The sequence below is a fragment of the Anoplopoma fimbria genome, chromosome 18 (genome assembly GCF_027596085.1).
Source record: "Anoplopoma fimbria isolate UVic2021 breed Golden Eagle Sablefish chromosome 18, Afim_UVic_2022, whole genome shotgun sequence".
Taxonomy (NCBI): Eukaryota; Metazoa; Chordata; class Actinopteri; order Perciformes; family Anoplopomatidae; genus Anoplopoma; species Anoplopoma fimbria.
In genome coordinates, this window is record NC_072466.1 from 6,503,967 (window position 1) to 6,605,653 (window position 101,687).

The 101,687-nt window shown below is 38.8% G+C and overlaps 3 protein-coding genes across 6 annotated transcripts; all 3 read right to left on the reverse strand.

Moving 5' to 3' along the window:
- Window positions 1–8,009: 8,009 nt before the first annotated feature.
- LOC129107014 (A-kinase anchor protein 7-like) lies at window positions 8,010–51,917 on the reverse strand. The gene is given in 11 exon segments (XM_054618343.1): window positions 8,010–11,100; window positions 16,234–16,263; window positions 40,566–40,666; window positions 41,031–41,077; window positions 42,099–42,211; window positions 44,690–44,850; window positions 46,825–46,961; window positions 47,840–47,994; window positions 48,085–48,150; window positions 48,153–48,236; window positions 51,359–51,917. Coding segments are annotated over 11 exon segments (1,320 nt in total). The 5' UTR covers window positions 51,564–51,917; the 3' UTR covers window positions 8,010–10,879.
- Window positions 51,918–53,676: 1,759 nt separating this feature from the next.
- Window positions 53,677–59,271, reverse strand: LOC129107312 (uncharacterized). Of its 3 annotated transcripts, XM_054618769.1 has the most exons (11): window positions 59,059–59,271; window positions 58,877–58,945; window positions 58,356–58,477; window positions 57,871–57,931; window positions 56,630–56,821; window positions 56,378–56,482; window positions 55,906–56,004; window positions 55,652–55,705; window positions 55,487–55,558; window positions 54,680–54,877; window positions 53,677–54,494 (listed from the first exon to the last, which is right to left on the reverse strand). In XM_054618769.1, the coding sequence occupies exons 2-11, from the start codon at window positions 58,935–58,937 to the stop codon at window positions 54,133–54,135; spliced, it is 1,326 nt and encodes a 441-aa protein (XP_054474744.1). In that variant the 5' UTR covers window positions 58,938–58,945; window positions 59,059–59,271; the 3' UTR covers window positions 53,677–54,132. The 3 variants fall into 3 exon arrangements, with proteins under 3 accessions (XP_054474744.1, XP_054474743.1, XP_054474745.1); XM_054618768.1 differs by lacking the exon at window positions 59,059–59,271 and having other exon boundaries at window positions 58,877–59,031; XM_054618770.1 differs by lacking the exons at window positions 55,906–56,004; window positions 59,059–59,271 and having other exon boundaries at window positions 58,877–59,031.
- A 12,552-nt stretch (window positions 59,272–71,823) lies between these two features.
- On the reverse strand, window positions 71,824–87,040 carry trdn (triadin). 2 transcript variants are annotated; one of them, XM_054618986.1, is made up of 5 exons: window positions 86,697–87,040; window positions 80,981–81,179; window positions 74,190–74,237; window positions 73,682–73,813; window positions 71,824–72,116 (listed from the first exon to the last, which is right to left on the reverse strand). In XM_054618986.1, exons 2-5 carry the CDS (start codon window positions 81,165–81,167, stop codon window positions 72,094–72,096), a joined length of 390 nt encoding a protein of 129 aa, XP_054474961.1. In that variant the 5' UTR covers window positions 81,168–81,179; window positions 86,697–87,040; the 3' UTR covers window positions 71,824–72,093. The 2 variants fall into 2 exon arrangements, with proteins under 2 accessions (XP_054474961.1, XP_054474960.1); XM_054618985.1 differs by having other exon boundaries at window positions 73,652–73,813.
- Window positions 87,041–101,687: the final 14,647 nt, after the last annotated feature.

A 101,687-nucleotide genomic window follows, 5' to 3' on the forward strand; every position in this document is an offset into this window, starting at 1 on the left:
CTTCAGCTGATTAGAACGGCTGTTTTCCACAAACTGTTAAACCCATTACACACATAATAACTTTGTGGTAGCTGCTAAAGATGAGGAACATGAAAGGTGGAGAATAGAGATCCGAGAACACAAGGAAAGCTTTTGTTTTTGTGCTGGGCTGACACAATAACTAGGGCGTTAATCATCTTGCTACATATTTCTTATTTCTGTCTCGTTACACACACACACACACACACACACACACACACACACACACACACACACACACACACACACACACACACACACACACACACACACACACACACACACACACACACACACACACACACACACACACACACACACTGTGTTCAGTGCTTAGTCAGGGCTTACTTGAGTCAGTGCTGGTGACTAAATTATGTGACTGTAAACCATTTTCAATTCACTTTGAAATAGTCCTACCTGCTTAGCAATGTATATGTGTGTGGCTTAGGCTTGTTTAACCGTCTTGTGGGGACATACATACGAGTGCACAGTCACATTGTGGGGACTCGCCTTTCTTTTGGGGACAAACTGCAAGTCTACCCATAATGTCACTCATTACATGTTAGGGGGTAGACTTGGTTTAAGGTTAGGGTGTAGTTATGTTTAAATTAAGATTAGGGTAAGGATTAGGATGATAGCGGTGATGGATAGGTTTAAGGTAAGTCTCCAGGAAATGAATGTCCACAACAGTCATGAAAACACAACCCTCTCTCTGTGTGTGTGTTTGTGTGTGTCCAAATGGTAACGGGACAATGAAGGGAGAGGAAAACAACATTTTCCTCCTCAATCATCTTCTGTTGCTAGGGGTAATTTTCAGGTTGAAAGCTGCCCAAGGACAAATTGAAAATTGTACCAAGGGAAATCAGCAATATTGCACAAGAAATTATGATTGTGTGATTATGAGACAGAATGTACAGTGTGAAATGACAAAGACAGACATGCAGATAAAAAAAAAAAACACCACCATGTGACATCTACTCTGTCCTGAGGGTCTTAAGTTCTATTCTTCTGAGAAGAGGTTTAAGTGTGTTGGAGCCTCGGTCTGTGTGTGATGAAGCAGCCTGGACTCGGATAAACACTTCTTTGTTGGTTCACTCTGCCCATTTGTGGCTTTGGAAGTTTCTTCAACAGTGTCAACAGCCAGACAGCAGCTGATATTTGCTGATACTTAATGTGCGTGCTCTGCGTGGGTGGGAATGTTTTGGTACATTTGCAAGTGTGTGTCTCGCTAATAGGGATTAAATCTTTGAGCAGCTTTTCATGAATCTGACTTTTATCCTGATTGAGTGAAAGCAGAACTCAAGAGGATAATTACCTTTGATGCAATCTTTAATGCCGGCATCATAAAGCAAAAAGGAAGTGTTGCGGCCTCAACTGCTTTAAAGGATTAATTTACACAAAAAACAGAAACATAAGATTTTGAGCTCTTAACAGGATCAAAAAAGTGATTTTCTTGCTTTCAATGCTAGTTTCTGCTGCTTACTAACACTCATTGAATCCAAAAGACATGCCTCGTCAGTAACCAGCAGACACATACATACAGGATATTCAGAGAGCAATTTGTCTGTGACATTTCCCTGCAGTTTAAATTGCAGCGGTTATTAACACAGAGTCAACATAAATCACAATTTGAAGCCGTCAGATAGAAATATTAAACCTACGAAAACGATCTATCAATAAATCCACAGCTTCCTTTTTTCTTCACCATCTTCCCGTTTCTAATCATTGTGCACACCACAGAAAAGCCACAATGACTACACACAAAGTGCAACATTCATGGCTTATATCCGGCTCAGAACATTCAAGCAGCTCTTGGATGATTTATTCTAAATTACAACCAACCATTACCGCAAAGCATAGTGCAGGATTCTGAATGGATTATACCTTCCAGGCAGCGCAATGAAAATTACCCTGCAAAGTTTTTCAAACTTTCTTCATTAAGCAATCAATCTCAGTGAACATGAATACTTTTAAATGTTTTTTCAGTGTTACATTATCATGATTTATTGCTGTGGCTGCAGGGATAATTTCTAAACAAAAAAATTGCTTCCCATAACTACCTGGACACGCCTACAAAAGGAGTGTTTTCTTAACAGTTTTCGGTGTTAATTAGTTGCCTTAATATTAAAAAAAGGCATCCATATGTTCACTTTAGCAAGTTGATCCATATGCTGTACTGATTTGAACTGAAACCAAGTCTACACTGAAGGTAGAAAATCAATAGAGTGATGTTAAAGGTATAATCCCTTTGTAGTTAATGGGCTTAAACAAAGTCTTCATTATGGTCCTTTAATCTGTTCATGTGGCTCAATAAGAAACCTGAATGGAATACTTTTTTTCGTCGCTGTGCTCACATGCACACTAGTTATCGAATCTACACTTAAATGAGTAAAGAAATAATCAGAAAAAGGCCATTTATTCTGTGATCCAACCAACAACAGCCACATAAGGAGCCTGAGTTACCTTCCAAATTTGACCACTGAGGGAAGTAAAGACTCCTTGAGCTACAGAACCCAGACACAAAAAAAAAAATCCATGGTTATTAATCCGGAAGAAAACAAAGAACCCTCACATATTTCTTGGCACCAACAAAAACTGCACAAATAAACTGCTAAAATGCACCACATGTTAGAAAAAGCCTCAAAAACACTCTCCAAAAGCATTACGAGTTACGCCATGTCCTCATTTTCAAACTGCTCAGACAAAAAAACAAAAAAAACACCTGACCCCAATAACCCTGCACTGTCATTTACTCACACAACCTGCTTCATAAACAGCGGTTTCAAACTGACGGATGGAAATTAAACTCATTAAAAACGAGCGCTGCCTTTCAAAATCTACATTTATGCACTTTGACCCACTGATGTGCTTTTCATGCTTAATTTACTGTGTGTGTATAATGGACTGCTGATGTGTATAATGTGTTTGTGTTGGTCTACTGAAAATGAGCTGATTATAAAAAAGGCATACTGACAAAAAGCTGTGTCTGTCATCACTAAATCCTGAAGTTAAAATGATGATGTTGATTGGAACCCGAATCGCCTTTCATTTTTCCTGGGTTTTTAAACAACATATACACTGCAAAGTCTGAGGGTCAACCCAACCTCTGCTGTGATAAGAAAACCAGAAAAGAGTCAATCAAGCAGCGTCAGGGAACAGATGGTCACTGCAGCTCTACACATGCTAACTGCCCAGATACATTATTCAAACCATGAATCAGTGCTTGTGTTTCATACAGAGCTGACAGCAGGTGTTTATCACAGTCAATTTGCAGAAAATGGCAACTTGAGGTAATTTAGAAAGTGTTATTACAGTTTGTGAGGTGAGTGGTGTGTCACATCTGCAGACTCTGAAGCTAATTGTTCCAACAAATTATCTTTTGTTAGCTGAAATGTAAAACATATCCATTACAAGTGAATGTCCTGAATTTAAGATGTGAAACATAAAAGTACAGATGCATTATGGTGTCAGCAAAATGTAGCCTCCTTAAAGCTAGAGCCAGCAGCTGGTTAGCATGAGCATGAAGACTTGAACTAGAGGGAAACAGCTTGGCTCCATCAAGGTTACAAAATCCGCATAGCAGCACCAGTGACATTGTTGTAATTTACATTTCTGTGTGTGTACGGATTGTATAACAAGCTAATGTGTAAAAATGAGGGGTGTTGGAAGGCGGATTTAAGATAAGGTGTAAACTATTTAAACCAAACTACTAAATAAAGATGTAGCTATAAATAAATGTTATTATAGTGTTGTAAAAAGTACAATATTTGTCTCTGAAATGTAGTGAAGTTGAAGTACAAAGTAGCATAAAATAGAAAAAAAAAAATTGTACAGTAACACATGCAACTGTTGGTGTAGACCAATACGGTTATGTAGTGGTAGATGTGCATCTAAGGGTATTGGACAGGGAAAACAAAAATTGTAGACAGTGGAAAAATATGACTCATTTTTAACCCTTATTCCAGTGTTAAAATAAACATTCCTCAAGAGAGACCCAAACGGCCGATTAGTCAGATTGCAACCAACAGAATACCCTGTTGCTCAGCAGTTACTTCCCAAGAGTGTCAGAAAGCTACGATGGCATTTAGGCAACATATTTAAAGGTCAATTCTCTCGCTAAAACCGGAGTTTGGTTTGTCCGTTCTGGGCTTTTGTAGAATAGCTAAGATCCGATCTCAATGCGAGCCAGTCCACCTCGGCATGTGGTCTGGCTGATTGGATCCCAATGACAGAAAGATCCAATCTTGGGGTGTAGAGACTTGACAGATGAAAACATATAGTTATGCATTTGTTTTGAATAGATCCCCTTCAGTTTTCTAATTATTGTATCATATCAGCTGAAGAGAGAAACACACATTTCTTCAGTTGAAAAATAATGTGAGTTCCTGCTGGTGTTGAAAGAGACAGCCGTAATTTGTACTTTCCTCTGTGAATGACGGAGAATGAACATCATTCTTCCTAATAGAGTCTGTGTATCTGTATGTGGGTGACTGGAGGGAGCTTGTTCATATTCCAGTCATGTTTGAGTCACCTTGCAGCCGAGGCTCTTCAACACAATGAGTGGCTCTCCCCTCCCCCTCCCTCTGCCTGCCCTCCAATTTCTTAAAATTATAATTGTGATAATTGCCAGCTTCGAGCCCACAGTCTCAGTGAGATGATTTTTCAATTTTTTTTTTTATATAACACACACACTAACAAAAGGCAAATGGTGCCAGATGGAACTGAGACTAAAATAGAAAAAGAAAAGAGGACAATATTTCAGAGCAAAAGCAGAGAACAACCCTATGGGCTTCAGAGAGCGCACACACAAACACACACCAACACACACACACTGCACAACACATATCAGAGGCACGCGGTTGTATCTGGACGCGGAACAGGTTTTGTTATTGTGTTGTATTTTCTTTTTCTGGCTTTATTCTAAAAATGTCACACACAAAAAAGTTAAAAATAGTCCCATTAGTTGGTCTGGTTCTTGTCAGCTAGCCACGATGTGATTAGCTTGTCCGCTTCTGTGTGGTGGTGATTTTTTATTTTGAGCGGGGCTCTCGGCAGTGTCAGAAAAATAAATACTAAATATAAATAACATGATAAGTAACATGATAAAAGTAAGCTTTAAAATATAAATAAGTTCCTCCTAGTTTGGCTCAAACCACCAAAAGCCTTAATCCTACACTTCCCACAATGCAACTCAAGAGTGTCTTCCTGCTTAGTTAATTGAGATAACCCTGATGGCATTAGGAAGGTTATTTTCTCAGGTTTTTTTTGTATATCCGAAACAATAGTATTACACCAATAGTACTTGAATTGCATACCATTTCCGTTGAAATATTACAGTATGCAAACACAATACTATAAACGGCAGACATATCCCACAATGCAATGCAGCAGTGAAAACAATGTTCAACAGACAATTGTGGACAGCTCTGTTACGTCAATAACACTTCAATGTAAGTGTTAGATTCCACTTAGTCAGGCGTAATATTTTTTTAATTAGTTCAGCTCACAAATCATTTTTAGAGGTTGCAGGGGTTACCGTGGTTACATGTCTTAAACTGGCAGCCAGGCTCTCAGGAAGTGACGAAGCAATTACAGTTCAGTGTGTCCGGAAAAAAACCAAAAGTATGTTGAATGATAGTATAGTAAATATATTGGATCATCCTACAGCTGTTTTCCCAGGCTGAATAGTAACAATCTGACCTTCATGTATAAAATGTGTGGAGCGCCCCTTAATTTCCCCAAATTTTGAAACAAGAATTACTGATGTTTTGAAGTTACATAGCCTTCATACTGTCCAGTAAACCAGAGGATGCTCTTATGATTAAACATTAATGATGAATTGGACAGTAAGCACATGAAATACATTTAAACTCAGTTTAAACTCAGAAGAAGAAACACATGTAGTCCTAACATGGGCTTCATGAATAGTCAGCACGAGTCACTTTAATGATTTCCATTCATGATGAGACAGCAAGTATGAAGGGCTAACAGCAGTGTCAACCATTAAACTGACAACACAGATGGTAATTGCCAAAGAATGCGTCATGTGATGAAATTGTGACACACAAATGGGTCCATCTATCTTTAAAAAGATACTTCAAGAGATGTGTTAATGTCTCCTATCTCCATTTGCAGAGATGAAATAAACGTACAGCTGAAAATTCAAACTCTAAATTTCACGACAGTTATTTTTAAAGGATATGTTGCTTGAAAGACAAACTGATGAAACCAAACCTCCTTAGAAAAAGAGATATATTTACATTCTATGCTCAAATGCAGAAAATCCTACTACAGTAGTTGATGCCAGAATGTGTGAGATGGAGAAAGCCTGGATTCCCAAGAGGGGTGCGGTCTACTATATAAATCTGACGTTATCTTTATGGTTCGTATGACAAGAATACAGCAGAACAAAAGTCCGCATTTCCCGACAGATGTGACTCAGAGAACAAATTCCAAGAGGACAAGCATCAAGTCGACGTCATCTATCCTCACATCATTTCAGTTATGTTGGACAGCTGATAACAAATGTTGTCCTCTGTCCACTCTCAGCCCAGTCCGTGGTTACATCACGTTACTCCCACAGTTGGCAGGCTGTGAATTCTCATCCAGCTCTACGTGACTCACTCACCCATCACGGCACTATATCACATACAGATCAGCTGATGACTAACTTTAACGGCATCGGCCATGCAGCATTGCTCCGTGTGATTCAACGGATTCTCACATTGTGAAGGAAGCTGTGAAATATAAGCGCTGGTGGGGGTTTCACGTTAGTAACACCCCGATGACCCCGTTTCACACAGTTCACACTGACTTTTTCCGCGTTTTTTTTAAAAGGTGATCTTGATATGGAGAAGAAAGCTCGAAGAGATGCAGTAACGGCAACATTGTAGTCTTCACTTCAACGTATGTTTACCCACCTTAGGTGTCAGCGTTATAGGTGGAACAGGTATGAGGCTGGCTTCATCACTTCTGCTTTAGACCTCCTGAATGTCAGCAGGGGGAAGAGAACGGTCATTTGGTTTGTCAAATGTTTTATTATGCTTTCATTTCTGTCAACTCCTTTTGTTTTAATTTTAAGATGTAAAACAGCTGCATGCATAAAAAACAAACAAAACAAAACCCACTCACCCAACAGCCTCCCGTTGGCCACGAGGAGTCATGACATTCTGCATCTTGGCTCATTAAGTCACCTCTCACCTACGTGTGACAATGTCCTTGTTTTTAGAATTCCTGTGAAACCAATTACCCGCAGAGAAAAATACAGTTGACAAATCACCTTGGAGGAGGTGGAATGAACCTCACACAGTCAGCGAAAGGAAATACGGTATTTCCACACATAATTCATGTCAAACTCAACTTCTCTTCACCAATTTATTCCTCTCATTCCACGGCATTGTTTTCAAAGCTAATGTCAGTTAAAACAATTAACTTCCTGTAGATATTTCACAATAAGAGGGAAAATATGGAGGAAGTGTTGAGTTTGCATAAGAAATAAAAGACAAATATAATAAGACTGTTCCAAGTAAATAGTGGGCCCTCTCTTCCATTGGGGTAATAATATTTGAGAATGTATAGCAATAGGAGTGGCGGTCTAAGGGATGAAGAACCTTTACGTCTGTATATTCAGGTCTAAACAGGTATGTATGTGCACTCTTTGGCATTAATGACATTAAACTACTGTACACTGTGTTAAAGTTAGGATCCACCTTTATACATCTGCTCATAAAACAGCTAATTTATTAGGGTAATTATTTGTTTTTGAAATTCTGCATGGTAAATTGACCGCCTGCTATTTGACCCGTAAAAGGACATGACATTCAGGAAACAAATGTTTGCACAAAAATCTTCGATAACCCTTCTTATAGCGTTAGAAGACTTATGAGGCCCAATTGTCTCTACACACAATCAGTGAACACCTTGGACCCACATGTAGACCCAGATTGAAATCAGGAGACGGAGAGAGGGATATTGGTTTTGAATCTCATTTCCTGTTTTATTGTTCAAATATGGCAGACCAAGATATACAACACGGTACAATAACACACCCACGTTGTCAGACGTACGCATGGACAAATGGAAACACAAACAGACGTAAACAGACACACACACACACACACACACACACACACACACACACACACACACACACACACACACACACACACACACACACACACACACACACACACACACACACACACACACACACACACACACACACACACACACACACTCGGAGGCATAAAACAGACTAACCATACAGGCCAACAGGACAATTTGTGTATTAAAGGGGATTTTAAGGAGATTAAGGATCTGGTGACAATAAAAGATCAAAACAGAAACGATCAAAGTCCACCGTGAGACAGAATTCACCTGTTATTGACGTTTCAATGAGCCCACAGCGACAGGACTTAAGTGGATTTCACAGGGATGAGGGCACATTTTACCAGCTCACACCCGTTCGCACTAGAAAGAAATAAACCTCACATGTCTGGAAATCTGAGCTGGTGGACTGACTTTATATTTAATAACATAACTTAAATGAATTGTGTTTCACGGTGGACGATTTTTTGACATTTAACTCAAGAAACTCAACTCTTCAGCCACAGGTTTACATTTAAAAGACTTTTTGGCAAATCTCACAGCAAAACGAGCCATCATCACCCAATTACCCCACATTGGCTTGAAAAACAGCTATGCTATGCTAGTTATTATGCATTGTCACCTTAAGCACTTACAGAAAGAAATCTAATTGTTTTTCGTGACTTAAGGCCACCTTGAACAGAGGTGATTTGATTTACCTGCTCTTTAAAAAGTGAAACCAAAGACAATTAAAAAAAGCTAATTCTTCATTGTGCTTTTACCACCTTTGAATGCAAACAAAACTCCCTCCCTCAATTCAAAATCAAACATCTTTTCACATGAAACTTCATTTCTTTAGGAGGGACATCAACACATTATAAATAATAGTTAGAAAGGATAAAATAACATAATTAATTTAAGAGAGTAAACAAATCGCAATCATCATCTTGCTGTCAGTCAAAAACTTCAAATAAATTCACACAATCCCCCTTAATTTCACACTATACGCCGTTGTGTTTCTGAATGAATTTAAAGAGCTGTCAGATCAAATGCAGAGCACGCAATGCCAATTTAATTTTCAAGTTTAACAAAAATAAATGGATGAGAGACACTGAAATCAAGAGCCGGAAGGGTTTTCAGCTGACGGCAGCAATTTTCTGAGTGAACTATCCCCGACATCAGCATCACCATCTGAAGAACTTGCTCGGCTGTGAATGCTCTCACATGTACAGCACTACAGAATAAAAGCTCCTCTGATCAGCGTGAGTACTCCCAATAAACACCAAGCCTCAAACAGCAAGGCTTCAGTCTGTTGTAGACTTCAACACCAAACAATTTATGAGAGAATGTATCTCAAACTAGGTCGTCTGTGCGTGTTGCTTCTGCTTCAAATTCATTACCACGGAGCAAAACATGAAAATATAGTGTGTAAACAATAAACAATTTAATTTATAAATGATCAGGCAGGAAGCAGGAGTTAATGAAATGAACGTCTGTGTGTAATAGTAGTAATAATAGTCACATAGTTTTCATTGAGACAAGCACTCAGCTCATTAATGGAGGTTTTGGCATTAATGAAGTGAAAATGCTTCTTGTAGTGTATTGTTGGAGTGTTATTTCATCGTTACGCATCAGCAATTAAGTATCTCCAATTCCTTCTTCGTAAAGTTAGTGCTATTAGTTGAGATAAGTTAAAGTGACAGAGGAGCCCATATTGGGTTTTCAAAAAAGCTTAGTTTCTTTTTAGAAAATGGGAATTTCCACAGAATTCATAACGGATCTTAAGTTGAGGATTGTCTCAGTGTTGCATCGGCAGGAAACACGTGGTTAATTAAACAATAATATATATTATATTTAAAGCACAGCTGAGGCCAGATCACCTTCAATAAACAACTGAGAATAAAAGAAAAAGATGCAGACACATCATGTAGAAAGTGAAAGTAAACAGTGGAAGATTAACGTTTCCTGAAACTTGAAAGGGCTTTAAACCCAGACTCGCTGCAAAATACAACAAAACTGTCACAGACCAAGTCCAACATCTCATACTGAAGATTTGAAGAATCCAGTCACAACACAGTCATGCCAGCTCTTTTCAAAAATCCCCTTCAACCACAAAGATGAGCAGATGTGTAATAAGTTGTTAATGAAGACAGCACTGATCTTTCAAGAGAAAACCAATGCTAAAGGAAAATTTAATTATATTCTTCACCTGAAATAATGAAGTTAATGAAAAGGAAGTATTTATTATTAAGGTTATCGAGTCCCAATATAAGTGCAGGTGATTATAAAACCCAACTTTTTACAGAGGAGGATTCATCTTCTTTTAAAAAGGGCAGTATGTGAGTGGCAGGTCAAAGTTAACCCTACATGTGTGACTCTAGAGGAGTGCTTCACATATGTTTTCTGGGTCTGATGTGCAAACGCAGAACGACAGCTGAGTGACGATCGAGAGGACGACGTCCTTGCTGTTAGATGTAGTGAGTCAACTAACAGTCTTAGCTAGCTGGCCTGTCGGGATGTTCACCTGAACTCAAGCTACATTGTATATTTTAAATAGCATTGTGTCAAGCTAGATCAGTTGGGCAGGTAGCTAGCATGACTGGCTAGCCGTTGTAGTTGGCTAGCTGGTTTAGCTAGTCAGCAAACTGGGCTGACTGGTTGGCTGGTTCAGGCTTTGTGCCCAGGGCTCACTGACCCTTCTCCCCTTTAGCCAGGTCTGGCTGATGTTTTCCTGGGCGGCTGGTTTTGTCAGTCTCTGTACCTCAGTCCGATGATGTCACTTCCTGTTGCCTGCGGTGGAGTTAGAGGTAGTGTCCGTCTTTGTTGCGGTCTCCTCTGTTTTTCCAGGGGGCTGCGGAGCCGTGGCGTTAGGCCCACCCCCATTTTGAAGTGTTTCTTGTTTGTACTGTTGCAAGGCGCGATTGACAGCATCCTCGACCAATCGCCTGCTGACCCTCAGCAGCTCCGCCTCTTCGGGCTCAGACCGACGACGCCCGCCTGGGTTGAACAAGCACAACAGAACGATATTATCATAATCATTCACAGAACACATTATCATTAATTTGGACACCTGACGAATGTAAGTCCATCTTACACCATCTTTTAGCTCTGTTTTTGGTCACCACCAACATCTTGGGGATTTATCCAGCTATTTAGCTGCTAAATGTTCCACTATATTCACAAGCTAGTGGCTAACTTTGTCTGGCTGCTGTTTGGTGCTGGACAGGTAGCGTACAGTTGGTTTATCTGAACCTTTCTCCTCAAAACACTGCTGATGAGATCAGTGAGAACAAAAACAGTAAAAGGTGAAGGCCACAAAACCAAAACAATGAGCTGAAAGAAACTAAAACGTTCAGTAAAGCTGAGGGATATGGAAGAGTAAAGTTCTTTGTAGATTTATCACTACAAGCAACATCTTTCATACTACACATTTTTTCCAGTCTTAATATAAAAATTGATTAGTGCAGCTTTAGAAATTAAGTAATATGCCCTTTGAAAACAACTTTCATAAATGAATATGTAACATTCTACCTAAATACAGAATTAAGTATTTGAGTAACTTATTTTATTTGGTATAAGTCTGATATGGTTTTAAGCATTTTGAACTCAAAATCTAAGTTGGAACTTTGCGGTTATACAGTGTTCTCAGAAAAGGCTGATAATAAAACGACAATATATTTGAGTGTGCATCTCAACGGAGCAGTAATCTAATATCCAATAATATAAATAATAATGTGAATTTGAGAAACAGATCAAATTTCGATGGATTTCCAGCCATGTTTATGCCACTAACTGACTGTCTACTCCACTATGTGTCATATATAAATTACATTTTATACAGAAGCTTATCTAAAGTGCCATTTAAAGCCATAAACTCCCAAATGAATACGATGGTTTGGGTGTCTTTTCATTTGTTACCAGAGCAGACTTCATTCTTATTCCAGTATGTTCAAAATGAAAATATCTATTAATCTGACAATGATAAATGAGTCCACACTCTCTCATCATAGACTGAATCCAGCAACAACAGATTGATGTGACACAAGATGTGACAAGTAGAATTAATTATAACATCTCTCAGCTCTTCTATACATGCAGTTTGGATATAATCAACCTCCTGGAGTGAAACTCTTTAACACAGAAGAAATTAACACAGTGAGAAAGAAGAGGAGTCAGACAAACATAAAGCCTCTTGGGGTAAAAAAAGTCAGACAGGCAGAAAGTCAATAATTCATGTAGAAAGACAGTTAAGGCAGGCAGGCTATAAGATTGACAGACTGCACCAAGCAGTCATTTAGAAAGAAAGTAATAGAGAATCAGTCAACCATCCAGTCTGCCTGACACACACACACACACACACACACACACACACACACACACACACACACACACACACACACACACACACACACACACACACACACAGACACATCACTGCAGTGGTTTTAAAAACACACTATAACCTCTTCATTTGATTACCAAGGCCAAGCGCTAAATCCCCAAGACTATGTCCTATAGCACAACATCCCACTGAGCCCACAGGCTTGTTTACATTTGAAAGCAGTTTGTTGCTCCATTATTTATTAGAGAAGGAGACGGTTCATATATTTGGAGTCAGACAGGAGTCACAGAGCGAGGAGGTCAGAATTATATCCATTAAGTGTAACGCATATTTTTCTACATTGCGTAGTAGTTTTCGTACCAATCTAGTGTTTCTGTTAATCATGGCCTTTGTTTATCAGTTTATTTTTATTATTTGCATATTATCCTCCATCCTTAAAAGGTGCCCTGGGGAGTTTTTAAACCATAACATTTCGGCCTTGTTTGACGTGTGTGAATTGATTCTCCTATGACTCACTTGCAGGCTTCAGATTTGAAATGCCAACGTCACAGAACCAGCAGGATTTTAGGAAAAGGTCACTAATTAGGCAACATTTCTGTATTTTATAGATAACCCTTAACACCTTATCTTTAAATTATTGATATTATATGAATGAAATTTAACTAGAAAATGTAAAATTCGCGTCACAAGATCTGCTAGATGGAGGATGTATACCTCTGTTGGAGTTCTTGGGACTACAATAACTCTCAGTCCACTGAATGTACAACAATGCTGTTACAGAGTGAAGCTTCTCTAACCTCATAAACCATCTTTGGCTGAGTAAAGACGCCGTACTGCAGAGAGCACGCAAATCAGCCATCAAGTTACGAATGGAAATTTCGTTGATTAGTGACAGTTGATGCAACCTACCGCAGAGAAACAACAGTCGTATTATCATTATTAATTCAGGATGTATTTTTTTAATCAAATATCGTCATCTGGGGAACAACACTTAGCTTTTTTAATTTCTTTAGCTTAACACGCCAAAAAAACAGCTTACATTGAAAGGTCAACTTGATGCGCGCTTGGCCATTTACGACAACAGATGCTTTCAGTGCATTTACGCCAAACATTTTGGCGAATCGACTCATAAACCAGCGTACCCATTGTTATTAAATATGACAAGGTTCAGCTGAGATTTGGTGTATTCTCTGTTTGTGGATTAGTATTCGTAAAATGCACGTGCCAGCTACTACACATGACACATCTAACCAGTGCAGGTATACTACTGCTAGGTATTAACTTTATAAGATGTGCAGATGTTCTGCAGGGATCTCCGTCCATTGTTGGCACATCCATGCTCTGGATATTATTTTTATGACCCCTTTTATCCTCCAGATATTCTGCCCCGTTGAGATCTACTTTACAGGCCGCAATACATTCCAGTTACTGTTACCGCAGGATTTCACCATCACTACCAGCTTGTACTATTGACACAAGCATCATGCATCCATGGATTTGTGTTATTAAGGCTAAAATATTCAGCCTGCGTACAGCTTGCCAAACAGAAAGCAGGATTTGTCACACTCCTCACTCATCCAATTATGGTCACCAAGTGCTTCCATCAGCTTCACTTTCTTATATTTCCTGCTGAATTGATTTGAACCTAACGCTGTGTTCTGTTGTCGCAAAGTGCATCTAACTCATGGTTTATTGAGTTGTGCTTTTCTGAGAAGCCCCGCTGCTGTGGCACTGAGATGCTGTGAGATTGCCTGCAGACTGCCCGTCAGTTTGAGTGACTCACACCTCTGACCGCTGTTTGATGATTTGTTTGCCCTCAGGGCTGCAGCAGGCTGACTTTATTCTAAATCCGTCTTTCATATCAAACTGCACACAACAGTATGTGTATTTCCAATTACGCTGAGGCAACTGAAAGTGGTGCTTCTGGCACTATAAGGCCATTTTAGAGACATTTAAGTTATATACACCTGGGTCTTGTGGATTTTTTATATAATTATGCGGTGTTCCAAGGAAGCAATAAAATGCATTACTTTTTGCAACGGAACGCTTGCTATCTACGGCTACGACTTGAAGCTTCTGCCGACACCTTAATCAAGCAGGAAGAGGCGGAGTGAGGTGACCTTTTAAAAGGCTGGATTTTTTTCTTAAGATTGTTTTTAAGCTGCATAGATTGTATCTACACCTGTCTGAGATCCAATCACAATGCAACCTGACCACCTCCAGATGTGGTCCGGCCAATCTGATTTGTTCTGCATATACACGTGCATTAACATGTGTTTCTCCATATCTAGATTGGACATCTAGATACAGATTGAATGTCAATGCCAGGCGTAAATTGAATCTATGTGACCTTTACATATTTATGGCCCTGTAAGGTTTTTGGAACCGGTCTTCCTGGTGTTTCACGCACAGCCACAAACCTCTGCAATTCAATAATTGCATTTTGGGGGTGTAGATCCGGCACGCTCCTCTCAGTATTACATTTTTTTCCGGTTAGACTACTTGCAACCATCCGTTATGATTGGCTCCTCATCTGTGTAACCAACAGTTACAAACAAGCCAATTTTCTTTCATCTAGAGAACCTGATTTTGATGTTGGCAATTTCAATGTCCACTAAAGGTTATATTAAAAAAATACATCAAGATGTTTGCTGGTTAAACTGTGGAGTCGAGTCTCCTTATTCCATCTCTGTGAATGCTGTTGAGACACTGTATGCGTAGCCTTCATTTCCAAATAAAATCACAATACTGAACCCAGGGTTTATTATCTAAACAGAAACAAAGAACCATCTGTGGCTTGTATATGGTTTCATACTGCCATATATTACGAAGACTTTCTTATGAGGGAGTTGTAGATTGGTTCCCACCACAAACTAAAGAGCCTTGGTGCAATGGGAACTCTCATAAAGATGAGACCAGAGCAGTGTTTGCACAAACTGAGGTCCAGTGATTGGTAAAGGGCTCAACCCTGTTTGCATGATTTATACTTTATGTACACAGGAAAGTTATTACAGCAGAAGAGGTGGTATTTTCTTTGTATGCAAATACTCAAACATGTGAAAGGCAAATATCGGCAAGCAACGCTGTTACATTTGAAATGTTTAGGGCTGTAGACACAAGCTTACGGATACAATTTCTTATTGACGTAGGAATAACGTGATACTGTATTGATCGCTGTAAGAAAATCCTTTTGCTTGTCCCCTTAGAGCCTTCCTTGTTGAAGGATGCTGCAGCGGTGGGGTGGGGGTGGGGGGGACGCTTGCTAACACAAGGCCATACGCTCTGGCAGCAAAGTTAATGGACTTCTCAATCACTTCCTGTCCTGCTTCCTTAAACCGGATAATTCCACTTTTGCTTGGATCATTAAGGGTTAACTGAATTTAAACTGATGTAATATAATACCAGCTGATAGCGACTGCTGGCAGATACAGTTTTATTGATCAGAAATGTGATTGTTTATGTGATTATGTTTTGAACAGTGTACTTAATAAAATACTGTGGAGCAACACACCAGATGTGATTTCATTTCCCCAATACGAGTAGAAAACTGATTATGATTCATGATAATTTGCAGGGAAATAGTCCTGTGATTACAAATGCTTCCCGTGATCATTTGGATTATCTCTTGTAATCAATACAATCATGGTAATCCACATCATTAATCATCCGGAATTTTCATTCTTTGATGATCTGAGCGATTTCTTGACATTATGCAATTTTAGTCTGTAATCAGATTTAGATCAGGTTTTAATTGGACACGGCGAAATGATACGAGGAAGGACACATACTTAGCCGTTTGGCATGGAGAGGGTTCAAATCTGCAACACAAACATCAAATATTAGACAAATACACATAAAGAAAAATGAAATATTTCAGAGACCGCCTTCAATGTAAAGCATACTGATAAAGAAAGGAATGCATATTATAGTTCTTTTTAAATCTCTTTTTGACATTTATTGAAATCTTAAATTTAGGGATTGGCAATATATCGATAATATATAGATATTGTTACATGAGACTAGATATCGTCATACATGTTGAATATCAAAATATGGCATAAGTGTTGTCTTTTCCTTGTTTTTAAGGCTTCTGATGTTGTATTATTTGCCTTTAATCAGTTATTATAAACATATTACTGATGATTATGTATCAAAAATCCTATTGTGAAAATATTTTCTAAAAGCACCAATGGTCCATTGAGGTATTTGGTAAAAAATGCTGTAATATTTGATTTTTTTTCAATATTGCCCAGCCCTAGTCCAAAAGCTTATAAACATGCATGCTTAAGGTTTTCAGCTTGCACACATTTGTTCCGTTGTTTTTTTGCTCTTTCTTTTATTATGCCAAATACACAGCTATAGCTCCCAGAGGGGGAAATATTTCAGCCCAAAGAGAGAAATCAAAAGAGATATTTGAAAACAAGTCTTGAGACACACCAGTAAATACATATGGTGACGTGGAGCCTGAAAGAGAGCGGCAGCAAGAAAAAAGAACTAAGAAAGTCTAACAGATGTGAGAGAAGAGCAAACACAAACACAAGAGTCAGTACAACCTCCTGTGTTGTTAAAAGTTGAGGTGGTAATTCATACATAGCCCATATGGTGCAAACCAAGCCAATTAGTAGATTCTGGTTAAACCTATATTGGTAATGAGATTATTCTAGGAGATGCCGTCTTCTGTCCAACAGCACTAACATGCCAGATTGTGTTTTCATTGCTGTCTTAGCTTTAAAAGCCATGCTAACGACACGGCTTTAAGTCTGTCCATTGACTACAATGTCTCAGCTAGGGCTGCAACTTACGATCATTTTCGTTATTGTGTAACCTTCCGATTATTGTCTTGAATTATAAATTTGCTGTTTGGTCTATTAAACGTCACAAAATATGGGAAAAAAAAAAGTCCATCACTATTTTTGAAGAAGCCGCGGTGTCTTCAATTGTCTTGTTTTGTCCCAATAAGACCGTATGAACCAAAGACATTCAAGTTACTATTGTAGTAAACGGAGAAAAGCAGCAAGAACCTGATTGTTGAGAATTAAGTTAATGATTAATCAGAATTAAAAACGAACTATTTACGACTCAATGCTGTAAACTTAATAACGTTCCCATTAGCCTTAGCTCTACTTGCTTAGTGCCAATTAATAAACGTTAGCATGCTAAACTGAGATTGTAAACATGGTGAATGTTATACCTGCTATATGGCACCATGTTAGCATGCTAACGTAAGCAGTTCATAATTCTATATCATTGGAATTTCTCAAATGAAAAAAACCCTTTAACCATAGGTCCAAGAACTTATTAGCATTTAGCTCATCCACCAGAGCTATTCCTTATTCACACCCTTACTTCCTCTGTCTTTGTCTCTGAGTTTGTGGTCACTCAGACGGCCAAAAAAGGGTTGTAGAGGTTGTCGCTGTACAGATGCGGTATTTGGGAACATGATTGTTCTGTCAGCGAGCAGCGAGACTGTACAACGTTAAGTGACAACTACTAAGTGTCTGCTTTGCTGTATTTCAGCGCTCTGCTGGGCTCTGCTTTGATTTACTCGTCTCTGCTCTCTTCTCCTGAGCTCTGCTCTGCTGTGATTTACGTCGTGCTTTGGAAGAACCTTTTAACATCATTTGATTCAAACTCCCTTTCACTCACTTATTTATCGTTCACTCTCCAGATAACTAATAGAGTCTACTTCCTGGTTGATGCAGAGCTGACATTCTGCTGAAGTCTGCCAAAAAATTGAAGCCAGCCACTTTCAATACTTTGTACTTTCCGTGATGGAGGGAGCACTTCATAATGTTCGGCTCCAGCTGAGGTAGCTCCCCTGTTGAAGCTACGCAGGCATTTCACTTCTACATGCAGTATTAAAAGAACCCATAATAATCCCATTAAAGAGTTGAATCAAATTCCCTGGGTACACTAGCCTAACTGATTATGTTTACATTCAGCCTATTAATCTGCCACGATGGTTCATTTCCTGGTACTCTAAAACCAACCGATTTCCTGAGAACTCTAGCAGCGGTTTAGGCGGTTACTGAATGCAGCGTATCTGGTAAGGGGGACGAGGATAGAGCATGAGAGAGGAAAATGGGCAGATGAAGAGGGGGAGAAGAATCTGGAGAAAAAGGGGTGGGCAAAGAGGAGGAGATGGACTACACCACAGAATGTGATGTGAGGAAGAGGAAGAGGCGTATGTGCACAACATGGAAATCTCCTTAATGGAGCAATGGAAGAAGAAAACTGAGATGTTACAGGAAAAAATAAGGGTGCCTTTGAGGACAGAGAGGGAGGGCTGAATAGGAAGAGAAATGGGGAAGAACAGGCCTTGGAAAGTCAGTAAAAGAAAAGGACACGGGGGGAAGAGTACTGATGGTGAAGTGGTTTCCTGAGGAAATACCAGAGACTCTCTCAGTCAAAGAAACAGAAATCGTTCCGCTCAACCCCTTTTATATTCACAGTGTATATATGTAGATAGCTCATATTCAGGTTACAGGGTTGCTAAGGAGGAGCTCTTTATGAATTATTACCAAAGAAACCAACCTCATGGAGATCAGGAAAACAGATGTGCACATCGCTGCATGACAGGGAGACTACTTTGGGTTTATCAGAGAAATATGTGCTGCCTAAATGCAAACACAAATTGACCTAAATGCCTAAACAACATCCGTATATTGTTGCAACAAGAAGTTACCTTAATGGAGATTAATTGGGTTAATTAAGCATTTGGCTAGAGGAGGGACATCAGATCAATAAACCTGAGCTGAATCATTCAGTCGGAGAGTGGCTGATTTTGCAGCTCGGTAATGGACTCATTTCTCTACAACGTTCCCAAAAATTTGGCCTAATGGTTCTGCATTCCTTTTTATTACAATAGTCTAAAATAATTACATTTCTGACAATCTCTTCTTTGTGCCTGAACAACAGCATTCTGGGTGTCGGTGGCCAGAAGCATGAAAGACTGTTCCTCTTTACCAGCACACGGATCGACAATTTCACGGCCAATATATTCCTCAATCTAGACGAACACCATCAGTTCTCTATTTTCTCTCTCATGATATTTCATATAAAGCCTTAGTCCCTCCTCACATCTTTATCATCACCATCAAATTACTTTTAAGGCACAAGAGGCTGATGAGCTACCTAAAAGTGCACCTTCATATCACACTGACACAGAACAGAGTAGATGGATTTGGAAATAATGGAAACTTCTGGTTGAATCAGTCTTTCTGACCTGAATATGATGACAGACGAATGAAAACTTAATCATTTGAGGCAAAAAGACACAGCCACATACCAGATGTGAAGAATAACACAGCAAAACTGGAAAACGTTATATCAGGCCTAACGAAAATATCATAAATGCTATTATTTCTTGATGGGTGGAAAAGCACTACTTAGTGGCCTCCATATTAAAACCATTAGACAACTCATTCAAAATGCCGCCGCTGATACTGACAAACACCAAGAGAGAACCAAATTCTCCAATTCTTGATATCTCTGCACTGGCTTCCAGTTAAATATAGAATTGGTTTTCAGACCCTACTTATCATCTTTAAGTCACTCAATGGTCTGGACCGTTGCCGATACGTTTGCTGAGTACAAGCAGGGTCGGTCTCTCAGATATGCAGGAACAGGTCACTTAGTGGTGCCCAGAGTTTAATCAAAATGTGGTGAAATAGCTTTCAGATAGGAATAAGATGTGCCCCAATGTAGCAATTTTCAAATAAAATGTATATTTAGTTAATCAGTTTTTGGGAATTTCTATATTATTTTATTCATTTGGTTTAAAACTTTTCTGAACTTTTCTGAACTTGATGATTATACTCATCATACTATCTTTATTTTTTTCTTTGCCTGTAAAGCACTTTGGATGACCTCGGTGTATGATAAGGTGCTATAAACTTGACTTATTACTGTCAGCATGCTAACATTCTCACAATGATATCATTCTCATGTTTAGCAGGTATAATGTCAGAATATTTTCCATATTCGTCATCTTTGTTTAGCGTGTTAGAATGCTAACATTTGCTAATTAGTACAATAAAAAAAGTACAGCTGAGGCTGATGGGAATGTCACTAGTTGTCACTACCAAGAATTTGGTCGTAAAGAGTTTCGAACTGATGGTGGCGTTATTGAACTGATTCATCCTCTGGAGACCATGAATGTGTGTACAAAACTTCCAAGGCTACACATCTAATAGATGAGATATTATATGAGATATTGTAAATTTCCCCGCTGTGGGACTAATAAAGGATTATCTTATCTTATTACTGGAATTCTGGACCAAAGTGGTGGACGGATCAAACCAACATTGCCCTTTAGCCATGCAGCTAAAACGGCTATAAACAATAGTTTCAGCATTGCTTCTTCTAATTTAATAAAACAAACTAAATGTGGCACTGGCTCTCTTAAAGTCAGAGGTGTGAACGTGGATGCAGACATTGAAGCTGTGCAGCTGGACATGTGTGTAGCCTGTGAACGCTGCCTGACCCCGTAGATCGAACCAACAGCTCGACCTTCCTGCTGTGAATTGACAGCAGGCTAAAAACATGCTATGCTTTGATTCGACATCTTTCCCTCCTCTAGCCTGGTGTCACAGCGCAAAGTGTCACAACCTGGTCTGTAAGCTAACACACAGGAGCATGACAAGGCATGACTGGGCTCCATCAGCTCTGCACATCCACACTGTGACTCAATGTGTTAGTGGGGTTCCTGTACGGGAGCTCACTGGGTTTTAATCTCTTAAATCGTTTCAGAAAATAAAGCAACACATGGAATCACATGCCTCTCCCCTTCAGCATCGCCCCTGTGTCCATGCCTTGTGTCAGGCACCAAACTGGGTTATTTGTATTAATTTAAAAAAACGGAAACGCTACATACTGCAGCTTTATCACGTGCTGGGTATCTAAATAAACAGGGCTGGCTGTGTCTGGTCTCATTCTTTAACAGTGACCGGTCAAATAGAGACACTAGCTGTGATCCAGTCAGACCTTGACACAAACAGTAGGCTGACGAAGCACTGAAGAAGCTTTATACAAGCAGACACAGAGCTGTTTCTATTTGTCTTAGCCCAACAAATCCTCAATCCCTTATTCACTCTGGACAAGCTTCCAGGCATGGCTGCCGTCATTTATAACCAGCTGTGGCTCCCCTCCTCTGTGTGAGGATCTGACAGTCAGTCAGCAGTAACGTCTGGCCATTTTCTGCTCAGTGACCCGGCTCACAGATGTGAATATTTCAGTGACTTTTTTTTTCTTCTTTTTTTTCTACATTTCTAAGAAAATAAGACAGCATGGTAGAGGAAGGAGGAATAATCAACACAGTGAGGCAGAGGAATTAAAGAAGAAAAACATAAAGGACTGTATGGGAGAGAAAAAAGGATGGATTATGAAGCTCTCTTCCTCCTCCTCCTCCTCCTCCTTGTTCTGTTCTCATCTTCCCCTCTTCCTCACATGTGGCCTCTGCTGTCTTCACCAGCGCTCTTTATTTGTGCATCGCTTTCTCTCTCTCTGAATCAAGCTGAATGTTTAACATTTTCTATTTTTTTTTGCAAATCTCAACAAGCTAAAAAGGAGAAAAAAGAGAAAAGATTCCTGTCTAGTCAAGGTCATTTCTGCACTGTTGCTACATACTGTTAATGAAGGTGAGCAGCTCATGTCCTGACCAACCAGAAGCTGAGCCGCCCTTCCTTCATTGGCTTATTGCAAGCTGTGTCACTCTGTGAGGGGTAAATCTGCCTTTATCTTGACTTGTTATGGAAGGGCAAAATACACGATGATAAGAGTGCGAATAAAGGTTACATACCAAAGCAACACTATGAAAGGAGTGGTGTACATTGGGTTAAAAAGATCACAAAGAACAAGAGCAAACTATGCGCATTAGCACAAAGTAATAAGAATACTACTTCAAGGCAAAATGTTGATCAGCTAACTGTGAACACACGGACTGAGGGAAGATAAGGAGTGCTTCACAGAGCGTGAAAATACATCAGTTACTGGATTGTTAATGCAGCTTTATGATGGCACAGGATAATCATAATGTATTTAATCCTATTTGCAACTTTATTCCTCTGAGTCTAGGCTGAAAATATCTTAAAAAAGGGCTCAATATACGTCGTTTAAATGAAGTGCAGTTGATAAGAATAGGATGCAGATCTAACTCCCATGTGGTCATTTAAGAAGCGCTGTATGTTTTTACTGAACATCTACTCAACTGTCAAGAGAAAAGAGCTAAATTATTCTCTTAATTAGTCAGCAGCTATTTGCATTTAAACAGATGAATCATTAAAACTGTATAAACAAGCAAAAATGGCAAAATATTCTCTGGTTTCAGCTCCTACAATGTGAAGATATGTTGCTTTTATGTGTTTTATGTCATTTTGAATTGAATTATCTTTGGATTCCTGGCCTTGGGATTTCAGAGTTTGTGTTGAGATGTTTCCCTTTTTTCTGGGACATTTTATAGACTTAACAATAAATCTAAACATAATCAACATTATAGATAATAAAAGTCATTGCTAGCTGCAGCCCTACATTAGAAGCATTCTTTTGTCATAACTCTGTGGTCATGGGTTGTATATACTTCAAAATTTGCACAATACATCTTTGCATACGATACTTCCTTTTCATATTCATATACATATTCTCTTCAATTCTTTTGACTTTTACAGTAAAAGTTTTGCAGTTTATGCAGAGACTGCGGCGATAACACTAACAAAGGCAGAGAATAAAAAAAAAATAACATAATATTTTTCCACTGCCATAAAGAACGACTTACACACTGCTTTTCTTTAGCCAGGACATAAATGATGTGATTGCCTGCATTTCTTGTAATGTAAGTTAAATGTGTTTCATACTAAGAAATTCATTCAGAGGGTATTTATGTGTGTGTCCAGGCATATCGATTACTTGGCTGTGACAGGTAGTGTGTGTGAGTGTGTTTCTCTGCAGTGACTGTTAACACCACTGTGTGACACCTTGTCATAGCGGTCATGGTTGAATTCACACACCCACATGCTGGGCACACACACACACACACACACCACACACCACACACACCTTGCTGTGCTCACGAGGGAGATACTGCCACCACATCAAGGGGTAGCAGCTGACCTACACACACACACACACACACACACACACACACACACACACACACACACACACACACACACACACACACACACACACACACACACACACACACACACACACACACACACACACACAACAAACACAAACTCCCCGTCTTTGTCCACCTTCCTCTCCTGTCTTTTCTCAATATCAACATTCCTCTTAAAGCTCATTCCCCTTCTTTTCCCCCTCATCGGTCTTCATACCCTGCATTACTCTTTCCCCCCCCTCTCCTTCCATCTTTCTCCGCTCAGAAGTAGGGCACAGTGGCTTGACTGTTTAGAGCAATGCAGCTGCAAGCAGCAAGAGAGAGAGAGAAAGGGGGAGAGAGAAAGAGAGGGAATAACACATGGGGGTAAAACACAGGAGGGAGGAAGAGAAGCAGGAAGAGAGTGAACACAGCAGTGTGTAACCCAGTTTAATATTTCTGCATTTATCAGTACAGTGCTAGAGAAGAGCACGCACACGCACACACACACACACACACACACACACACACACACACACACACACACACACACACACACACGCCACTGATTCTCAGAATCACCATCACAGTCAGTGTCAAAGTCTGCGTTTATGACAGGATGATTAGCACGAACAAGATCTTTTTACAGCACGTAAACACACACTGTACAGGTCACAAACCGTTGGATCGATTTCTTACTTTGTCTCTCTTGTTTAATCATTAATCCAACCAACAGCTGATAATATGAAGAAACTGTTCTTTTCCACCTTTAATTAACAGGTAAAATGACGAGACAACGAAACAAGTCTATGGAGTTTGTCCTGGCATTTGCATGGAGAGCATATTTCTTTTTTTTTATTGGTTTAAATATCTTAATAAGATACATTTCTTGCACTAGAATGAAAACTAGGGCACACAACTAATCCAATTAATGCCCCGAGACGTAACAATGGAGACGGAATTGTAGCCCAATCATCCGAAGCCTTCCCCTTTCACCAAAGATAAACTTCCGCATTCTTGAAAAAAGCTGCAGTAAGCGTCAACGTGTCAGCCTGATACTGTAATAACGGGATTCATTGCTAGTAATGATCATTATTAAAATGTTATGGCTGCAAAGAAAGAGTCTACATCTGTAAAGAGATATGTGTATCTTTTTTTTTATATATTCTTTACGATAATATCAAGGTAGTAAGTAAGACTAGTTAAGCTCTTACAACATTGTACAATCCTCCAAAATACAAAATTGATCCAGACTTCAGCTGCTACAGAACAAGGACAAAGCACGATCAAACCACGAGCTGCGTCGTTAATGGTCCTCCAGAGCTCGTTTCATCTCCTCTGAGCCGAAGCAGAGCGGCGAGTTATTGCTCTCGCTGTCACCTTGCGGGAGATTTACTTCGACCTTACTTTGCTCTTTTATTTATCCGTTTTAATTTCCCTTCCACTGACCACTGCTATTGTGTAACAAGTGTTAGATAACATCAGTGCTCAAACAACAGCCACCCAGAGAAATGGAGCGGTTGCAGCGATGTGGTGATATCTGGCTAATCTGTTTCACATGGTTATGTACCAAAGCAGAGCGGTGAGACAACCAGTTAGGAGCCGTTTAGGAATCACTTTACAGTCCCCCTCCACTCAAACAGGTGATCTGCTTTGAGCTTCATTTTGTTTGACACTAGAAGGCTGTTTTCACACTCATCTGTTGAAGGAGGAACGTTTCTTGGGGCTCACTTTAAATCTGAGTTTAAGATGTGTTCTTATGAGAAAGAGTCAGTGACACTGTGAGTTTGGAAGTTAATCATGGTCCAATAAAGAAATACAAACAGTGATAATGGCCTTTTTGGTAAAGAAGGTGATATCTTGTGTTTAGTCATTTGCTAATTCAGATATTTTAGATTTCAGATGTAACTTCTTAACATTTGTTACCAAAGCAATTGACCAAACCATGACACAAAGCTGTTTATTTGACCAAAAAAAACGTCTGGAGCGGATCTTATAGCTTTCAGGACATTTAGTGTAAATGCTGAGGCAATAAAGCAAGACCTAACGAAGAAAGTAGTTCTCCAAACAATAAAAATGAAGAAATGACTTCTTTATCGTGCTGTTTATCTGGCTAAGGATACCAACAATGTATCAACAACCACAGAACTTAAACCAGAAAGTTGCTTTCGACTTTGCAAGCTCCCCAATTTAACCCCAAGCGACTGTCAGCTAGCAGATAATAAAGTTGCTTCCCCTTTGTGTGTTGTAATCCTGGCTCCTCCTTGCTTTGTTTTTCACGAAAAAACTCCAAAGAGCACCTTTAAGTGCGTGTTGCCTGGAGGCTAATTCATTTACAGTTTAAAAGCATATTTTAAGTGAAGCACTGACAGCTGAATATTAAGAAGGCAACTAATTCATCTTGTTGCAGAAGCTCATGATTGATAAGCCAGACGGAGCAACTCAGAAATGAGAGGTGAATTAAACAGCTGGAAAATGAGCATCGATTTACAATACCACACATATACAACACCAGAGTGCACACAAAGGGAATAGCATGGTCACCCTCTCTTACAACACTCCTCGTCCGTCTGTAGGTCACAGACGATCATGGATGCCCACACACACACACACACACACACACACACACACACACACACACAGCTAGGTGACACAAAGCGATACACACACACACAGTATACGGTATATTCCCACGCTACATGCATGCAGTCCCTCTCCACAGACAGCACCCCTGAGTACATCAATCCAATTGGTTCCTCCAACAATGCACACCCACGTATGTGGACAGGGAGAAGGACACACTTACTGATTTTCTCCTCCGCTTGGGAGAACGGGAAGCAGCACAGTTGACCCATGGCGCCTCCTTCCCTCACCTCCTTGTTCCCTCTCCCCTCTGCTTCCCCTCTTTTTCCTCTTCCCCCTTGTTTCTAAGAGAGATTGATGGAGCGATGGTCCTGCTTCCTCCCTCTGTCTCTCATAGAGACTTCGTTCTGTGTCACTCTTTCCCTCCCCCCTCGAAGGACAAGCGGACCCGGCGAGGGTGGAGGCAACAAAAAAAAACAAAAAAACCCTCCCCTTTCCCTCCCTGCAGCCCGAAGAAGACCGAGCAAGTCAGCAGACGAGGAAAAAATGAAACGAGTGGCTCCTTGCTCTCGCTCTACTTTGCACCGGCACAGGGAGGAGGGGTGAGTGTGTGTGTGTGTGTGTGTGTCAGAGGGAGAGAGAATAGGAGAGAGAGATAATGGAAGAGAGAGAGAGAGAGAGAGAGAGAGAGAGAGAGAGAGAGATGGGAGAGCTTATGTGTGCAGAAGACAAAAAGAGTGAAATTTGTTCGCGTGTGTGTGAAGTGGGGAAATCGGAGGAGGGGGATGTATAAAATACAAAATGTGTGTGTGCATTCTGTGTGTGTGTGTGTGTGTGTGTGTGTGTGTGTGTGTGTGTGTGTGTGTGTGTGCGTGCGTGCATGGCTTAAAGGGGACAGAGTAGGAGGGGCGTGTGAGCGAGCTTCAGTAACTGTATATTTAAGCCAGAGACAGATTGAGCACGTGTGTGGAAGAGGAAAAGGGAGCAGTATATATATGAAGAGACAGCAGACACTACTGTGTGTGTGAGCGTGAGTGTGTGTGTGTGTGTGTGTGTGTGTGTGTGTGTGTGTGTGTGTGTGTGTGTGTGTGTGTGTGTGTGTGTGTGTGTGTGTGTGTGTGTGTGTGGAGGGGGAGGGGGGCTCCAGGCTGCACCTTCCCCTCGTTATCGTAGCTTGAATAATGGTTGTAAAATACAGCGGGCAGCTGCTGCTGCTGCATGCGTCTTCGTTATTTATAAGACCTGTAATGTTCTTTTGCGGCGGCCAAATATTCCCCAAAAGAAGAGACAAAAAAAATATCAAATTCCATTATCAAAAATAGGTAAATTTTAAGGTTAAGTAAGGATTACGGTTAAGATGATAAATGGTCAGGGGTGAAGATTGATCTCCCAAAGTGAGGGTCAAGGGAATATGGAGACACATTTAGATTCAGTATATTTCATATTATCTTGTGTGGTGCAATCATAAAAAAAAAATGAAAAATGGTGCAAATGTTATGAATAATAGATACTCCAGGGGGGCATCCACATCCTGAACCTCACTGAGCCTGACCCGATGGTGTTGGGCCGGGCTTCTTAGTTTAACGTCAAAGCCTGAATATAAACACAATTGTGCTGAAAAATTCTATTTTGATATATTTGTTGAAGTTATTCTTAATGCTGGTTGACAGAAAAATATTCAGCAACACTAATTGAGCAATCATTGAACATCTTTTTTAAAACCAAAATGCCAAAATGTTTGCTTGTTCTTTGCTTTTTAATAAAGTGAGACTAAGACTACATTATCCATCTTTGGGATTTTAACTTTTGTACGGACAAAGCCTTGACTATTCTAAGTGCATTCATTAGAACATTAATTTGGCAGTTTTGTCTATTATCTGTTCATAGCCCATCTAGTTAGCTAGTTAGCTAAATCTAGTCTTGAGTTTGACGCCCCCAAAAAAGGATCACAGTAAAGGATGATACCTTTCATTCATAAATCCTTGTGTGGTCTAATTCAGAAATTCCTCATCCCACTTTGCAGTAGAGTGTTATGAGTAATCCAAAAATTAAAAACCGCAAAATTCAGTGTTTTGGTGCAGTCATACGCTCCAAAAACTAACCATCACTAGTCTGCAGCCGTTTCTTCCCCTCATTCTCATCCCCATACCTCAAACGTTCCTTTATCCCGCTGCGAAACGTTAACAGTATCGCCTGGGTTTTTGCATAATGAAAGTAGCTGAGCAATTCTGATGTAATATATGTTGTGGTGCCGTCAAAAGACTGACTTTCCCTGCTCTCTCTCTCTCTCTCTCTCTCAGCGTCAGCACTGCTCTCTGATGTAATGGCCTCAAACGAGCGCTCATAGTCGGAGCTCGGTTTAATCTGGCAGCACGAGCTGATAGCGCTGATTGAAAGTTTCATTGAGGAGAGGAAAAGCAAATTATGCTGAGCTCCATCCATGTTCCCGTTATTGCTGAAATGGAGTTATGATGGTGTCAAAAGAGACCTGTGAGTTTGCATCGATTTACAAAAAAGGTAGCAAGGAGTATAAATGTTTGTTTTCACTTCGGATTGTCAGTGAAAAGTATGATGCATTAAAATACTTCATATATAAGTATAATGAATACAGCTATGTCAAATGTACAAGAGCCTTTTGTATAAGAAGGAATTTGTGGTCTTATTCAGAGTATGCTTTTTTTGCTGATTATTACATTTATGAAAGAATGATGCATTGAGCTATTAGCTCATATACTTATACTTATTCTTACATCGGTATCAGCTGACACATTTAGTACAGAAATGCCCCAGAGATATGTTCTCAAACAACCATTCACTATTCTTTTTCATCTATAAAATGCCCTGAACTGTTTATTACTGTTTATCACAAACATGGAACCGTTTAAAGAATGTTGACTCATGTTGTGGGTTGATTAAAGAAAATTGCACAATCCATAACACCAAAATATATTATTATCAGATTTCTTTAAACTCTCAAATCAATCAATGAAGATCAATATTGGCCTCAAACACCCTTTATTTATATGGAAATAATCCCAATACGAGTAAATGTTGGAGCAACTGAAATCAATACGAAGAAAAAAAAAATATATATATATATAGATTTTTTGTTTTGTTTCAAAGTGTAGTAATATATGCAACGACGAGGATGCAGGTAGAATAAGTGAGACTCATTTTCATCCAGAGGGGCCTCGGTTCACGCCCTCTCGACATCGACCTTCAACGGCCTTGAAGTCCTTGAATAAAACAATGAATCTCGAACCAAAAATCTCAGGGATGCTTCTTTGTTTGCCTGCATGTGCACAACCCTCAAGAAGAGGCCTAATTTATAAAAAAAAAAAAAAATTTAAAATTAAAAAAAAAAAACAACACACACCTCTCCACTCTCCAGAGTTGATGAGGGGAGACAAACGGAGGATAAGGAGATGCGAGTGTGAAGAGTGAGGTAGATGTTAAAGCAAAAAACAAACAGACTAACACACCATACAATGTGGAGCATTATGCACCGAGCTCAGCTGTGACGGAGGACGGCGGAGGCTCGTCTCCGACGGCAGCATTCAGCTCACAGCTGCCACTTCTCGCACGCAGCTGCAACGGCCGCTGTTTGAGGGGCTAAAGCGTCGTCATCGACGAGGCCGAATTGCCATCGAGCGTCGATTATGCCGTACCCAAACGTGTACATGAACACATCACCCCTGTATACACGCGGAAACACAAGCTAATTGATTTGTGCTTTTTAAAAAAGGTAGGTAAAAAAACTGGTTATTTTCACTATTCAAACCCATTAATCAGAACCAGACAGCGCTTTCATAAACAATATGCAATTTGTGGATAATTTTACTCTTGTGCACATTTTTCTTTCCTGCTCGTTCCAACAATAAAACACTTATCAAGTAGAATAGACCAATGAGCACATGTTTAAGAGCCACATTCAGCACCCTTTCATAAAAAGGCCTTACAATGCAGGGAGAGAGAGGGAGAGAGGGAGAGAGAGAGAGAGAGAGAGAGAGAGAGAGAGAGAGAGAGAGAGAGAGAGAGAGACGGCTGAAGAAAAAAACACAGTGTTGACTTTGTTTACTGAAGGTCAGCCCATAATGCCTCAGTACTTGGTCACAAGACAGGTTATGCACACAAAGAGAACAGGACATCTAACTGCATGTTGCAGATAACAGGGACTTCAGTCTGCTCTGCTGATATGGCTCACTGTTTACTGTAACGCTCGTATGCACACAGAGGGATGCAGACGCCATGATGGGCGAGCACAAAAACGAGCACCTGTGTGTAGGTGTTAGGAATAATTTTAAGAATTTGTGAAGCATTTCTGCAAGACTTTTCTTTTACCACTTAAACAGGAGTAGCCACACAACACTGCATTCCAAACAGTCACTGCCTACTTAGCAGACTACATTAGATATTTATTTAGTGCCGGTATCAATACCTGGTCACGTATTCATGTATTCCAAATGTACATGTCTATATCGATCTGACAACGTAATTACAACTGCTTTACTTTACTTTTTTGTCCATCTTTGATAAAAAAAGGTTAAACTGCTCTTCTCTGGACAAGAGTAGGAGGCCCATTTTATATCGTACAAATAAAAAGAAGATGATTATTTATACGCATCACACGTTTCACCCCGGATTAATACAAAAAACAACAACAAATGGGCTTGGTACAAAAATATTGTACGACACAATGTTGTGGTTCCATTATGGATGTTTTAAGGAGCTCAGCAACAGCTAGCTTTAGGTGGGAAATTATCATTTAAAAGCCTGTTTGCTTACATCAACACATCTCTCACACACACTCACACTCACACACTCACACACTATGGTTTGCCGTTCGCTGGTTTCTTGCGTTGAATCGATTTGGTGAAGATGCATTCATGCTCCGCCAGCGTTCTCTCACACTCCAGCGAACAAACTATCCATTTAGTCTGCTGCTGTGAACGCGACTGCTCCTTGGTTTTTATTTAATCCATTTGTTCATCCCGGCTGTTCAGGTCGTTAAAGCTTCTCTGAATCAATCGGGCAGTTTTACGTCTGTGGGATTTGCTGTGGTTTTTTCGATTTCTACACACATCTCGAGATTGTTTGCATTATTTACACAGCCTCCAGTGACAGATTTAGGATTAGTTTTTTTGTTTTCAAATCTTTACATAAAAACATACAGATCTGGAAAAAAACAAATAATACAGCTGGTTGTTTTTTTTTTTAAAGTTAAAGTTTTCATGTCCTCCAGCAAAAAAGAGGCTAGCGTCTCATTTAATTAGTCCCTATCAAAATGTTTGACAGAACTCTTCTTAATTAATCTTCAAAATGATCACACACTGGAATAAAATCTTTAGCCAGACAGAGAAACAGATGGAGGAAAATATTGTAGTGGGTTTATTTTCATCACACCTGAGGGAGGAGAAACCTGTGGGGCCAATTCTCTCTTTCTAAACCTTTTATCCAACCTCATCTTCTTCATCCGTCTGCCGTGACCCACGTCTGCCTCCTCGGCTCTCCCTTTAATACCAGACCTCAATTCTCTCGTCTGTTTAATGTCACCTTCACTCAGACTCTCAATGTTCTCTCGCCGTCCTATCTGCTCGTCTCATCTACTCGATCTGTTTAATTCGACTGCTCCTGCTAGCCGATTCCCTTTTCTCTCTCTCCGTACTCATTCATTTGTGTTTAATCTCACTTATTCAACGCTTTATCCTCTTCGATCCCTCTCACTTGTCCTTGCAACCTCCTATGTGCTAAGTCACCGTTGCTTTGTTTTCTCCTTCTTCTCTGGCCTTTTCCCTTTTGATCCTTTCCTCTCTTACTTACTCATCACGCGGGTGCTTATTGTTTGCTGCACTGAGAGCAGATTTAGATACCGCAGCATGACATAAGACCCTAGCCTACTATACACAGGCTTTGATCTTATTGCTTTACCAATATAAAAAAAATCAAGACGTTTTTATGGTCATACAGATTCTGATGGCAGCTGCCTTCTCGAAAATTCTCTTTTGCAATGTGCATTGACGAAATTATACTACATAATATTTTTGCCTTTGCGTCCACAATGTTGTGCCGGTTGTCTTCCACTATGACACAAGACGAAACAAGCAAATGTCACACCTGTTGGGCTGATGTTGGGAGCTCTGACTGCAGTGACACAGCTGGCGGAATCAAGTTAAAGTCTGAGAAGTTTAAATTGAATGCGACATTCACTCAACGTCGTCAGAATGAGAAGGACAGGAAAAGGTTTTTCTGACTTGGGATTGTTGTGTGAATACCCCCATGGCACGCCTTGTAAACACATAATTAAAGAAATAAAAATAAATAGTAGCTTCCACGAAAACCAAACTTGCTGTGTATGGTGGTTTAATTCCACTCCAGATGAGGACCCAATCTGTTTTCTGTGTGAGCTCAAGGTAATTGAGAAGGAGGTGCACTTGTTGTTTTACTGTCCTATAGTGTACTGTTCAGTAAAATGACTTCCATTTACCGTATTTTCCGCACTATAAGGCGCACTTAAAAGCCTTTAATTTTCTCAAAAAACGACAGTGCGCCTTATAATCCGGAGCGCCTTATATATGGATTAATTCTGGTTGTGCTTACTGACCTCGAAGCGGTTTTGTGTGGTACACGGCGCTCTGTCAACATGTTTTAGTACGACTTAGTAAACTACAAAGCCGCACCGCAGCAGCATCACGGCCACCGTAGTCAGGAGCGTCGCGGAGTAATACATACTGTGCTTCACCATCATATTACAGTGTGTGTGTATAAGGACCCAACATGGCTCCGGTCAAGAGACACGCTTACGACGCGGACTTCAAACTCAAGGCTATCAGTCACGCAGGAGAACATGGGAATAGAGCAGCTGCGAGAGAATTCAACGTTAATGAATCAATGGTACGGAAGTGGAGGAAGTTTGACTGACTGACTGTTTTGTTTCGCTTAATGCGCCTTATAGTCCGGTGCGCCTTATATATGAAAAAAGATCGAAAATAGACCATTCATTGACAGTGCGCCTTATAATCCAGTGCGCCCTATAGTGCGGAAAATACGGTATGTTGATTTCTTTTGGCTGGATGATTATGAAAAACTTGAGTTGTGCTTCAGGAAAGAAACCTTTTTTGTAGCAGATTTTCTTTGCCAGGCCTGAGAGAGAAGGCAGAATGTTTTGTTGAAGATCGAGCGGAGCAGTAACCTGTAATTTTGTAATTGAATGAAACTTAATAAAATTTGTGGCCGCTGCAGCTGTATTTTTGTTGTCTTATAAACCCATGAGGGTTGGACACGTTGCCATGAAAATAAAGATATCCATTTATCTATCCATAGTTTTCTTTTAAATTAGCTGAATCGATAGTAGAGCAGCAGATGTAAATGCCAGTGGTGGAGGTTTTGCAGGCTGTTGCCAACTGTTTGTTGACATTAAGGTTCTTTCCACTCAGTGGGAAATATCTCTGACTGTGAATCTGCTCATAATCACATTCTCAACAATAAGACGTGACACGTGTCACTTCTTATTGTTGCAATGAACATTTATTAAAGCCTATTTAAAGAATAGCTCTACGCCGGTTAAATTACCGTTAATATTTCTTCCCTTCGAGAACATTGATCACTTCTATTAATTGTAAAAGAGGTCCTAATATATCAATGACACGCTGTTAATGCAAAGTGAAGAGAAAAAGCTGGAGAAAAATAATCTGCAGAGTCCCAGTAAATATGTAACAGTTAAACGTCGATGTTTGCACTAGAGATCGGATTTTAAAATCCATTTTTCACGCGGAATTTAATTAAACAAATTAATTTCTTCAATTTAATCCGATTCCCCCAGCCATGTTTCTTTCAATATTGAAAGCAAAGCAATTATTATTATTATTATTATTAAAATAAAAATAGGGTAAATCTTTATTTAGTTGTGTTCTCTGTACTACAGTAGGTGTTCAAAAAATAAATTAAAAAAGATCCCTACAAAACCATCCATGCAGTTTTATAATCCAGGGTCATAGATCAAATCAGGAGACAAGATGCTTCAATTTAACAGTAATTTAATAAACATTACCGTTTATACTTTAAGCATATTTACAGTGCTCCATATGTATGTTAACGCTGATTGAATCCAATCATCTCAAACAAGACTTGACAGTGCCAAAGCGTTTTGGCATCTAAGGCCTCAATAATCCCCAAATACTGTTCTACAACCATGAACTCCATTTACTATTTCTCCAGAAATAAATTAGCCCACTTACATGCAAATAAGGAAATTGCGTCACTCGGCACTCGTCCCTGGCTACTGAAAAACCCCAAAAACAAGCACTGCCAAAGACTTGTTATACAGGAAGCACAGAAGTGAGCGACCTTATCTCAATCAAATACCAAAAGGTCACGTGGCAACCAACCCCCTTCGTCTGTCCATGATGCTGTTTGAGTGCTCGAGCTGTTTGTGTTGGTGTGCGTCTGTGTGCACGTCTTCATGCATGTATTAATGTTGTACTGTAAATACCAAAAGGCCATGACAGGAGCTACACCTACAGATCCACGGAAAAATAATTATCTCCACCTAACAGATAAGATGGGAAATGTCACACTGATCATTTGTGTGTGTGTGTGTGTGTGTGTGTGTGTGTGTGTGTGTGTGTGTGTGTGTGTGTGTGTGTGTGTGTGTGTGTGTGTGTACGAACACAAACAAGTAAGGATGAGTTACTAATGCCACGTCATTTTCAAAAACATTTTCCTGCTAACTGAACGGAGTTTAAACATTTCCCAGAAGTCCTTTGGAGGTGACATGCCAAGTGAGCAGACTTGTGATCACAGCACGGATCTATTAGCTATCTCATAAACACGCGCTGTTTTAATTACCTCCATTCTTTTGCTTACAGCGTGTGGGATCAGAATGCGGCGAGTGTGTTTTTGTTCTGAGGTATAAACTTTCATCCATCTGTCTAAACAGAAGTAGAAACACGATATTTCATGCTTTTTCTTTCCTAAGTGCTGAGAGCGAAGGAGACATGAAAGCACGAAAGGATGAGGCAACGTTGTTATCTTAATTCACAAACACAGTCTGGCTTTTAAAGCTCAGTTTCATCTTATTGTTGAGCTTTCTGGCCGACGACGTAATGAGTTTTGGTTCACTGTCATCACAACTCGGATGCAGCTTTTTCAGACGCAGCAGGATTCTGTTTTCAGCGTGCTCATTTTAGATTTCCATGAAATCACACTGATCCAATTCATGTTGTGCATTTTTTCTGTAATTTTTTTTACATTCTGTAATTACCTCCCTACTAGCTGTCATGTTAGTTGCAGAGTCTGGCATTTCAGCTTTGGATTGTAATGACTTTGCAAAAGACGGATGCAGCATGAAAATGATGAAGCATGAAAATGATGAAGCATGAAAATGATGAAGCATGTGACGCAGGCTGACTGTTTGTAAATCTGTTTTACTGATTTACTACCAACTACTTTGCTGTGCATGTTTAAACAACATGAGTTTATGTTTGGCTGAGCTGTAAGCAGATACATCAGTTGCTCTTCTCTTGTATTTTGCTGTAGTTTGCTGTCCACAGAGCTCTCGGACCTTTAGTTTTTTTTGCAGCACTTGCTGTTACCACGGTAGCCACAGGTGTCGCCAAATCCACTAGAATCAACATTTTAAGGATTAGAACTTTGATTAGAACTAAAAACTCCAGACTTTTTTCCTCTTACTATCCATATATTGTGGCCCCTCCCCCCAATCCCCCCCACACACAATGATACCCTATGAGGTTGTGTATCACAGGCTCTGTTGTGGATTATGTTGTACAGTGGATTATAGGATTAACCAGTACACACATAATCAGACACTGACCAGTTGGCACCACCAGAAAAAGCTCACTGAACCTCAGTGTGAGGAACAAGGACGAAGAGGAGGATAAACCCGGGAATAACTAACCAACAGATATGACTTTCTCTGGTAGAATACACACAGTTTTGATAAATATTTATCATCCACTGCATCAATGTCTACATTTAACAATAAATCTATTGGTACTGAAGCTAAAGTACTGCTCATCACGGCCATATTTTACATAAATTACAACTCTATCATTGTTAAAACATAGATTTTGTGAATGATTGTGTTTTCCTACCTTCCATGCAGCCGCTGTTCTCCATTCATGAAAAAATGTCTTCCTCAATCTAAAAGCTCCTGTGTGCTTTGGAAGTTGTCTGTGCTAGTTTGAGGACATATTTAGAAAACATCTACGGAAGGTGGCCTAACTTGTGCTGTACATCTGGCTTAACCTGTAATGTCAGTCAGTGTTGTAAGTCTAAGGTAGGTTAATTGATGTAAAAATACATCCAGGTCTATGAGATTGGGATCTGAAAGTTTATCTTGCTGGTGTGTGTTTTTTTTTTTTTTTTTCATGTAAGTAAAGTCGTGCTCCGACATAGTGGCCACTGCATTTGTGTGTGTGTGTGTGTGTGTGTCTGCGTATCCCATGTACCACCTCTATGAGTCTACTCATCTTGCATTGCTTTGGTAACATGCTGTGCGTTCATGCCATTGCTTCGGAGGAGCTCATTTTCTTATTTCACATCAGCTACGAGCTAATGATAGAAATGTACTAGTTCAGCAACCACCGTGTGCCTTGAGCTGCAGTTCCTTTGATGGTCACTAAATGCAGAAAAATCTTATTGAAGAACTCCATTCAAAATACATGCTCCATTGCAAAAAGTTACTTTTGAATTTAGAAAGTTTCATTTTGTATTGATTTTGGCGGCCCCTGTAGTGTTTCGTGTCCTTAAGATCTGCAGCTGCCAGACTCCCTTTAGAAAACCTCTTATTTTAATGATGCATGGTCTATAAAGTTAACAAAACAATATGTATCTAACATTAACAATCATCAGCTACTAGTTATACCAGAAAAAAAATGGTTCTTCTTAGAGGACAATTGTGTTATTTCTTCTTCTAAAATCTACACAGTCTTTGTATACAAAGTTACTGAACTAGCCAAAACCCCAGACTCCATTCTCAGACGTAACACTTTGAAGCTTGTCCAACGTGTCTTTAATTATTCATCAGTTACGTCTTGTCCAAATATTTACTTTTCCAAAACGCCATGAACCACTATTTCACATCAGCATAACACCTCTCAGCACTTAATCAAACAAACTATGTCCGTTTTAGAGCTGGTTCGCCGCTCGGTTCACGGCGGTGAAGAACACCAGGAGCAAATATTTGATATTTCATTAAAACAAAATCATCATGACTGGTGTGCTGACTGCATGCCAAATTAATCAGAGCACACAAGGCCAAATTGTCTCCTAGGTTACCATATGACCGGCTACAGACAAACAACGAAACAGCTAAAAAGGATATCTTTTATACTGTCTGGCACAGTGTTCGCTCCATATAAAAACCCACCGGGGCTATATTACATAAATTCCAGCAAAATGTATGGAGAACAGTAAAAACAAACATCAATTATCTGTTTAAACCAAATATTCTCTAGTCTAGCGCTGCAAATAAAACACAGAAACCCTCCACACTGCGACACCATGCTGTGGACAGATCATTTGTATATCAGAGTACTGGATGCAGTGCTCAGTTTTTCCCTTTCATGCATTTAAACATATTTATATAATGTTGTGAAAAATCCACTTGACAAAAACACAAGCTGAAAAGGAGTGTGAGGTAAACATCCCCCTGCTCTGTCGCTCACTCCCACACACATACTGTCGCTCTTTGTCTCTCACAGATTGCTCAGTGATCCACAAAACATTGTGACAGCCTAGTTCCACCCATGCTGACAGCCTCTGTCACTCACACACACACACACACACACACCCACACACACACACGCCCACACGCCCACACACACGGCAATCACTGTGGCTTCTTCCCAGTGGGATTTAAGGAGTCCCTGTCAAGAAGCTTATGTGTGTCACAGTGTGATAATGTATTCATGGGTTTGTGTGGATATTGGTGGTGATCCTGAGGGACACGAATGCAGCTAAACACGTTTTAGCTTTATTAGATTTAAAAATGGCACATTCAGCATGATTTTTTTTTTTATGTTTTTGTTTCATTTGACACTGCTGCTTTTAAAAAGTGCAATATGTGTAAGAATTGGCCACATGCTCAAAACAAACAGGCGTCAGAATTTCACCTCTATAATGGCAAAATATAAAAAACGACAGTCACCAGTTATAAAAACAAAGGTAAAGCTAACTATTTACTAACAGCAGGGAAAGAATACGGAAAATTAAACCAAATTGCTGAAACTTTGAGCGCATGTCAAAGAAAAACTGCTATTGAGCTAGCAGTTAGCTGTAGCCACTAGCATTCAGCCAACGCAATACATATACGTCCATAACGCGTCAACACTGTAACATCCTCAAGTTCTGTTGAAAATGTTAATTTTTTTTAATGTTTCAAATAGAAATTCTGGCTCGATCTCCCACATGTTACCTTTTACAACTAAGATAATGAAGGTACACTAATTTGAGGTCATAATAATCACAAAATCAAAGTTTCTATTGGCTAAAGGTAGCATAAAAGTATTTTTTTTTGTTTGTTTGGTTTGTGTGTTAGTATGTAGGGTTTTGATTATCAGAAGACTGGTTTTGAATTTGAGATAAAATAAGATAAACCTTTATTAGTCCCACAGCGGGGTAATTTGCAGGATTACAGCAGCAGAGTGGATAGTGCAAATGAACAAACAAGAGACATAAGTAGAAAAATAGGACACAAAACAGGTATAATAAATAAGTAAAAAACTTGCTGTAACAGGCTGCCATTTAACCCATAGACTGACCACAGACCAGCTAGCTAGTTGTTCAAAGCATCTTCTAACATTTTTACAAAAAGGCCGTCCCTAACAGACCCAGACAAAGCCCCAACTATTGCCCCCAATCTAAGGGCGCTATGTTACACTACTGGTCAGCTATTTCTGCAGTAATATGCTATTTAACTGGGAGCAGAGAGACTTTAGGCTTTAATATATTCAGTACCTAAATGGTAAATGGTAAATGGACTGTACTTGTATAGCACTTTTCTAGTCTTCCGACCACTCAAAGCGCCTTTGCATTACTAATCATTCACCCATTCACACCCATTCATACACTGATGACACCGTGCAAGGTGCCACCTGGCCATCAGGATCTATCTAATCATTCACACCCATTCATACACCGATGGCACAGCCTTCGGGAGCAACTCGGGGTTAAGTGTCTTGCCCATGGACTGCCAGAGCCAGGGATCGAACAGCCGATCCTCTAATTGGAGGACGACCCTGCTCTCCACTGAGACACAGTCGCCCCCAGGCTACCTGTGCAGCCTCAGAAAAGGTAAAATGCATCCTTCATATTTTCAAAATTCTACTTCCACATGCCTATTTGAATCATAACAAAGCAGTTTAATGATTAAATTGTTATTACAAACGGTGATTTTTGCATCTCTTCCAGACACTTCTCATTAGAAACAGTAGACATTGCTTTTGCCGTTATCACCGTCAATTGATCTTTGCTTACAACAGTCACGAATCAAAAAACAGCACTTGTTGCATCTCACATCCCTGTGAGGTCCATTGATTTCGCTGTGGCCAAACTACAAGCGATGCTGATTCTGACTGATACATTCATTTTATCAATCATCTTTCCTGAAGAGACAAAATGCTAAAGAGATAAAATGAAAAAAGAGCACTTTGATATTGCCTGTCTGGCTTTAACACAACTCAGACAGTGGTCAACAGTGCCACCTGGAGTTCATGTGGGGCTACACAGTAATAACATCTACTGGGTCAACATCAAGCTGTGTCAAAAAGGGAACAATTATCTCCACGCTTCACTACTAGACCTCATGAAATGCACATTACAACATATACCCGTTCCACTCACATTCAACTGAACAAATTACGGAAACACCTTCTGGCCCATTAGCATCACATTCATTCAGCAGCCATTATAGAGCTGCTTATTCAACAACGCTGGCAACTGTTGAAAGAACTGGCAGGGTGGTGACGTCTAAACTGGGCGGCCATGATTGAATGGAAATGAGCTCTTGAGGGTCCTCATGGTGTTTGATTAGGCCAGTCTCGTTTAGCTTCTGATAAGCACATTAACGTTGTATTGTTATTTAACATAATTATTTAAAAACTGACCTCCCAGTCACACCACAATCACTCCCGACTTTGTTGACTGGTAGGCAAACAGTGACCGACATATCCTAAGTTATTTGCAAATGTACACAACTTTTAGGTATCTTATCTATCATCATTGGCAGAAAAAACGCACAACAACTACCCCAAAAATATGCTAATTTTACCCCACTGCAACAGCTATGGAAACCAGCTAACAAGAGAAAGCCATTGTTCTGTATGTGAGCAGATAGCGCCCCCTGGTGGCTTAATTGTGTATCTGACGGCGTAACCACAGACACAGCAAGGCCCTGTTTGTGTGCGTTTGTGTGTGCGTGCTTACCAAGTTGTCGTGACGTCTCAGTGTGGTAATATCCGTCTTGTTGCTTCTTCTTCAACATGGAACAAAGATCCACCCGCTCAACCGTCTGGTCTCCAAAGAACCTGAGTGTTAAAGTGAGACGGACGGAGAGTGGCAGAGATTAAGTTTAAGACAGAGAGGAGAGTGCTGACGCCTCCAGCCGATGGTGAAGACTGATGGCAGTCAGCGCAGCCACTTGACAGCAACCATCACTCAAACTAAAAGTGACAACAACATTAAGCTCCATGGCTCAATACACTTCTCCAATGTGTCAATTTGCATCATAAAACATGACAAAACATTATGCATCACAGTGTTATGCAAATATAAAGTGAAGTACTATTAAAGTGCAAAGAAAATATAGGGTCTTGGACATTTTTTTAACACCAGTGATTCACAAAATGTATTCAAATAGTTGCAGAAGTTCGAGAAAGAACAAGCACCTACTTGTTTGTATAGTTGGAGTAGAGGGCTGGGTCCACACGCTTTATACCCTGATGGACACAAAGGGGGAAATACTGCTTATGTCATGTTTATCACACTTTGTAGGGCATGTGCATTCATCCTTGACACACACACACACACACACACACTCACACTCACACTCACACTCACACTCACACTCACACTCACACTCACACTCAAGACTCACACTCACACTCACAGACGCCAGTCAGGATATTTATGTCATCTTGTGTCAAAGGAGAGAAGGAAAAAAAAGATGGATGCTCTCTTTCCTCTCTCTCCCTCTCTCCCCTCTTGACCACTGCTCATCTGTGCTTATCTTTCTGTCCTCCCCACCTCATCCTCTAATTTATATCTTTATCCATTCACTCAATCACGCCACCATTTTCTGTTTCCCTTCTTCATATACCTTTTTCCTCTTAGTCCTGTGTAACTTCTCACCCTAATCCATTCTAATATAACGTATCAGAAACTAGTTTATTTTAAAATACCGGAGCAGGCATGTTATTCCCAGTAGTAGTTTTTGATGGGACTATAATTTGCCAATGTAACTGCGTATGAAGGCTTAATCGGACTGATGAATACAACGCAGATCTATGTTTATGGTATCCATAAACAAAAAAAAAACATGCTGTGACCGAGCAACTTTATCCTTTTTTTTTTACTACAGAAATGTTTAAACTTACTCAACACTCGGTCTTATAGTTCAAGTAGTTTACAGTTTAATCAATTAACTGTTTTCACCTCTGCACAATGCAAGAACTTAAGTTAGTTGATGGTTTTGATATCCTAGTGGGGAGCGTCACACTGTACATCTCTTACACTAGAAAAAAAAAAGTAAAAATTGCTTGATAAATTAATTAAGCTGCCACTTTGGATAAAAATTGTAGAAGATACACCATTACAATCAGTCAAATATTAGCAGTAAAATGTATGTTGGACTGATTGTCATGTTGATGTTGGCTAACAAATATAATATATGATAATAATAATAATATACTGAGCATCTCTATCACTATATAAATCTAGAATGCACATGTGTGTATATACCTGGGATCGTAGTTTTGACGCTCTGGACAGCTTCATAATGGTGAGGTGGGGTTCAAACCCACGATTGCCTTCTTGCAGAAGACCCTGCTTCTCAAAATGGCTCCGCATCAACTCTGCAAAACACAAACACAAAACCAAAAGGTTGAACATGATGCAAAAAAAGTGACCATATACAAAACAGGAGACACGTGACAAAGGTCATGAGATGGACTGAAGCCCACGACATCATGAGTATTCTGTACATCCAGCTCCACTTTCTCCAAATGAACCTTTTCAGAACTCTATTATTGACTTTTGTAAAAGCGATGAAGGAGGACACATAAACAGCACAGACATAGATGGTGGAAAATGTTGGTAAGAAGATGAAAAAAATAAGCTTCTTACTCACGTTTGAACATATCACATGAACAAGGGCATGAACACATACGCTACACATCCTGCAAGGACAAACGCACACAAACAAAGACGCACAACACCAACTGATGAGGTTTGGAGGGAAACCATAGAGGTATTTTTAGAAGAGGAGCTCTACAGAGAGAGAAAGGTTAGATTATAATCAATAAGAGTGGTGGAGGGAGCAGACGACAGGACGGGAGAGTCTGATTTCATGCCTTATATAGCTTTTCCAAGGGTAACAGTATGGATGGACCTTTGTTATCGTGTGGACTGGATGTTGCATGAATGTTAGTTAGAGTCTGATGGTGGCACCTTGCGTAATATTCTGTTGTTGCTGTTTCATTTTTCCAAGTCATTATTATTAATAAAAACTTGGACTCTGCGAAAGGCTGGAACTATTTGGTAAAACTCTTTATGAAAGCTCTTTTGTCGGACAAGCGTTTTGAAAGTGTCGACATGCTGCCTCTGTTCATACTGGTGTTCAGAATGAGACTTTACAGACGTGTTTCTGTGGATTTGGGAACATTTTAAATGGCAGTAAAGGCTAAATGTCATCGCCCCGAACGTCAAGATGAAATCAGCAATTTAGCAAAACTGCTCCTATTAATACTTTTTCCAACACTTGACATTTGCTGCCACTCGCACTCAATCATTCAATCAACGGTTGATTGTGTTTTGTTGGGTCAATCATGGAGAGTCTGCCTGTATTTATGTCAGCTAAGAGGAACAGGATGATGGGATATATTCAGATTTTAACACTTTACATGCTGCATGTTGTATGTCCAAGCAAGAAGAAACACCCTCCATCACCCTACCACACCCTTCTCTGGTCATTTGGTATAAAACGAATACATCATTACTGCCTCTTTAATGACTGACAAAAAATAAAGTTTCAACAGCCCCTGATAGCCGTGGTAATTATGCACAACCTCGGCCCTTGTAGCTCTCTGTCTTTAGAAGATTAATTCATATCAAGCCCCGGGATGAAAAAGCCTTCTGGGATTTGTCTCGGCTCGGCCATCACTAATATGCCAAATGTAGTATTTGCTCTGCCCTGAGCAGTTAATACACTGGAAGAGTGGATGGGACATTTTCTGTTGAGCGAGTACACAGAAATGCATTTGTCTACTTTTACAAATCCCTGCCTGTGTATTTCTTATTAAGCAATTATGAGCTTTTGTGTGTGTGTGTTGGTGTTGCAAAAGCAGAGAATCCTCTTAGAAACGTTAGATTAGTGTTTTTGCCGAAGGGAAAACACAAAAAACACACGCGCATGCTTCTGCATAGTACACCCCCGCACTTGTACAGATGCAGGAGGACAGATGGAAGAAGATGAATGAAGCCATGTCACATGCACAACCCCTGATGTGTGTGTGAATAGAGTATGGAGGCACACACACACACACACACACACACAGAGACACAGACACACACAGAGAGAGAGAGAGAGAGAGAGAGAGAGAGAGAGAGAGAGAGAGAGAGAGAGAGAGAGAGAGAGAGAGAGAGAATCAAGCAACTACCATATCATTTGACCAAATCCACTTACAACATTGAAAGAAAGAGGATGTCATTACAATGAATATCAAATGAGTTTAAGTGGTTGACTATTCAAGAACTTAAGCTTACATCCGTCGTCATCCATTATGTTCTTATTGTGTATTTTATATATATATATATATATATATATATATATATATATATATATATATATATTAAAGTGCAGGACACAACTAAACTACCTGCTCCCCAGGCACCTCAACAAGAAAAATCAGGCTTGGACCACTTAAGAACTTTGAATGTGAGTCAGCCCACTCATTTAACAACTAACAACATCCAGAATATATCCTAAAATCTCTTAAAGCTGTAATAATCTGTGACCTCCCAAAACAAATTCCCCCATCACAGCATTAAAGTGTCCGTTACAAAGACTACAAATCCCTCCAACCAGCTGCAGCGCTCCTCAGCTGACCCCAAGTCCCTCCACAAGGACACAAAAGAGAAAGTACTTTATCACATTTAAATCCTCTAACAAAATGTTTCCCCTAGAAATACAGCACGAGAAGCACTTAGAAAACTACATGATGAAGGAAAATGGAATTCAGTTTATATAGTGACAGACATACAGAAGTGTTTAAGGAGCGCAGAAGAAGAAAGAAGAACAATATGACAAATAGAGTGATAAGTGAGTCACCGACCTGCCACACTGTCCAGTGTGTGTCTGTGCTGTCCGGGGGCCAGCCCAACAAACACCACCTCCTTTCTGAAATGACCGATCCCTGAGAAGGGCAGCACCAGGTCCCGCCCACCCAGCAGCTCAGCCAATGACGGCTCGAACTGAGCCAGCACGGCTGACGCCCTGTAAGGAAATATACACATGAATATACACACACAACATCTTCCACACACAGAAACACACACACACAAACACCAATTCACAACTTAATCCTCTTTCTCCCTCCCTCTTATATTACATAACGAGTGAATCTAGTGATTACTAATGACACAATCTTCCTCATGATGCAGATTAAGCATCCATATCACCACATAACATGGCTGACACGTTCCAGAGCTGCATCGAATTGTGTCATTAAACCCTGCTGATGAAATGTTAGGATGAGAAATTCAGAGTATGAAATGTACTTTTTTTTTAAACCACATATTCAACGTGGGAATTCATTTTTCACAGTTCTTTTAGTTTACCTAAAATACACAGATTTGGGAGCATTTTTCCTCATTGGTGGTTTGGTTAGCAATGTCTGTCTTTATATTGGAGATTATACCATTACAAATTAAAACAATACGATGATACATTATGACCATTCACATCACAATTTCCTTTTTGATATTGCAATGGAAAGAGATGAAATTTAGATCAAAATGAGAGAGTCTAAAAGGACACATTTTATTCTGATTTACGTCTTATTCTGATTAAAGCCTCGGACTACTTTCCATCCTCATTTTCTGTCCTCCCTCAGCCGTGTTTCATTATAGGAAACATAAAGCTAAAAACTTCTACAGGCCAATCAACCAGTTTTCCAGGAAGTACTGAGAGGAAGAGATAAGACAGAAGCAGATCCTAACGTGACATGTTGGTAATTAGTCACCTCAGAACCCTTCATCCCCGTCTTCAAGCACAAAAAAAAAAACCTACCAGCAAGACCTCGTTTGGCTTTCTGGTGCTGTGATAATAAACATGGTCACAGAGACTGAATGGGATATCTGACTGTGGCAGTAAACTAATTAGCGAGGTACTCTGTCTGATTGAAGCTCAGTATTTTAGCTGTAGTGTGTTATATTCTGGGGGAGCAATAAGGGAAATGGAGGGACCAGGAAAAAAGGAGAATTTATTCCATTCTTACGTAAATCACAGATTAGATTTATCGATTAGGCACGAAAGGAATTGAATGTGCAGCACAGAAAAAAAAAAAAAACTTAAACTGCTTGTCTTATCTTACATAAGTTTCGAAAGGTAGAGACAAAAAAATATTTCTATCAATCGGCACTGTCCCGTCATGCCTGTATCTTATTCAAATGTACCGGGAGGCCATAAAAATGAACGGCTCTCACTTGTCACTGTGAGGAGTCGGAGGCACTTATCATATCGATAGAGAGGAAATCTTATTAATTTAATATATACATAATATATATAACAATTTAAAGCATTTTTAAATTTGTTTGCGTAGCCTTTCAATCATTATGTGTGATCGTGTTGTTCCCTATCTTCATTGTCATTGCCACACGGACTTAACGACAGTGCTGCTTTGAATTTAGGACAGGGTCTATGTCGTCCTAATTTGCAGTTTCCTAATTTGGGATTCCCCAAATGAATATTGATTTCTAGTTGCAATTACAAAAATGTGTTTCTGTAATACTGAAAATCCTGAATGTCATCCTAAACTGGGATAAGACAAGATTTCAGACTAAGTGATTTTCTGTAATGAGGTCTGCGTGTATCAGTGATCATATGTGATGTGTGTGTGCATTAACAGGGGGAAATGCAGTATATATGCTGGTCTGCATTCACAGTTATTGATGCACTAGCACCAGTTTTGGAATAGATTTTGTTTGAATATTGGAACTTAATGTACTGTTTGGCATTACATTTATGACACATGTTCATGTCGTTGTATTTGTGTATGTATGGATCTAATTATAAGCAATTTAGGGTGCACTGTTTCAAAAATCGGTCAAACTGAAAATTCTTCATAATGCAGGATTTATGCAAATTACAGGAAACATTTTCCCCTTCAGTTAGACGGTTCAATATACTGTTTGTATGCTTTGCTTTGCTTCTATGTTTGTGTTCATGTGTGCATGTGCATCCACTCACAGGTCTACTTGCTCCTGACTGGCGAGATGAGTGACTAGTAGCGTGATGTGGAGAGTTGGGACAGGGATCATGGCTTTGGCCAGTCGGGGCTCCTGCTGAAGCACCGCCTCCTGGAGCTCGAGCACAGCTGAACTGATCTGTCATTGGATAAATTTAAATCAGCAGCAGCAGCAGCAGAGACGCTGTCAAACACATGAACTGGCTGAGAAACTGGGGCGACTTCTGCAGTTCAACATCACAGACGAGGCGCCAATGGATGACGACCATCGGGTAAATCAATGCTCATCCAGAGGAGCTTTTGAGTCATTAAGCATTCAATATTTCAGTGTCGTCATCTGTCAAGTTACTGACTCTTGAACGTTTTTTTCTTTCAGAGATTTTTTTCCCCATTATAGATTAAGCTACACTGACCATGACTCAGTGTCAAACAATGAATTCATCAAAAGTCTGGAGACAACAGATCAAAGTCTTCTCTCCGAGCAGATAATTCAAAGGGTTTCTGGAACAGGTTCTCGTATCTCCTCTTGTTTAGTCAACCAACCCACGAGGATTTTTTGCATGAAGGATCACACCAGTGGCTCTGTATGTGTTTTAGCCAATTTACTACAAATCTTTAGAATTTACTGCCTTCTGTCCGAAGCATATCATAGCTTAAACTTTTGAATGTTGCAGCCACACATTCCTATTTATTTTAGTACTTGATACCGATGATCCATTTACAATGATGATAGCTTGATTTTTTTTTTTTCTTTTGTAAAAATGATTCAAATGCAAATTACAAATACGGAAGCAGGTGGTTGAGTTGCAAACATGAATATTATTGTGAATTACGTAGCTTCTTATTAGAGTTCAAACAATTCTGTGATTCATTGATAAGTTGATCAATTGAAAATTAGCCAGCAAACCTTTGATGTAGAGAAGTATCTGCTATTTTGTAATAAATGGGACACAATGTGCACAAACTTCAGCATGCTCCTTCAAGTACAGAAAAGTGAACATTCCCGCATTTCATCACCTGTTTGTTAGTGATGGGGATGGAGACAAAGTAGTTGGGTCGTTGGATCTCTTTCTTCTTTTTCTTCTTCTCTGCATCCTCTTCACTGTCCACTCGCCCTCCGATGTCTCCTCTCTTCCTCTTTCTCTCCTTCTGGGATGAATTGGAGCTGGAGACTAGAGAAAAAGAGCACGCAAACTTTACATTTGAAACAAAAAAGGTGAATTTTAAAGTTCATTAAAACACAATATTAAGAATATGCTTACATCCAAGCTCTTTCCATGTAGTGGGGCTGGTCAGAGAAAACGGAAGCTGCGACATTAAAGTATCCGAGTATCGGGCGACTTCAGCTGTTTCTTCATCAATTTTTGCTTCGCCCTCCTCATCTTCCTCTTCATCTTCCTATCGCTTGATCCTGCTTGAGAGATAAATAACAATACAACAAACACACTTATTGTTTATGTATGAACATGAACATGGGCACGGTTCAGTAACACAGTAGACCTTACTTGTTGCATGTGGCTATTTCCTTAAAATATTGACTAGGCTCACCAAAAAGACAACTATACAGTCAGTGTGCTTCACTAAAGCTTTTGGAAATGGTTGTCAAAATATAAGTCATATAATATAGATTTTAAGTGATTTAATTGGCTAAAAAAAAAAGGACAGAAAATGTCATGTTGTGACTGCTGGAGGTATCATTTCTCTTTTGATTCGAGAACAAGTAAGAAAAATTGTTGAGAACTTGGTAGCTACATATTAGGATATTTTATAGGAGACCTTTAACAGTTGAGGTAAGCGTTAAGTCCATGCTACTGACTGCTTTTCAATTGATCAGGCAGGTTTGTTAAATGTTGTTTAGAAACAAGGTGGAAAAAGACACTTAAAAAGGGAAGAAGAATGCATCTATGACGTTGATTCTCAAACAAAGGGAGTTACACTTGAAACAGGAAATATTGGATGGAGCAACATAGTAAACTTGTTAAACTGAAGCTACATGCAAACACTATTTAAGTAAATGTTTTTATCTTTGGTGAACTCTCAAGTGCTTGAAAAGATAATGCAAGCGTATAACGCCCAAAGCTGCAAACGTCACTGGAGCTGCAGAAGGCGTCTTATTGGCTTATTGAGTTATGAAAGTTTTGCAGATAAACAATGCGACAGGCTAATTAGTGGGGATAAAAAGAGAGGATAATAAATGATTAATATATTTGCAAGTATGGGAACATTTCCACATGATGCCAGGTAATAAAAATAACTTATTAAATGTATATGATTCTCCATCACATTGCTACTCATATGAAATGTCAACTGAAGAAACTGGGCTTAAACTACACAAATAATAATAATAATAATAATAATAATAATAATAATAATAAATAATAATAATAATAATAACATATTTTATATGTAGACTTTTCTTGGGAAAATGCATTTATTTATTTATTATTTTTCTTTAACATATCACACAATAGCATCTACATCTAATGTAGCACTTCTGAAGATGAGTATTAAAGATTTATTAATTATACACAGGCCAATAATCATAATCAGCATTGGTTGTAGAGCTCCTGCCTCATTCTTAACACGCTTCTTTACGTTTTATAATTTTGAAATAAAAAAAGCTCCAAAGCTTCATAAGGCTCCATCGCTAGTGTAACCTCCATTAATCTGGAACAAGGTGGCACTGTGTAAATTATGATTATAATTATACTATAATAATTGCTGCTGTTATTATAAGTAGTCTTAATTTTTTTTCCTTTGTTACTCTGCTTACTACTCTTATTATATGAATCATTTATGTCATATACATTGAATGTGTTGTATCTCTGTTATGCTGTTCATTCTGTACACATGACATCTATTGCATTCTGTCCATCCTGGGAGAAGGATCCCTCCTCTGTCGCTCTCCCAGAGGTTTCTTCCTTTTTTCTCCCTGTTAAAGGGGTTTTTTAGGGGAGTTTTTCCTGTGCCGATGTGAGGGAAGGACAGAGGATGTGAGGATCTAAGGACAGAGGATGTGAGGATCTAAGGACAGAGGATGTGAGGGTCTAAGGACAGAGGATGTGAGGGTCTAAGGACAGAGGATGTGAGGATTTGAGGGTCTAAGGACAGAGGATGTGAGGATGTAAGGACAGAGGATGTGAGGATCTAAGGACAGAGGATGTGAGGATCTAAGGACAGAGGATGTGAGGATCTAAGGACAGAGGATGTGAGGATCTAAGGACAGAGGATGTGAGGGTCTAAGGACAGAGGATGTGAGGATCTAAGGACAGAGGATGTGAGGATGTGAGGGTCTAAGGACAGAGGATGTGAGGATCTAAGGACAGAGGATGTGAGGGTCTAAGGACAGAGGATGTGAGGATCTAAGGACAAGGACAGAGGGTGTGAGGGTCTAAGGACAGAGGATGTGAGGGTCTAAGGACAGAGGATGTGAGGGTCTAAGGACAGAGGATGTGAGGATCTAAGGACAGAGGATGTGAGGGTCTAAGGACAGAGGATGTGAGGGTCTAAGGACAGAGGATGTGAGGATCTAAGGACAGAGGATGAGGATCTAAGGACAGAGGATGTGAGGGACAGAGGATGTGAGGATGTGAGGGTCTAAGGACAGAGGATGTGAGGATGTGAGGATCTAAGGACAGAGGATGTGAGGATCCAAGGACAGAGGATGTGAGGATCTAAGGACAGAGGATGTGAGGATCTAAGGACAGAGGATGTGAGGATCTAAGGACAGAGGATGTGAGGGTCTAAGGACAGAGGATGTGAGGATGTAAGGGTCTAAGGACAGAGGATGTGAGGATCTAAGGACAGAGGATGTGAGGATCTAAGGACAGAGGATGCGAGGATCTAAGGACAGAGGATGTGAGGGTCTAAGGACAGAGGATGTGAGGATCTAAGGACAGAGGATGTAAGGGTCTAAGGACAGAGGATGCGAGGATCTAAGGACAGAGGATGTGAGGATCTAAGGACAGAGGATGTGAGGATGTGAGGGTCTAAGGACAGAGGATGTGAGGATGTAAGGACAGAGGATGTGAGGATCTAAGGACAGAGGATGTGAGGATCTAAGGACAGAGGATGTGAGGGTCTAAGGACAGAGGATGTGAGGATGTAAGGGTCTAAGGACAGAGGATGTGAGGGTCTAAGGACAGAGGATGTGAGGATCTAAGGACAGAGGATGTGAGGATCTAAGGACAGAGGATGTGAGGATGTGAGGATCTAAGGACAGAGGATGTGAGGATCTAAGGACAGAGGATGTGAGGGTCTAAGGACAGAGGATGTGAGGATCTAAGGACAGAGGATGTGAGGATCTAAGGACAGAGGATGTGAGGATCTAAGGACAGAGGATGTGAGGATCTAAGGACAGAGGATGTCGCATGTGTACAGATTGTAAAGCCCTCTGAGGCAAATGTATAATTTGTGATTCTGGGCGATACAAAATAAACTGAATTGAATTGCGTTGTTGTTGTTTTTCAGCGTGCCCAGTCAAATAGTTCAACAGGTGCTGAACACAATTCCAAGCAAACCCAGTCAGCGTCTCACCCGGCACCGTGGAGGCTCCTGCGTCTCGTTGGACCTCCATGGTGACAGCATCCACCAGACCTGGATTCATCTTCTTCATCTCCTTATCTTCTGCCCCACCTTCCTGTCTAATCACACCACCACCTCCACCTTCCTCCTCCTCCTCATCATCATCACCTGAGGCCAGTGTTGTCTCTTTGCCATAGGAGATGCTGGCTGGCTGCATGTCAACACTCTGAAATCAGGTGTGCTGATGACGTCACAACGTCGACCGGAAGTGATGGGAGGCAGCCTCAGAGTTTGTAGTTCACTGATGGTCAAAGCAGCTCTGTGGACACAAAACTGTTTTTTAGTGCACGTGGGTAGAATCGGTTCTCACAACAACAGTGTGACGTACAACCCACGTGGTTGAGCTAACAGGCTAACAGGTAGCTGAATGCTGTGCAGCCAATCAGCGACAAGAACCAGAAGTCTTTTTTTTGAGGAACTTGTGGTCGCTTTGTTGGTGCAGAAAGCTCGAATAAACAAAGAAATAACGCAGATTAATTAACTCCACAGCATGCACCAACTTGTAATGCCGACTGGAAGCACAGTTTGTAAACAATGTCCAACTTCCGGCCTGGTTTTTCAGAGCAAAATAGATTTTCTCTTTCCAAAATAAAAGCATAGGGCTCTTTTACATAGTGAGCATAATAATAATAATAATAATAATAATAATAATAATAATAATAATAATAATAATAATAATAATAATAACTTTATTTATATAGCAACCTTTTAAAAACAAGATTTATGAAGTGCTTCGACAGACAAACCAACAAGGCATTAAAACAGTGCAATAGAAGAAACATTAAGAACAATTGTTAGGATAAAACTAAACTAAGAAACAAAATGAAATAATACTACTACTACTACTACTACTATACTAATAATAATAATAATAATAACTTTATTTATATAGCAACCTTTTAAAAACAAGATTTATGAAGTGCTTGAAGACAAGGCAGCAAAACAGTGCAATAGAAGAAACATTAAGAACAATCGTTAGGATAAAACTAAGGGGGTATGATTTAAATTTTGTTTCATATTTATTCTCATTGTTATCAACCCAAGATCTTCCTTGTTGCCAGTGTTTTGGTACTTTTTGTAAAAAGAAAAAAAAACAAGTTTAATGAAATCTTAAGTAAAGAGGTAAAAAATGAAACACCAAAGTATGGTTTACATTTTGTACTACCTTGTCATTTGCAAGTGCCTTCATTATTTCAAGTGTTGATTGTAGAAAGAAATGTTATGTGATTTTTTAACTTGAAGAATTCAATTAAGTTGTGGCGTCTAAAAATGTAACCCATTTGGTTGGACTCAAATATTGTAACACAAAACATTCAGCTGTAATTAGATTAGATTAAGATATTCCTTTATTGGTCCCCATGTGACCCTCAAGTACAGAGAAACAAATTAAGATCATAAATGAAAGATATTATACAATAAAATGAAATAAAAATAAAATAGAACTATAAGACAGCAAATTAGCACTGCATATAAAATATTCAGTACCAGTCAAAAGTTTGGGCACACCTTCTCATTCAATGTTTTTTCTTTGTGTCCAAACTTTTGACTGGTACTGTATATGACAGCAATAAAAATAAAATAGAACTATAAGACAGCAAATTAGCACTGCATATAAAATATAGTCCGTTAAAACATTATCTGTATTTTAGACGTTTTGGAGCTGAGTAAGAGATACCAATGTGCACAGGCATACAGAACAACACTGTCATTTTGTCATTTGAAATTGATTGGTCTGCATGCCACTGTGTGAGTTGAAACGTGCAGTTTTAAGTAATTTATTATAAAATCATACATCCAGACTATTGTTACACGTTGTACGTCGAAAAGATCAGAGGGCTCATGCTATTTATTCATAACTACAATGCTATCAAAAAAAAGACAGATGACTATATCATTACACACATAATTGCATTGTATTGATAATATAAGGTATATCCATCATTATACACTTTCAACAACTAGATTTTGTTATAAGTGAGCACAATTGCACATTCATGCTTTGAGGCAAACATTACATTACATTACATTTAGCAGACGCTTTTATCCAAAGTGACTTACAAGCAGTAGTATATTACATATCATTACATATCATTCACCCATTCACACACTGATGACAGGCTACCATTGCCACCATCAGACTCTAACTAACATTCATACATGTCCACACCGGCTACCATGCAACTTGGTTAAGTGTCTTGCAAGGACACATCAGAAAGCCAGGTATTGAACCCCCGACCCTCTGATTGGAGAACTATTCATAATAGAAACATTATGTTTACATTTATTCTTCATTTTTGCATTACTTGTTAAGTATCAAATCGAGAACTGATTAGTGGACATTTCATAATAGGAAATTATAAGATAAGATTATAAGATAAGTCCAATGATCAGCAGCAGCTCAAATACCCAATAAAACATTTTGTTCTTAAATCTAATAAATCTGACTGATAATTTAGCGTTTATTAATTGGCAAAACACAAGTTACCTGATGAAGCTTCAGAAATTCAACAGCAGAAAATTTGCAGGGAACTCTTTGTTTAGCAATAGATACCTGCGATTACCAAGAAGACGATTATCATTAGACTACAATCAGTAGCTGAGCTGATTTTACCAAGGAGGAAAGAATAATGTTTTCAGCAATACTTAAATGGTCTAAATGAATCAATTTTGTCAGTTTTATTTTTGCTTTTGATGCAAACCATTACAAACCAACACTGCTAACACTGCTACTTATTATTCCCCCCAAACATATTTGAAAAATATCTATTTCCCACTTTAGAACCCCTGTGGTTACCGTCACCTCTAGAAGAACTACGACCAGTCACACCCGTTGCGGCACCCACACCCTGGGCATTTCCACTAGTATCTTTACTCCTCGGGAAGAAGCTCTCCTGTAATTTGTTTGCTATCTCAGTGACAGCAGCATTATTTTCTTCACACTTCAGTAATCCCGTCGTCTCATGGTAGAAAACGTTGACGTGCAACACAACTTTAGCATCATCATGCCATGTTCTAAAAGATGGTGTGCACTTGACCCCATGTGCGTGGTGCATCAACACCAGAATGATAGGTTTATCACCTGAGGACACTGAAAGAAAGAGAAGGGAGAATGAGAGTTAGCAAGATATTCTCTTTTACCAACACATCAATATGTTGAAGACAAAACTTTGATTATTTAAGTCAGGATTCAATTAAAGAAAAAAGCCAAATTGTGAACAAATTATAAGCAATTTCCATTTCAATATTAAAATACTAAAGAAATCCTTCCCTTACCTTTAAAATCTGTCAGGGCTGCCTCAACATCTGACGCGATGCGTGAACTGATCGGACAGAAGACAAAAGTGATCTTGTTATCCCAATTATCTTCACAAAGCCGGAACTGATTCGCAACTTGTTTCTTCACTTTATCCATCAGCACCAGGTGTTGTTCAAAGGTTTTTCCACTGACAACCATCTTGTACGTCAGTGTGGCTATAGAAAGAAAAAAAGAGTTCTGCATGTGACACAGATTTATACATTTACAAGAACAGTAGAATAGAATTATTCTTAAAAAAACATTTTGACGGGTAGTTCAGAAAAACCTGAAAAAAAAACGATAAAGCTTTAAAACGATCGATTTATGTTAATTGTGTCAGTTCGGATACATTCTGTTTCAAAGAAACAGTGTTAATGTCTCATAAGAACACTTATCATGCCCTTGAAATAGACTGAGAACAGTCTTTCTGCTTTTCAGTACTGTAGAACAAATAAAAAATCAAAGGGTAATTTGGGGGAAAACATGGTTCCGATAGTATTTTCCCCTTTTTTTCTATGTTGAAATAGAAGAAAAACATTGTTTAAGGAAAGAAGAAAAACGTAAGTATAAAAGGTAATTTACCAACCTCTGACATTGCAAAGGTCAGAAGTCAGATATTACACCCAAACAAAAACCCCACTGTGGGCTTTGTGTATCATTCAATCCCTGGATTAAATTATTCATTATTTTAGTATCATAAGGCTAATAATGAATTTAAAATCAGTTGTAGACATGAACTAACATGAGATTCATGAGAAAATCTGTGAAGAGGAAGAAATATTTACATTTTGTTCCTTGTGAATGGCCTTCAGTGGGGCCAGTAGAGAGCACCATTTGACCATTGGCCTCTGAGGTACCTGAACATAGCAAAGAGTCAGTAACACAAAATACAAAAATGTACTTACTGGCTCCAAAATATATGTGAGAGTGTGGAAAAGAGGGAGATTCACCTTGTGCTCCACTGTGGAGCTTCACTGGAGAACTGCTGGCTGAAGGACTTGGACCTGGATAAACATCAAAAAAAAAAAAAAAAAAAAAAAAAAAGCTTTAAAATGATCGATTTATGTTAATTGTGTCAGTTCGGATACATTCTGTTTAAAAAAACAGTGTTAATGTCTCATAAGAACACTTATCATGCCCTTGAAATAGACTGAGAACAGTCTTTCTGCTTTTCAGTACTGTAGAACAAGGAAGAAATATTTACATTTTGTTCCTTGTGAATGGCCTTCAGTGGGGCCAGGAGAGAGCACCATTTGACCACCGGCCTCTGAAGTATCTGAAGAGCTCAAACTTGGTAAATACGCTGTTAGGAAATCATCATAATGCAATTACTGACTGCAAAAATAAAAATGAACCATACTAACTTAACACCTATATGTAGTAGGACGGACAGATGTTTACCCTGCAACCAGAAGGCCACAATCTGTGATGAGATATATTAAACTCAAGGTTCACTGACTAATCAACTGTGCAATATTAACAACCATCCAGTCCAATTATATCATATTTAGTTTTTGTTGTTTTTCTACTCTGGTGTTTGGGAACACGACAACTTTTGTCCAAAGGGACCGTCAAAAAACAAAGGTAATGAAATTTCCTTGTCAGAACTATATGATAAAAGCATATGTGGGATATGTTTGAAAGCAGCCGGGGAAAAAAACAAGAGAAAATCTTACACCATAAAGTTTGAAGGGTTGATTGACTTTCTTGTTCTTGTGGATGGCCACCAGTTGGGCCGATTTGAGGCAATTTTGGTCCGAAAGCATCTGAGGTACATGAACCTAGCAAAAAGTGAGTAACATAAAATGGCATTATTACTTACTGACTCCAAATCCTTAAGTATATATTTCAAAAATCAACGTCACATTTGAATCTCAAACATTACTCATTAAAAATTAGAGTGTGAAGTGGAAAAGCGGGAGATCCACCTTGTGCTTCTTTTTGTAAGCCATAAGGTTGCCCCTCCATGTTGGCTGATTCCTGGTCTGGCGGATTTTTGCTGAATTCTTCCAGAAAGCCGACGTGAGTGTCAATGAATTTCTGGACATTTTTCACTTCGGCCTGTATGTCCTTCAGGATACGGAGGTAATCAACCAAGACCCCATTGTTGGTGAGAGCAGCTGGAGAGAGAGAATCAAGTTGTGTGTGTTAGAACCTGGAAAACAACCTGGAAGCTTCTTCTTCTGCCAAGGATTTGCGTCTGTTTTTTAATACGCAGTATTTTAAAAATAGCAGGTAGTCACAGTGAGAAGAATGTTGATGCATGAAGATGAATCGATAATCGCTTTATAATCGCATCGTAACCCTCTGAAACCGAATCGAACCGTGAGGTGCCTAGAGATTCCCACCCCTAGTGACCATTTAGCCAAACCAGTCAGCAACCTCCAGTTCTGTCGAGTGAAGCCGATGTGGAAGTGTCTTAAAATGTGCATTATCTCTACTGACTAGCAGGGGGCGGCTCCTCCTGGTGCAAAACGAAGTCCGATTGGAAGTCTATGAGAAAATGACCCGACTTCTCACTTGATTTATCACCTCAGTAAACATTGTGAACACGAGTTTATGGTCTCAATCGCTATTTTAAAGGCTTCTTCAATACGGCATGGTGTTCATTTAGTAAATTACGCTGCCTTTAAGAGTAAAATAGACAATAAAGCAAAGTCTGCTTTAAGAAGGTCTTACTGTCATTGACAGGTCGCTGCCCCTAACAGAGCCGTATCCGGCGTCACAACGTACCTCCTCCGCATTCTAAAAATGGTAACTTCCGTTCATCGGATGCAAAAAAGCCAACATGGCGACAGTCGAAATCGCTGAACTCTATTTCAAGCCAACAACACACAGATAATCTACGAAGGAAGGAGTAAGCATCTTTAGAAAACACTGACTTTCTCTTCGGCATGACAGCTAACTGAAGGCCTATCGAGAGATTCTGTCAAAAAGAGCTGCAATGCTCCCTAGCAACAGCCTTGAAAACACCACATTGATTGATTGGCGCACATGCAGACAAATCAGGGTTGAAAAATGGCCCAATTTGGTCGAACTATCCAGGAATAATTGGGACATTTGGTCCCTGTACAATATTAACAAGGTTACATATATTGCCTCCACTATCATGGTCCAAACAAACAAAATAGCTGTTAAATGTGAAAGTGAAAGAACTGCTAGTACATACCCCTGAAAGATTCATGTGGGATGAAATCCTTTAGGTTTTTTAGGAGCACTTCAACCGGTTTCTGAAACAAAAATATTATATTACACTCGACTTGTATAAATTACATTACATTACAGTCATTTAGCAGACGCTTTTATCCAAAGCGACTTACAATCAGTAGTATATTACATATCATTACACATCATTCACCCATTCACACACTGATGACAGGCTACCATGCAAGGTGCCACCATCAGACTCTAACTAACATTCATGCAACATCCAGTCCACACCGATGGCAAGCCTTCAGGAGCAACTTGGGGTTAAGTGTCTTGCCCAAGGACACATCGACTGCCGAAGCCGGGTATCGAACCACCGACCCTCTGATTGGAGAACTACCTTGCTCTCCACTACACCACAGCCGCCCCATAAATCCTAGTGACTAGTTTCTATTTGTGTTATTCATCTTTATCTAACTCCTTCTCCAATCACACTTGTCAGCTCACCTGTTTGTGGATTATGTCGAAAATGGTCCTTCTTCGTTTGAAGTTCTTCGATTCGGGAAACAGCTCATGCAGATCTTCTCGAGTCAGCGTCTGGATCTCTGCGTCGGTTTTCAAGTCCTCACCTGCGACAACAGGTGAGGATTTGGTTAAGTGTTGGGAACATTTGGTGGGTTCCCACTCTTTTCTAGATACCACTTTACAGGACACTGAACTGGGAACCCTGGTTTTGGTTTAGAATCAGTTAACATCATTTTAGATAGTAGTTATTTATGTTTACAGCACCAGTAGGCCCTTTTTTCCCCACAGCATCCATTTTGTCATGTCATTGCAGGATAAGTGCATTCATAACATTTTATTATGGCCCTGTTCCATTTAGGTGGGCCAGGGCCCTGATATTGTACATGCTGGCTCACTGATACGACTTTGACATACTAAATAGAATGGGACCATTATTATTATTATTATTATTATTATTATTATTATTATTATTATTATATTATCTAAAAAAAATGTTCACTTACCTTTCAACACATCAGCTGCTTGTTTGTCGATGCGCGTTATTTCCTTCAGTAAAAGTGACATGACCTCACCTGTAGGAAAAGCAGGAAAAAGGCACATTCATCACATGGATTCCACTTTCTATTCTGCAGATGTCTTTTCTGTTGTTGGTCTGAAAAGCTTTGTGGAAGATTGTGATACGAACCTGCTGTGGTGACGAATTAAAGCGAAAGTAAAGAGAATAGAAGAGCTGCGAGGAAAGAGAGAGAGAGAGAGAGAGAGAGAGAGACCTCTAAACTGGTCGGATCACACCAAAGAGTATTGACTCAGATAATGTGGTCAATTTGAGTTAGTTGTCAATCATTTAACAAATAATAAAGAGAAGTCTATCTAGTAGTTCGTCGACATGCCGGTCATCGTTGGCAGCGAAGAGAAAGTGAAACTTTAAGAGAGGAAATTCTTCTTCTTTGATTTTAAAGTGGGGGATTGAAAATGTTACATTACCGCCACTTACTGGATTTAAACTGAAATGTCCACTCACTGGATACAGAATAATTCCACAGCATGTTCATGTTAATAGAAGAGCCAGCAGGGAGCAGCACTGCACTGCTGAATAACCAGCCTGCAAAACCCCAACCTGCTCAGATAATTCATTTTTTCATTCATTTGAGCTTCAGCTACATTTACTTTCATTTTTACATCTATCTATCTATCTATCTATCTATCTATCTATCTATCTATCTATCTATCTATCTATCTATCTATCTATCTATCTATCTATCTATCTATACATATATCTATCTATCTATCTATCTATCTATCTATCTATCTATCTATCTATCTATCTATCTATCTATCTATCTATACATACATATATCTATCTATCTATCTATCTATCTATACATACATATATCTATCTATCTATCTATCTATCAACTATCAGACAATAAATACTATCTATCTATCTATCTATCTATTACACATTATTATACCTTTATTATACCTACATGGGGACAATAAATGTTGCAAGCTCAACTACACAGACACAGACAATAAATACACATACTATACAACTACACAGACAATAAATACACATACTATACAACTACACAGACAATAAATACACATACTATACAACTACACAGACAGACAATAAATACACATACTATACAACAAAATAAAGATAGAAAGATAGAACAGGAATAAAAATGTACAGTATATCCACAGGGGCGCCTGGTCAGCATGATGACAGACTGTGGTCTCCTATCTATCTATCTATCTATCTATCTATCTATCTATCTATCTATCTATCTATCTATCTATCTATCTATCTATCTATCTGTTTGCAGGTTTGGAGAGCTACGTTCTCACCAGAAGCCTTGGGCCCCTCAGAGGGAGTGACACTAACAACACGGTAGTTCAGTTTGGCCTCAGACATTTTTTGTATTGTCACCCATAGTGTGGAGAGCTGAATAAATAACAAAAAGCAAAGACGCAAAGGCCGCTGTGTGTGTTTGTCCGTTGCGTCCAATGTCACTCTCCAGTTTGTCTGCAGGTGTTGGAAGCCGAGTCTCGTCTCGGAGCAGACACTGCTGGCAGACACTGACAGGAGGTGAAGGGTTTTTCTCTGCCGGCTCCTGGTGGCTCTGCTTAGTCTCCTTCATGTATGACATGTGGAATAAAAGACAGTTTTGTGCAAATCTGACTGTGTAACATAGCTCTCTGCGTGTAATGACATGCAAGTTAGTTGGAGGCAGTGAAAAGGTGCGACTGCTACAGACGGTTTTGATATGAGGTTCAGGGGCATCTTTAAACAGAACACACACATTAGTCTCGTCTGCAATGTGTGCGGATGAAGGATTGTGACATTTTCACTCTTTTCGGCTTTAATAAATGAATAAATAAAAAGTTACATCACCAACTGTTTGTTCAGTGGCATTCGTGTTACAAACAGTGGCCAGAAGATGGTAATCAGATATCAGAAGTCCATCTGTGTGTGATTCAGAAAGTGAAGGAATCTTAATAGAGAAGTTTCAGAGCATGATTTGGCCTCCAGCCGGATTTTCTAGATGGAGCCAGCTCTGCAGTGCATCAGCAGATCTGAGGACGGAGCCAACAGTTAACACAAACAGATGTCTCGGTCATACTTTCTGATCTCATTTATGACTATCAAGATTATATCAAACATGTTTCATTCTGAGTAAGAGGCTAAGGATTTATTTATGGTACATTTTTCAAAACAAAATGTCCTTCACAATAAAAGCATCCAGAACAAATTATCAGGATAGTTCATGCAAGTTACAAGATTTAACATAACAAAGATGACTTCAAACAAAAAGAGAACAGACTGAATTTTGACAGATTTTTTTTTTTTATAAATGCATTTGAATAAGATGATCTAACAGTGAGAGGAAAACATTTATGATAATATTGTGCTTTTCCAAACCCAAGTTACAAATTGCTTCACACAAGGTAACAAATTACAATCAACAAATGATAAAATCATGAGTCAAAACAGACAAAACCAAATCCAGTAATGAAAAATAAACACAATTGGGGCAAATAAAAACAAAAACTCAAATACAATAAGGATAAGCTCCCTGATGAAAATCTGTTTTAAGTGGAGTGGAGAAAATAGTTAAGCCTGGCTTCTACAAATAAAGATGTCTGCCTGAGAACCTCAGACCTCTTACAGAACAGACGTGAATGGTTTTCTAACAGGTCAGAAATAAGAGTGAGGCCTTGAGGAGTTTTCAAAAGTGTTGATTACTGTTTTCCAATGAGAGCAGCTAGCAGCACTAGTACCAAAAGTTGCTAAATCTTGTAAGAAATTACAAGATTTTATTAATCTTGTAAGAAATTCACCAAATTATTATTATGAATGTACACAATGAGCAGGCAGGCAGGTAGGACTCATTACAGTCCTGCCACAGCCACAGATACCGGATTTTTCTTCATTCATTGTTCGCTGTCAGGATGTTTTGACAATTTCAACAAAAATATCATCAACATTTTTGGAGATTATTACCCATCCTGACTTTAAAGCCAATTCTAAATCATACTGGAGGCTTAAACTGGAGTGATGTGGTCACAGGTTAAGAATAGATTTTTGAGTTAAAAGGTGGGTCCAATATTCAAAGTATGAGGAGATACAACCTTGTCAAATGGTCTCCGTGTCTTTAAAACTTCAGCTTGAGCAGATTAAAAAAAAAAAATTCTAAGATGATAAAAACACTATTGAACAAGCATGGGTACGCTGTTCAAAACAATCAGACAAAACAACAAGTTGTGATGCAAAGACAGCAATTTTACAATTAAGGCACAACAATTAGTAAATGTACTCATGGGCTTCACCGTTTAGTGCCTGATTAACATAATCAAGACTCCTATTGGGTCAAATCCTCCATGACTCCTGTGAGGTGACACAAACTGGAATATCCGTCTTCTTCTTGGATCACTCTTTGTTTGTTCAGTTAATATCATATCCTCCGCCTGCTCCATCTTCTATTCTACTGCGCAGAGTTGATTGTGAATGCTGCCACACAAAAAGTAAATACAAAGCAAATAGACACCGGCAGAAGTGTTTGTGCATGAGCTTAGAATCAGACTGTTGTTTAGTTTGGATTGAGTCATGATAGCAAGATTATGTTATACATTGTGAAGTCCTTTGTGTGCACTTCAGTTACTTTACACAACAGCAGGGAAGTGAAAACAGCAGCGTGGAGGCAAATAATGTAACAGGTGTGGGCGGTTTTCTGTGGCAGTCGCAGATAAAGCCATTTGGCAACGCCACCTGAGACGACAAAGTGGAGGAGACAAATGTTTATCTAATAATATTCCTTCATGGAGATGGAATCGAGTTGCAAGACAGCAGAACAACAGGAACTGAAGGGATAGAAGATAAAATGCAATATTGAGCCCAGGAATTCTGTTTAATTGTTATTTACTGAAAAAAAATCCATATAATTTGGTAAATAAAACTCCAGCAGCCAAAGAAATACAAAACAAAATCTGTGTTTTATGAATAACTTTTCCATTCTCTAAAGTTATGCAATTAAGGGATTACCTTGCAATTTCACCACACAGCATGCCACAAAAGACAAATCTATCCAGCAACAATGACAGAAAACAGAAGAGGTAGAAGAAGAAGAAGAAGAAGAAGAAGAAGAAGAAGAAGAAGAAGAAGAAAAAGAAGAAGAAGAAGAAGAAGAAGAAAAGAAGAAGAAGAAGAAGAAGAAGAAAAAGAGGAAGAAGAAGAAGTATAAGAAGAAGCAGCAGAAGAAGAAGCAGAAGAAGTAGTAGAAGAAGAAGAAGAAGAAGATGAAGAAGAAGAAGCAGTAGAAGAAGAAGAAGAAGTAGAAGAAGAAGAAGAAGAAGAAGATGAAGAAGAAGAAGCAGTAGAAGAAGAAGAAGAAGAAGAAGAAGAAGAAGAAGAAGAAGAAGAAGAAGAAGAAGAAGAAGAAGAAGAAGAAGAAGAAGAAGAAGAAGAAGAAGAAGAAGAAGAAGACACACTCATGCATTTGGATCCTTTGATATGAACTGCAGTGAGATAAGGAGAGATGAGACGCAGCTGTAAAAACAGGGAAGCAATGATGCAACTTCACGCTCCTTCACACCGAGTCTCATCTTTCCCTCTTAACACGCTCAATTATCGCAAAATGTGATTTTCTCTCGCCGAGGCACAGGCAACATGTTAGATTAAAAGTCAGGGCTTTGTCGACTCAAATTCCTGCACACACACACACACACACACACACACACACACACACACACACACACACACACACACACACACACACACACACACACACACACACACACACACACACACACTCTCTTGCTCACAGTCACAGACATTGCCCCTCAGTTATTATGCATTCATAAATCTAAAGATTGTGACAGGAATTAATCTAAAACGATGGTGAGTGTAAGTCACCGGATGCAAATATGACAGCTTTATTAGAAAACTAGATTGCTTGAATTTGTCTGAATTAATGTGACACTTTTTTTGATTAAATAGCAACTGCCTCCCGTCACTTACTGAGTCGAGGCTGAACGGGGAGGTGGATTAGGCAACAGCAGAGCAACACTGGTGGCTCATTGTCACTCTGTTCACACGGCGAAACACAATACAGTAATACCTTTTAATTATGTTCAATTATTCATTCGGTCTCTTATTCAAATAATTAAATATATCTGTGGAGAGTGCTTTGAGCTACATGCTAACACCACTGATCAGAGGATCGCTAAAGGATTCCTTACATGAGTTATCATAAGATAAAAGATTTGCAACATAAATCACTTCAATTTTGAATAATTCATGGAGTTGAAATTTCACAATAAAAGCCTGCTGACAGTTTACGGATGCTTTGTGATGTTTTTAAATACAATTCTTCTACATGAAATACGTCAAACTTTAGCTGTGCCTGCGGTATTTATCATACTTTTTCTCTCATCTGGCTCTTTCTCATGCTTTTCCATCGTTCCCTCTGATGCTCGCTCATCTTGCAGCATCCGCTCACCTTCTCTCATGAGGAAAGCCTCTTTTTTCTCTCTTGATTGAAGTCACCAAAGGAGTAAGGACAGGACAGAGAGTTAAAAAGCCTTCAGTCTTATACCTGTCAGGGCCATTTTCTCTCTTTTACAAGTAAACCACCCTGAACACAATCCCCTTATCCAAATATCTCTCTCTCTCTCTCTCTCTCTCTCTCTCTCTCTCTCTCTCTCTCTCTCTCTCTCTCTCTCTCTCAATCCAGAAGAGAATCAAAAATGCCCCAATTGTAAATATATAAATATATACAAATAAATCAAATGTAGGTCAGAGGTCATGTGATATTTGTATCAACGAGAAAGGCTTTGAGGTTATGATGGAAAGAGAGTGACTCTGCTCATCTGACTGTAGTGAAGTTATTCCACCTTTAAGGGGAGGAGGAGGAAGAGGAAGAGGAGGAGGAGGAGGAGGAGGGGAGCAGTGGAGGGTGAGCGATAACCAGCCTGCCGCAGGGAGAGTGAAGCTAAGTGGCAGCTAACGACAGAATGCAGATCACAGGCCGACGTGTGCGACTAGACTGCGACCCGGAGGGTTTGAGCAGAAGAGTTTTGTATTCGATGCAAACAGCCCAGTGCAGGCAGGGACTGTGGGACCTGTGTTTGTGTGTTTGTGTGTGTGTGTTTGTGTGTGTTTATGTGTGTGTGTCGGGATGCGGGAGAATTCTGGACGTAAGGGCTAAAGAGTGCTTTGGGAGCGGAGCCAGAAGGGATGTTGCAGCAGCCTAGGCGGGATGACTAAAGCATGAAAGGAGGGTTGGGTAGAGTCCCTTGCGAGGGAAGGAGGGAGAGGGGGGGTACATTGGATGGTGTCGACTGCAAACCTGCAGCAGCACATCTATGATTAACTGGTACATCTTTAGGACCAAAAATCGGCCTCTTTGCCGGTAGAAAACATCCATGAAACAACCCGCTTACAAACAATCACATTCTGTATCCGTCTCATATTTTCTGCCAACTTCAGATTGTAGAAATGCCTCTCTGGTGAATAAAGTCCTCCTGCCTTCAAAACAAACCCTGCATTTGTGAAAATACTGAACATGTCAGCTCTGCACATTTTTGAAAACATATTGGAGTCACGTCTTCATTCATTTCAAGTAAAAGGAAAAATTAAAAGCAGCATCAGAGTTACAAGTCTTCATGTGGCTGCCACCACATGTCTCATCTGTACTGTATCAGACGTGGGATGGTTTTCAAAAACATGTTGGAAAATGAAACATCTTCTCTCTCCGTCCCAAATGCCGTGGGAGCTTCGACTGATCATTCACTCTCTTGTTGGATTCTGCTGTGCTGCTGCTTTGAGTATTGGTGCGTGAGAGTGTGCTCAAATGTGTCTGATTTACTGCTGTATGTGTGTGCCATTTTCACAGCATGAGCCAAGCTTCTTAAAGAAAACACACAACATCAAGCGGTAGTGAGATTTGCTTTGTGTGTGTGAATGTAAGTCGTTGTGTTTCTGTTGAAAGTCAACGTGTGTTTGGGATGTGTACGCCTCTAGGAGTGCATGTCGGTGTGTGTGTGTGTGTGTGTGTGTGTGCGTGTGTGTGTGTGTGTGTGTGTGTGTGTGTGTGTGTGTGTGTGTGTGTGTGTGTGTGTGCACATACGAGTCAGGTGCATGTGTCTTAGTGGGTTGTGGCGTGTGATAGTCATGGGAGTGTGATCCCTTTGATCACGACAGCAGCATGGAGAAACAGATTACCTTTTCGCGGGCACGGTGACAGGGAAAGCGCTCTCAAGTTGACAAACCTCACGAGGAAATTTAATATCCTTCTCATTTCACAGACAAACACTCGGTTACGCGGAGTTGTATGGGGAGCCGAATTGAATTTGTTTGTGTGTGTAATGCTAAATAGTTTGACAATATCTGTCTTATTATTCCATTTCTGGGAAGCTAGAGAATAACATGCATGTTGCGCTTTTAATAAGATTGAACCATGACATTAAATTCAGCTGAGAAGATTAAAATGGATCCCGATACTATGGATATAGCACGAGGATTGTTGGCAGGAAAATTACAATGAAATACAAGGAGTAATATTCAGTTTAGCTCATTTAATTAAGTTATCCAGAGTTATATTCACTGCTTTCCTATGCTGTGCTGATTGCAGATATATTGCAATTTGAGCTATGAAGGTGCGTATTTGACAAGTTACACCTTAATTCGCCTTATATTGCATTAAAAAAATCAGAGGTCTTTGTAAGTGCACAAAGGACTATTGGTGCATTCACTTTAATGTCAATATTAAAATAGAAATCTGGATTTCATGAATAATATTTAAGGGCTTAACATTTGCAATAACCTGTTTAAGGCCATATCCAGTTTTTAAATGCTCCCAAAATCCTACTGGGACAATAATAACAGTAGCAGCAGTGTGATATAAGGCTCAAACTCATTATCCAACCAAATGTTGGCTTTTGTGCTTAGTGTTTTATTTATATTATGGTTTCAATAATTGTTAATGTTGTGGATCTGATGAAGCATGTACAGTAAACAGCTTACTGTGATTATGATCATTGCTCAGCTGGATCATAGGCAACATGAGAGAGTGCTGTAAACACACTCTGGACTTTTGGCAACATGAAACTCACCATGGGATGAATGTAATCAAAGATTTGGTGGCACGGCTGAAACTGTAATCTGTTTTGAGATTTCAGGACGGAAGATATTAAGGCTGCTGTCTGAAATCAAAACATAACTAGAACCATGTGGGGTTTCATGATATCTGTCCTGGATGTAAAATAGTTATTTTCTGCACATGCAAGGATGAAGAATCAAGAATAACACGTCATAGAGCGATAGTTTAGTTCTTGGGTGTCTATTAGAGAGTTCACAGAGATCAGACATGACTCTGCCACGCACACACACACACACACACACACATACACACACACTTTTTGTGATACATTAAACTGAAATTGAACATATGTTAGCCTGCTGTAGCGACAGTTTGGAACCGCCATCCGAACCAACCCTCCACAGCTGCTGCTGTCTAATCTTGTCAGCATGGGCGACGGGTTAAGAACTAAATCTGGCAACCCAGAAGAAGAAGAAGAAGAGGAGGAGGAGGAAGTGTGCTGGATCATTAGTTCAGCTTGCTTCCGAGTTGTGTAACTTGTTCTTTGCTCTTCACATGTCAAGTATAATCCTGTCATACATACTTTTCCCCGACGGCATTTTATAGCAGGTATTAACAAATGTCATCCATTTTTGTACAGTTAATATAAAACACTTTTTTAGATATTTGGCAAACTGCATGTAATCAAAACTGACACTTGCCGAGAAAGAGCATCTGCCATTCCGGATAAAATCTTTCTCTTACTGACAAATACTGACATTTTTTTGTGGCAGCTTGCATGCTACAGGGTATATGCTACGTACATAGCTCAAATGGCTTTTAGTGGCAGTCTCATTAACTTGTCTGATCTTGTTATCAGAATTGTGCTTGTTTTACATCTCAGATATTGTGGATCAACTCATGTTGATGTGTACTTGAGCATTCAGGGTTGAAATATTGTCATTCTGCACAGGGTTGCACAACCAAAGCAAGAACCTTTATGCTACACAAGAAAAAGCAAAGCCATCTTTTTTATGGTGGAGTACGGAAGATGAGTTGAGCAGTAATAAAGCTTGAGGAAAGAAGCTGCTCTGTATTCTGATAGTATGACAACGGATACTTCTGTCAGACAGCAGCAGGTTGAACAGGCTGTTGTTGGGGTGGCTGTTGTCTTTTATTATCCTTTGGGCTCTGCGCAGGCACCTCACCTCACTGATTTCACTAATACTCAGTAGATGGATACCAGTGATGTTCTGCTGTGGAGCATTCCTGTCCTGGGCCATTCACAAACCATCCCAACTTGTAATGTTTCAAGGATGCTTTAAACTATTTTACGTCTATACATTTAAATTAATTTATTTAATTATTGTTGAATTTTTTAGTTTTTAGTTTTAAAATGTGAGTTGTCTGTTTTCATTTATTTTATTTTTTAATCTATTTTTCTTTTTTTTTCTTATGTGCAGCACTTTGAGCTACATAGTCTGTATGAAATGTGCGATATAAATAAAGATTATCATTATTATTCTAGTGTTCATCTGTAAAAGTGTGTGAATGTATATATCACTGATGTTGAGCAACATGTAACTACTTCACTTGATTTGAAAAGGAACGACTCAATACTCCACTACCTGTTGAATAGATATTGGGAAAAGTTGGGATATTAAAATTAAGTTTTGAAATACATACTTTTTTGAGATAAATGGTCTCAATGGGAAGCTATATGATCTGTAATCTCTGCACCGTCATTACCTGTTTAGCACTAACATGTTTCTTTGTGAATGTGTGAAAGATGGATTTTCCATAAAAGACAAACAAGATTATGTGTCATACCTGGTGAAGATGTGTGTGTGTCATATGTACTTTTGTGTTTGTGTGAGAACACACAAGTTGTGAGAACATGTGTGTCATACCCCTCCCTGGGTCCCTCAGTGCTGTGTAGTGCACCTACTGTAGCCTGAGGGCCAGGGTTGCCAGGTTGTGTAAATAAATTAAAGCAACAAATTATGTTTAAAAGCTTCTCCCTCAGGCCAGGGAAAACTAAGATCCATTATTCATGTCTTTTACTGCCGGGAATCTAAAGGCAGGTGTGTGTATGTGTGTTTGTGTGTGTGTGCGTTTGTGTGTGAGAGTGTCAGTATTTTTTTGTCAATTATTCAAAGATTAGCCCTTATCCCATTACATTATCTTGTTGATGAAATTGAATACCATTTACATTTTGATTCCAGTAATGAATTCTCAACAATGGATGCCGAACCTCGTTTCTCTGTAAACAGAAAGAGAGAGATATTGGTGGGAGAAACATTTGAAAGCTTTGTTTGCTGTTCAGTAAACAAAGGAAGACACAATGGTTAAAAAGTAATGCTAGCTTTTTACCACTGTAACTAGTCTTTATGCTAAGCTAAGCTAACAACTTCTGGCAGTGGCTTCGTTGGCATATAAACATGGGAGTGGTATCAGGTATTATCGTTCTTGTCATCAAACAAATATTTTTGGTATTTGCCAAAATGTCAAACTATTCTGAGTAATACAATAGTGAGAATTACAGTATAAAAATGCAAATTAGCTTCCCATGCTACATCCCTTTGTTTCATTTTGTTTGTACAATCAAACCAAACAGCTCAATTATAAAAGTAATTATTTACTATAATTCTGTGCTAAATCATTTTCTGGATGCTGCTCAGTCTTCAAACAAACCATTACCCGGATGAAACCGGCGCTCATTTGCCGTTCATTTAAGTATTGGAAAGGATTCTGTGTTTGCTCTGGCAAATCAAAAGACCATTTTCATTAACATTTCCACTGAGAATGATAAGCTTATGTAAAGTGATTTCCTCTTCAGATCTGAGCTGTATGTTCTTGAAGAGGCTTTCACTCTTGTTATCAGGCTCTATCAGGGAATACAAAGAAATGGCCTTGTTCTAAGGATGATGTTTTTCATTCATTTCTATTAAAATATCTTTCTGAGTAGGGTCAGAGCAGATGATGATGTATAGTGTCATGGAATTTACAGAATCAACTCCCTGAAAAGTATTTTTCAGATAGCTTGTTATGTTCTTTAAAATCCATTTGAGGATTAGTCAATTTATGATTTAATTATAATAATGTAAAGGAGAGGTACCGCAGGTCCTTCCTTCCAGCTGCTGTCAGGTTGCACAACCAGCTCTGCTCCCAGCAGACCACATGACACATGACACGTGCAATACAATATACAATACACTGTGCAATTATAGCTATAATAGTTTTTGTCTGTACATATAATATTTCAGTTATTGTGGATTTTTTTTACAGTTTTTTATTGCTTATTTATAATACTTGTTTTTATTTCATTTTATTTTTTATCTTGTCTTCTTCTACTATGTCTCTTGTGTGCACTTTACTCTATGCTGCTGTAATCCTGCAAATTTCCCCGCTGCGGGACTAATAAAGGATTATCTTATCTTATCTTATCTTATCTTATCTTATCTTATCTTATCTTATCTTATCTTATCTTATCTTAATATTAGTTATAACTTTATTTACAAAGTGCTTTGACAGTCAAAGCAGCAAAAGCAAGACAACAAAACAACAGAAAGCTCAACATTATGATTTAATTTCATTATATTTTAATTGAACATGAATGTATTCATATTTAGATTGTGTTAATTCTAACATATGAACATATAAAAGATGACACATTGCTAAAGAACAAACCACCCAACGTAATAAATAGAACAGTGCTGCTTTCATGTTTATGCATCAATATCAATGATCAAATTATATATATTACATTGAACGGGGAATATTGTTACTTTTGCTACGTAAGGCAGATTATTATGATACTACTGCACAATTGTACCCTTACCAAGACGTTTTCTTGTAATGCAGTACTTCCCCACTCTCATTATTTTATTTTCTAATGGGTGTTTTTTTTTCTCTGAGATTATATGAGGTAACAGCTTACAAAGTATTCATATATCTTGGTGATCTCATGCTCAGACTTACGGCCCATTTTTCTTATGTTCTCACCTCCTTTATTCGGTCCTGTTTTCTTTTAACTGCGGGTCACGCTGCCCTCTTTATCTCAAGAAGAATTATGAATTTGCCGCTGTGTGTTTTCTCTTCTTCGCCCACTATCATCTGCTTCTAAATGTTCAAGATCGGTGTTGAGTCATCGGTCTGATGCCACAGCAGGCGAGTTGATCTTTATCTATTTAACGTCGGCTTCCTCCTGGCACAACCGTTCGTCTCGCTGTTACTGTACTTCAATGGGAGTTAATGGTCATCCCCAATACAGACCACCTCCTATGCAGACTGATATAAAGACTATAAGGTCCTCATGGAAAGGCCTAATTGATATTTTAGGGTTAAATTTCTGATTAGAGTTGGGGTTTGTAGAGTTTAGTCTCCAGGGGATGAATGTAAGTCAAAACAGAGATCTTCTAAAAGTGTGTATTTGTGATTTTTTGTTTTTGTTTTGGTGGTTAACAGTTAATGGAAATGTTTTCTGTATTTGAATAACAAAAAAAAACCATTGTTAATAAATATTTATTCAAAATATCACTGTTCATTTTAAAGTTGAACATGTAAAAAGGAGCGTTGGAAGAATAGAAAATAGAATAACATGTGTGAGGAAAAGAAAGGATTGTAAAAAAAATAAAGAAAACTGAAATAAATGAAGCTTTCTTTTTTTTTATCAACTGATAGGTGGTAAAAAAAGATACATATAAAGAATTTGATTTGTTTCATTATCATGATTGTCTTTACTTATGTGTTTAATTATTAATTATTATTTTTCATCTGGTGATCAACAACCCGAAAAAGTTATGAAGAACTTTGTAATGTGTGTATTATCGCTGTTTTAAAAGACGACTACTTTTAAAAAGAGCAAATCCAGAAAAACAATGTGCAGCATACAGATATGGTTTAGACCATAATTGCGTTTTTTATTACATTATTTCATGGTTTCATAATTTTCAGCTTTTATTCATCATATTCCAGTTAACAGACAGACAGAGAGAAACATAACGGTGATAAACTGTACATCCTCCTCCTCCCTCTGTTCCTTTACATCCTCTCCTCTTCTTCAGTGCGACCCCCCTCTTCCTCTCTCCGGCTCTTCATCCTTGTCCATTCGTGTCCTCTCTCCACGCTCCTCCTCTTCAGAGCTCCTCAGAGTGGAAAGCTGAAGGCCAGAGGAGAAAATTAGATGTTCATCGGCCCCAGTTATTGCAGGAATAAATATAAACCCCCAAAGTGCAGTTTCTTGGCTGGTATTACCATACAAATGAATATTAAGCTACCTGCATAACATTATTATTTTTTCATCTGTCTCCCTGCTGTTGTTTGGCCTTGAACATCTTCCTTTGAAAATGAACTGCTTCTTGTATTTACGATACAATAACTCTGACTGAGAGCATCCGGAAGTTTTCCCACTGTCTCTCCTCTCAAGACACATTTCTAATTCAGACCATTGTCATTTTTCATTCGTCCATCAGATATCCCTGGACTATGCCTCATTTCCCCATCACCTGGCTGCCACACCCATCAACACACCTGTTTATAAAGCGTATGAGCATCAAAACAACATGGCGGATAGTTAGGTAGGGCAGAGCGGATCAATACAAAGATATCGATATTAAAGTACGTCTTGTTTAAAGATCGATTCTAGCATCAAGGAGATCGATACACAAAAGGGATCACGTTCTCTCTTCTACAACCATTTGTATTTTTTTTGGTACTCGTTGCTTCTCACTGCTGTTGTCCTGTTGTGTGCATTCAAACCATTTCAAAGCTGTGAATGTTAGTTGACGGTTGACTGCTTTTATTTGGCACAACAATCTTTTTTTTTTAGTTAAATCAAAAGAATAATAATTTTCATCTTAATGAAATAAAAAAAAGTGTTCTTTCTTTTTAAATTTCATGCGATTAAGTATTTATCAGTGGGAAGCAATATGAAAGTACATATAAGCCCCTTGTAATTATAAACAGTATTTGTATTGATATTGGCGATTCTGGCTCTCTATATCTTGGTATCAAATGGAAACCAAATTTTGCGGTATCAACCACCCGTACTAGATGGCAAAACACACTAAGCAGTCTCCGGATTCGTCAACACTTCCACTTCCTTTGTTCTGTTGTCACATCATCATAATTTCAAGGCTGTGTTCTGCTTGCCTGTAACCTGTTTACCACTTGGACTCAGTGCCTGTCAGCTATTTACAATAAATCACTGGATTGATGAACTGTCTGCATTATGGCACCAGTCCCACTTCTGACTGTGACAGAAGTATTGGTAAATAAAAAGCACTTCAGATTAAGTTTTCACTACAGTTAATTAGCAGTATTATAAACGGGCTATTGGTTCTAATAATTTAATTAAAAAAAGACGATGGGAAGTTTATTTTATGCCTGATTTATTTCCACAATTTAGCGGGTTAAAAGGGCGTCACATTCATTATAACTCTGTTAGTCAGTGAGTGATTACGTTCTGACAGCTCCACCATTGCTATTATGTGCACAGCGGGGATTATCACACTGAGCATATAGTTTGCTTTTCATTATATTTCCATGCTGATTAACAGTCTATATCCAGAATATTAAAAATGTTTCATTCACGATTCAGTGCAGGTAAATTCCAGGTCGTGAATATGATGTTGAATATGATATTAGTTAGTAGGTGTCTTTGTGGTTAATTTTCATGAGGTGATGTTTTCTTACATGTGAGGGGTTCAGTTAGCTGGTGAATACCTTCCTCCTCCCCATCTGGAGCTACCAAATTGGCTGCAAAACTCCATATCATCTCCAACCAATCAGTGTTCTCCTCAGCTGTGACATCAACAGGGACACTGGCGGGGCTTGATTTTACTGAACGAAAACCACCTAAATAGAATAAAGAGAACAGAATATAAAAAATGTAAACTAGAGTCAAGCAGGATATTGAGAAATATTATAGATATTTTAACAAGTTAAATTAAACTTGAGCAAAATACCAGCGATGCTTACCTACAAACTATAGTCGCAAAAACTACCATATTGAATAAATTCACATAAAACACAATATAACAGAAAAATTGGCATTATTACAAAGATACTATATATAATTCCTGTGTAGGTGTTCATACACTTTGTTAAGGTTCACAATATAGAAACTGAAAGTCACAGCAGGTCGCCATAGATAGAAATATTGATTGATGTTACATATTTAACTTTAGTACTAAGGAGTGAATGTGAAAATGTATGACGGCTCTCTTCTTGCCTCTTGCCTTCAAACCTCTCTTAGCGATGGCAGAGGGAGGAGGGAGACCTGAGGGGGAGAGACACAGCGTTAACAGAGACGGCGTGATGGGAAGTAAAGAGTAGAGGTTGAAGACAGAACAATGGCTCTTCTCATGTTCTCAGTTTCTGCATCCTCGATTCCTCGCCTCACCTCCTGTCCTTGCGTCGTAGACCCTCCCTCCTGAGATGCGAGCGGAGGAGTTAAAGGAAGAGACACAGAAGAAGAGAGGATTCGAGGCATTAAAAAAATGAGACGTCTGCGCTTTTTTAAAGCAATGTCAATTATGACGTTTCTTCTGTTCATTGTGTTGTTATAGTCTAGTATTTCATTATATCTGTATATCAGATGAGAATAACAGTGTCCATGACAACTTATATATTTACTTTTAATTGAATTAAAAGATTTTGTATGTTCCATATGTTTGCCACGCCTCTTTTAGACTTCACAAGTGCTGAAAAGACTTCGGCAGAGATACACCTCTCTCTTCTTTTAGTAACTTAGACAGCCTTCAAGAGATCTATTTCCGGGTCAGTGGTTGAAGGACGGAGGAAACGAGGAGGCACAGAATGAGAAGAGAGGAAAGAAAAAGAAGCAGAGAGCGGAAAGACACAAAACAACCTTCATCTAACCGCATATTTTCAATCATTCCCAGCCACATAAAGCTTTAGACATAGTATCTATGGCATATACTGTTTTTGTTGCTTTATTGGCAAACATGATAAAATAAATTAATTAATTAATTAAAAACAGCACACACACAACACACTTTTCAACTTCCATAACATGTTAGGACTTACTGTTTCTCTCCGATTACGTGGAAGAGAACACAGCAAGAAACGGCAAAAACTCAACCAAGTTTTAAGCAGCATTTCAAGATTCCCAACACACTTTTATCAGTATTTCCACTGCTGAATCTGTCCGTCCCAATAGAGTATATAGTATACTACCATATAAAGTAGAAGTGTCCCTTGTTAACTTTTGGTTTCCACTCCAGTATTCAGAAATTGCAGCAAAACAAATTTCTTATAAGGCACATTAGTAAAAGATTGTAACGAATGCCTTATTTATGGTTATATCATTTTGATTTTTAGATCAGTTATGATGCTGAGTTTGTGTTTATCCTCCTCCAGCAGCTGTCTGTTTAGCTATTTAATTAATCAGATAGACAAAACAGTTTGACCTCAGATCTTCGTGGAAACAACTGCAGAAAATCTGAAGCCAAATCCATTTATTAACAAATTATAATTAAAAAGTGCAGACTTAATGCATCATCGTAAAAATATTAAGGTCTTAATATCACTAATGACTTATTGTTGTTGGCTTATTAGACTGTGAGAAGCCTGTGATGCTTATTGACGACTTATTTACATCATTAACATCTGCAGGGTTGATGGCCTCCAAGAAAGACACGCTCAACACCATGATTAATGCTTTTATTAATAACTTGACAATCAATGTCTCACCAGGTGTGGAGAGATTTTAACAAACCAGAAAGTTCATCCTATTTATAGCTAATGTCGCAAAGAAGTGTGAATAAGGCGCATTTCCATCAACTGGCTTTGACACTTTATTCTGGTCCTTAAATTCCCATGCAACTCAACTGCACTGTTAATTACTTTCTGCAGGAAACTTATATTGTCGTCGATTACGTTTGCTCTTGCTATATCACAAATAAGTTTCATATAGAGAAGAAATCAGGGTTGGTGGAAAAGGTTAAAACACAGGACTCTCACCCAGGAGAACGCTGTTCCTGTCTCATGTGAACCAGAACTTTTGTTGCCTAAACAAAAGTAAGTAGTACATTTGTTGCAGTTTTGTTTCAGTTTCGTATTCATTTTAAGCCAAAACATGATTTATTTCTTAAACCTAACCAAATAGTTTTGTGTTTTTGTTATGATTTGTTCAAATTTACAACGTTTAAAACTGATTAAAACGGTGACGGGTTATCTGTGAGAAAATACATTTCCCTGGAAACGTCGTTGAGGGTGCGTTTTAAGTTGTATGGGAACATAATTCTGTAGGAGACAGAGTTGCTTTCTTCACCACTGCTTTGTCCCAGCAGCTGCTCTCATTAATTGATCTTTTTTTAATATTCCCTCTCTCCTAGGTGGAAGAAGCTCTGTGTCTGTTTGTTGCCAAGTGTGGAGGAGTCGTATAATGGATCCTCATAAACAGCTGATTAATGCACTGACATTTCTTTGATTGGCACTCTAGACAGAGACACCAGGAATAGAAGGCTAGCATTCCCCCGCTGGCTCTCTGCCGTCCTTTTATTGCCGTTACTTATTCATTCGGTCTCTCCTCAGTGCACCCTTCTACCCTCTCGCTCTCTTTGTTTCTCTCCCTAAATCACTCCATGTCTCTGTTCTTCTGTTCTTTCTATAAAATCTATTTTCTGTCTTGAGTATTACTTTCATGTTCTCATCCTGTGGCTCTTTTCTTCTGCCTACTTCTCTCTACATTTAATTTAGTGTAGTTTAGCCACCACATCACAATGATAAAGCACAAAGAAAAGAGATTAGTAATAGAAATTGTGCCGCAAAGATTTTAAAAAAAAAAGAAACCCAGGGGACTCTAAAAAAAACTCTCAGAAGAAAAGAGGATAAAGTAGCTGGAAGAGATGCATCTGAGCTGGAAAGGATTCAGAGCTTTGTTTGTTTGTTTTCATTTATGTACTTCCCTCTTTCCTTTATTTCATGCTCCTTTCTTCCTTTTTTTGTTTCTGTCTTTCTTTCTTTCCCTCCCGACCGGTGTTACACTGAAACAGGAGAGAAGTGTTTTGTGGATACAATTAAGTTTTGCACCCTCATCAGTAATGTCTGATATGAACTAATAAACATCTGGATGGTTGTTATATTTACATCTGTCTCAAATTAAGTAAGTTACCTTATCAAGAATAGTCACATACATTAAGAAGTTGCCTCTCTGTCAGATAAAGAAATAACAGAGGTTTGATTAAACTGTGCTGCAGCGTTTTCTCTCTCTCTGTGCTGTACCGTATTTTTCTGTATAGTATTTCCAAATGTGTGCTCTTCTCTTCCCATTTCTATATCTGTATAATTTTTGGGTGGTACTTTGTCTATTCTTTCCCTCTCTATACACACACACACACACACACACACACACACACACACACACACACACACACACACACACACACACACACACACACACACACACACACACACACACACACATCCACGACTCTATCTCTGCTCTTTCACGACAGGCAGAATTGCATTTCTTCTTTATTGTCCGAGAACGTCTCCTAGCTGTTTCATTTACACATGCTGGCCTTTATTGAAATGTCATGATGGGAGAGAAGCTTTGTGATTAAAAATGCAGCCCAGCATTTTGTCATTGTCAACTTGCTAATATTTGCCTCAGAAAATGGAAGTGGATTTTGACACACAGGGCACGATTTGCTTTTCAGGCGTATTTTCTCACTAACTTGGGAGAAACGTTTCCTTGATTTAGAGAAAAGATCTGTAATTTTTATTGATATCTCTGAATGAAATCTCATTCAGGACTTATTCTATTACTCGGTTTAAGTTTTCTTAGATTTTGCTGTTAACCACATGAAGTTGAACAGATTTTACAGTGTCAGCTGTCGCAAGAAAATAAATCTTGAAAATTGCACTAATGATTCAATTCAAATCCCAACAGGCCCACAGATTTACTGTTAACATAAGACACAATAAATGTAACCCAACACCTATGTGTCTATTCTAAGCCTGTGTATCATAAGGCTTATTAGTCATTAAGGACTGTTGGCAGGTCCAGAGGAAACACAGATATAGGCAACATGCAGTTCCACACAAGTCACACAGGCACACAATCTGGATTGTCATGCACCTAAAGACACGGACTGAGAATACCAACCATCTCACAGCGGATTGTAAAATAATAAGGTAATTACATCTTTTCTTTTCTTGGTGGACACACAAATTAAACGCATCCATGTGACTATGCAACGGCTACAGCTAGTGACGAAGTATTGAATAGTGAGAAAGACCACCTAGATGGGTTTAAACAGACACAGGACAAACCAAAGTGTTGCTGTGGAGTGAAGCGTTTGTGAGCGTTTTGTTGCCTTAACCTAAGTTGACGTAGTTATTTTAAGCCTTCCAATTATTTCTTCCCTTAAACCTAAATAAGTAGTTTTATTGGGTAATGTTGTCTTAACTAACTGGGAAATAAATGTGGTGCAGGAACGATAGATTCTTCCAACTGAAATATATTAGTTTGAAAGTAGTGCTGAGCGACATTAAAAAAGAAAAGAAAGTTTGTGTCCATGTACACGAAACAATAGATTAAAATGTTGTGGCTATTTAACAAACTGCCGTGAGACTGTGTTGAGAATACAAAGACTGGTGACAGATTTATGAAACCTAAAATAGATGCAAAGTAACAAATGCAGATGCTTCCACACAGATGTCAATTTACCCAGAATGCATTTGCATTTGATAACAGACCAGAACAAGATTACTTTCTAGTTAGCAACTTTGCTAACAAGCTTGCTAATTAGCATTAAGACATTTAAAAGTATTTTCCTATTAGCAACTGAGCTAATAAGCTTGCTATAAAGCATTCAAATATTTAGACTTTTAAAATGTCTCGTTTGCGACTGAGCTAACAATCTTGTGAACTTTAATTTATGATTAAAGGGACAATAAGTCAGCAAGTTGACAGCTGGTGGAAAACACATTCCGTTCTCCGTTCTTTGGCAGGCAACACTCTTGTACAAACAAGCAGCGCGGTCAAACTGTGAGTGGTTTTGCTGTTGTTGTTGTTGTTGTTGTTGTCTTTACCAGAAGATAAACACACGGGGTCGTCACAGTATGATGTGTAGTCTTTGGATGGGATGGCAGGTGATTGACAGCATGAGGATGGAGAGAAGAGGTGAAGAGGTGGGTGTCGGGGGGGGGAGTGAGGAGAGGAGTTAAAGATGAGTGTGTTGGATGTGTGAGGCAGGACTATCCTTAAACGCTGGATAGTCCAAAAACATGGTGATGTGTGGTGGTGGTGGTGGGAGTGATAAGGAGCACATATGAGTAGAATTGATAGAAAGGTCCTTACCACAGTAAAGTCACACTGGAGTTTTCCGGTGTTTGACCAAAAAAATCAAAGGGATTGATTTCCTATTGTGTGTTTGGAGGATCGCTGGAAATTTGACCTTTGTGGATCAGATCTATTTATATATATAACTGCCATGCATGCTAATGCTTTATTACTATTCCTATGTGAATAAGGTAATCCTTTACTTTACAAGTTCTGAATAATTTAATTCAATTTAATTTAATTAATTAATCTCTAAAAGTCTTCTGAGAAAAGCAATGTAATTAATCGTTAAATATAGTTCAACTAGGGATGTGAAAAAGAGCTACATTTAAACCAAAATGTTAATTTATTATTGAAGATCTACATCTCCATATTATGGCCATGTAGACCAAGTTAACGTTTTTATACTTAGTTTTTTGTACAAATTTATCAATGACAAATAACATGTATAACACGTTATTAAACCTTCATACAAAGCCTAGTTTAGGTCTCTGTTTCCAGTCTTCATGCTAAGCTAAGCAAACCGACTGTTGGTCTACTGTACATTCATGTTTAGCAGACAGATATGAGAATTAATTAAGTGTTCAGTATTACCAAAAACATAGTAACAAGAGTATAATCCCTTCAACATGACATTTTTTGTTCAGTGTTTTGATTTCTGGGGTAGTTAACAACCCAGATTCTGTTTTTACCAAAGGAAAACAACGTGCTGAAGAGTGCGTCGCAGTTGTTCCCTGTTGATTTCTCCTGTTATGCTACAATCAGACATTTCTCATTATCTCAAGATGTAAATGAACCGGTGTGCGGATCCATGAAAGCCTGATCACGGTGCCAGTGAATAAGCGGTCTTAGGCAGAACTGAAAATGTTTGAAGGAGATCTTGAATGCTGCACCAGTGCTTTCTAAAAGGGAAATTAATTTTCTCTCATGACAATAAAGTAATTAAGGTGTGATCACAGAAAAGGAAATTGGATCACTCAAGCTATCAAGTTCTGAGCTGGAGATAATAGGATTAAAAATATATGAGGAGAAAAAGCTACTCTCCGTTTAGTGCAGCAGGAAATGTATGGAATTTGAAAAAAATACGTTAGCCAGGAAGATTATAACTTTAAATGAGATAAAAACGATCTTATTCAATACAACTCCCTGTGACTGTGCTATTATTGCTCATGTTAACAACAGGAAGTTCCATTCCCTTTCAATCCATTCTACCAGTGTATGACATTTAAAGTGAAAATGAAAAGGAGAGGATGGACCTCATTATGTACACAGCTGTATTACTACACTGGTACATAAACTGTGAACTGGTGGGATAATTGATGTTAGAGTCTAATGTGAGTGTGAAAAGACGAAACACATTTTCAATACATCTGTCAAGTGAAGGGAAACACTCGACACCTTGTGTTACTTTAAACACAAACAGCGTTAAAGCAGCACAGGAGTGCGAGGCCCACTAACTTAACACATGGTTGTTGAAAAATGATGACCTTCTTGAGAGCATGTCCACTTTTGAAGTCTGCTTCAAAAATGAAATATGGATGTTTAAATTATACGTGAAAAATGGGGATAAATGAGTTGAGGGAAAGTGTCATTACACGTACATTATAATCACATTACGATGGAATTATAATCATTGGTGAATAGTAAAACTGATGGTTTTTACTTAAAATGCAAACAATCTATTTAAAAGATTAAGATATAAGTGTTACCTTTCAGAGTTGTATAGTCGAGTAGATCAAAGAGAACGATGGCGACTCCCAACCATGTGATGACCAGAGCCACAACCAGCAGCCAGGCCATCGGCGAACTAAAGGTCAAGATGACATCATCCAAAAAGGTCTTCTTATTGGTCCGAGCTGGAGGGTCCGCTCCCTTGCCGTTGTTTTGACTGCTCATTGGTGAAGAGAGCTGAGGACAGAAAGATGGGTTTGAAACAGTAGGACGTTATCACAAAAGAGGAAAGGAACAACAGGAAGAGAGCAAGGAAGGGAGGAGTAATTATGAATGACGATTGATTGATTAGGTACGGACCTCGAGACGTAAACAAAAGTGAGGAAAATAAAAGACTAGGTGGCTCAGTTTTTGAACGAATGAAAAAAAAAGTGTATACTTTTAAACAACAATTAAAAATGCCTGGAAACAAAATGAAAAAAATGACCAAAAGAAAAAGTGTCTGGTCTGCTAATGAAGTGGGATAACATCAAAAAAAAAAATTGGCTAATTAGCTAACATTGCTTAAAGCTAATTCAAGCCAATTAGAGTAATGACAATAGAATTATTTTTGTAAACTGACCATTATAAACATGTTTAAATTTGCAATTTAGTATTACACTTCCTTAGCATGTGAGAATTCAGAGAATGGACACTACGCTTCCACAATGACGCCTTTAATCTCCATATGAGAGCAGTGTAGTGTAGCGGCCGTGATCACATGCACTGAAAGGCATCATGTCCGGCCTTAATATACTTGTTTTAATGTGCTCTTATTTGTTTGTTTGTTTAACATATTTAATTGTAAATTTTCATATTTTATATTCTTTAATTATGTCTTATATTATTGCACTGTGTCTACTGTTACGCACCTACCACCTAGCCAAATTCCTTGTATGTGTAACATACTTGGCAATAAACAGTTTCTGATTCTGATCTGGCTATGTTGACAAAGCTCTGATTACAACACACACAGAGAGAACATATATATTTACATTGAGAATAGTTGTTTGCTGCTATAATACTCTAATAATTTATACGTTTGGGGAGTGTGTGTGAGAGTCTAAACACTTAAAATCAACTTTTCACAATATGCCCTTTGAACTTTGATGATCATCTTGTCCCTGTTGTCCCATATATATCCCACTGTGTAACCTTTTTTTTTGCTGACAGTAGCTTTTGATGTTCTCTTGCTGATCTCACCATTAAACTGTTTTGTATAAACATCGATAGTAATTAGAGGGCAATTCAATTAGCATCTGATTTAGAAGATTAGGATTAATCTAATTTTGCAGCAGCAAACAATCGGCTTCGGTGGTAGATTTATATTTTTTATTCAATGAGGACATATTGAAAGCCAGTTAGCATTAAAACAAACCTGTAGCAAAATGATTCAAAAATCTACAGAAACCTTGTGAGTAATGTGGGGGTGAAAGGTCAACTTTGGCTGGAGGCCTTCGGTATCAAATCACAGGATTGTAGCCCATGATGGTGTTGATACCATACGCATATGTCCTGATATTGATACCTTCCCACCACAAATTGACCAATAAACCATTTTTATGTAACAATTAATCCATGCTTGATATGAGTAATGGCTTCAGTTTGTACAATAGGCAAGTCTGCTACATTCACGTTACCATTTATTTTGATTAATGCTCACAGCAGCAGTTTATTCATACGGATGTATTTCTTTGTGTGAGGATGAGAGTTATGCGGAGGAGAGAGAAAGAATGATACTACCGGAGGTGTGGAGGAGATTAAATTCCATCACACTTTGAAAAAAATCTGATCTACCAGACAAATTACTTCTCTAAAGAAAGTTTTCATCATTGTATGGCAGCGGGGCCGCGCGCCTTCACATGATTATGTGCCAGCGTTTCGTTGTTTGTGTTCATTATGCGGCGTGATGCGATGAACGCCTGAGATGATTTATTTTTCCTTCTGTTTCGCTGCCCGGCTCTCACACACAGCTTATCTGCAAATATAAAGTGATAGCTACTCTGTTGTGGAGATTTGAATTAAAATAGGGGTAAGAAATATGCCCCCTTCTCGAGGTTATTAATGAGGCCCTGAAGGATTCAGATCCACGTGAGTCCTGCATGCCACGCTGGTCCAGCTGAGGCATTTAACGCCGTTCATTATGACAATCTCGTTGACAGAATTAGGTGGCGGTTTTGGCGGTCTGGACTCTAATGGTTCTCATCTTCACTGTTAGTGAACAGAAGCTGAGTGTAGAGTGGTGACAGTGTCCCCCCTCGCACCTCATTATATAATATATGTACCTCAAGGCACAATTCAGTCTTGTTCTCAATATGTAGCTTTCCACTTGAGTAAATTGCCCATATCATAGCCTGAAATGTAGCCTCTGCACTCAAACCAAGACTGTGTGCCCGACTGCACAAGACTATTAGACAGTGAATTAGGCAACAAACACAACTCTATTCAGGAATACAGAGCCATAAATCAGTATCATAAAACAAGGATTTTTACAAAGGGGCCCCTCAGCCAGAGCAGGTGATAAATGGAGATTATCAGATTGGGTTTATAGCGGATATTGATCATTTTGCTAACGATGTTCGATGATTTACAGTAGCTGATGCTTAGGAATGGATTCCTCTGTACGAGACTTCACTGCTACATTAGTCCTGACTCCATACAGCATCAGTGCAATATCAGTAAAAACTTTATTATTTATCAGGTTACAATAATGCTGAATTCGAAAGGGTTATTCCATCAATTTAGTATTGTTCTTTCTGAAACTTGGAAACTTGTGAGAGAAGGAGCAAGAATGATCAAAAATAAATAAATTCAACAAGGTTGTAGATATCTAAACATTTATTCCCACACAGCAATGCAATTCTCTTTATTTTCATTCCCTGAATGCCATAACTGTATTCCAAGCATACCCGTAACCAAAGCAGGTAGTGTATTCAATTTGGAAAAAAGAATTTGAATAATGTTTGATTTTTGATTGCGTTCGTTGCAACACTATTGTCCCACAATGCAATGTGCAAGGAAACTCAAAGATATATCTATCTATCTATCTATCTATCTATCTATCTATCTATCTATCTATCTATCTATCTATCTATCTATCTATCTATCTATCTATCTATCTATCTATCTATCTATCTATCTATCTATCTATCTATCTATCTATCTATCTATCTATCTATCTATCTTTATATCTTCTGTACAATGTGAGCCATGTGATGGTTGAATGATGTGTGAAGTCTTTTGATTCGGTAGCTGGTCTCTGCTCTGCTGACCTTTCTGTTGCTGCATTCAGATAACAAACTACAAAATCAATCAAACATAATTCTGCCCACGCACACTCAAATGTGCAATTGCGAGTGTGTGATTCAAGAAAGCTAGACATTGATCTGGTGTACAACAGCCGGCGTGTGCGTCATTTCAGAAGTAGAGCTAAAGTGCCGGGTCCGTGAGTGATATAAAATCTGACCATTGATCTTGCGAGGCCTCGGCGATGTGGGGTCAGACCAACACATTGATCCATTGAGAAGAAAAAAAAACCTGCACTGTGCAATCATCCACTTCACCACTTATTCTTCAAAGCACTAATTACAGAACAGTTCCCTCTTACAGCCCAATGTTTCATAGCTTCTGTCAAAGTGTGAGTCACAGTCAAGCAAACATTTCTCCTTGCAGTACGTGTGTGTGTGTGTGTGTGTGTGTGTGTGTGTGTGTGTGTGTGTGTGTGTGTGTGTGTGTGTGTGTGTGTGTGTGTGTGTGTGTGTGTGTGTGTGTGTGTGTCCCGATGACCTGGCCCACCTGTTGTCACCACACAGTGCTGAGCTGATCTTCACACACACACAAGGACTGCTGCTGCTGGTGCTGCCTCCTCCACACCAGAGGAATGAACAGAATTAGAACGATGTGGGTGGAGGCGACTCACCGGTTTTTGAGGGCAAATGAAAGGCGACAAAAGGCGCCGTGGAGAGTGTGAGTCAGTGAATGCATCGCCTTGATATAGGTAACTTAATGATAAATAGGCATGGTGCTGTGTTTAAAGTAATAATGTTTGGTAGCAGTGGTAAAAAAGTACATTTCAGTTCTGTACTTACAGTAAGTATTTTGAGTTAATTCTTCTTTTTACTTCTACTGCATTACATTTTAATGCTATATATTGCACTTTTTTACTCATCTACATCCATCACACTGTGGTTACTTGTCAGTTTGATATGTCACATCAAAAACATATGATATGCTTATAGAATACAACACATTGTCATGGTTCAGATGTCTTTAAGTTGTAAAGCTTCCCCCAAAAGATTATCTTATATTTCAAAAAATTCAAAGATTAGAGAAAGCTCTAAAAAGTAAATATAAATTTGTGTAGCAGAAGTTTGCTTTTACCTTTTTCCTTTCCAGTTAATCATGTCATGACCCTTTAGATTTATCTTTCGACCCTGTTGAGGGGCCCAACCCCTAGTTTGGGAACCACTGGACTAAACTACAAACTGTATTTAAAGGAGTTTGAACAGTCACAGCTGAATGAATGATTTTACTTTTGATACTTTAAGTATATTTAAGTAATGCAGTATTTTGCAGTGTTAAATTGGTACTTTTAAGGATTAAAGTAATTTTTTTCTTGAGAGTCCAGTTTTAGCCTACGTCAACTAGAAGCATTGTACGTTACTGAATAATAATAAGAATACCATGAAAAGATTACTCATTTGTTAAAAAAAGACGTCTCCATGTTATTGTTCTTAATGCAGCTTACATGCACAAATAATGAAAGCAGTGATTTACATTCCTTTGGGCTCTATTTGTGCAATTACGTTATGGCAGAAGAGAGTAAAGAGAGAAAGAAGAGGTAAATTGATCATTAAAAGATCACATCAAAGAGAATATTTTCAAAAGCAGTTGTTACCAACCTAGAGCTCGGGACCCACAAGGGACCCAAGACAGATCTGAGGGATCCCAAGAGGACTTTAGGGAATAAAGACATCTTTTTTCACATTAGATATAAATTTAACTCCAAGCTTTAAAATTTCCCCAAACAATTAGTTTGTAATTGAACGGCTCAAAATTGACATCCACACTGAGCCCGTAATCTGTGCTACAATTTAAGGGATCAGGTTGGAAACCTCTGGTTTGACAGGTGTGAGGAGAATGCAGATTGAATTGTGAGTTTCAGTCAAAGGTCTATGAGCAAAATGTTGCTTTTTTAATACATTTTTTACTGACAGTGTGCAGGAGTTTACAACTTTTTAACTGGCCATTAAACGTGTTTTGTTCCTCTCTTGTGTACATTTTTGAGATGTTAGTATTTAATGCAACAAATGTACTATTATATCTGCAAGTGGCAATATTGAAACAGGCTGCAGTGAGGCTTTAATTCCTCAAGGAAAAAATGGGAATTTTGAGTTTATTTCTCTTTACAAAGTTATAAAAAAACACAATATTAAGCAAATAGCTCACATTGTAGCTCACAGATTATAACACCAATGGTCATTAGTTTTGGTTTATTTGACCATAACATTAAAATTCCTTAAACACCATTAACGTTGCAGTTCTCCACCTTATAAAGTTTGGGAGTATGCCCTTAAAAGCAGCTTACTTTTAGTAGATATTTTAAATGGCAATAAGAAAGAATAATTGTGCACAGACCTCCAGCATTCAGTACCGTGACTATCGGATCATTATTATAAAGTTCAGCCAGAGCGACATGGATGTTTTTTACAGTACCTGGGCTTTTGAGTTTGCCGGATGTTCAGTGATAACCTTCAGTCCTTCAAAGGCTCTGGGAAATGCACCGTCACCATGGAAACACGCATGTAACTCCTTCGTTAAATCCTCTTTGGCCCCAGCTGATTGTGAGAAAAAAGGGACGATGGAGGCGACGTACAAAGCACACACAGCGAAATGTGGTTAAGCTGGATCACAGCAGGTTCTAAAAATACACTAAAACCTTCCCCACAGGAGAAAATGGAAGGAAATCCAGTAAACAGCTCTTTGGATTTTTCTTTTAAAGTTCTTGTTAATATCAAAGTTCTTCTTCAGGAAACTCTTGAGTGAATGTTTCAGGTGTCTAGCTGGTTAAATGCTGGAGAGAGTGAGACAGAAAGAGAGAGACAGCGACAGACACGGGTTGGGAGAAGAGGGTTGACCTACTGGGAGTCACCCTGCCCTCTCTGAGAGTCCAAAATAGAGAGATCGGGAGGGAGGAAGAGAGGGCAGAGACAGTGAAGCAGGAGAAAAACGGGGTGGAGCAAAAGATCAAGGGATGGAGAGGAGAAAAAATAAAGAAGTAAAGAGATAGAGGTCTAAAAGTCTCCTGTGCTACGTGTCTTAGAAACACAGAGCTTATTAATCATGTTATAATGATGTAGGCAGCTAACAGCTGATCTTACATCAGTTTTCCTCCTCTGAGAGGCCCATTACTCCATCCCTGACCTCACATACTGACCTGCCATCTGTAAGAAAATATCAGTGTCAATCCTCTTACACCTGTACAGAAGTGCTAGCATTGATTTTGTTTCATTTATTTATGATTTGACAATATTAATCAGTTGGTTTGTCCTAAAATAAAAACAGCAGCAGTAGTTTAAACACGACAGGAAACCAAATGTATTCACTTTCCTCGACAACTACTTCTTCTTCTATCTTTCACTTCATCCAGTGGACACATATTTCCTCTTAAGTACCCTGCATTGTCAAACAGAGGTCAGAACGAATAGTAAATAAAAAAAATGTATAACTAGTTGAGCCCCAATGCGAGTTCTTAAGTCCTGTCAGAGCCTATTTTTCTGAGGCCCAGTTTAAACGATGATGTGTGTGTGTGCAGTGGGAAGAAGTAACCTGACCCCCAGAGCCAGCCCTGCAGAGGCTATAATTAGAGATACAGACAGCAGCTGGTGGACTGGACTGATTTATATTTAGGAGCAGAGAAGGGGGCCGAGGGTTGGAGGACACAACACACACACACACACACACACACACACACACACACACACACACACACACACACACACACACACACACACACACACACACACACAAAAAAACACGTGGAAAAACAAGGCCCTAGCGTTATTGATATTTTCTTTCGACCGTCCAATTGACAAAAACAGCTCATTATCTGTAAATTATATGATACTCTTATTAGATGTTTATAATAAAACATATTTGGAATAACTCGTTTCCCCAACAACAACTCAAACAGGCAAAATATGAAGAAGGTAAAATTGTGTACCTTAATTTAGATTTTAATAAAGTGCAGCAGGAAGGAGACTGAAAACCTGGAAATTGGTGTTTTTGCACTTCTGGTTCCCTCGTCTCAGAGTCAGGGAGTTTTTTGGATGGGTTTTTTGGTCAGATGCCTGATATAGGGGCTGTGCTTAACACAAGCTTTAAAGATTTAAAAGTTTTGTTCTACGATGTAAAAATACGTCAATAAATACTGTACCCCTCTCGAGAATTTTGAACCTTTTACGTGTCTCAAAAAAGGCGGCTGCTAACAGGTGGCTTAGTGAGAACGTTATCACGCCGACTAGTCTGAATTTAAGGCCTTGTTTTTTAATGGAGCTCAAGTGAATGCTGCTTATGTTCATTTGTCAAGATTATCTTGCTGAATAAAGCTTGCAAGCATCATAAACTTGAGTTTGCCACAGAGATTATTTTCTCCAATAATCCAAAATATAATGAAAAAATTCCATTGGCTTTTTGTCGAGTGGAACCATTGCGATGCTAACTTCCGGGTTGGCCCTACACAAAAATACGTCATCCCTGCAACACTAAAATGTTAATAAAATAAGATACGTTGGTAATGTGTGATGCTCTACAGCAACGCTTTGCTGCCATCGGGAGGAAAAAAACCACTGCTCAGTTTCATGTTGTAGTCTAGACTGTTTATTTCAGTCTTTCGTGTCATGACATAGTTTCCCATTGTTTAAATGATATAAATAAACACATAATCAATTATTCCACTGTGGCAATAACAGTATGTATGATGACCTATACAATAAACTTAGGACAAAACATTATGTCTTCTTTATTGGGCCTACCATTTGTTGCCTTATGTTTAATTTAATTAAGTGATTAGATAAGCTCCATGAAGATATTATACGATTCAAGCGGCAAAACTGAAAGCTCCACATAATAATCCACTTGATACGCCATAAAAAAATATTGTGACAACAAAACAATATTTGGTCTTTCACTGGAAATAAAAAATGCACAGCTTTGATGGTGAGCACGGCTTCTGTTCCCAATGTTAATGCTTACCTGTTGCTTGGGAGAACGGCATTTAGCTTAAAAATAAGGCTACCATGAGTTCACAACGTGTCAGTTAATGTGTGAAGGAAGAAAGCATTTGAAGACAGTGGAAAGTTGAATTTTATCTAAGGTGTAAATTAATGAGACAGTTGGATCTTCCATGCTGAGTGTGTTATGTCTCCCACTCCGGGTCTGAACATTTCCGGCAATACAAAACCGTGTTAAATCTGAGAAGACGTGAAAGCTATAAGAGATAACACGCGGTAACAAACGATTTCGTTGTAGCTGTGAGGGTGGGAGATGTTACACCTATGTTGTTGTTATTGGCCTCATGAAGTTCGTTAACGCAAAGCCTTCCATCCAACTTCACAGAGGAGCAATTAAACAAAGGTGTGAGCATCTAGTCTTTTTCACAGAAACACGAAAAGGAAATAAATATGACAAATCTCTAATTATGTGGTGAGAATGTTTGACAAAATGTGATAGTGTACACAGTGAAATCTCACTTGCAGTAATTGTCATATTAAGTTATACATCATAAATGGTGGTGGAATGCAACTAAGGACATTTTCTTTAAGTATTAAGGGGAGACAGTGGAATAGGGTAAAAGTTGATTATGTATATTAGGGGAATTTTTTTTTAAACAAACGTTCTCTGAAAATGTATGTTTAAATATGAAAATAATGCATTATCTTATTAAATTTGTGCTAATATGTATACATTTCCAGAACTGAAATCTAAACATTAGAAAAAAGCCAGGTTTAAAATTCAGTAGTCAATCATCTCGTTTGCTTATGTCGGTCAATAGAGACAGTTTTATTAAATTGAGGGTGTTTCAGAAGAAGTAAAAAGTTCCTTGCAGTAACTTCAAAAAAATACTTCACCCACAAAATGACCATTTATATATACATTTTTCATCCTGTGTGTGAATAGCTCCACATTGAACACAGAATCAATGAATGTAAAAAAGTCTTGATGAATTGTAAATTATGAATGAAAGTAAATGGGGGACTCATTTAAAACCCTGTCACGTAAATAGTGTCACACTTTTGGAGTTTGAACTGTTTTGAATAGTAACGCTTTAGCGAGGATGCAGGTGTGAATAAATTAGACTTTACTTAAACATTATCTAAAGTTTTTTTAGTTTTTGTTTACCGAGAAGGCAAGAAAAACTTATTTTCAAGAATTCAAGGTAAACACAGGGTGAATAATTCATATACAAAAGGTAATTTTGTTGGTTAAGTATTCCTTTAAGCAAGGACCTGAATACTTCTTCCGACAGAGGATGCAAATTAATAAAAAAAATATGATAAAAAATTCTGCTTGGCTTTCAACCAGACATGTATTTCGGGTCCAGGATGATGCTCTGTGTTCGTGATGCTGCCACAGGGCTTCAGCTTCCAGAGGACGAGGAGGTGATTCACCGAGTCTGTGATTAAAACAGAAGTGAAGAACATCTCCGTCTCTCCCGTAAGACTCTCTGCCTCTTCATCATTTACTCCTTCACCTGCCCTTGTGTTTCATCTAACTTCATGTCCTCCTTCCACTCTCACCTCTTGGTCTTCTCTATCTCCCTCTTTCTTTTCCCTTAACCTCCTGCTCTACTTTCATTTCCTCCCTCCTCTCTCTCTCTCTCTCCTGCTCCTGAAATCCCTTTCTTCCAATCTCTCTCTTCCTTGTCACCTCCTGCTCTGCTCCATCTCCATCTCTCTCTACCTCACGCTGTCCTGCGCCATCTTTGTTTCTATCCCTCCCCAAACACACACACACACACACACACACACGCACACACACGCACACACACACACACACACACACACACACACACACACACACACACACACACACACACACACACACACACACACACACACGCACACACTCAATTCTTCTTATTAAATTAGTAATAATGTCACCATTCTCCCTCCCAGGAGGCCAGTGTTATTGACTTCATTATGCAAATGTAAACCAGCCCACAGCTATACTACTGATGGGATAAGACATACGCACACACACACACACACACACACACACACACACACACACACACACACACACACACACACACACACACACACACACACACACACACACACACACACACACATGCTGTTTGTAGTCTGCGTGTGCTGGCCAGGAAAAAATTCTTGCTGTTTCAGATAATTATGTCAACCGATGGAGTTGATGTGTGTATTAGCATGAAATTTGCTAAATCCAGCCAGCCTGGAGGCTTTTTTTATATCTGCGTCGGAGTGACAATGTGTTAGCATAGAATAAATACAATACAATACAATAGAAAACGACTGCCCTCAATGGAACATTTGCATCTAAATTTGTCACATTTTTACCACTTCAGGCATTAAAACGAAAATGTAAAATTATAGTTGATTTTGGAAGACGCTCTCCGAGGGAATAATGTTTGTCTCTGTGTGTCCACATGTCTTAGTGTCCTTGGGCAAGACACTGCAGTTGCTTTGAGCAAAAATATCTGCCATTTGAAACAAACAAATGTATTTCTATTACTCAAGACTGAACAAAGATTTAATTCACACTTTGACATTTCTGGCCAACCAAATCTAAAAAAGCCAAATTGACCATTGTGTTGGCCCTTAATTTTGTTTTCAAAGCCAGCTTTAAGAAACACACTTGTCTGTGAACAACTCTTCACAGGAAACAGACTGATGGGAATGCGGGCCAGGTGGATGTATCCAACACGTACCTGAGTGGCCCGTGTGACCTCTGCAGTCATTTTTGGCTTTGTGGCTTCGGCCAGGAAGTGATATTCCTCCCAACCTTGACTCTGATCTGCCGGTCGTGAGGTTCTTGCCGTCACACTGGCACTCGCAGGTCTCCGGTCGTTGGTCGCCAAACCACGTTGTCTTGATTCAAGTTCACAGACCTGGAAACTAACTGGAGAGTATACAGTAAACACACATGCAAACGCTGGCACACACACACACACACACACACACTCTTGCAAACACAGTTTTTGGCAGAGGCAGGCCAGACAGATGGAAAGACAGCAGAGAGCAGGGAGGAAGTGGTAATTAAAGTCACAGTGTCAGGAAGAACAATTAGTGCTCAGGGATTAATATTACATGTAAACCGACCGACTGACTGTTATCCAGAGGAAATAACTATCAGGTCGGTTATCATTTTAACATTATTATGTCATTTTTGCTATTTTTAAAATGTTAGACTTCAGCAATAAAAAAAAACACTTTAAATCACAGTTACATTATAAAACAGTTACATTAACCGGGCGTGGTTTCAAAAAATACACTAACAGCAACCAAAAAAATGCAATAATTGATTGATAACAAATAATCATTATTCCGCCAATTTATGTCAGCGTTAGAAGAATGGTTGCCAAACAACACACAGACACAGTGGAAAGAAAGCTCAAATATTGGGGTGATTATTAACGTCTGGATTTCACCGTTAATTGTTCAATTGTTGAAGTGTTGTTCAATCATGTTTGCCGTCTTCTCTGCTGGTAAGGGGCTGTTGTCTCTGGACAGGTGTGTTTTAGTCCCAGATGCCAGATGCAAGGACACATTGCTCCCGTGTCTCCTCTCTCAGTTGTTCGGGCGCCAGTAAGATTGAAGGGACAATTCACATTTATGTCCCCTCACTGACATGATTTCTCGTCCCTCTAGACCAGCATCAAAAAGTTTTTGCACAGTGGTGCTTTGCATGCAAAGACGGTATTTAAAGATGTACGGCATGTCCCAATTTCTCCCCAGTGTAAAAGTGAGGGTAAAATATCCCAGATATGGGAGCTGCCATCTTGAGATTTTGACATAATTTGCAGCCAGAGTCAAAGGAGAAGAAGACTCAATAACTAACCATAATATCTTTATTATCTAACAGAGATGGAGAGAGGTCTTTAAGAATTTGTTTCAAATGGGCAATTTTTCTTTTGTGTCAGCTACTATTGGCCATATTTTAATGTTGTCCATAGACAAAGACACGCATTCGAAAGTTATGAAAATATCCGAGAAGGTTTGGATAACAGAAAGAGCTGATCAGTCATGATAATGAGTTACATGTTCGCTACATCAGAACTTATTGGGCAAAGGTGTTTCCATAAAACATTTATTGCATAAACTCTTTTTCGCCCCAAGGCAAAAATCCCCTCAAGTGTAAAACTTTTTTTAGCAACTAAGAACATTTTATTTATTTTGCCATTTTCATTCAGCTATTCTAATGCGATACTTCAAAAATGTGCATTTAAATATGTGAATGGAAACCCAGCTATTGTCACCGTTGAATTGTGTTAGTTATGTCGTTTAATAGCACTGAGAATGGTTACAGCATTTTTTTTTTATTGAACGGAACAGGGTGAAACAAAATCATACGAATATTTGAAGCCTCGCCATGTCATTTGGTCAAATCATAGAGCAGCTAGCATCGCTGTAGACTCTAAGTCTTGTTTAAACTATGTGGTAAAAGGCTCGACAGGAAAGTAAAAGTTATAGCCTTAAAGTCAAAGGTAAAGAGAGAGAGACAGTTTGACAAAAACTAATACAACTGGACATAAAACTGTGACATAAATAACAAAGCTGAGAGCAAACAAATAAGGCCGTGCTGCCTTTAAAACAACTGGAAAAAATACAGAGTGTTGGTTTCAATTGATGATTTACATTTCAGATTAAAGATAATATTGTGTGACTAATTTATCTACTGACTAACTAACATCTTTCCTCACTGTGTTTCCAACTGCCTGACTGACTCACCGACTGTATAAAAAGCATGTACAGTTATTCAAGGAGATGATGCTTCTTATATTCAGCCTCAGACTGTCTGGTCACAGGGCATTAGCGATGGAGCGCTGCGTACCAGACACCTCATGCATTTTTAACCAATCAATATCATCGTCTCTACATCTCTTTCACCTTATCTGTCCTTCTCTCCATCTTCCTCTGCCTCTCTCTCTGTTATTCTGCTTCTTCTTCTCACTCGCTTTCTCTCTTTGCTGTAAAGTATTTGTAATTGTTTTCTCTCTTCTCTCTCTCTGTTGCCTTTTATCCTTTAACTGCTGCTGAGTTTATTCATTTGTCTGGTCTGCCTCGTCTCACTCTGTCTGTACTCTCGGTCTGTCTCCAGCCACGATATCTCTCTCATCTGTTGTCCGTCCTCTGCTCTTTTCTTTCTTTCTTTTTTTTTTTGCTCCAATCACTGCGCTCTCTCTGTCTTCATACATCCTGTCTCGTCTCCTTTTTTTTTAAAACATGAAAGACTAGGGTCGTAAACGGCCTGCCCTACTTGACTAACTTTGGAAATGTCCCGGTTTACTTTGTCTTAATTAGAAAAGGATTAACATAGACTGTCTGAGCGTCACGGCTCGGACTCCAGAGCGAGACGTGTAGACATTCAGAGACTCATACAGCTATGATTTCAAACAAAGGCATTAATACAATAATATTAAAAGGTTGGTTCACCAAATTACAAAAAAAAGGAAAGCATTTATCTCATTGTATCTATTCCAAGCTCATAGTTTGGGCTTCATTTGTCCAAAATTTGTGATATTGTTCAATTTCTACTGCAACTCTCACCGTTGAAAAACTGAAAGACACCACCACTTCATCTCGAGAAATAGTCCCATCTTATCTTAAATGTGACTTTTAAATGTTGCAGGCAGTAAGGATTTATTACATTTTGGGGGGTCTCAGTCTAAAATATTGACCATATACCATGCATTTCTGTTTTTCTGTATCTTCATGGTTGACTGTAACCGTTGTTGATAAGGTCTCCATTCCTTGGTGGCACACTGGTGGCCACTTCAAATTCAATTCTATCCACCTCAATAATTTTTGTGATGGCAGCAGAAATAAAAACACCAATATTTCAAAACCTTGAAAAATGAAGCTGAGTTTTTCCCTCAAAGTCGCAGCAGCAAATCTACATAAACCACTATGAGAGGAGAATTAACCCTTTGAAACTCTTAAGGGTTGTTTAAACAAGCAAAGTGTGCATGTTTGCATTTGCGAACACAAACAGATCAGAAATATAATCCCATAAGAAAAGGACACACAAACACTTTCAGTCAGCGTGTTCAGGATGTACTTGTTGTCTTAGAGGGGGAAACTCCTGAAAGTTAAAATCCTCCTGTGAATCATTGATACAACGGCAAATATATCCATCTGGGGATAACTTAGTTTCTGCTATGAACTTGCAACAGGAGTCTTTGTGTAAAAATGCACAGAAGCAGGCGTGGAAGCATGATAAAGATAAATGTGGATAAAAATAACTTTTATTTTAACAGTTCACACTTGAAATGATGAAGGCACTTGCAAATGACAAGGTAGTATGAAATGTTGACCATACTTTGGGAGTTTTTTGTACTTTTTAGTTCAGGCAACTTATTTTTTCTTTTTACAAAATGAACCAAAACACAGACAATGAGCGAGATTTTGGGTTAATAACTATGATAATTCATATTAAACTTCATTTAAATCATTCCATTTTCAACTAGAAAGGATCTTGTTTTAATTGAAATCAGACACTATTACTAAGCTTTCTAACAAGATATATAATCAATGCTGATCTATACAGGAAACCATATGTGTTAGTAGTATTTCTTCCTTGTGTATAAATAGAGAAACAGTAAGTAACAAAAGTGGATGTGAGAGAGAACTCTGGCCTTGAGAGTGATTTCTGTTGTTAGAAATAAAACAAAAACACGGAAGCTCCAATATTAAATGTATTGCATAGAAATTGACTCAGGGTGGGATTTGATAATGGCACTTAAAGCTTTTTTTTGTGATTTACATTATACATTTAGCCTCCGCTCTTGATAAATATAAGACAAACGTATTGAATTGAGCTCCGGTGAGCTACTGCTGCAATATCCAGGTCTGATAGCACTCACAGTTCTGCCTCCAGGCACACACACACACACACACACACACACACACACACACACACACACACACACACACACACACACACACACACACACACACACACACACACACACACACACACACACACACACTTGAGGCCAGCCTATTAAAAAGGAAAAACGCTTTCTGAGACAAGGAGCACAAATAAAACTGAATTAGTGTGTGATTCATTGCATAAATGTCTATATCCGCACGGTAGATACAGAACCCACACACACACACACACACACACACACACACACACACACACACACACACACACACACACACACACACACACACACACACACACACACACACACACACACACACACACACACACACACAAAAACAGAGACAAACACACATTCTGGCTCTGTCTTTGTTTTTGCAAGGAAACCTGTAGAAGCACTCTACTTACCCATGATGTTTCTTTGTTGTATACTTGCTGAGATTAAGATTAAAATGGATTTCTTAAGGAAGCTACTTTCTTTGTATTTTTTGTTGTGTTTTTATGTCCCTGATAACCTTGAAGGAGGTAAACTGAATAAAATGTTCAGGGACGTTATTTAAGTGCATTAAAATATTTCACTATGCCCAATATGCAAAATCAAATATATAAATAAATAATACAAATTAAGAAATAAATACTTTTTGGATTCCAGGGAAAGAAAAAAGGACCTTTTGCCTCTTAATGCTGTTTCTAAAGCCTCCTATAAACACAGTAGGATGCTTACTGTATTCACTCTGTGCTATAATAGTTATAGGGGTAAAGACACCTTGGCTGTTGGATACCTTGAAGGCAAATTAAATAATTCTAATTGTGAAATTAATGACTATAATTTCAAAAAAGCCTGAAGCAATGAATCACAATGATTATAGATTAAATTCCTGAAAATGACACTCATACATGTGATGTTAATGAGACTGCAATACTAGGGGGAAAAGTATTTTTTTCTATTTTTCTACCCTGGAAAGGTGAAGATGTGCATTGTGTTGCATGCATTAAAGATGATTTCAGCACCTAGTCATTATATATGTTTTTACCTCATTTGTTAACACAATTGATTACAGTATTAGTCATTAGTTATTGGAAAACAATCGACATATCACTGAGTGGCATGGAGACTAACTGCTCTACTCAAAACTCAAGTTAGTGACAATAAGCTTTTTGTTTTTTTATATATAACACTGGGTTTAATGAACAATGCACCTTAACTATATCCGCTAAGAGTTTCTGCATCCTGTCATTCTAGCGTGAGAACACAGATATCTATTTAAACAGGGGATTTTTTATTTTGTGTTTATCAGTTTTGTTGAATGGAAAACTCCAGTTAACTCGGAGGTGTGTCGACTTTGCAGTCCTTTGTTTTCAAGTTGCATTGATCCAAACTTCATTGTAATTTTGAATATACTGCAGGAGAATGACGTTGAGCAGTTTTTTATTTGACCTTGAATGTCAAATGTTCCATGGATGACACTCACAAGCTTCTGTGAAATTGGTATCTCATAAACTGTCAGCTGTGAATTGAAAAAGTGAAAAGAATCTCTGAATTCGTCTTCATTTCCAAGAGCAGACATGGTCATGTTGAGCTGTGCCGAATAGACCTTTGTGTTGTTTTTTTACCTTGCATCTACAGAAATTCTGGTGTCATTGTTGGTGGATTTCCTGTCTGAAAACATCAAGGCTGTCGGTGGCACAACTTTCTCAAAAAGAAGACAATGGTGCTGAAAACTGAGTTCCTTTACGAACCAACTTGAGTGATGAGCCAACGGATAAAAGCTGATCTCTTGCTGCAAAACCACATCAAGAGATTGGAAGTTGTTTGTGAGGATGTTTGCTCAGTTTGGACCTCACACTTCTTTCTTCCACCTGTCCAATGCTGGTCCGGGGTCAGCTTCATAATAATGCTAGTTAAATAAATCTGTATATTGATGTTTCCTCCCTATGCACAACAGCAGAACTCCACGTGGGGACTTATCTGTCTTTTCTTTTAGAGTGAATCTGTGTTGTCAGATTCGTCCATACCTGTGTGTCTGTGCCTTTTTCCACCTCCTCACCCCGGATGGTGACAGCTGTCTGCATCCGTCTGAAATCTTTTTCTTCATCTTGCTGACACTTAGCTGCAAACAACGAAGCTCTCCGCCGCACTTCTTGACTTCGTATTCCCAACCTAACAAATACCCCATCTTAATAAATAAATAAAGATGTTAAAATGCTCATCAGAATGTTAAAAAAAAGTGCTCCAGCAAGTTACTTCAAGCAGATTGCCTTCAACTGAGCCATCACCATTTTACAATTGAATTATTTGTTTGAAATGAGAAATCCAAATATCACTGTTGACAGCATTGTCACGTGTGTCATATCACAGGAGAAGCGAAATACAGGACTCGAGGCAGGCAGGTTGAACTGAACACAAATCGAGCTTTAATAACAAAAGCTGGTAAAAGAAAAAGAGAAGGCAAAACCGACAGGGAACAAAAACTCAGGGAGCAGGCAGTGGCAAATAAAAATACAAACATAAGATACAAATTGAGAGGTAAACCAGTAAGAAAGGCAGGAAGTCAAACGAGGGACAAATACAGGACTGTACACATCAGCGTATGATCTCTAACTGACAAAGCGACTAAATAGACAAGAGGCCAATCAACACATGACACTCAGATGTGGTGGAACACAGGAGGGAAAAAAAGACAAAGACAGGAAGTAAATTAAACAAAGGACACGAGAAGCAGGTGACTTCAAAATAAAACAGGAAAAAAACCTAACAAAAAAAAACAATACCATGAAAAATACATCCCAAAGATGTTGGACTATTCCAAAAAACGACCATCAATGCGCTGGGCTGTTTTGCGAATGGACAAATTAACTGTGTTCACTTAAACCCTGTTTTTTTCTGCCATAATGCAATCTCTTCCTATGAAGAAAAGGTTTTCCACTATGGATAGCATCAGTGTATTAAAAGGGGACTGAATGGTGTATTGAAGGGGCCACACTCAGGATGTATCATTGGCCTTCACTATATGCAATTGGTATTCAAAATAGCTTTTGAGTAGAGCAAATTTTTATTTAAAAAAATAATATGATTCATGTCTCTAAGGTAACACTGGATCACATTACCTTGTGTAAAGTGAACGTGGTTGCTCTAGTGATGAACAAAAGAAAATGTAAACCCACTCTGCAGTGTTCCTCAGCTCTAATGATGTTTAAGCTCCTTTTTAGCTTATTGTTTTGGTTTTACGTCCCAACACTTTTCCGTAAAAAACTCATTAGGGTCATTTTTGGCCGCATTGCCCAACTGTATTCTTCTAAAAGCTCTGGTAAACCCATTTTCCACAACCTGCCCAGCACTAAACAGCAGCTAGCTAGTATAATTAAATATTAAGTGAAGCTTTTAGCAGCTAAAGAGCCCTTTAGGAGTCGGTGGAGACCCAAAATAGAGCTAAAAGGAGAATATTGGGCTTGTGTTTGTTTGCCAGATGGAAAAATGAATTCTAATGTTGCCTCATGTCTGCTGGATGTGTAAATAAGCAAATGTTCGCTTAGTTCAATATATTGACTTAAAAGGTGATTTTATGTCACAGTTGAGTTCACAGTTTGTCTTCACTGCCCCCAAATGGACAAAAAATCTAATAAGACATTTTCAAGAAAGGTAATGTCACATGAATTCTAATAACTTTAAAGTCTGGTTTAGTTTTACATTTCTATAATCTCCACTCTTCTGTGTGATAGTTATCCTCTATCTTCATTTTGCTTTTCCCTCCATCTCTTTCTGACTTGTTTTCACCCTCGCTTTTTCTTTCTGTCAATGTCAAACTATATCTAAATTCTGTCAATCCTCGGTTATCTGTGGTGTAAACAGCAGATGTGGTCCACTCTTCACTGGTGCAATCACTGATATTCCGCATTCGTGTAAGCTATTTTCAACTTCCTGTGTCTGCAGTTAGATGGTTTTCAGATAGGTAGACGTGTAGGAGGTATAGCATGTCATAAGTGGCAGAAGGTCTGTGTGTTTTCCGTGTGTGTGTGTGTGTGTGTGTGTGTGTGTGTGTGTGTGTGTGTGTGTGTGTGTGTATGTGTGGGGGCTGAGATAGGCTGACAGCAGCAGGCATCTGGTGACATCTGGTCCTGACTGATAAAGCAAGAAACACGTACTCACACTCTCTCTCTTTGTCACTTTTTCTCTTCGTCAAAATCTAATTCAAAATAGCTTTATTGACAGGAAAGCAAAATATGCTGGCAGAGCCGTCAAATCATCATAAAAAAAGTGTTTTTTCGATATATTTATAATATATTATTCTTGAAACAGGTAAAATTAATTACATTTTCTGGGTATATATATTTTTTGAATATTGTAATGTCTATTTTTTATGAGAGAAATGTTTCCTCTCGCTTAATAAAAACTTTAAGCCATCATGGACGAGAATTTTTTTTAATGTTTATAAAATTGTTAATTTGAACGTAAACATGTCGATGGCAGCTGGACGGCTCCATCTGCTGAGGCAGATCATGTGATTCAGAACTGGGTGGATCTTCTGCTGACATTGTTTTTTGACAGCTACTGTTTCCAAAGTCTGCACTTTTTAATCATAACTGCTTTTTTGCTATTTTTGCTACTTTTGCATTTGTGCGTAAGTGCCTTCATGCACGGCTATAGAGCAGATATCCTCCATTAATAGAAATGAAAAAACAAATCAGAAATATTTAAAGGATTATTTGTCACCAAGTTATTTGTTACAAAATCCAATATGGCTTGCTCCTAATGTTGTGCTTAACGATTTGTGTGAAAAATAAGGATTAGGAAAAAAACAATCATGAATATATTTATGGATTCACCAAACTGGCAGAGTAGTTCCTATAAACGGACATGCCTGCTTGTAACCAGCTCAGATGATATATGTTATTAATACTGTTCACTTATTTCTAGTGATGCACACACAATTTTTTGCCATTATAGTTTAATATATTCAGATTATTTTCATGATTAAATAATGGCTAATTTTCTCTATAAAATATGAAAAAAGCTTATTTCAAGATCCCAAAGTCCAAAAGTGACATCTTCAAATGTCTTGTTTTGTCAAACCATCAGTCCAAATACAAAGATATTAAGTTTCTCATTAAATATTCACATTTGACAGTCAGAGATTTCTTGATATTATTAGAATGCCTTAACAATTAATGGAAGATCAAAACTGCTGCAGATTAATTTTCCGTCATACAGTAATCAGTTAATCCACTTGTTTCAGTAGAGACTTCATATTGTGATATTAGCTTTTATATCCGCTCAGAATCCCACTTACAGATTTACACACACAGATGAGATGTTTGATATATTCACCCCTCCTGAGCCGACAGACCTCTGACCATCAGGGGCCTCACCCTCAGGTGAACCGAGGCCAAAGTCTCCGTGGTCAGAGGCCCCTGGGTTCAGGCCAAATTGGCCCGGTCAGCAACCTTTGTGAGGGAACAGATGATGTGTGACAAAAGAGAAAATTAGAGAGGCTGACCACAGAGAGAAAGAAGACAAGAAGGAAATTATATAAAAAAGAGAAGTAATGGAAAAAAAAAATGGAG

Coding starts and splice junctions, on each gene's coding strand:
- trdn (XM_054618985.1), bottom strand. CDS start 81,167: ATGAGCAGTCAAAACAACGGCAAGGGAGCGGACCCTCCAGCTCGGACC. Junction 74,238..80,980: donor CGACTATACAACTCTGAAAG/GTAACACTTATA, acceptor TCTCCCCCTCAG/GTCTCCCTCCTCCCTCTGCC. Junction 72,117..73,651: donor GCTAACTGAACCCCTCACAT/GTAAGAAAACAT, acceptor TCTGGCCTTCAG/CTTTCCACTCTGAGGAGCTC.
- LOC129107312 (XM_054618768.1), bottom strand. CDS start 58,973: ATGTGCCTTTTTCCTGCTTTTCCTACAGGTGAGGTCATGTCACTTTTA. Junction 55,559..55,651: donor GCTCCACAGTGGAGCACAAG/GTGAATCTCCCT, acceptor TGCTATGTTCAG/GTACCTCAGAGGCCAATGGT. Junction 54,878..55,486: donor CCATTCACAAGGAACAAAAT/GTAAATATTTCT, acceptor TTCTTTCTATAG/CCACACTGACGTACAAGATG.